The 108028-nt window shown below is 41.0% G+C and overlaps 2 protein-coding genes and 2 pseudogenes across 2 annotated transcripts in view; 1 reads left to right on the plus strand and 3 right to left on the minus strand.

Moving 5' to 3' along the window:
- LOC146890033 (sterile alpha motif domain-containing protein 7) overlaps nt 1-11430 on the minus strand; it is a 15583-nt gene extending 4153 nt beyond the window's left edge. The window contains 5 exon segments of the mRNA XM_087899403.1: nt 4034-4152; nt 6609-7219; nt 8801-8879; nt 9650-9774; nt 11330-11430. Of these exon segments, the coding sequence (XP_087755529.1) occupies nt 4034-4152; nt 6609-7219; nt 8801-8879; nt 9650-9774; nt 11330-11430 (1035 nt within the window).
- A 28674-nt stretch (nt 11431-40104) lies between these two features.
- Nucleotides 40105-63216, minus strand: LOC125394203 (pyroglutamylated RF-amide peptide receptor). The gene is made up of 6 exons (XM_087899404.1): nt 62877-63216; nt 48384-48542; nt 46808-46869; nt 44727-44962; nt 43260-43357; nt 40105-42588 (listed from the first exon to the last, which is right to left on the minus strand). Exons 1-6 carry the CDS (start codon nt 63214-63216, stop codon nt 42182-42184), a joined length of 1302 nt encoding a protein of 433 aa, XP_087755530.1. The 3' UTR covers nt 40105-42181.
- Nucleotides 59662-60464, minus strand: LOC148118827 (POU domain, class 5, transcription factor 1 pseudogene; annotated as a pseudogene).
- Nucleotides 63217-81585: 18369 nt separating the features above from the next.
- LOC148118828 (proteasome activator complex subunit 1 pseudogene) lies at nt 81586-97667 on the plus strand (annotated as a pseudogene).
- The last annotated feature ends 10361 nt before the right edge of the window (nt 97668-108028 follow it).

The following is a 108028-nucleotide window of genomic DNA, read 5'->3' on the forward strand; positions in this document are numbered from 1 at the left end:
TGTATGGTGGACAAAGGCAGGGAGAGCCTGGGGAAGAGCTGTCCATCAGGGCTTCCTAGCAGATCCTGCTCTGACTCTAGCCAATGCACCACACCATCCTCCTGGAAGCTAGGGGTCTGCTGAAGAAGGGTAGATATCCAGGCAGGTAAGGAAGTGGATGTGAAGAAGTGTGCCTGTCCGTAGTAGTTCAATTTCCTAATGTCCAACTTCACCCTCCCTCAGAAACCACCCATGCTCACTTCTGAGCCTCCTCTTTAAATCTTCACCCTCCTCAGACTTCAGAGCTTACAGGGTTCCCTTTCATTTTCAGACAACCTTCTAATTTAGAAAGAAGAGGAAAATAAAATGGTAGGTAGAATTTCCTGTAAACCTGATCATTAGACCTAAAATCTTCCCACCTCCCTGATTAATGTAAGACTTTGCTGCAGTTCTTTCTCTTGCCTCCACCCCACCCCACCCCGTGTTGTAAAGGTCCACAGCAGGATCTCATCTGTAGGGACTCAGAGAGGGAGCCCTTCTTTAGGGGCCCACAGCAGGAACCCATGTGTAGGGGCCCACAGAGGGATCCATTCTTAGGGGCTCACAGCGGGATCTCATCTGAAGGGGCCCACAGCGGGATCCCTTCTGTAGGGGCCCACAGTGGGATCCCAAGTGTAGGGGCCCACAGTGGGATCCCTACTATAGGGGATCACAGTGGGATCTCTTCTGTAGGGGCTCACAGCGGGATCTCTTCTGTAAGGGGCTAACAGCAGGATTTCACCTGTAGGGGCTCACAGCGGGATCTCATCTTTAGGGGCTCACAGCAGGATCTCATCTTTAGGGGCTCACAGCAGGATCTCTTCTGTAGGGGCTCACAGTGGGATCTCTTCTGTAGGGGCTCACAGTGGGATCTCTTCTGTAGGGGCTCACAGCGGGATCCCTTCTGCAGTCTCCCTCCTCTCCTCTTTGCTGTTGCATTAACGCATAAGTGGGCTGCCATCAGCACTACAGGCTGATGGGAATGACAATACACAGTCCACCTCCACACCTGCCCTCCTCTCCTTCCCATCAGCCCCACTGATCAGATGCTGCCTGACACTCTTGTGTTCATGTCACTTCCTGGCCGTTCTTCTTCTCAAGAGATTCTGCTCCTCATCTTTCCCTTAATCCTGTCTCCTTCGTTCTCTAGGTGCCTGTGCTGTACCAAACACATGGTCCTATTCCAGTTGCTTCTATTGGTTACATTTCTGGCCACATTTGGCAATGTTGACCAGTGCTTTGTGGTTGTGACAGACTTAGGGACTAAAAACTTCTTCTTCTTCTTCTTCTTCTTCTTCTTCTTCTTCTTCTTCTTCTTCTTCTTCTTCTTCTTCTTCTTCTTCTTCTTCTTCTTCTTCGTTGTTGTTGTACTGTTTTGAGACAAGGTCTCATAAAGCCTAGTCTGGCCACAAAACTGGCTATGCAGTCAAGGATGACCTTGGCATTTTGATCTTTCTTCTACTTTCCCAGTGCTGGGGTTACAGGTTTGCACCACCAGGCTAAAGTTTATGGGGTACTGGGGATTGAACACAGAGCTTGGGCATGCTAGACATGGGATATCCTTCTTATTAGTGCAGATTGGGCCAAATCTACAATATAAATGTGCACATTTTAAAAATCAATTTCAGATATATTTAAAGACAAATATTTTATGTGCCAGACTACATATTTACTTAGAATAAACTGATACAGAGTTTTATGGCCATCCCTAAACAGTTAAGTCACAAATCGTTGTATCTCTTTATTTAATTTATTATTTTTGGGTTTTGATAACATTTCTTTCATAGAGAATATAACAAACAACAACAAACTACAATAAAACCTCCAGATGAAAAGTCCGATAAACCTCTCTGCAGACTCAATAATCCAAAGCAGACCAAATCAGCCCAAATTAGAAAAAAAAGCATGTTTAATGGACACCATCCTTCCCAGGTGGCCTTCCAGCACCTCAGAGAGGAACAGGGAAGGAAGACCATGTGCTTGTTCTGGGGAGGGGGAGCAGTTTAAATAACCTGTGGGAGTGCTCTTGAGCATCACTGGGGAGGGGTCACCATTTGGCTGGCTTTCTCGGAGGTGGAGTCTGGACTGATACAACTCTCAGGGGGTGGAGCTTGTGATGGAACTTCCACCAGAACGTTCCAGACTCTTTGGATATCTGGATGCCAGGGACTGAGGTGATGCTTCCACCCCAGCAGTAAGCTGTAGCACAGCACTGACAAAGTCTGTGTGACATAAAGACTGAGCTCCTTATGTGGCTTTATTTCTCTCGAGGTTTGGTTGTTTGTTTCAGATGAGGTCCCACTGTGTAGCTGAGGCTGGCAGTGAACTCACAGTCCTTCTGCCTCAGCTTCCCAGTGAAGAGATTCTAGATGTATGTCACCACATCTGACCCCAGACATCTTCTAAAGACTCCATTTGTACAAGGCTGGCAAGGTGGATGAGCATCGAGAAAAGGGTGGCGGGCAGAGAGCTGACCGGTCCCAGGAGTTAAACAAAAGCTTTCAAAGGATGGGGCTGTCAATCAAAGCCAAGGAGGCATCTTTGGCAAAGGTTCCTGTGAGGACTGTGTGGGAAACAGTCCTTTGGGGCTGTGTACCCACAATGCGCTGCCATCTCCTCATTTGTCAGAGAGTAGCAATGGGTGCTTAGCAGGGCAGCTGGCCTTGTAGTTGATGTCACATGCAGTAGCTCAAAGGGAGAAAACTTCAAAATGTGGTCATCCTAATACATTTAGAAACTTCTAGAAACAAGTGGTAGACTTTCTTGGGATACTGATATCCAGTTGGATACAAAGAGGCAGCAAAATCTGAGGTGTTGATGTTTGTATGACTTCTGTCTGCCCACAAGGGCACAGCTTACATCAAGTATAGCCTACAGGTATTACTGTTGTAGGAGCAAGACTGTTTCTTTGTTGCTCATTTGTTGAGGCAAGTCCCCACTGTACAGCCCAGGATGGCCTCAGATTCTCAATCTTCTTGGCTCAGCCTTTCGAGGGTTGAGATTCCAGATGTATGCCATTATTCCTGGTTTCTTGTTTGTGTGTTTGTGCCCATGTGTGTGCACGCACACAAAGGTCTGAAGAGAACTCGAATGTAATTCCTCAGATATCATCCACGTTGTTATTTGACACAGGGTTTCCCATTTGCTGCTAACTCGCCAAGCAGACTAGTCTGGTTGGCCAGCAAGCCCAAAGGGTCCATTGTTTTCACCCTCAGCCCCAGTGCTGAGGTTACAAGCAGGCACCAGTATGCCTGACTTTGGCATGTGTGTGTATGTACATATTCACGTGTGTGAACGTGATGTGCAGACCATGCAATGCATGTGTAGAGGTCAGAGACAACCTCAGGCGTTGGTCCTCTCCTCCTACCATACTTGAGATAGTCTTCTTGTTTGATGATGCCTAGGCAAGGGTCTCTGACTCACGTGATTTTGGGGATTCTCATGTCTCTACCTCCTATCTCTTCTTAGGCACACTGGATTATAGATGTGCATGACTGCATCTGGTTATAAGTGTTCTGGAGCTAAGACCTCAGGTCCTTACACTGTTACAGTAAACTTTTTGTATGCTGAGCCCTCCCCCTTGTGTGTGTGTGTGTGTGTATCGTTGTATGTGCGTGTGTTCTGCGCACTGAAATTCACGTCCTTTTGCTTGCATGACAGTCTACTGACTGAGTTGTCTTCTCAGCCCCTTTGTCTTTTTTTTTTAGGACAAAGTACACATTTCTGTTATTTAGGCACTGTAGTAAGTATTTCTCATTCTTTCTGGATATTTAGTCTCTGAGTCACCTTCTCATGAGTCTAGACAGGGTAGAAAATAAGCTAAATAGTGTCTTCCCAGAGCCTCTCTAGTACCTGTGTCTACTAGTCATAGACATTCTTACAATGAGAAACAGTTTCAGAAAATGGGGGTTTTAGAAGGAATTTTCCCCTTCCAGGGGCAAAAGGAAGTTTGACAAAACTCATTGTACATTAACTAGTTTCAAGTTTTCATAGTTTTGCAAAAATACGAAGTTACCTGGGCATAATCTGAGCACCCTGGCAGGCTTCTGATGAAGTCATGGACGTCATCTACGGTCCATTTCTGAATATCAGCCGAGGAACAGGCTTCGCTGAGTGCACTCAGTGCATGTGCTCCTGTAACGTGAGAAAAAGTCGGATGTGGTGTGAGGCTTCCATCAGGAGGAGACACTTAGAACACAGGATGCGGTTCACTGTATGAACTCACTAATGTCTGTCACCACAGGTGTTCTGTTTATATGGGACGATTTTGAATTTTCTAAAGATGTTCAGACACATTGACAGGTGGTTTATTACCCTCTCTTTAGATCTCTTCAGTGACATCACTCTAGGTGAACAGACAAGGGGTTGATTTGCCCTGTGGTCTCTGAGGTGCTGAAAGAAAGGCCCCGTGAGCTTCATCTCCCATTTTAATGCTGCAGTACCATGTGTGTGGTCTCCTGTGCCCATCATGGTCTGAACCCAAATGAAGAACTTCACAGTGAAGTGGTTGGTGTGGTGGCTGCATCAGTGCCCTAGTTCACGTTAACTGTCAAGTTGACACAACCTACGATCAGCTAAGGGAGTCTAAATGGAAGCATTGCCTAGATCAGATTGTGTGTGTGTGTGTGTGTGTGTGTGTGTGTGTGTGTTTTCCCTGGGGGAATTGTCTTGATTAGGAGGATCCAGCCCACTGTGGGCGTTACCGCCCCAAGGCAGGCGGTCTTGATCAGGTAAGAAAAGCTTTCTCATACTGTGAACACAGCCTTCGTCTCGGTGCTGGCCACATTTCTTCTCTGGGAAGTGACTTCCTCCTTGGAGGCAACGCTGTGTGGAACAGCAAGCAGGCCACCTTCAAGTTCCTCTCTTGAGCTCTTACTTTGACTTGGCTGGGCGGTGGCCTGTGACCAAAAACTGTAACCTGGATAGATTCCTTCCTAAAGTCACCTTCGGTCACACTGTTTTATCACGGCAACAGACAGGGAGACAGAACCATCAGAGACATGCCAAGCCTCTGTGTTTTAATTTTCTTTCCAAACAAGTTCTAGAGAGCTATCCAATGTGAGATTTTCTCTGTACTGCAATAGTATTTTAAAACTAATAGTTCATATTTTTGTCAGTTTTTCTACACTTGGATACAAGAGAGATAGAATTTATACTTTAAAACAAAAGCCCTTGGGGCTGGAGGGATGGCTCAGTGGTTAGAAACACTGACTGCTCTTCCAGAGGACCAGGGTTCAATTCCCAGCACCCACATAGCAGCTCACTATCTGCTGCTGCAACTCCAGTTCCAGGGGATCTGACACCTTCAGAGACATACATGCAGGCAAAACATCAGTGAAAAATATGAAGAAAAATAAATAAATATTAAAAAATACATAAATATAAAAAACATAAAGAAAAATGAATAAATAAAAAGCAAAGCAAAACCACCAAATCCACAACAAAATAGACCTCTAGTTCATGTTAAAGAAATTCACAATTAAATTTTGTTTTGTTTTGTTTTTCGAGACATGGTTTCGTTGTAACTTTGGAGCCTGTTGTAGAACTAGCTCTTATAGACCAGGCTGGCCTTGAACTCACAGAGATCCACCTGCATCTGCCTCCCAAGTGCTGGGATTAAAGGCATTAGCCACCACCAGCTAGGTAAATTAAAATTTTAATTTAAAAATCTCCCTATTTTCTTATATTTATATTCTTAATCTGTGTTATGTAGTTATTATACAGCAATATCAAGACTAGTGTTTCTAATATGACTTATGAGAAGTGACCAAATAAAATGACTTCAAGACATCATTTAAAACAGTATTAAGAAAATAGAGGCAGAGGGCCTGGAGAGATGGCTCAGCAGTTAAGAGCACTGGCTGCTCTTCCAGCAGGCCTGGGTTTGGACCCCAGGCAGCTCACAACCTCCTGTAGCACTAGTACCAGAGGATCCAATGTTCTTTTCCCAGTCTCTGCCAGCACTGCACACGCCTGGCGCCCTATACACACGCAGGCAAAAGACCCATGCACATGAAATAAAAATAAATACCTCTTTTTTTAAAAAAAAATGAAGGTGAGAGAGATAGATAGAGGGTTTGAAAATGAAAACAAAGGCCAAAATATGACTCATGACTGATGGAGGAGGGTTATCTGCCTATTGTGTTATTTTCATTGGTCAATAAAGAGACTGCCTTGGCCCCTTGATAGGACAGAAAATTAGGTAGGTGGAGTAAACAGAACAAAATGCTGGGAAGAGGGCTATGAGGCAGAAGCCATGGAGCCAGCCACCAGGTCAGACATGCTGAATCTTTCCCGGTAAGCCACACCTCGTGGTGATATACAGATTATTAGAAATGGGTTAATATCAAGATATGAGAGTTAGTCAGTAACTAACTCTCTAGAGATAATGGGCCAGGCAGTGCTTAAATGAATACAATTTGTATGTTGTTATTTCCGGGGCTAAGCTAGCTATGCAGGAGCCGTGTGGGATGAAAAGCAGGCCTGCCCGCAGCCCCTCACTACACATGACTGTCATAGTTTCCTCCACAATGGGAAGCCCTGGTCACCCTGCCGCTACTGAAGACCTGCCCTTGATCCCAGACACCTACCTGGCAGAGGCAATATGGAAACCGGCAGGCCAAGCCCATTCTTTTCATCATGGCCTTCACAGACCTGCTCCGAGGGCTTTTCCTTCCCACCATCCCAAGTCTTGGCTTCTGGGGAAGAGGGTATTGTCTGACTTGGCTGCGGCTCTATGCAGGTGTTGGCGAGGCCCGAGGTTGGCTTCTCACCAGTTTCCCTTGGCTTCTGACTGTTGTCTACTTCAATATCTGGGTCTTTGCTATCCTCTTCCTCTTCGTAGGGAACCACAGGCATCTGGCCTGAGTCTTTTTCTTCTACTTGATTTTTGAAACTCTCAGTGTTGCTCCCTAGAGGTTTCTGATAAACTGAGCCTCTCCTGAGTCGGTATTTCTGGCCCCAGCATTCTGTAAAGTGTGGTCTATTCCCCAGTAGAATAGGGTTTCCATGAAGGTGTCTGGAGGTGCTTCTGTGTAAATGCAGATCACTGGCAGGCAGTGTGCCCCTGCCTCCGAAGCCTGCAGGGCCGCCCAGGCAACTTGATCCATAAAAGAGGGGTATCCCAAGGCCAGCCAGTCCCTTGGGATTAACTCTTTCCATCCTCCTTTGCTGGTGAAAAGAATACATTTCCATTTCTGCCCTAAAAACAAAATGATATAGTTTACATGTCTCCAGACAATCTTTAGAAATAGAATTTTTTAAAAAAATTATTTATTCATTTATTATTTATTTTAAGCGTGAAGAGGTGGGTACATGCATGGCATCATACATGTGTGGAGGTCAGAGGATAATGGTGATGGGGTTGGATCTCTCTTTCCGTTATGTGTATGCTGGGGATCAAACTCAGATCGGCAGGCTTGGCAGCCAGCACCTTGATTTGCTGAGCCATCCTGGGGCCCCAGAAATGTAATTTTAGGAGGCCCTTGCCTCCCCTAAGCTAGTCCCTATGCTTACAGTGTTTGTCTGAAGCCTGTCTGATGGAGGCAGGAGGAGCATGGGCTTTGGAAGGAGCCTGAAAGTGGAGGGTTCGGGCGACTGTCATAGTGCAAGCTTGAGGCTCTGCTGTGGACCTTACCTGTTGTGCACAGAGCCTTAGCAGGTGAGGGGATGATGGGACACCAGTAGTTTCTTGCCAGACACTAACTTCATAGAGGTGTCTAATTCCACAGCATACTGATAGTTAGTGGAACTCAAGCATCCAGTGCTTGTCTTGGGTCTAAATCACTGCACACGGATGGGCAAACAAGGAAGGGAGGCCTGTTTCAGCTCACTTCACTTTGCCCATTGACCTGTGACCACCGGGACCTTCCTCTCTCCCTGAGGCTGAACTCTGTGAATTATGAGTATACTTTATTTGCTGCTGGCCATGACAGATGAAGACCATTGTTAGGTTGACATGAGATGTCCTGGTTCTGATGACATCATCTGAAGAGGAGTTCACTCCTGTCTTCAGGCAGAACGGAAACCATTTAAGACAGAAATGCCCATGGGGATTCAGAGGAGTCACAGCCAGGATTTTGTATTGTGGGTCAATGGAAAGCTATTGAATATGCAGATCCATCCACTCTTAGCTCTGCTTTGTGGAGTATGCATGGGTAGGTATGTTCGTGTGTTGTGTATGGTGTGTGCCTGAGCACGTGTGCACATGTATGCAGAGACTGTAGGACCTTGGGTGTCCTCCTGTCCTGTGTCCTCCTACCTGACTATCCTGTTTGAGGTAGGTCTTTTACTCAGATGGCAGCTCAGCCGGCTTTGGCTAGGCTGACAGGACAGCAAACCCCAGAAATCTTCTGTCGCTGATCCCTGCCTCTAGCCTTGGGATTAAAATCACGTGTGGTCTCACCCAGCTTTGTTCGCGGATGCTGAGGATCTGACCTCAAGGCCTCCTGTTCATGCAGCAAGCATTCTCATTAAACTTTTTAATCCCCAGACCTCACTGTCTGCTTTTCAACCTTTTGTTTATTATTAGAAAGCTTGAATAATTTATTCTATAATGCACCTGAAGTATGTTCTGTAAATGATCAGCACATGTGTGTGTATAGAGGGCATGTGTTAGTCATCATGCCCTTATGTATTTCTATTGTATTTATATGTATTGATAATTTATTTATTTTAGTTATTTAATTTTATTTCATTTATTTTAATTTACTTAAGACTGCTCAGATGAACAAACAGTCATGGGACTGAATAGAAGACAAATCAAACAATATTATTCAATTACCTGGCAGTATGATGTCTCTCAAACATCTCATTCCTTGTGGCCACTGCCTTTGTGGGTTCAGGTGGTAAAATGCCCCAGCCTTGAGGGAGGTGGGGAGGTAGGGAAGGAAGAAGAGAACACCCCATCCCACAAACAAATTAGAAGAATGCACTTGAGAATAGTAAAATAATTCAAGACAGGATCTGCAGTTTCCCCTTAGCTGGAATAGAATCTGGAAAATAGTATTGAAATCTTATACATTGGAAGAATGGTTAGATCAAGATAATAACATATTCATCATCTCATATCTTTATTATTTTTATGGTGTAGCCTTTTGAAATCCATCAGCAATTTTTAACTATGTAACACATTATTCTAAATTCTATTATACTGTATTAAACATCTCCAGAATGAAATCAGAATAAAAGCTAAATTCTCATTATGACTTATAAGACCATATGCTATTCCATTAGTTTGGTTTGGTTTGGGGTACTGAGAACTGAGTCCAGTCCTCATGAGGGCTACTCAGATGCTCTGCCATGGAGCTATGCCATCCCAGCATCACAAATCATAAAATGCCCAAAGCGGTTAAATCCCAGATCCCTCAGTTCCTCACATTAAACAGAAGGAACACAGTAATGTCGCAAGTCTGCCCTCATTCGTGATTAAGTTGGTGCTTGGAAGGGTTAAGCAGCTCAGTCTTGCCCACACAGTGGCACCACCACAAGCTCCGTCTAGAAAGCAAGTGCGCAAACTACAAAGGCTTACTTGCTGCTCAGGTCTCCAGAGCGGAGCATCAACAGCCGCTTAAACAGCCCGCAGTTGTTCACAGGGCTCCGCAGGCTGGTGCCACACGCTCATCGCGCATACCTGGGTAGAAGTGACCCGACAGCCGGTTTAGCATGTTTGCATTGGGAGCAAAAGAGGATCCAGACTGGGAAGGAAGACAAAACTGGCTTGGTCCAGCTGGAGCCACACTGGAAGACAAGACATCTCTAGGAGGGAAAACAGAGGTAAGCAGACTATGGCTGGAATTATACAAAGTTTCTATTACTTAGTGGGATGATCTAAGTTCATTGTTAAGTTAATTGAATTCAGAATCATCTAGAAAATTGAGGCACACTTCTTAACGGACTCACTAGGGCATTTCAAGAGGGTTATTGAGGGCAGGATCTCGTGGGGATCTGATGAAATCAAAGGAGAAAGTGGGCAGAAGGCAAGTGTCCTCCCTTTTGTGACCCAGCATGATGTGAATGATTCTGCTGTGGCAGGCCTTCCCTGCTGTGATAGACAGAATCAGGCGTAGTGGTCACAGCCACACAGAAGTAACCAATTCACTTAGGTACTGGGGTTTGCAAAAGCTGCTTGGGTCTCTAAAGTGCGAATGCCCCGAACTCTTGTGGTCACAGAGAAGCATGGTGAGGAAGGGTGGGAGGAGGAAGCACAGCAAACAAGATAGCTCAGGGCTGTCTTGGGAAGAGACCCACTCCAGTCAATGCCATAGTTGGGATACTCACAACGGCACTATGCTCTGAGCACACAGTCTGTTCATATTTAATGGTCCCTTGGTGACATTGGCCATCTAGGATAAATGTTTGGCCACCTCAGGAGGCAGCTTATTTATTGTTCATGTTCCATGAACAAGGACAGATACTGGGTATTATTTTATCTTCAGAATGCCAAAATATTACAAAGAAGGGAATCGAGAATATTGCCAGAATGTATAACCAAAATGCTGACAATTTCCACGCTATTGAAAGAAGGATTAGGTGACAAGCAATTCAGGTGTTATAGACTTAGGGTGGAGCCACCTTAATCTGATAGGATTGGTTCTCTTAAGGAGAGGAGCGGGACTCTGGAGGGCACCCTGCATGTGCACACGGGAGGTGGCCATGTGAGGACGTGGTGAGGAGTCATCATTCTTAGCCAGGAATTAGGACTCACCAGAAACTGACTGGGCAGGGATGTGATTTTGAACTCATAATTTCCAGAACTGGAGACCTAAGCGTCTTTTATTTTTTTCTTTACTTAAAAAAATTATGTGTATAGATTTTTGTCTGATGCAAGTAGGTACCATGTGTATGTAGTGTCAGGAAGGCCAAAACAGGGCGTTGTATCCCCTGGGGCTGGAGTTGCAGGCCAGTGTGAGCTACAAGATGAGGAACCCTGTCCTCTGGAAAGAGCAGCCAGTGCTTGTGACTGCTGAGCCTCATCTCCAGCCCTGAACGTCTGTTCTTTACACCATGTTGTCCTTGTGTTTTATGGTGGTAGTCTCAGAAGACTGATCTAGCAGATTTTACTCTTGATATTGCCTGTCACAGTCCAAGGAAATGTTTATCGGTTAGTGGGTCCAACCCACTTCACAGGGAAAGTAGAGTCTTGTTTTGAAGGGAAGACCAGCAGAGAGCTGTGAGTCATGGCACAGTTCACTGAGCTAACCCCAATGTTGTTTTGTCTAATCTAGCATCTAATGCTAATGCTAGCATTGTCCCAAACTCTGAAGATAATTCATTTACTCTTCTGATTCTCTATATTATTGGAGAGCAATACCTGTCCACAATTGGGGGCCCAAACGGTGCAGGAATCAGCGGGATCCTCTGATGTCCTGATGCTGTCAATAAAGGGTTCACAGACATCATTGGGTTTGTCATCAGATCTCGTGACTCTGATGGAATTCTAAAAGAAACAGGTGCATTAACCAGTACCTACTGAAAATTATTTTCCTCTCTCTCTCTCTCTCTCTCTCTCTCTCTCTCTCTCTCTCTCTCTGTGTGCGCGCGCGCGCGTGTGTGTGTGTGCGCATGTGTGTGTGTGCGCCCCTCCAGGCAAAGATGTAGCGGCTGCTCCTCAAGAGTTGCCCATTTTGTGCTTTGGGAACCTGGGGTGACCTGTAATCCCGAGGGACCTTCCTGTCTCGGCTTTCCCAGAGCCGGGGTTACAATCACACACCTGCTTTTGTTTGTTTGTTTGTCTTGCCTTTATGTGGGTTCTTGTCATTGAACTCTGGTCCCCATGCTTGCATTTTGTGAATTCCTTGAGTTTTTCTTAAACTTAAGAACAACCTCTTCCCAGCGCCTAAGAAAATGAACTGCACCAAACTTCAGCTCTACAAAAATCCCCCAAGGGAAGTCACTGATAATTTCTGTAGAACTTGTTTTATAAACGTGCCCTGGAGTTTGTTACAGTCTACAGGACAATGCCACACCACATCACAAGCAATAATAACATGGAACCAGCCCTGTAAGATTCCAGGGATACAGCTTCTTCTTTTAAGCTATTTACATCCTTTCTATTTCCAGAGGTGGAAGTATACAAGCTCTTCCGTATGTTCGGTCTTTGGGAAAATATTCCTATGTAGTTGATAAGATTCAAACAGAAAATGTGGAGAGAGGTTCTCTTAATGACTGAAAAGACATCTAATTAGGGCGGGTATGGGCTGATTGCCTGAGATGGTTTAATCAGAACGAGGGAACAAATTATATTCGCGTGTATATAAACATATGTCTGCATACGCTACCTTCAGCAGCCTGTGGCAGAGATGGACTGTTGTGAAAGGGGGGCTGCTTGCCTTATACTCTCTTAACTGTTAGCATCCTTGGGATTATTTTAAATATTTAACAGTACTAGTTAAACAGGTCATTCATTTTAGTTTCTCTTTCTTTCTCAATCATCATCTTAAACATCTGAGACCAAAGGAGAAAACAGGTGGGATTTTTCCAGCATGCTTGAGGCTCAAGAAAAAAGAAAAGTTGGAAATGCTCTGATTTTTATGGAGAGATTCTTATTTCTTTTTCAGTTTTTCATTCTGTGTATCATTTGGTTGGAATTTTAAAATAGCCATAAACTCATTTGTATGGTGTGAAAACTGAAAATGTAACAACATTGAACTATGCTATTGTTTCTTTAATTTCTTTTTTTGATAGAAATCTGATCAGATGGGAAATTCAGGTACATGGGTCTCTCAGCACTGGCTTTGGCTGCTTGTGTTTTTCTGTGGTTGTTGAAAATATATTCCTCTCTCATACAAACATCTCAACCACATTTTCCCTCATTTCACTCCTCCCAGCTGCACCCAGCTCTCCTCTCCTCCCAGCCCCTTCCCCTTCATTTCCCTAATTTTTAAATTCTTTTTCATTAGTTATTTCTACTGTATTTCTGTAGTTGGCTCCCTAAAGTTTTCTGCTGGTGTCTACATGTGCACTGGAGTACACGTGTGCCCACACTCACACACATGTCAGATACACAATAATAATAACACACACAAGAAAACAAGCATTATCTTCTCTCAGGATGCTCCTCACGCTGTGCGAATTCCTCAGTTTGTTATATATATGCATATTTGGTTGTCTAGAGCAATCTTATGTGCACAAGAAGTGGAGTGGAGAACGCAGTGCCTTCGCTCATTCTCCTCTCTGCACACAAGCCCAGCTGCCCTTCCATCACCATTCTGTTCGAGTTGTGTATCTGCACCAATCGGTGAACCCACAAAGTCCATGTTTTACATCGTCTTCCGCTCTTGGTTTGTATTCTGTGGGTTTTGGCAAAAGTATAATGGCATGTAGCTATAGCTGTGTATCTCACAGAATACTTGCCCTACCCCAAATCAAATACTATTGTAAAGCAAACACAATGAGAACACTTTCAAGGGGAAGTTCTGAGGGTGACCAGAACTTCACTTTATCCCCCAGGTAGACGCTGGAAAGTCCAAATCCACATTGTCCCCAAACCACCACATTGGGGGTTGCTAAGCTTTATGGTCAATCCATAAACTTTTTAATGTTAAACTTTATATTTTGGGGGTATCCTCTTTTATTTTGCATACATCTTAACAGATTGTGAGCCAGGTAGCTCAGCTACAGTGGCTGAAGGGCTCTTATTAATGTTGCTGAGCAGAAGGTGTTCTTCAGAGGAGAGCGTGCCTGGCCTCTCCAAGCAGAGCGTGCCATGCTGAGGTCTGCAGTTGGGTGGATTTCCCTGACCCAGGGCCCTAATCCGGGATGGTCAGCACATTAGCAGGATGAAGATGCCTTAATCTCTTCCTTCAGACTCTTACCCTCCACAAACCCCTCCTTGGCACACAGACGACTCAGCTAGTGCTAATTCTGTCTCAATTCATCAGGCAGCAGTATAAGACTTGCACTTTGGGAAATGAACCCTTGCAAATCAGCGGACTTTTACTGAATGTTTGCCCAGTGCACAGTTTGATTGTATTTATGTTCTATTGGCTGAGCTGTAATTGTAATTGTTCATTAAACTCTGAGATTTGAGCTGCCATATCCTGGATCTGATTTTGTGTGTGTGTGTGTGTGTGTGTGTGTGTGCGCGCAGATGTTGGATGTTGTCTTTATAGATTGCTCTTCAGCTTATTTTTTGAGACAAGGTATTTCACTGAAGCCAACATGGCTATCAGTGAGCTTCAGGGATCCTTATGTCTTTGCTATTAGTGTGGGGTTACAGGCGTGTACTGCTAGTGCTGGAATTACAGGCACGTACCAGTTCACGGTGTCATACATGAATCCCAGGGGTCTAAACTGAGGTCCTCCAGCTTCAGCAGCATTACATCACTGATGGCCATCTCTCAAGCCCCTAGAAAGTTATTTCCAGCTCGTTTGAATTATATCACTAACAGTTTACTTTAAAAAGCAACTAGACTTAAGTGTGATTTATTTTTGTTTTAAAAACAATAAATCTTTTCTTTGATGTCCTAGCACAGAATAAGGAAAAACTAATGATAATAACGAGCAACCCCCCCAACAACGACAGTATGTCTGAAACGCTCAGCACGACTCTTAAGTGAATTTCCCCTGTGCTGAGCGTGTGCTTTAATGTTTTCCTGACTGCATCTCACCTCGCACACCCTGGGAAGTGTTGTTGAGGACAGACGTCTGCACGCATGCTGCCCTTCTCTTTGGCTTCCTTTTGTTCAAGAAAGCTCGTTGACATTGGGAATCCTTGCCTTCCTGAAATGTCAAGTTCCAGGCACACTCATGACTATTAAAATAAAAGATAAAACTTTATCCTCACTAAGCAAGTAGAAATTATATATTTTTTGCTTGGAGTCAACACAATTAGGTGTTGTGAAGCAAAGTCCAGCATATGTGAGCTCGTATGTATGCTAACGTGAAATTGGAGAAGTACTAATACAATTGACTTGAATATTAGGTATTTTAGTTAGAGAATGATTTAAGAAATAGTGGCATAGATTTTTTTCATGGTTATCATTGATTTTTCCAATTTGAAAATTACTAATCTGATAGTTTATGCTTTACATAACATAACTTTTAAAATGTAATTAATTATAGTAATGGAGGTCATTAAAGCAATATAAGGCTGGGTGTGGTGGTGCATACTTGAAATCCCTGACAGGGGGCAGAGGCAGGAAGGTCATGAGTTCAATACTATTCTAAAACACGTAGTACAACCTTGTCTCAATGACACAAAACATCTCCCCAAGTATCTCCAAGCAATCAGTGACAGTGGCAGAGGAAAAGGCATTTTCTTCAGCAGTACAGCCTCTGGTAAGTTGCCCACACTCACAGATAACCCCTCCTCCATGTACCTGTAAACACACTAATTAAGTCCTTAGTCTCTCACACACCCAAGACACAGAAGTAGAATGGGCATTGTTTGGGAAGGAGGGTTCAAAGGAGTGGGAAAAGAAGGAGCAAGGGTGACGGGGTGAATGCGCTCAGAGTACATTACATGTGTGGAAATGTCATGATACAAATCATTATTGGACTCGCTAGATGCTAATGAAACAGAAATGGATAGAAAATATATATCAGTAACAAAGAGATTATCTATTTGGAGATGACAAAATGCTTACGCTTCAAAGTCAGTTTTGAACTGATCTATGAAAACACGCCCTTCCACATCTGCCTTTGGTCAGTCAAACAAAGCCAGGCAGTGTTTATCTGGCAGAAATGGAATAGAGCCTTTACTTTTGGGCAATTCAGTTAAATCATTGATTATGAGCTGCCATACCGCTAGTACATTCCCAATGAAATTTATAAAGTTAACCAATTTCTGTAATAAAATGTCCTTTTTGTGGGCAATATTTTGCTAAGCGTAACCAGGTTGAATGACTCAGTAGCTAGACCCGCAAGATTTGTGTACTTACGTCCTCTCTACAGATTGGTTTTGACGCCGCCTGTGTGAGGACCACCAGGGCCTCTGCCCCTCTGCTGCAGCAGCTTCTCAGGTGGTCAGTGGCTGCCCTGACTGAGAGCCCCTTCTGAAATGTCTTACTGGAAGAAGACCTTGCCTTAAATATGAACTCAGCTAAGTTGCTTAATTCTGTTTCCCAACAGCAACTCTGCACTCCGACATCCTCTGCAGATAGGCTAAAAGAGGTTAAGCCCAAGGAAAGTGCAATGCAGGGAACATAAACCTGTCTCAGGCTTTAGCCTTTAGCATAATCCTTCCTTAGCCCTTAAGATGCTTTGTGGGCATTCATCCCATACCACTGTTCAGTTTTATAGAATGGAAAATATCTAAGGATGCATAACACAATGATCTCTCTTCTGTATTCCCAACAGGCTTTGAGTGGGAATGTTTCTCTTGCAAGTGGGAAAAGAAACTATTTTCTATAGAGCCATATGATTTTATTTTAAACATCTAAAGGATGAACGTCTTAGATCCAACAACTATTTCTGTTGTCATGTGCAGTCAGAAAAACCCTTCACGCTCTAGGTGAGAGAGTTGGCACTCTATAGGAAGAGGACATAACATTGTAAAGTATGTCCTGCTTTGTTTGCTTGAGACAAAGAACCTTTATAGCCTTGACAAAGAACCTCTGTGTTTCATGCACTGTCAAAGGAACTATTCAGCTAAAGTTAATATGGTTTGTTACAATAATATACCATATATTATAATACGGCTTATAACATATAACTGATAGTGTCCAGTTTGTAATATATTATAGCAAAGCACAAAACAAGAATTTAATATAAAAATTTAAAGATGTTGTACATTTAACATTTTAGTTTCCAGTTTGAAGATCAGGGCCTTTTCATCACCAGGATTTGCCACTAACTACTGAGATCCTTCGGACTTACAGTGTTGGTTGTTGCTCCTGAAGCCGTGCTCAGCAGTGGGGACACAAAGGACACAGTCAAGTGCAAGTTGTACCAATTGTTAGCTGCATGGGTAAGTTACTGAGATCCAGTGTCTTCATCTCTGAAGAGCCACACAGAGTGCTTTCTGAGAAATGAAGCCAGTGGTATAAACAAAACACTTAGACAATTCCTTCTAGTCTATGCTATGTTCTAGCTATTATCATAGGCAACTAATTGTTTTTATTTCATCTTTAAAACGTAGTGTGGGAGTGTGAGAGCTTGTGTGTGAGAGAGAGCTTGTGTGTGGAGGTCAAAGATCATGTTCATGTTGTTTCTTGGGATGCTGTTCCTTTATTTTTTGAGGCAGGGTCTCTCACTGGCTGGAACTCACTAGGCAGATTAGGTTGGTTGGCCATGAGCTGCAGGAGCCCTCCAGACTTCACTTCCTTGGTGCTGGGATTACAAGTGGGGGTTCACCAGACACAGCTTTATTATTATTATTACATAGTTATTTTATTAATTTTTTCATATACTATATTTTGATCATTTTTCTTTTTAATTGTTTTTATTAAGCAATATATTTTCTCTGCTCCACTCCCTTCCTCTCCCTTCCACTTTTACCCTCGCCTTCCCCATGCTCCCTAATTTACTCAGATCTTGTCTTTTTCTACTTTGTGTGCTCATTAGACCCATATATGTCTCTCTTAGGATACTCATTGTTGTCTAGGTTCTCCGTGATTGTGAATTGTAGGCTGATTTTTCTTTGCTTTATGTCTAAAAACCACTTATAAGTGAGTACATAAGATATTTGTCTTTCTGGGTCTGGGTTACCTCATTCAATATGCTGTTTTCTAGCTCCATCTATTTGCCTGCAAATTTCAAGATGTCATTATTTTCTTCTGCTGTATAGTACTCCATTGTGTAAATGTACCATATTTTTCTTATCCATTCTTTGGTTGAGGGGCATTTAGGTTGTTTCCAGGTTCTGAATGTGATAAATAATGTTGCTATAAACATATGTGAGCACAAGTCCTTGTGGTATGATTGAGCTTCCTTTTGGTATATACCCAAAAGTGGTATTGCTGCATCTTGAGCTGTGTTGTTTCCTAATTTTCTGAAAAATCAGCATACTGATATCTAAAGGGGCTGTACCAGTTTACACTTCCACCAGCAATGCAGGAGTGTTCCCTTCACCCCACCACCTCTCCAGCATAAGTTGTTACCAGTGTTTTTGACTTTGGCAATTCTTACAGGAGTATAATGCAATCTCGGAGTTGTTTTGATTTGCATTTCTCTGATGACTTAGGATGTTGAACATTTCCTTAAGTGTCTTTCAACCATTTTAGATTCATCTGTTGAGAGTTCTTTATTTAGGTCTGTACCCATTTTTTAACTGAATTATTTGTTCTTTTGATGACCAATTTCTTGAGTTTTTTTTGTATATTTTGGAGATCAGCCCTCTGTCCAATATGGGGTTGGCGAAGATCTTTTCTCATTCTGTAGGCTGTCATTTTGTCTTCTTGATCATGTCATTTGTTTTGCTGAAGCTTCTCAGTTTCAGGAGGTCCTTTTTATTAATTGACTCTCTAATTATACTCTTGGGGTTATATTTAGGAAGTGGTCTTCAGTGCCAATGCATCCAAGTTCCCACTTTCTCTTTTATGAGGGTCTCTGTGGTTGGTTTTATGAAGAGGTTTTTGATCCATTTGAACTTGAGTTTTGTGCATGGTGATAGATATGAATCTATCTTCGTTCTTCTACATGTTGATATCCAGTTATACTATAACCACTTGTTGAATATGCTTTCTTTTTCCCATTTTATATTTTTTACTTCTTTGTCAAACATCAGGTATTCATAGGTGTGTGGATTAATACCCGGGTCTTTGATTTGCTTCCATTGGTCCTCCTGTCTGTTTTTATGCCAATACCCGGCTGTTTTCAGTACTGTAGCTCTGCATTGATCATATCCTTTACCCTCCCTCAACTCTTCTCACTTCCTTATCCACTTGACCTCATGTTTTCTCTCTTTTAAAAGGAATCAAGAAAACAACAGAAAAACACAAAATGAAAATCAATAAGACAAAAAAATATCCAAACACATTGCATATAAAAGCCAGAGTCTGTCTAGTGTTGGGCAACTCGGCCCAGCTTTCTACAACAGGTTCTAGATGACCTCAAGACCTCACCCTTGCGAAACAAACCTCACTTGCTGAGCTATCTCTGCAGCCCATCTTATTATTGTAAACATTACCAACAGAAAAATAACACAAAGAATTCTGTGCCTTTCAACTGCAGTTTTCTGTTGGAAATCCACAAGGTAAACTTTTCTTGCTTGTATTACTAAGAGAAATTGTGATTATTCCTTAAAAATAAGGTCACAGTAGGATTGCAGGAACCATGGAAGTAGCATGTTGTTCTCTTTGCATTTGCTGGGAGGAAGCTCAGGACCAAACTGTAGACGACCTGTGGCCTCATCTTACCCCCAAGGTCCCACCTGTGAGTGTTGCATCTTTACTCCCCACACCATACTCCTGAATGCCTCTGAACCTGTTAAGACAGGAACTCTGGCAAGTGGAATGGAAGGAGTGAGAGAAACAGAAGCTTCCAGAAAAGTGGAGGGATCTGATTGGATATGTGACTGACTTCTGAAACTCAGTTAGTGTATCCCAATCTGTTTATGCTACAGTTGTCAAAGCATTAATTCTACTCTGGTTGCAACATAACTTCTCTCCAGGCCCAGTTGCTCCACCTCTCCTATAGATTCCTCCCTTAGCTTCTCCCTAGGCCCAGTTGCTCCACCTCTCCTATAGATTCCTCCCTTAGCTTCTCCCCAGGCTCAGCTGCTTCAGCCTCTCCTATAGGGTCCTCCCTCTAGAGTGCTGAGGAGACCTCTCAAAGTCATGATTGGCAAAGTGAGGTTGGAAAGTTTACAGGGCCTCAGCTGTTTGGGGAACTGTTGCAGGAAGCTCACAGGCAGGGAGAGAGGTGGGTAAGGATGGTGGTTATTTGTTAATCATCTGGGAGTCCTGTCAGTTTGCACCCAGTTTGTGGTGATGCACTGAAGACTGTGGAGGATTTAGGAGGTGAGCTCCATCTTTTGAAATAGGTCATAGTGGGTCAGGACTCGAAGGTCAAAGCCACCCCTTGCTTCAGTCTAGTATACTCTTGTTCCTGTCTGCTGGCTTTAACAAGCCCCTGCCTCACACTTCTGCTGACACAGGTCAAGCCTCCACCCCATCCTCCCACCAGCACCCTTTGCTCCTAGGAAGCCCTGAGACCCCTCTCCTCCTGTAGGGGCTTCTTGCTGTAGGGATGGTCATAGTGATACACAAGGAGTTAGTACGGTGCTGCAGTGTGGCTCAGTTGTCAGAGACTGTCTAGGACCCAACACTGGGTCAACACCAACCAGGCTTGGTGGCCCATACCTGCAATGAGATCAGGAGTTCAAAGTCATGCTTGGCTCTCTAGTGAGTGCGAGGCCAGCTTTGAATGTATGAGACTCTGTTTCAAAAGAAGGAAAGAAATTAGACAGTAGAGAAGTAGGTGTAGGGAGAAGGGCACTAGATAGTGTTGAGGGGTCATGTTTTGTCCCTTGATAACCCGGCACTGGTTTCATATATCACTAGTCCTGTTCATCAGAAGGCCCTTCTTACTGCCATGTTCCCTCCCCTGGTTTACAGGGTCCACAGCCTAGTTCTCAGCCACAGCATTAATTTTTCTAGAGCCTTAGTAGTCACCTCAGCAAGCTTCCCAGATGCTTTCTGCTCCTTTTATGTCATCCGAGGGTGTGGAGGTGCTTCTAGGTCTCCGGAGCCCCAAGTGACTATGGGAAACTAGCTCAGGCTGGCTGTTGGCCTGGCCATGGCAAGCCAAGGCTGTTTCAGGGCTCTGCTCCAGGCCAGTGCTTCCAGGAAACCACAGGAACCATGGGGCAAGAGCCAGTCAGGACTTAAGGAAACTCTCCCCTGCCTACCTAGTACTTCAGAACACCCTTGGCTGCCAGACACCTTCCTTTAGCCTCGCTCAGATGTAAGTGCAACTTTGGGATTCTGTAGTGGTGGCCCTGACTTGTTAACCAGGGGATATCTGGAGCTAAGTTACTCAGTGTCTCTCCAGCAAGTCTAAGCTTAAGGACAAATGTCTCAGCTAGGTACTTGAGAAAAAGAAACATAAGTTCAAAGTCAGTCTTTCCCCCACCCCTAGCCTCTTTCAACAACTGGAGTTCTTACCCTGTCTTTATGAAATAGTAACCTTCAGACCCCAGAAGGAAGGGCTGCTATTTCACATATACCATTGCCATATAACAACACAGTTGGCTTTCAATATTGACTACAATTAAAATTCTTGCATCAGTGTCCTCCTGTAGACGTGGTTAAGGACATGCTGAAAACTTCAGACTCTGAGGGTCTTACGGAGCCATTGATGCTGCTGCGTCTGATTCCCAGATGCATTTGAAGTTGATTTTCATTAAAACCATTGAGTTCTCCTTTTCCAAAAGGTAAGCTTGTAGATATTGAAACGCAATATGCTGATATTATTCACTCATTAATTTATTGCAAGGACATGTTTTTCTTTGTAAATTAAGTACTTTCAAGGACAGAAGAGAAAACTTTCTTTTTTGTCTCTGTTTTTCCTTCTTTGATGAAATGCAGATGGTGATTATTCCAAGATCTAAGCAAGCCAGGAAATACACTTAAACCCTGAATTGTTGGAACACAGTCTTGGACTCCATTCTTGGGGTGCAAGAATTCTGAGTGCCTGTGAGAAAGCAAGGCAAGAGTCTTGTGACCTCAGTTTCTTCAAACACAGCGTTGCTCTTGGGATGTGTTTTGTGCTCCTCCCAGGTGTAGTGGACAGGAGTGAGTTTACTTTAGATGTTGTTATTCCTGAGCCTCTATGGAAAAACATGTTTTTGTCACATGCGCTGGTCCTTGTAATTGAACACCTTAATCACGTGGTTCTTCTTAACTCTCAGAGAAGAAACTGTGTGGTGCTCTGAGTAAGGTTGGTAATTACAGGAGACTTTAGTCTCCCTCATTTTAGACCCCACTCTCCTGTGAACTGGAGTGGCAAATAAATAAAACCTTCAATGGTTAAAACCTTCAGCTCAATGAGATTATGATTTTTGTTGTTGTTGTTGTTGTTTTTGAGACAAGGTTTCTTTATAGTTTTGGAGCCTGTTCTGGAACTCGCTCTTATAGACCAGGTTCACCTTGAACTCTCAGAGATACACTTGCCTCTGCCTCCCGAGTGCTGGGATTAAAGGCGTGCACCATCACTGCCCAGCAAAATTATGATTTTTAAAAATATTGTAGCAATAAGTAGTCATAAAACTGTTACTGTTATTTTACCATGATTCTAGCTATAAGTATACGGCCACATTTGGCATAGCCTTGTGTGGACTGGAGCGCTTATAGAGCGCTTGCTCACGGAGATGACTGAGGCAGAAACAGTAAGCATGCCTTAGCTTCTGCACATGACTAATCATTATGGTTATAATGGCAGCTCCACTGATTTTGTTCCTGTGTGTACACGTGCGTGTGTGTAGTGTCCATGTATTTATGCTGAGCTTGCACATGTGTGCATGTATGTGCACACATGTGTATTCTAGGGACCAATTTCAAAGCATCACGTGTGCTAGACAAGCAGTCTACTACTGAGCTACATCTCCATTCCTTGTTTTATCCCTCGCTCCTACAGAATGAGCAACTTGGAAATGGTAAGGTAAGAAAGACAATAAACACAAGAGGTCTTCATTATCTCTTCTTTACCCCCTTAATTTTAAATTGTCTTACTTTTCTTAATAGTCCCACTAAAAACATCACTGAGAAAGTCATGGGCTTGGAGTATTCAAAATGACTGCTCAAAATGCCTAAAGAAGGTGAGACAGCTGGGATCCCCTCTAGAGACAAGTCTCTTGCCAACCCTAAAATGGCTCCCTTAATGTAGGTATCTTCTTTCCTGCTCCTTTATCCACCCTTCCTCTATCCCCACCCTCCCAGTCCCCCAAGCTCTCCCCAGTGTTTCTCTTCTCCCTTCCATATTCCTCTCTCCCCTTCCCCCACCCTTACCCCTACCCCTACCCCCATGCTCCCAACTTTTGCCTGGCAATCTTGTTTGTTTCCAGTTTCCAGGAGGATCTATATATGTTTTTCTTTGGGTTCACCTTGTTATTTGGCTTCTCTAGGCTTGTGAACTATAGGCTTAATGTCCTTTGTTTATGGCTAGAGTCCACTAATGAGTGAATACATACCATATTCATCTTTTTGGGTCTAGGTTATCTCACTCAGGATAGTGTTTTTTATTTCCATCCATTTGCATGCAAAATTCAAGATGTCATTTTTTTTTACGCTGAGTAGTACTCTAAGGTGTATATATTCCACACTTTCTTTATCCATTCTTCCGTTGAGGGCATCTAGGTCCTTGGGCAGCAGAGGAGAGGGTGGCCGAACTGGCCTATCACACTGATGATTATCTCGAATATCACCGTAGAATCTTCATCCGGCGACGGATGGAGATAGAGACAGAGACCCTCATCAGAGCAAGGACTGAGCCCCCAAGGTCCAGTTGAAGGGCAGAAGGAGGAAGAAGATGAGCAAGGAAGTCAGGACTGCGAAGCGTTGGTTCACCCACTGAGGCAATGTGCCTGTTCTAATGGGAGCCCATCAAATACTTCTGGACTGGGACTGAACGAGCATGTGATCAAACTGGACTCTCTGACTGTGGCTGACAATGGCGGCTGACTGAGAAGCCATTGATAAAGGCACTGGGACTTGCTTTTACTTCATGTACTGGCTTTTAGGGACCCTAGTCTATATGGATGCACAACTTGCTAGGCCTGGATGTAGGGCGGAGGGCCTTGGACTTCCCGCAGGGCAGGTTTCCCTGCCCTTTCTCAATTAAGAAGGGGAAGAAAGGAGGGAAGTGGAGGAGTGGGAGGGGAATGGGAGGAGGGGAGGAAGTGTAAATTTTTTAATGGAAAAATAAAAAAAGAAGGTAAGACAGTCCTTCAGAGTTCCTGCTTCATAAAAGAATCTTCCAGAAATTCTGCAGGACACAGAAGAAAGCAACTGATGGACTTTGCAATTAAAACTCAGAACAGATCTTCAAATTTCCTGTTTCATGGGAAAGTCTGCCAGATACTATGGGCCTGTAGGCTGAAGACAGATGCCCTAATGGTACAGAAGAAGTTTGGGTGACTGTTCAGGCAGTGAGCTGTCTCTGTCAATTCTAAGTTTTGGAGGTTGCTTACAATGCATTTGCTGCTTACTTAGGTAATATTATATCCTTCTGGAGTTTTTGATGGAGTTGAAGAATAGATAGTTATAGTTTTCCTTAGTTATCTGAAAGATAAAGTAGACATAAATATTGTAACTGTAATTCTTGTTTGATAACTGTTTTGTTATATGTAATTGCTATGTTAAAGTTAAAAACCTTCCTTTTATTTAAACAGAAAAGGGGAGGTGATTTGGGATTTCCCTCTGTATGCTGTGAATACAATTGGTTAATAAAGGAATTGTCTTGGGCCTGCGCAGGGCAGAATAGAGGTAGACAGGGAAAACCAAACTGAATGCTGGGAGAAAGAAGGCGGAGTAAAGAGACACCATGTAGCCACCACTGGGAACAGATGAGCCAGAACCTTGCTGGTAAGCCACAGCCATTTGGTGATACATAGATTAATAGAAATGAGTTAAATTAAGATGTAGGAGCTAACCAATGAATAGGTAGAGCCAATAGGTCAAGAAGTGATTTAATTAATACAGTTTCTTTGTGGTTATTTTGAGTCTGGGAAGCCAGGAACAAACAAGTGGCCTCCTACTACACCATGTAAAGTTGAGTATTGTTCTTTTGAGCTCTGTGAAGAATTGTGATGTGATTTTGATGGAATTGCAGTGAAATCTGCATAGACTGTTTCTGGTAGGATTGACATTTTTATTATGTTGATCCTACCTATCTAACAGCATGGGAGATCTTCTAATATCTCCTTCAGTTTCGTTCTTTAAAGACTTAAAGTTCTTGTTATATAGGTCTTTCACTTGTTTGGTTATTGTTATACCAAGATATTTTGTTATTTGTGACTGTTGTAAATGGTGATGTTTCTCTGATTTCATTCTCATCTCCTTTATCATTTATTTATAGGAGGACTACTGAGTTGATCTTGTATCCTGCCACATTACTGAGGTGTTTATCAGCTATAGGTGTTCCCTCATCAAATTTTTGGTGTCACTTATGTCTACTATCATTTTGCAAATAGCAAAAGTTTGACTTCTTCCTTTCCAATTTGTATCTTCTTAATCTCCTTTTGTTGACTTATTGCTCTAGCTAGAACTTCTAGTACTTTGTTAAATAGATATGGAAAGAGTGGACAGCTTTGTCTTGTTCCTGATTTTAGTGGAATTGTTTTGATTTCCTTTCCATTTAATTTGATTTTGACTGTCATTTTGCTGTATATTACTTTTATTATGTTTAGAAATGTTCCTTATCAACAAAAAAAAGTACTTCCAACACTAATCATTTGGGAAATGCAAATTTCCAGTCATCTGTGTCTTACCTGTCAGGATAGCTGCTGTCAAAGATAAAAAGAAAAAGGGTAGGTAAGGGTGTAGACAAGAGAGGCTCTCTCCCTATTTGCTGTAGGAATGTGAATAAACACTAGTAAAAACCAAAAAAAAAGAAAGAAAGAAATAAACAAGAGAAATAAACAAAGAGTACAAGTTTTTGAAGTATGACCTAATGATTCTCTGAATTTCTTCCATGTCTGTTGATTTGTCCCTCTCTTAATTTTTGATTGTGTTAATTTGGATGTTCTCTCTCTGCCTTTTGATTAGTTTGGATAAAGGTTTGTCTATCTTGCTGATTTTCTCAAAGAACCAGCTCTTTGTTTCATTGATTTTTTTGTTTTTTTCTTCTTTGTTTCTATTTTATTGATTTCAGTCTTCAATTTGATTATTTCCTGTCATCTACTCCTCCTGGGTAAGTTTGCTTCTTTTTGTTCTAGGGCTTTCAGGTGTTTGTTAAGTCACTAGTGTGAGATTTCTCCACTATCTTTATGTAGGCACTTAGAGCTATGAATTTTCCTCCTAGCACTGCTTTCATAGTGTCCCAGAAGTTTGCGTATGTTGCACATTCAGAATTCTAGGAAGTCATTAATTTCTTTCTTTATTTTTTCCTTGACCCAGGGGTCATTCAACTGAGTACCATTCAATTTCCAATAGTATATAGGCTTTCAGCAATTAGTGTTGTTGTTGAATTCTAACTTTAAGCCATGGTGATCCGATAAGATACAGGGGGTTATTCCTTTTTTTTCGTCTGTTGAGGTTTGCTTTGTTACTGAGTATATGATCAATTTTAGAGAAGGTTCCTTGAGGTACTGGGAAGAAGGTGTATTCTTTTGTGTTTGGGTGAAATGTTCTACAGATGTCTGTTAAGACCATTTGAGTCAAGACATCTGTTAGTTCTCTTATTTCTCTGTTAAGTTTCTGACTGACTGACCTGTCCATTGGTGAGACTGGGGTGTTGACGTCTCCTACTATTAGTGTGTGGGGTTTGATGTGTGATTTAAACTTTAGTAATGTTTCTTTTACATATGTAGGTGCTCTTGTAGTTGGGGCATAGATGTTCAGGATTGAGACTTCATCTTGATGAATATTTCCTGTGATGAGTTTGAAGTGTCCTTCTCCATCTCCTCTGATTTATTTTAGAATATTGAAGTCTATTTTGTTTGATATTAGAATAGTTACACCTGCTTGTGTATTTGATTGAAAAATCTTTTCCCAACCCTTTACTTTAAGGTAATTTCTGTCTTTGAGGTTGAGGTATCTTTCTTGTATGCAGCAGAAGGATGGATTCTGTTTTTGTATTTGTTCTGTTAACCTGTGTCTTTTTTAAAAATATTTATTTATTGGTTATATACAACACATTTTCCTGCACACCAGAAGAGGACATCAGATCTCATTACAGATGGTTGTGAGCCACAATGTTGTTGCTGGGAATTGAACTCAGGACCTCTGGAAAAGCAGTCAGTGCTCTTAACCTCTGAGCCATCTCTCCAGCCCCCTAGCCTGTGTCTTTTTATAGGTGGATTGAATCCATTATATTAAGAGGTATTAATGACCAGTGATTGCTAATTCCTGATTTTTTAGTTGGTAGTGTTTGTGTGTTTCCCTTCTTTGGGATTTTCTGGTGTGAGGTTATCTGTTGCCTGTGCTTTTGTGGGTGTAGCTAGCTTCCTTGGGTTGGTACTTTCCTTCTAGTACTTTTGTAAGGCTGCATTTGTGGATAGGCATTGTTTAAATCTGGGTTTTTCATGGAATATCTTATTTACTGACAAAGAGCTTACAGAAATTATTTTTTCATTAAATACAATGCAGGTAAATTGCTTGCTGCACAGTGTAAAAGCTGGCAAGTTGCATGAACATGTTACTTGGGATCTGTGAAAAAGGATTCTCTTTTTAACATTTTATAAAAATGCTCCAAAGATGCTTTCTTTCTTCCATTGTATAATTTTAGCTTCTTTGTCGAAAATCAGGTGTTCATAGGTTTGTGGATTAATATCCGGGTCTTTGATTAGATTCCATTGGTCAACATCCCTGTTTTTGTGCCAATACCAAGCTTGTATTACTGTAGCTCTGTAATAGAGTTTGAAGTCAGGGATGGTACTGCCTCTGGAAGTACTTTTATTGTATAGGATTGTTTTGGCTATCCTGGGTTTTTTGTTTTTCAATATGAAGTTGATTATTGTTCTCTCAAGGTCTGTGAAGAAGTTTGTTGGGATTTTGATGGGGATTGCATTGAATCTATAGATTGCTATTGGTAGAATTGCCATTTTTACTATATTGATCTTCCCAATCCAAGAGCAAGGGAGATCCTTCCATTTTCTGGTATCCTTGAGCAGAATATGAGGAAGGAAGTCAGGACCGTGAGTGGTGCATTCACCCACTGAGACAGTGGGTCAGATCTAATGGGAGATCACCAAGGCCAGTTGGAATGGGACTGATGGAGCATGTGATCAAACCGGACTCTCTGAATGTGGCTGATGGTGGAGGCTGACTGAGAAGCCAAGGACAATGGCGCTGGGCTTTGATTCTACTGCATGGACGGGCTTTGTGGGAGCCTTGTCTGTTTGGATGCTCACCTTCCTGGGCCTGGGGGGAATGGGGAAGACCTTGGACTTCCCATAGGGTAGGGAGCCCTGATTGTTCTTTGGCCTGAAGAAGGAGGGGGAGAAGGAGTGGGGGAGCGGAGGGGAGGAAAGTGGGAGGAAGGGAGGAGGTGAAAATTTTTAATAAATAAATAAATAAATAAATGTTCCATGAGTATTGCCTTTTACCTCTTAAAACCCTTCAGAGATGGGTTAATGCTTTTTTGAGATGGCTTATGTATAACAGACTATATAGACAGAAGCTGCTGATAGAGCTGCCCAGTTGTTATTACTCCCATATTTAAAAGACAAAGCACCTCCAGCTGTGGGACTGGAGGTCTGAAAACACTGGAAAAAGCGCTCTGACAACATTGTTAGGAACCATGAGAGTCTGAAGCTAAAGTTGCAAGTAAATGGCATTGGGATTTCAGGTCAATGAGAAGCTGAAGTTGATGGTCTTTACTATTGCCAAATTCCAGGATCCCATTTGACCTATTACAGTTATTGATTTACAGAATTGCTTCCTTACAAGAACAGACTAGAGAAAAATCTGCCTTTCCAGTGCCTATAATAATGCTTAACTTATAAAGAGATACCAATAAAAGTGCTCCTGAAAAAACACTGAACAGCCCAGCTTTATGTCAATATTTTGTAAATCAACCATTGGAAGCTGAATGTAAACAATCTCCCTAAACTATTATTTATCACTATAGGTGATATTTTGTTGACTGCTTAGGATACAGATATCTTAAAAAAATGTTTAATGTGGTACAGAAAAATTTATCCTGTTGGAGATTATAAATTTCTCCTAAAAGGTACAAAGAAGAGATTCTCTTAACTATTTAGAATTTAAATTGAGTAAGCAGAAAATTCAGTCACAAAAGGTACAGATTAGGAGAGATCAATTGCATACTCTTAATGATTTTCAAAAACTGTTGCGTGATATTAACTGGTTACAGCCCACAATTGTATTGTCTATTCAAGAATTAATTAATCTCTTTCAAATTTTTCAAGGTGACTCAAATTTAAACAGTTCAAGGCAGCTAACAGCAACTGGTAAAAAAGAATTAGTCCAGGTAAAACAAAAATAGCAGAATGTCTATGTGGACTGATTAGATCTCACAAAGAGGTGTGGTTTGACAATTTTACCTTTAAATCATTCCCCTACTGAACTCATTATGCAGAGAGAGGATAATATTTTGGAATAAATTTTCTTAGCTCACAAACACCAAAAAAATTAAAGACTTATATTAAAAAGTTTCTAAAGTAATTACAAAAGAAAAAAAATAAGGTTTTGTCAATTGTCAGGTATAGATCCAACTAAGGTTGTGGTACCCTATACCAATGTTGAATTTATACAGCTGTGGGAGATAAATGATGACTGGCAAGAGCTTGTAGTCATTTCTTAGAAAAAATTTAATACCATATATCCAAAAAAGTAAGTGGATTCAGTTTATTTAAAAAAAAATAACTGAATGGATTCTTCCCCATGTAGTGAAAAGGGCACCTATTTCTGGGGCTTTTACATTTTGTACTGACATAAATAAATTAGAAATGTCTGTTTATAAAATAGGGGACATCAGTAAGGTTGTTCAGAGTCCATTAGACTCAGTCCAAAAATCAGAACTATTTGCCATTCTGACGGTTTTATTTGACTTTAATGAAACTGTCAATACAATTGCTAATTCTTAATATACAAAGGGGCTTATATTGCATATAGAGATTGCTGAACTTATTCTTAAGAATTCAGAATTAACCTTATTATTTGTACAATCACAAGAGACATTCCAAAAAAATTACCCACTTTATATTACCCATATTAGATCCAAACTGGGTTTCCTAGGTCATTAGCAAAAGAAGATGTGAAAATTGATCAATTATTGTTTAAAAATATGTTTAAAGCCTCCAAATTTCATTTAAAAACACCGTGTTAATAGTAGGGACTTTAAAAAATTCTATTACTAGACAACAAACTAAATACTAAAAAAATTATAAAAAACTGTCTTGCCCGTTCTCTTTATAATCAAGTTCCTTTACCTACAAAAACTTATCCTAAACATAGATTTAAAAAAATTAAGAAATGGATGTATTTCATTTAGTAGATTTTGGAAAATTAAAAATAATGATCATACTATTGACACTTATTCTCGGTTTCAATGGGCGTCTGCTTGAGTTCTGAAAGGGCAGATTCTATAAGTCCACATTTATTAGAAACAATGGCTGCAATGGGCATACCAACACAAATCAAGACTGACAATGTCTCAGCTTATGTTTCCAGTAAAATGAAACATTTTTTGTGTGCATTACAACATAAAACACATTACAGGGATACCATATATTCCTATAGGACAAACAATTGTTAAAGGATATAATCACACTCCAAAGGAGATGTTTGTTAAACAGAAGGGGATATGAGGGCACCCAGAGACAGACTGCATAATGCTTTACTAACTTTTAATTTAAAAAAAAATTTAAACGTTAATAACACAGGGTAACAGCTGCTAAAGCCATTGGAGTGTGGGAAAAAGCTGCTGACCCAGGTCATCCTGTGTAAGACCAGGGAGAGCGTTAAGTTAGGCTCCAGCTTATGCTTATGTTTCCACAGGAGACAAAAGACTGTGGATCCCATCAAAGTTGATAAAACTCCAACTTGAGCAAAAAAAATCTCTCTGATGCTTCACCTCCTGAGGTGCCTTTGGGAAACAGAAGGCCTTTGGAGCCTACAGGGAAGCCTCCCAACTGGACAGCACTAGAGTTTGGGAGGACAGGGAGGCAAATGACTCAGAGACCTAAATGCCACAGATCTGTTCCTTGCAGTACTTATTTGTGGTAATTATACAGGTAACAGGACAAACTATACAAAGTGGGCCTTTATCCCCAATCCTCTTATTAGCACAGCAGTGATTTGGGGAGATATGGATATTCCTGCAGGGGTTAAGGAATCTTCACAGCTACCTGGTCCATATGACAATCCAGGTCCTGCTCAATCAATGGAGAAGGGGAGAGTGATTAACAATTACACTATGGGACTACAAGGAATTCCTATCTTCATGGGGAATGGAGCTCAATGCCTACATATAACCTCTTGGGTATGGATATCCACAGTCAATACTCTCCAAGATTATCATAATATGTTCTATATGCTTCATGCCCTGGCTGTCCCAGAGTTCATGCTACAAGCCAGGCTGGTCTTGAACTCACAGAAGTCCACCTACCTCTGCTGTCTGAGTGCTGGGATTAAAGGCGTGTGCCCCTGGTGTTTGGCTTGGCTATCCCACTTCTCCCCACCTTCCCATTTTTCTCTGCACTTTAACTTCCCCTCCTGTTATTCACCTTCTCCAAATGACCTGGATTACACTGTCCTCCCTCCCTTAAGATCTTTCTTCCCCTTCCCACCAATGGCCCTGTGTCAGTGAGGGTTTCCAGTTCTGTGATAAAACACATGACCAAAAACAGCTTGGTGATGAAAAAGTTTATTTTTATCTTGTAGCTTGCAGTTCATCGTCGAGGGAAGCCAGGGCAGGAATTCAATCAGGTCAGGAACCTGAGGTCAGGATTTGAAGCAGAAGCCATGGAGGAATGTCCCTCATGGTTTGCTCAGCCTGCTTTCTTGGGTGCTCAGGACCTCCAGGACAGAGATAGCACCACAGTGAGCTGGGCTTGCCCATCAGTCATCAATGAAGAAAATGCTCCGTGGGCTTGCCAGAAGCCAATCTTGTAGGAGCAATTTTTCAGTCATGGTTCCCAGATGACTCTATCTTGTGCCAAGTTGACATAAAACCAGCCAGCACAGGTCATTTTCAGGAGTTTACATGTACTCTAAGTTAAACACACACATTTAGGTAGGATGCTAAGATCTACAAGAGTAAGAACCTATGAAATTTGTCTTCGTGTGTTTGGGTTACCTCAGAGCGTGACTGATTTACCACAGATGAAGCCAGCACTGTGTAGATTCACGCACATGCTCACTACACCAATATCATTCGTCTCCCTGGCTTCCTCTATAATGGTGTCAGCTGGGCTGTTTAGGGACTACTTAAAGAGGTAATGATTAGTGCAGCAGGACTGAGCAACCAGGAAAAGGGCTAGACAGGGAGATATTTTAAACCACCTTGAGCCACCTGGCACTATTTTTAACCATTTTACTTCCTCTGCAGTGATTTTTGAGATTAGGCTATAAGACAGTCCTTGGTTCTCAGGATTTGCATAAACATTGATGTTTTCCAGTTACTGGCAAAAGGGTCATACTATCCCGTTTCAGGAGCTGTTGGTGAGCATCTCATCACATCTGGAGATTCTCCTCCTACTTAGATGTTGTGGGATATTATTTCAACTGAACAAAGATGTCCTCTGTTTATGCTGCAGAATATTCCTTTGACTGTGTATGTTGCATCTGTTTAATTATGAAAGGATGTGTTGCATCTCTTTCACCTTGCCTGCCTAAGGCACCTGATTGGTCTAATACAGAGCTGAACAGCCAATAGCTAGGCAGAGAAAGAATAGGTAGGGCTGGCAGGGAGAGAGAATAATTAAGAGGAAAAATCTAGGCTCAGGAGAAAAGAAGCAGCAGGAAGAATGAGAGAAGAAGGAGGACAGAATGAGGGACACACCTGGGGCAGGAGGCCAGGCAGCCACCAGTCAGCAGGTACCAGAAGCAGTGAAAGTCAGATAAACAGAGAGAAGGTAAAAGATGTAAAAAGCCCCAAGGAAAAAGGTAGAGACAGGGAAACAGGTTCATTAAGTTAAACGTGCTGGCCGGGAAAGAGCCTAAGCTAAGACTGAGCATCCGTAACTAAAGTCTCTGTCTCATGACTGGGGAGCTGGATGGTGGCACAAAAGAAGAAGCCTGGTGCATGTACGTCTTTTTTATTATATTCTCTCTCATTACCCCTCTTGTCCAGCTCCCATTCCCTCAGATCCTCTTTTCCTTTTCTGCATAGTCCTTCTACATCCTTGCCTTTCTTCATGATCCGATGAGTTTGACTAGTACTACTTATGAGAGCATGGGATGAGTGAGCCTGGGTACCTTACCTGTGGTTGTTCTATAAAGAGCGTGTCTTGCCCATCAACCTGTAACTGCCTAAAATCCTTGTAGAAAAGTAAGGCCTCATGATGTCTTGTATGACAGGATGTTGATGGGCCCAATTATATGCAGATAGTCACAGCTGCTGTGAGATTGTAGCAGCCCTAGAGACAGCATTCCACAACAGTCTACCTCTCATTCCTGGGAACTTTTAGCACAAATGGGTGTGTCCTGTGTGTTGTACTTTGCTAACAAGGAGAGTGGAGAAGATGACCAAGAAGCAGCTCCAATCAAAATTAAACACCTCATCCTAAAATGGGGTCTCCTGTTTTACCTTTATAAACTGCAGTTTTACTATATCCCCTGCCTGACCCTCTCTATCCAGATGCAGTCCTTTGTCTGTTCTCACCCCCTCCCGGGACAAAAACCTTTTCCTCTCTCCCTTGTTCCCTTCCCCTTCTCCCTTGTCCTTTATCTCCTCCTGTCTTTGTCTCTTATTCCTGCCCTTCATCCCTCTGAGGCAAATAAATTTCCTTTGTGCTGAGAACTTGGTCTTGGGCTGTCTTGAACTCACTTTGAGGTCCCTACAATATCTGCTTGGCTTTGGGACCAGCTTAGCATCTCCTGTCCCTCTCTTTCCCCTATTGTTTTGTCCTAATAGTTTATACTTTTTTGTTTGATAGAAAAGACAAGAGTCTAAGTCTTAAGGTTCTAAACTATCTGGAATTTTGAGGAACAAACAACCTGGATTTATCTGTGTGACTGATCAAGGACTGTAATGATTTTGTTGCCTCAATTTTTCATCTCTAAAATGAAGATGGTTAATGCTCACATGATCACTATGGAAACAAGTCACATGATATTGGGTTTTTTTGCAATTTTTCCTTCTTAAAATGTATGATAAAATAGCAACGTCATCATTTGCAATCTTAACCATTTTTGCACTGAATGCTTTCACAGTTCTGTGTAGATCTTTGTTCTATAAAATCAGAAAAGCTTTTGAACATTCAAGACCCTGCTCCTTAAACACCATCTTTTCACTCTGATCCTCTGAGCCCCTGGCAACCACTACTCTACCAGTGTCTCTACAATTTTGACTCCTGCAGGTAGCTCATGAAAAGTGAAAGCCTGTGTTTTTCTGTATGTGACAGGCACAACACCCTCAGGTTTCATCCATGTTGCCTAATGCGCCCAGAGTTCTAAAGGTGAATATTCTTTTATAGCATGTGAATATATGGCCACTGCTTGTTTGTCCATCCATCCATAGGTGAATATTTCAGGTGCTATCACTTTTAGTTACCGGGAACAATGCAGCTACACGCTACACACACAAATGTTTCTTTGGGGTATAAGTAAAATTGCTGGATCAAATGGTAGTTTTATTTTATTTTTATTTTAATACTTTTTTCCAGAATGATGGCACCAATTTATATCCTAAACTTTGTGCAAAAAGCATTTCCCTTTCTTCACATGTTTGCTAACTCACTGGCTTTTTTTTAATAATAGTCTTTCCAACACAGAAAGATGACAGCTTATTATTTTTATAATCTCACAAAGACTTTACCCTTTGTTTCCTTCTAAGAACTTTATGCTTTTAGGATGGTTTGAAATTTTTTTCAATCCACTTTGAGTTAATTTCTCCTATGATGACTCATGTGATTTCAACTTATTATACATCTGCACATCCAGCTTTCCCAGGATCATGTGCTGAAATTATGGCCCTTCCTCTGTTAAATGGTCTTGACATCCCTTACAAAAATCACTTTGTGATATATTTTTGTATATATGTACATATATATATATATGTATATCACACACACACATATATGACTTTGTTTCTAGGGTTTTAGTTCCATTCCATTTGCCTCTGTCACTATTTGTGAATAAGCATACTGTTTTGATTATTGTTTTGTAATAAGTTTTAAAAATAGGAAAAGGTCAGATATCCAACTTTGTTCTTCTTCATAGAATTATTTTTGGCCTCAAAGGCCTTTGGAATTCCATGCTAATTTTTATTTGTGCATGCGTGTATACAGGTTCATGTTGGCACAAGTGTTCATTCGTGTGTGTATGTGTGTGTATGCATGTGGAGGCCGGAAGTCAATGTCAGATGTCATTTATCAATAGCTTCTCTACCCTTCTTGGTTTGAGACAGAATCTTTTACTGAAGTGGGAACACATCAAATTGGTTGGATTGGCTGACCAGGAAGTCCCATGTGTCTTTCTGTTTCTACCCCCGACACTGGATCATAGTTGAGCGTTGTCAAGCCTGGCTCTTACCTGGGTGCTGTGCACCCAAACTCAGGTCATCATATTGTACAATAATCACATCACTGAGTGATCCACCACCTCCTCAGCCTGAACTTCCACATTGATTTTAAGATAAATTTTCTAGTTCTGTATAAAGGCTGCGATGGTTTGACAAGGATTGCCTTATGTCTGTAGGTCACTTGGATATTATTGACATCTTCACAATATTCAATTGTCTACCCCATAAATACAGGATGTCATCTCACTTATTTTTGTCTTCCTTTAATTAAGTAAAATTGTGTAGTTTCCTATACATTTTTCCCTTCATGGTAAAGTACACTAATATGTTTAATTATTTGTTTTGATGCTATTGCAAATGATATTATTTTCCAAATGTGATTTTTCGCATTAATTTTGAATCCTGTATCTTTGCTGAATTCATTTATTAATTCTGACATACAGCTTTTAGGTATAATAATTTTAAGCATAAATTAATTCCAAACATTTCACATGGATATTAATATATAAAGTAATTTAAACAATTATTTAATATTTCTCTTCCTGTGGAAGTACTTTTTACAAAAGGATTTCAGTCCATCCTGAAGTCAGTGTTCTTACATGGTTCTGTATCTGCTCATGTGTATGTGTGACTTTTCTAGAACCGAGTGAACATTCGGGATCTATACCTTATTAGCAACAGAGCCTGCTTTTCGTGCCCCATGACCTCATGATGTTCTAAAATACACTTCCAGAAATTTAAATATTTCAGTTCCAGCCTTTTTGTCAGCACCTGCTTTAGAGACACTGGACAAGAGACGATGTGCTTTCTCTAAATGGCGTTGCCTTGGTTTCCTGAGCATCCTCTCTGATGTTATATGGAGTGACCAGAGGTCCCTTCTAGAGATGGCAGCAGTATTTTCTCTATTTTCTTTCAGTCACATTTCCCACCACTTCTCTCCTTGTTATCCACAATTCAGAACAGAGAACTAATTCTCCTGCCCATTTTTACCTTTCTTATACATAGTCCCGATCAAATGCTGCTTCAATAAAGCAGTATTTCAGCAAGCAGTTCTTCTGTTTTGTCTCCAGGGGCATTCCAGATGTCCCAAGGAGATTCCAAAGTAACCTCTGCTTCTCCCCAACCCCCACTCCCTTCTCCTGTTTTGAATAGGACTGGGTATGCCTGGGTTGGCAAATTCAATTCAACACAGCTTCTATCCACAATGTCTACAAAGCGGGAATGAATGGTACTCATTCCAGGTTGAGTTGGCTTTTAAGAAAGACCTAAATTTTCTGATTTCTTCTGTCAGTTGAAAACACAACTCTTCCCTCAAATGGAATAAAAAACACTTTGTTTTGAGTCAAATATGAATGATGACAGCCTCAGCACACAGACTCGGGTTATCACAAAAACTTTTTACCTCGGTAACAGTTACATGAGATTTAATTATTTGCAAGACTAACGTTGTAAATCAAGGTCTTTATCAAATACAGTGGGAGGGGGAGTGTGCTGGAGAGGTGACTCCATGGTTCAGAGCAAAAGCTGCTGTTTCAGAGGACCTGAGTGTGAATCTAAGCACCCATGCCAGCCAGCTCACACCTGCCTGTAACTCAGCTCCACGGGAATCCTATACCGCCTGAATCAACTGAGAAAAGCTCATGTGGACTCACAGAGACTGAAGCAGCAAGCACAGGGTGTACATGGCTCTGCACCAGCTCCTCTGCATATATATTATAGCTTTCAGTTTAGTGTTTTTATGGGATTCCTGAGTGTGTGAGCAAGTGGGTTTCTGATCCTTGTGCCTGCTCTTGGGATTCTTTACCTTCTGTTGGGTTGCTTTGTCCAGCCTCAAAATTATGGTTTTTATCTTATTCTATTTTATTTTGACATGTTTTGTTGTTATCTCTTAGAAGTCTGTTTTTTTCTAATGAAAGACAGAAAGGGACTGGATCTGAATGGAGGGGGAGGAGGGAAGAAACTGGGAGAAGTGGAGGGTAGGGAAATGAAATAAGGATATGTTGTATGACAAAGAATCCATTTTCAATGAAAGAAAAAGAGCCTTTAATCGCACACACAGGGAGTGGTGACGGGGAGAGAAAGAACTGAAGGTCATCTTCCATTGCATAATGAATTTGAGGCTAGTCTGGACTACATCAGGAGTTACGCTCTCTCTATAAAGGTTTTCTTATAATCAAAAGACTATTAGATACATGAGTGGGTAGACAAAGAATGCCTATTAAGTGGATTAAAGATTCCTGAAGGTAATTTGACTGTGATCAGCGACATCCTACTTTCCACTATTAAAAATTCAATCAGTCATTCAGCCTTGTATAATCTTCAACTGCAGTGTGTGCAAGCGCATGTGTGCATATGAGTGTGTTCTGTGAAGTCTACCTGGCAGTTCTCCCTGGTGTCCATGGTCATATTTCGTGAATGCAGGTGCCAAATGTTTTTCTGGGTTCCACAGAACTAGGGCTGCTCATTTGTGGGATCTGATAAAATTGGGCCGCTCTAGGCAGAAATAGTTGCTCAGGTCACTGAGGAAGAAGTTCCCAAATCATATCACTATTACTAACCGCCATGATGCAGGTTTGATGTTTTTATCCTTTGCAGCTGGTGACACATTTCATATGTAACATGTAACATCCTGTGTTATCCCTGACTTATCAAGAACACAGTCTGTCCTAAAGCAAAGGTCACAGGTGAAAGAGGAGGGCCTGATCCAAGCATGTGTTCTGCAAGTGCTACCATCTGCACCAGATGGACACATGGTTTTGGCCTGTGTCTGTAGTCACTTGCATTCTATTAAATATTGTGTTTGATGCATAGAGAGTTTAAAATAATTTATTGTTATTTTAACATCAAGGGACTTTTGACAGTTTGCTTGCAGTCATGATGTCATGAGGAGTAGCTTGCTCTGGTTTTAGAAAAGATTCATCTTTAATAGCTAAATTTTAAGAATTCTTATTCATAGCTAATACTTTAATTTGATTTGTTATCTGGGTATTTCATCTTATTCTAGCACAGGGAAAACAATGAGACATTCATGGTACAGAAGAAATCAGATGACAATGTGGTATCCTTTTGAATTTCTTAATAAAATTGCCTTTTTCCTATTTGCCAAATAATATTAGTGGCAGCTATAGGAACAAAGAGCCGGGTGTATAGTAAATTGGGATTTTCTATGTTTCTAGGGCCTAACTAAATCTTTTTCACAATAGGAAAGGGAAACGTGACTCCAGTAGAGCCGCTTGAAATCCTACCCCTCTACTTGCCAATGTCAAAATTCAAACATGACTATTACACTCCAGTTTTGTGTCGCACTTTCTCCTGGATTGAAATACTTTCTCCTGGAGGGAGGACAGAGGCACATGAGACCCAGAAAATAAACAAACTGAGAAGTCGGGGTGGGGTGGCTAAAACTTAAAGGATTCACAGACCCATCTCTCCCCAAAGTGATATAAGCAGTGAGAACCACTGAGAGATTCTCCACCCTGACCTGTCCTGGGGACCTCAAGGGATGCAGGGTGGGGCATGGCTTTTCAGGGATGCGTCTGCCAGAAGGGAAACTGTTTGTGCTTGTTGAAGAAACCCACACTCAGACACCAAATAAACTAACTGGCTCATTAAACTGGACTTTGGAGGAATCATTCCTTTTGTCTGTCAGTGATGTCTGATGTGGGGTGGAGAAAGGCTTCTTTTCCTCAATCATTAACAGTCCCACAAAGCCCAGGTAGTTGTACTATAGAACATCTTGAGGCATGTTTAATTTGGAAATGAGTTGGTAAGGCATAGTCTCTTAGGCCTCAAGTTTCCATTTTTGAAATAATTATCTGAATATATTTTTATTTGTATTTTCAATATGAATCCTTTTAAGAGATTAGAACAGTGCAGGACTCTCTCTTCTCCCTCTCTCCTTATGTCTCTCCCTGCACCAACAAAGCGGTGAATGAGACACAGAGAGAAGGCCCACATCGGAGAGTGGAAAAGGATATATAGGAGGGTCTGGTGGGAGGAAAGGGAAGACAGAAATACTGTAACCATGTTATAATCTAAAAAATAAAATTAAAAATGATAATATCTGAGTAAATGATAGTGCCCCATTGTCCTTTCTAAACATACCCCATAAAGCCCCAGATACACTACATCTGAAAAGCAGGAACTCTTTCCCCATCTTTACTCACAGCAGTGACTTCTCACCATTTTGTTTAAAGGATCTGCTGCTCTTACAGGCAATGGAGTTAAAGGGCTGTGTGCTCAACTTTGGGCAATAAAACAAAATTGTTAGATGATTCATTTTGTGAATTTAGAATAAAAAACTCCTAATGGAATGTCAAATAAAGGAATTTTATAGGCTTGGCTGTAGAAAAAGATCTAATAAAATATTAGAAAGAATGACTCCATGGTCAAGAGAATGGGCTGCTCTTCCAGAGGACCCAGATATTGTTCCCAGGACTCATGTAGCAACTCTATCCCAGCATCCACCAGGCTGGGGATCCATAACTCTGTATTCCAGTTTCAGGGGATCTGATGCCCTTTTCATCCATGAACACCAGGCCTGCACATGGTACACAGACTTATGAACAATTCCCCCCAACACACACACACACACACACACACACACTAGAAGTCCTTGAATGTGTATTTTCCCATTACTAAAATTACTTTACCCTATCACACATAACCATCAATGCTCCTTGAAAATAAAGAGCCCATTGATGTAGCATTGTCTATTTGGTCATTCTTCTTTTGGGAGCCATCAAGGCTGACTTTCTACTTTAAATTTATTATTTATTTATAGATAAATATATAATAATACATACAACTTTCATTGTCATCCCTGAAATCATATGAATGTTTGGTGGTCAAGTCAAGACAAGAAAGTCAGCACAGTAGGTCTATTTTTGAGGATTTGTTAGTGTAGGGATCACTCTGTATTACAGTGTAACCAGACAGAAAGCTGACAGCTTACAAGAGCCCATAGAAAACAATAAGCTTCCCTTCCTTCACTTTGCTAGCTTTCCTGTGTCATGCAATGTCTTTCTTGTTCTACATCTTACTTTTCCTCTCTCCTTTCCAATAGTGCGTCACTGATCCATCATCACCAGTACTCATGAGTCAGTGCTGAAGCATGCCTGGGCAGCCCGTTTATGGTGGTTCTCCAGTTGTTCCTATCCTGGAAAGTCCTAGATGCTTGTGTTATTGTCACACCCAAGGTTCTACAGTCTTCATTTACGCTGTCTATCCAGTGTCTTGGGGCCTTCCTCCTCACCGTATCCCGTGCACTCCTCCAAGCAGTGCCGTCTTCGGGTATCTGTCGTCATTCATTCTCATAACATGGCTGAAGTATCTCAAGTGTTGTTACTGTATCCTGTGGTTTACATCCTTCTGTAGATGGAGACGTTTCTTAATGTCATCATGGCGTAGCCTGTCTCTTTGTGTGATGCCTAGACATGCCATCTCAAACACATTCAGCCACTGCTTTGTCATTGATGCACATGAAATGCAATGCCTGTAGCTAAGAGAATTCAAGACATTTGTGCTCATTGGTTTCCAAATCTTAAAGCCTAGATCATAAAATATTCTGAGTTTTTCAGATGGAAAATGTGTGCTTGAAAAGCCCAGGCAGAAGAATGATTTAGGCAACGAGGTTGTGGTCAGGTTTTGAGTATCTTATCTGTTGGAAGTCAATGTAATGCTGACAATGGCAGTCAGATTTTTCATACATGGAACATAGGAGTGAGATATGAACTAGTGGGGAGCTCTATTCTTCCTGACCAACCACATGGGGGTCAGCCTTGGACATAACAATATTTCACAGGTGTAGAGTTGCCTCAGTCCTTCATTAGTCTCCTGCTGAGACAGTCTCTCTTAATACATAACAAAGTCCTTCCTCTCACTAGTGAGAGAATAAAGTGGCCAAAGAGATAGAGATAGAGATCTGATTATCTATCTATCTATCTATCTATCTATCTATCTATCTATCTATCTATCCATCCTTCCATCCACCCAGCTAGGCAGCCACCCACCTACCAAGCCAGCAACTCACTCATCCATCCATCCATCCATCCATCCATCCATCCATCCATCCATCCATCCATCCATCCATCTATCTATCTATCTATCTATCTATCTATCTATCTATCTATCTATCTAATCAATAAAGGAGGATAGCCAGCCTTTCCGTTGAGGATAAAACCAGTTACAAAACAGTCATGAGAGAAGAGCGAGGCAGGGCTGGGATAAATCTCAGAAAGGAAAGCAGAGAAGAGTGGAGCTAAAGACAGGAGAAGCGGGGCCAGGACTCGGAGTTCATCTCTGTAGATGAAAAGTGGCTTCCTTTCTGGTCAGAGTTTGCTTCACAACTGCTCCATGAAGTAAGCTAGGGGCAACCTTCCTTTCATACAGGAACAAACAGAGACTTCAGAAGATGAGGTGACTTGTCATTGCCGAGATGGCAGCTTGGAGGAGTGTGGCATTTGTCTTTTAAGCTTTATTAGTTGTCATTTGCCTGGCTCCTCGCCTTCTTTGACTGTTATTATGGCACAAATGTCAATTGCAAAGGTTGTTACCCCCGCTTCAACAGTGTACTATAAATACAGTATGGTGTTTAGCTGTTTAATATGCTAAGATGATAATGCAATTTTAGTAATTTCTACCCAGTTTAACAACGCACAGGAAGTCACATTCCGTTGACTCCGTGACTAAACACTTGTGCCAAAACCATTGCTTTATGTATGACGTGTTTAGTAAATCTATCTACCTTTATAACCTACGATGCTCTTAGTAATTTTTCAAAGTTATAGTTCCATGAATTCTGTCGGTTTAAATGGAAAACATGCCTTGTTTTCTTTCTTGTCATCATTTAAAAATAGTTTTTGACCTTTGCTTGAAATAACTTTCCATACAAATGATATTGATTATGAAGTCATTACAGTTCCTGTCCACTGCCTAACGTTGAATTTTCAGAAAGTTCAGGAGTAAAGAAAGCAAGCTGTCGCTTGAGCTGCCTTTTCTCCCCTGGCTGTTCACACAGTTTGACTTCGCTGTTAGCATCACTGAAGGCATCTCCCGTGGCTCCCTCTGCTGGACACTGTCGTCGTGAGAACTTTGCTCTCTTCTGCGTCAGTGAAATTCCTGAATTTCGGTGCTTCTGCGCTGGAGAGAAGCGTTCTTTTATCATGCAGTAACAAACTGCAGACAAAAAATTCTTCTTGAAGTTTTCATTCATAAATGCATACACAATGGGATTACAGATGGAGTTGAAAAATCCAATTATTTGTACGACAGCGAAAACCATCTTGATCGTGACATCATCATATTCCTTTTCAAAATTGCCTGAAATAGAATTTCACGTTAGAATGTGGATTGAATTTCTTAAGAAAATTAAAAATTATTTTTCACCTGACTTTGTCAGAGACAAAAGGCATGCAGATTTCTGAAGCCCACTGTGGGAGAGGAACCCAATTACCTGGGAGCAAATGGCTTTTATGACGATCATTCTTATAAACACAGGCTGGTGTTCAGCATATGCTACTGGGCTCACAGATCTTACACTAAATCATTCAAATCTTGTGAACACTAGAAGCAGGAGTTACCCTTCAAATATTCCCTTGCAATGCAAAAACAGTCACACTGTAAAGTCTTGGCTTATCAGGGAGAATATCCAGAGGTGCTGGCTGAAATCCCCATGTGTTAGTAAATTGAAACTGTGCAAGTCAAGTTTTATAAGATGATTTATAAGATGGCACATTGCCCCCTTTAGGAATAATGGAAGAATCTGGAAGTTTTACTTTATTGTATACAACGACTAAAGAACACTTCCTAAAGTGTCCTTGTCACAGAGAGTCACTCACCACACAGGGAGCTAGGGCCTTGGAACAGGAAAGAAGCAGGCTTGAGGCTTGGTGTTTAATTAAACCAGTGAATAGCAACAGATTCATAGCCATTTCTGTCTATCCTAGCAGGAAATGGACCAGAGCCATCTAAGGAGAATGCTATATACTTACTGTATTCAACCATCATGTGGACAACGTGGAAAGGGGCCCAGCACACAGCAAAGAGTGCCACCACTGTCACCATCATGACGACAGCCCGCTTCTTCTTCCTAGACCCACGAGAAAGCATTGCTTTGGTTCAGTTTTCTGTGGAAAATGTGTTAAAACAGGAAGACTGAAATAAAGGTTGAGCCTAGGCCACTCAAACGTAACAGCAGGTAGGTTACGGCCTTTTTCTGTTTGTTTCACCCTTGTCTTCATGGTCTTTATGTACTAAACATGCTTATGATGTGTGTTCTCTGTGGGTCTGGCATGCTCTTAGATCACTTACATGGATCATCAATACTCAGAGATCAATGGACCAGCGCAGAAGGTGTGGCACTCTGAAGGTTCCTGATGGCTGGTCACTGACGGACTTTGGGTTTGAATTTAGGAGCCTAAGTTTAGTAAGTGATCTTTAACTCACTGGGCACTGAAAACCTCTCATTTCTTTGATAACAAAACATCAATATTTATCAAATACAGTTAGCTTCAAGAATTGAATTAAAACTGGTTTACCAGGAATTCAAACGCATTTCTTTATTTTTCCTATAAGGTGGAGTTATGTCTTCACTAGAACTATATATTTGCTGTGTATTTTACAAGTTCATACGTGGCACCTCTCCTTTCAACTCCAGAATTCTTTCTTCTAGGAAAGAGTATCATTAACTTAATGAAAGACAATGAAGTCTTGGGAATCCCTTCTACTGAGAAAGGACGTCTTTATACAAACAGGGCACTAGAGGACACTGTCCAGCAAGATTTAACCGCAACCCATACAACCCTGGATGTGCGCACAGGAGGTGTCTCTCATCTCCATGTGAACAGTCGCTCCGTGCAGATATAAAGTGAGTCTCACGTGCTATGTACACAGCATCATAGTCTTTTAAAACAGATACTAATGAATAAGATAAAAAGATAGCTTTTATGCTCAAATTTCAACACTAACCATTTAATATAAGCAATATGCTGAGGCTAAAACATTTTTATATATGTCAGCACTGTCTCTGAATGGTAGGAAGTAAGGATGGATGTTACTATACAACCGGGTATAATTAAGGAAACGGGGAAGGGGGGCTAAAATGCAGATCTATGTCACAATGGCCAGCAAGGTGACAGTGAGCAGAGCCACCCCCATGCACACAGAGCCCTGACAGCAGTTCATACCTCTTTCTGCAAATCATATTTATATACAGATGAAAATGTATCCATGCTCTGTCTTCTCTTCTTACTCCCAGCTTCACTTTTGATTTGAGAACAAATGATTTTGATCCATCTTTCTGACACACATTAAATTGCACAAAGTTTCAAGGGTTTAAAGATTCCAATTTAGATTACTTTGACTAGATTATCCAAGAGTTCTGGCATCCTTGACAACTGTCCCTTCTGGTGCAGCTTGTCAAAAATTTTAAACAGAGGTGAGCAGTGAATGAGACAAACCTGGCTATTTTGGACATTTCTTTCCCATGAGAGGATTGAAGCACCAAACTGTCTCCAACTCGTTTCTTGATCCAGAGTTCGTAGCCGATCTTACCGTAGAGGACAAGCATCAGCACCAGAGGCAGGAGGAAGAGGATGACAAGAATGAAGGTGGTGTAGATTCTCTGGTGCACAGGGCTGGCCCATTCCTCCAAGCAGCAGACATGTTCTTTTTCATATAAGAAGTCATACTTAATCTTGATCGTAAGAAACAGTGAGTTGAAAGAATCAGCGGTCAACATCAGAAGCAGTCAAGTGTCATCACAGAACATCATTTTAAAGACTTTTCAGATTCGCCATTGGTATTATTGCAAAGTGAATCACTGTTTTATTGTTATTCTGTAGTAAAAAAAATTCTCAATTAATCTGCTTAGGTTTTGAGAATTTCATGCTTTTAGATTTGAAATGGGATTGAGGTCCATGCAAGTTTCTTTCATTTCTTGACTTTCTCAACTTTTATTTCCCTTTCTCACCATTTTGGGTGAGCTAAAAGGACACACTCACCTCACCATCTATTGAGAATGCCACCTGCTGCCTGTTGTCTCTCTTAATATTAATTAAACTAATTTATTTTGCTTTCTCACTTGAAGAAACAGACTTGGAGAATCCTGATTTCACTTGGTATTCTTAAGAAGGATGTGACATGACTAGTAAAATTCCATATTTGCCTTTCTGTTTTAAAAAGTAGACAAGAGTATATCATTTTATATGTTTTATCAGCGGCTCTGTGAGCAATGCCCTGTTGTCTTTGAAAATTGGTACCTGTGTTGGATGAGAAAAGATGTTCGAGTTCACACCAACAGACAGGTTGGACCAAATGAACCCCTGGCTTTCTTTACTATGAGTCCTCACACATGGCTGAACCCACCAGACAAAGGCAGGAGAAGGAGAGAGATTGGGTGAGATGCTCTCTGAGTGTGTTTTTTACTCAAATTTTAATTTACCTGAGAAGATGAGGCAGGCAAGAAAAGCATTATGAAGGAGAATCAGCTAATCTCTTACATCTTTTTGCATGAGTTAACAATAAAAGGAAAAATAGTGAAGGGAGGGGAAATACAGCAGCAGTTCTCAGTCTGTGGGTCATGACCCCAACAGGGGCTGCATATCAGATATTTATATTATTATTCAGAGCAGTAGCAAAAATACAGTTATGAAATAGCAATGAAATAATTTTATTTAAACAGAAAAGGGGAGGTGATGTGGGAATCCCCTCTCTGTGCTGTGAATACCATTGGTTAATAAAGAATCTGGTTTGGCCTGATAGGGTAGAATAGAGCTAGGCAGGGAAGACTAAACTGAATGCTGGGAGAACTAAGGGTGGAGTTGAGGAGAAGCCATGGAGCTACTGCCAGAGACAGACATTCTGAAACATTGCCAGTATGCCACAAGCCTCATGGTAAAATATAAAAGAGTGGATATCTGTTAATTCCAGATGTAAGAGGTAGCTAACAATATGCTTAAGTAATTGGCCAAGTAGTGATTTAAATAATATAGTTTCTGTGTTTTGGGTCCGAACTGCTGGGCCACTGGGAAACAAACAAGTGACCTCTTGCAACTGTTCTTTTCTGTTTTATTATATTTTGTTATTATTCCTTTGATGCCTATTTGTTCTCTAATGACAGACAGAAAGGGGGAGATCCAGATGCAAGGGAGAGGAAGAATTAACCAGGGGAGTAGAGGGAGGGAAAACCATATGTTAAAAAATATATTTTCAATAAAAGAACATATAAAGCACTCATTAGAGTCTCAATTATGTTAGGATAATGGAGCATACTAGGAAAATCATGTTCAATTTGTAGGAAAATGGAGAAAGCAACCTTAAAACATATTTTTAAATGTTAGGCATTAATGTCTTGGCAATATAATAACTAGAAGAATTAAATAAAACAGAGAAAACTATTTTAATTCATTGAAAACATCTCCAGTGAGGGAACTGAGGAGTACAGACTTGCCGGGATGCTCCTGAGATGGGTAATGCTCATAGAAGAGAGAGGCAGGGAAGGATCTCAGTAGTACAAATAGTGATCCAAGCTCAGATCTACCTCAAGGCGTTGCACGTGCCACATGGGTGATCCTACGATGATGGCCACCAACCAGACCACACCTGTAAAAATGTGATCATTATCATAATGTGGTAAAATGGAGCCACGGTTATCTGTATTTTTTTCCCGGGCTTTATCTTCAGTGTTCTTTATGAGACAGGCCAGCTAAATTTTTAAGGCTTGCTTATTTATTTGACATTATATAGTAATCAAATTTGATACCTTTGATGATTCTATAGCTTTATACTATGCATCTGATTATTATAAGTTTAGACCATTGTAAAACATCTTAAGATTTTATGCGTTCAATGATAAATGCTAAAAAGGAAAATTCATCTATTAACACATTAGACTTTAGGCCATGTTTCAAGTTCCGTAGTTTTTTCTGGGCTATGTTGTATTCATCATGTCTTACTGGGTCAGGGACAGCTACAGCAAGCTAAGGACCTAGAGTTGCCCGAAGCGAAATGAAGGTGCCTTGTTGGGTGGGCACCTGCAGGGCTCTGCTCCGTTCTCAGGCACATGAACCTCTATGTGAACTGACTGGGAGCCGTCTCTGCACAACACCCTGTTCCCAGCTTCCCTCCAGCACACAGTTCCCTCTGTATTGAAATCTTCTGCTCTTGTACACCCAGAGCCTTCTCATCTCAGGTCAGAGGAAGGTTGACGTGGAAATGCCACTCATGGCTCCATTCATTAGCTAACTTGTCAGCATTCCAAATTGAAGGCTTAAACTGAAGAACTATATCCACAATAATATATTCCAATATTAGAGAAGATCTAAAGGAGAGACCATGTGGGGAAATTGCAGAGAGGACTAAACCCCTTAAATTATACAAGAATGCATACACATGAAGGAAAAAACCTTTTGCTGTACAAATATGATATTATTCTATAATGAAGAAGGCCATTAACACTGTAGGTGGCACACTGGTACCTTCACTCAAGGATGCAATTTAAGCATTAAATGTCCTCCAAAGTCCTGAAGGATTTGACTGCTAGCTCATGGATTTTGGAGACATTATTGGATCATGAAGTTACTAACTTTATGAATGGATTAATCCACTAAAGAATCATAGATAAATGGACTACTAGGAAGTAGGGCCTGATTGGAAGAAATAGGCCACTGGTATCCAGCCTGTCCTGGATGGTTTCTGTCTATGTTCTTGTGGTCTGTTGTCAGGTGAGCTACTGCTCCACCCCATGTTCATGCCATGTTCTGCTTTACCGCTCCACCACATGTTCATGCCATGTTCTGCTTTACCACAAAGGCCCAGCAATAACAGAGCCACATTGCCAAGGACTGGAATCTCTGAAGCAATATGCAAAAACAAATCCTTCCATTTCTAAAATGTTAATATCAGATGTATGTATGTATGTATGTATTGGCTTTTCAGGACAGGGTTTTTCTGTGTATCTCCAGCTGTCCCAAAACTCACTCTGTAGACCAGGGTGGCCTCAAACTCACAGAGATCTGCATACCTCTGCCTCCCTTAGTGCTGGGATTAAAGGTGTACACCGTCACAGTCAGACAATAGCAGATATTTTAATAAGTGACAAAAAGTGGCTCACATACCCAAGATTGTGAAAACCCTTTGGTTGGTGTACTGCCACTTCATTTTAAAAGGATGAACAAGTCCTTGGTGCCTCTCAACAGCAATGCAGGTCATAGTGAGGATTTCTGTCACAACGGCAGTGGACTGGACAAAAGGCACCATCTTGCAGATGAAGGCACCTGCAGCAAGGAAACAGACACGTCATACAAAAGCTATCTATAAGAGTCTTATCTGTCTCTTTGTAAATGTTACAAACCACTAACTCTGAGTCTATGTGAGTGGCAGAGTAAAGTGGTACATACTAATCCCAACACATAGGAGATGGAGGCAGGAGAATCCGAGAGAATTCAAGTCCCGTGTGGACTACACTGAAAAACTCTGACTCAAAAACAATGAACAGAAAATTCCACCAGACTATTATTTTCAGAAGAGAAAAGTTGGAATGAAATGATTGTCCGGGAAATAATAGTTATTTTTTCTCATTGTCTCTCTCTCTGAAATCATAACAAAGGAGTAATTCTCATCAAAGTTCACGGTATTGGTGTGTGTGTGTGTGTGTGTGTGTTCATGTTTGTGTGTATTTATGTGTGTGAATGCAGATGTGCGAGGAGAACCTCGGGTGCTGGTCCTTGACCTCCACAGTGTTCATTGCTGTTTATGCTATCCTAGCTTGTAAAAGGAACGGCAGGCCGCGGGAAGCGGCCTGCCCGGTTAGCTTTACCCAAAATAATTACACGGAAACTGTATTCTTTTAAACACTGCTTGGCCCATTAGTTTCAGCCTCTTATTGGCTAACTCTCACATCTTGATTAACCCATTTCTAATAATCTGTGTAGAACCACAAGGTGGTGGCTTACCGGGAGGACTCTAACCTGCGGCTGTCTCGGAGAGGAGAGTCATGTCGACTGCCTGCCTCTGCTTTCTTTCTCCCACAATTCTGTTCTGTCTATTCCACCCACCTAAGGGCTGGTCTACCAAAAAAGGCAAAGGCAGTCTCTTTATTAACCAATGAAAGTAACAATAGACAGATAACCCTCCTCCATCACTAGCTGGCACACAGACTCCTGGGATTCTTTTTTTCCCACCTCCCATCTTCTCACAGGAGCAGCAGGATTACAGATGACGTCATTGAATCCTTGTTTATGGGGATTCAAACAAGGATCTCACACTCTGCTGCAAGTAGGCTACCCGTGGAGCTTTAGCCCTAGCCAAGACTCAGGTATCTTCTCAGCATGTCTATCCAACTTGATGTGTAGATTAAACCTTTAACCATTATGATTTTTTAAATTCTCTACAGGCTGACTTTTTAAAATTGAAAATTGATTTTTTTTTCATTAGTATATTCTGATTACAGTTTCTGCTCCCCTGAGTCCTTCCAGTTCCTCCTGTTCCATCTGGCTCCACCACGTTTTTTGTATCTCATTAGAAAACAAGCATCCAAGGAATAATAACAGAATAAGATAAGGTAAATAAAAAACAAACAAATCAGAGTAGATAAAATAAATAAACAGAAGGAAAAAAAACTAAAGAAAAAGGACAAAAAAACAAATTTAGATGCAGAAACACATGTTTGCACACACAGGAATCTGTTAAAAACATAAAATCAGAAACTGTAATATATACACAGAGGACCTTTAAGATTAAAAACAAAAAAAACCCTGACTCAACATTATGAGACAAGAACTTCAAAAGATGCCATAGAGTTCCGTTTGCATTGGTCATCCACTGCTGGGCATGCGTCACAATTTTAGCTTTCTTTACTTTTCTAATGTAAAGATCTCAAAGTGATAGCAACAAAAAGGTCTCATGTTATTTATGCACGAAAAACATACTGAGAGCTGCCTATCAGCCTCTCCAGCCACTGCTCGGTTCTGGGAGGATGTAGAGGCTGGACTGGAACCCACCTACCCATCAAGACACCCCACTCCCCACCTGCTACAGACCACTTCCAGTCCAGCTGGGACCCCAGAGAGCCACTGTGTGCCTGTCTATCAGCCTTTCTACTCACCATGCCAACACGGGCCTGTATGAATTTTGAACCAGGATTCCAGGTAAGAAACTCCAGACCCAGTCCTCCCGCCCCACAACAGTCAGCCACCACACCGATTAGTCAGCTCTTGGACCGAGTGAATCCTAACCCAGAATCCCAGCTTGGACCTCCCAGAGACAGTCCTCTTGCATGTCCAGCTGCCTATCAGCCACCTCACTCACCGACTGGCTCTGGGACCAAATGATGTCTGATCTTGAGCTCCAGAGCGGCTCCAAGACAGAAAACCAGTCATTATTCAGCTAGGCCACTCGCTAACAGTCATTTCGATCCTTGTGTGTTTGGCTCCTCGTGTGTTTGTCATCCCTAGGCGTTTCTTGTCCAATTGCCACATCCGTTCATTTGATAGGCTTTTCCGACCTTCAGTTCCCTCGACACTGACGTTGTAGGCTGGCCAAGGAAGACACTAGGACTCTATTGCCCCCCTAAATCTGACCACCCCCTTCTGCAACTGCACATAAATTAACACCAACCTTTATCCATTTCACTGCTTGAATGTTTCATATGCAGTAAATCGGTTACCTCACATCTTATATGCATGTGACATTTTAATAAATCAATATTTGAGTAAAATATTAGTAGTATTCATTAGAGTTCATTGAAAATTTAATCAGAACAGTTTCTATCCCTTCAGTGAGTTTTTTAATACAATGTTATACAGTCCAAGGTCAAAGGGATACGAGAAGAAATTTTTAGTGAAAGGGACCTAAGTGCATCAACAATGTATTTTTAGAATTCTTTCCTTCACTGCTATCATCTTATTATTATCTCTGTCTTGTGTGCACACATGACATAGTGCACATATGCTCAAAAGAGAGCTTTTGGGTGTCATTTCTTTCCTTCCACACTGCTGAGGAAGTGTTGGTGTTTCTGCCTGCATGTTCCTTACTTCACAGCAGCTGAGCTTCCTAACTGTCCTCCGGTCTCTGTCTCCTTCTCACAGTAGGAGTGCTGGGTCACAGATGTGTGTTCTTACATTTGGCCTGCTTTCTTTCCTCTTCCCTACTTATCTCTCTCCTTTTTTTTTCTTTTTTCTTTTTTTTTTTTTTTTTTGAGACAGAGACAGAGTAACTGTGACTGTTCTGAAACTCATACTGTAGACCAGCTGGCCTCGAACTCAGAGATCTCCTCGCCTCTGACTCCAGAGTGCTCAGGTTAAAGGCGTGTACCACCACCATCTGGCAGCATACATGTGCTTCAGAGACCAAATTCAGGTAATCAGACTTACGCAGCGAGTGTTTTACCAGCTGCGTCATCGTGCAAGCCCATCAATATGGTTTAACCACCCAAAAGTTAGCCATTTTTGTTTCAGCATTTCAGTGTTGTCTCAAAATAAATACATTCTTTCTGTTCGTCATGATCAGATGGTGCATGTATCACCTGAATTCTTGACTTCAGGATGCACCCTGATCCGTATTTACCCAATCAACCAGAGAGTCTGAGCCACAATCACACTGTTCATAAAAATAGGTTGTTAACACTGTCCATCGTAGGTCCAGTGTTTTACGATTTGCTTCTTTTTTTATTTATGACACTGTTTCCTTTTTATTGATTTTTATTGAGCTCTACATTTTTCTCTGCTCCCCTCCCTGCCTCTCCCCCTTTCTTCAACCCTTCCCCAAGGTCCCCATGCTCCCAATTTACTCAGGAGATCTTGTCTTTTTCTACTTCCCATGCAGATTAGATCCATGTATGTCTCTCTTAGGGTCCTCATTGTTGTCTTAGTTCTCTGGGATTGTGATTTGTAGGCTGGCTTTCTTTGTTTTATGTTTAAAATCCACTTATGAGTGAGTACATGTGATAATTGTCTTTCTGTGTCTGGGTTTTGCTTCTTAATGAATGACCTTTGTAAGTACGAAGAGTACCCTTTTTTCTTATCTACTCAGTTATCATGGCTTTTTAAATGGGAAGCTTATTTTTCAAAGTCTGTAAGACTGAAGCAAAATAGACATTGATTTCGATGAGCTGGAGTTGTAGTTTGGTGGTAGATTGCTTCCGTTGCATGAGCAAGTCTCGGGGTTTGCCTTTGGTACCTCCCAAAAAAGGAAAGAAGACTTTTATTTTTCTTTTGCCTTTATTAAGCCTTTGTTCCAACTCCCCCCACATCAGTTACTTCCTTGATCTGAAAACCCCTGAGGTTGAGGCTCTACTGCCACCCTGCTCTACCCTCCCCAGTGCATATATTTCTAGGTGTCTCATAACACTTACTATTGTAAATAGCTATTTTTATAAAACAGGAAATTATTTATTTAATATGCTTTTCTATTACATTATTTTTATTTCATACTTTTCCTTTTCTCCAAGTTCTTCCAGATCCTTTTCCCTTCCTAACCCTCCCAACTTTTAAGTTCTTTCTCAAAGAAAAAATCCCAATACAACAATATAACTCTCCCAAACCAAGAAAACAAAACAAAATCATGCTCCCAACAACAAAAAGTTGCACCAGACTATACCAAATAAAAGTTCACATGCAAAAACTGGAGTTTATTTTATGTTGGTCACTACTCCTCAACATGCAGGAGTGGTTGATATATCCAGTATCACTCTATGGGAGAAAACTGATTTTTCGTCTTTCAGCATGTATTAAGTGATGGTTCAATTGTTAACCTTTACTCTAGTGACTATTTTCATTCATTCATTCATTCATTCATTCATTCATTCATTTAAAAATATATGACAAAATATAATAAAATAAGATAAAACAAAAATTATCACTTAGGAGTTGGACAAGACAAACCAACAGGACAAGAACGTCAGAGAAGGTACAAGAATCAGAGTTACAACTGTTCCCTCAGGAATCCCATAAAAACACTAAGCTGGAAGCCTTAATATACACAGAACCTGGTGTAGCCTCATGCAGGCCCTGTGCATGACTCTTCAATCTGTGGGATGGTCTGAGCTTTGCTCAGTTGACTTAGATGGCCATGTTTCCTTGGTGTCCTACTCCTATGGCTCTTATAATCTTTATGCCTCTCTTCTATGGGGTTCCTTGACTCCGGGGGTGGGGGAAGTGGGATTTTATGGAGACACCCCAACTCTCCCTCTCTGTGTAACGTCTGGCTGTGGGTCTCTGCACTTACTCTCATCTGATACAGGAGGAAGCTTCCCTGATGATGTCTGAGCAAGGCACTGACCTGGGTACAGCAGAATGCATTAGGAGTCATTTTTATCAAACCCTGCTGAGTGAGGAACCCAGAGACAGAAAGATAAACATGGTAGGTACTCACTTTAAGTGGATACTAAACATAAAAGATAACCAGCCTATAACCCACACTTCCACAGAAGCCTGGCTATAAGGGGGACCCTAAGAGGGACAGACAAGTGTCCTCCTGTGTTGTGAGAGGCTGCTTGTTCGTCCCAGCCACCCAGAACTGAGATAACCACATAGTATCTGTATTAATTAAATCACTGCTTGCTGCATTAGCTCTAGCTTCTTATTGGCTAACTCTTACATTTTAATTTAAACCATTTTTAGTAATCTGTGTATTGCCACATGACTGTGGCTTATCATGTAACATTCTGGCATCTGTCTCTGGTGGGGCTACATAGCTTTCTTTGACTCTGCCTTCTTTCTCTCAGCATTTAGTTTTCCCCGCCTATCTAGTTCTGCCTTGCTACAGGTTCAAAGCAGTTTCTTTGTAATCAATGATAATCCCAGCATACAGAGAGGAATTCTAAATCACCTCCCCTTTCTATTTAAATAAAAAGAAGGTTTTTATTTTAACATAGTAAAATTATATATAACAAGACAGTTACCAAGCAAGAATTATAGTTACAATATTTATATCTACTTTATCTCTTATTATAACTAAGTAAAACTATAACTATAACTATTTCTTTTTCAACTCCATCAAAGACTCCAGAAGGATATAATATCACCTAAGTAAACAGGAAGTACATTGTAAGCAACTACCAAAACTCTAGAATTGACAGAGATATCTTGCTACCTAGATAGTCACCCAAAGTTCTTCTGTATCATTGGGGGATCCATCTTCAGCCTATTGGCCCATAATATCCAGCAGACTTTTCTATGAAGCAGGAAATTTCAAAGATAGTTTTACCTATTTTGGTAGTTTGTCAGTCACTTTCTTCTGTGTCCTGCAGAATGTCTTGCAGACTCTTTCATGAAGCAGGAACCTTGAACGAATGTCTCACCTTTAGGCAAGTTCAGCAGTCATTTCTCTGTGGTCCTGCATGTCCAGTTCATACAGCATCCCATCAAGCAGTCCAGGCAAGAGCAGGTTCTTGCACAAATGGCTAACCAACTCCATAAGGAGTCTCTTCAAAGCCCATCTTTCTCTTGAAATAAATCAGTGCTACCAGGAGCAGATGAGTCTCATTATCATGAAAAGTACTAAGTTCTTAAACATTTTAAATGCCATGTTCTGAAGGTCTTTGAAAGACTTGAAGAATCCCTATCTAATTGAAATATATCTCTATGTATCTAGAAAACCTAACTAATATGACTACAAGCTTGACTATTATAGAGATGACTATCTATTAATCAGTATTTCTTAATTATACATTGCAATTTTAAATGAACTGCCCAAACACAATGCCTTAATCAAGAGCAGAAATATACATATACACATTTAACATTTACTTTAAATTTGTATCAATAAAGCAAGATTCATACCAATGCAAATCTCTATAGCATATCCCCTTTTAAATATAAGCAAATGTTTATAGATATATTTGGGAATATGGGCATTGTTCTCTCCAAACTTTTTTTTTGTTTTTTTATTGGGCAAAGTATTTTTGGGGATGTTTATAGCAACCTTTTAAGGGGTCAGTCTATCAAACCACATTAGTGTGGAATTAATCCACAGGTCTTTATCTTTTGTGGAAACAAAAGAAGAACTTCCTTTTTAAAGCAACACATCCTTAGACTGAAATTTTGGAATTAAGACACCTTTATGTTGGTTTAATTTAGCAGTCCATGCAATGAAATGTCTTTCATTACATAGCTCTTTAACAGTCGAAAAACTTAAAGAAAGCCCAATAATATACATAATGTAGACTCTTTGTGTATATTTTATCTTTACGTAGCTTACTTTTTACTTTATTACATTTCTACAAGTTTAATATTTATTTTATTATTTTTACTCCTTTAATCTATGACTGTTTGTACTCTTTTATATTACATTTACTGTCTCTTTACTCTCTCTCTCTCTCTCTCTCTCTCTCTCTCTCTCTCTCTGAAGGTAAAATAGATAAGATCTCCTGAGTAATGTGAGTGTGGGGGGGGAGGGAGGAGGGTGGAATTGGAATGGGGAGGTTCTTTTATATCTAACTCTTATTAATTTTTCTCCTTTGATAGATGCATATGTAATGGTTACTCAGCCCACTCCCCCATCTCCCTTTTAACTCTGTCAACTCCCCCATCACCTCTTTACTCTTTACAAGTCCCTTTCTTGGATTTACCTATTTGTGTTTTGTTTGTGACCCACTGAGTTTAGGAAGGGCTGTTTGTGAATATTCGATTTGAAGTAGTCCTGGGAGCCTTTTAAACTAGTCACAGGTCCTCCTGTGAATATCAAAGGGGAGACAAAGCCTGCTTTCTCCTCAGAATCTACTAGTGGCCAGTATGTCAACGGGATGGAATACCGTCTCACCAATTTTGTCCAGGCTTGGCTGATGACAGGCCCTACCTTGTGCAGGCCCAGTCAACAGAGGCAGGCGTAACCGCTGAGAGATTGACTGCATAGCTGTGTCATGCCTAGAACACGGCATTTCCCAGCCCCTTTCTCTGTCTTCTAGCTCTTACATTCGTCTGCCTTCTCTTTGAGCGCGTTTCCTGAACCTTAGACAGGACAGTACAGTATAGGTACTGTCCGTAGGAACGAGCATTCAATTTTCATGTTTTCTCAGCACCTTGGGCAGCCATGAGTCTCTGCATTCACTACTATTTATTGCAAGGGGAAGCTTCTTTGGGTACGACCAGGACTAGCATCTGTCTATTGCGTATAATCAAAAATTATTTACAAGATGTAAAGCTCGTATTGTTGCAATAGTTCTGTAGCTGTCATATGCCACCAGATGGCAGCATCAGACATTCTTTTCAAGTTGCTCTGCCTGGTCTAACATTGCCAGGCAATGTAATACACAACCTAGTTAACAACAAAGCAACTAATACATGATGCAACACTTCACAACCCATTCTTACTGCATAGCTGTCTAGTTGCTCCCAGGAAATGAGGGCAGGCTGTCTTTTAAGGTTTCTGTGATCTCTACTGTCTCACTCTCAACCCAGACATAGGACGAATACATTTAGTTTCAGTTTCACAAAGACAGAGAAAAGCAGAAAGCCTTTCCCTAGCTGTTACAGGATTAATCATTAGGAACCAATCATTTTCAGACAGAATTGGAAAAAATACAGCTTCTGCTAATTCTTCCTCAGTGCCACAGGCTGGGTGGAGTTGGCAAGGAAAGTTCCCCAGCTTTCTCTGAGCTGTCTGTGGTTCCTCAGCAGAGGCAGGAAGGGGTTGGAAAACTGGAAACACAGAAACTGGTCGGCCACAAAATTTGTGAACTTGAAAGGAGAGGCAGAAAATGGTTGTTTTCATGAACTATAGAAACAGTTGACACACCCCCTGTGGAGGATACAGTGGTGGTAACGATGTTGTTGGCGCTATCATGGGTTTTGTAGTTTCTTGGAAATCTCATATGTCTTTTCAGGTCACCCCACCCAGACCAAGAGGGGTGGACACGGAATAGCTTCGTTATATTGTTGAAGCTCAACCTGAAAGCCTCATGCAGGGATTAGGCCATATAAGAGGATGCTAATGAACTCAGAGGCAGAAGACATATATCATAGAACTTACTGGCTATTAGGTGGACTTGGTCCCACAGACATACATGGCCAACCTTATGACACATGCCCTCCTTTGTAGTTCCTTGTTCAGGGGACACACACATTCTGGGGGATCTTGGTGGTTAACAAGATCACAACTATATTGCTGAGGCCATGAGCTTGGCTGGTTTTAGTTTCATACATGGAACCAGCAAGGACTCAGTGAGCCCATACTTGTGAGCCCTTGGGCATCCACACAAATTCAGGAAGCTTATCACGTAGACCACACAGACCAGATAAAGTGTCAGCTCCTTAGGCCTCCAGTCCACAGGAAGAAAATGACTAACAGCACACACCATGGCTCATTCTGCTAGGGTAGAGATAAGTTACGAAGGAACTCTAAGATGCGACAGTCTACAGTGAGGTGGGACAATCTGAGCTCACTGGAACCAAACATGGGAGATGGATGAGAAAGAATTTCTCACATGACAAGAATAAGAAACTATCTTGCGGTGGTGTGTTGCTCTATGAAGTATCTACAGGCATCCTGCCAAGAATCAGTTCAGATGGAGGTGAAGTCTTGCCTGTAGGGCCTCGTTGGAAATACGCAAGGCTGCCAGAATACCACGTGAGGCTGATCACAAATTTCCCGAGCAAATCTACTCTACCCTAGTCATTCAAGCAGGCCATTGCAGCCCACCCCAACGCAGGGTATAACTAAGTCCTGGTCAGAGGACTCCATAGCTTCTGATTCTAGAGAAAGAGTGACACCCAGCTGGATGGAACCCTTCTAGAAGTTTCCAGAGATAGCAAGAAGTATCCTTTTTTTATCTTCTGAGGTAGAGATTGTTTTTAAAATATAGATATCCTTTTCTGTCACTTTTCTGATTTTTTTCTACATAGAGAAGATTCTCTACATAGAATCCCGTGGGTACTACTCCCCTCTTCTACTGCCCATGAAAATCCAGTGATTTTCTTGAATGGTGAACGACATGAGCTTTTCTCTCCAAGCAGGCACAGAACTAACTGGAGAAACCACACTCAGATTAGCCCACGACGTGACATTTCTGAGTTTACTTCCAAGCTTAATGTTGCTATCTAGCTCTTGATTATTTTTCTTTTGAACAAGTCCTTCTCCTCCCTCCCCCAAGAGACTATTTAATAGTTGTCCTCATGACAATTACAGAGCTTTAAATCATCACGTAGTACTCTTGATTTCACATCAGTTTGGTCATGTGCAAATTTCTGAAGTGTAAAAGAAGGAAAATTATTATACCAAATGTAATTGACACCATCTCTTCACTAATTGATTAATAAACTAATGTTCCATTATAAGCCACGGATCTGAACTGTTCTCACAAACTAATATCTTCTCAGTAAAATAAAGTTCAACAACTTCCTTTAACTTCTTCCTCAGCTCAGGAGTTTGTCATCTCTAAGAAAGCAGCAGCTGTTCCAAGCAGCACCTCAGGCATGTACTTTGTTTCCCTTTCTCCTGCACCTGGGACTGATCTAATGGGAGCTCACCAAGACCAGCTGGACTGGGACTGAAGGAGCATGGGATCAAACCGGACTCTCTGAACGTGGTGGACAATGAGGGCTGACTGGGAGGCCAAGGACAATGGCACTGGGTTTTGATCCTACTCCTTGTACTGGCTTTGTGGGAGCCTGGTCTGTTTGGTTGCACACCTTCCTGGAGCTGGATGGAGGGGGGAGGACCTTGGACTTCCCATGGGGCAGAGAACCCTGACTGCTCTTTGGACTGGAGAGGGAGGGGGAGGAGAGTAGGGGAGGGGGGAAATTGGAGTTAGGGAGGAGGCAGAAATTTTTTAATAATAATAATAATAATAATAATAATAATAATAAAAAGCACTATATCTTTTCTGAGGTTGCATATGTGGAAGGCACTGTGCTTTCTAAACCTCTGCCTCAATCTTTTTTTCACTTTTATCCTTCCTAACAAGCTAAGCCCGGACACTGTCCGTGTTTGTGCTGCATGGTGGTTTTCAGCTTTGCCTGCAGATTGTAATCCTTTCTGATGTGTGGAAGTTTTGAAAATGTAAAACAAGCTGCTAACCTCAGACTCATAAAATCAGAATCTCTTAGTATGGGATCAAGTGTTTCTTAAATCTCCCCAAGGAATGATTCCATGTGTTCAAAGGCTAAGACTCATTGCTCAGAAGTAAATTCCTTCCTTCCCCCTTTCTTCCTCCCTCTCTCCCTCCTTCCTTCCTTCTTTCTCTTCTTCTTTCCATTCTGTGTCCAAGGCTGCAAAATGATGAGAATGGGCTCATAATAAATGACATCACTGCACTTCTCCCCTCCATCACTTCTCCCCTCCTGGCCCCCATCCTTTGTGTTTGCAATCCTTCCACAGTAACTGGAGAACTCAATCCCACAGTCATGGTGCAACAACAGGCTTTGGGTTCTTCCCCCATCCTCGGTCAGGTGAGACACCTCAGTATGAAGGCATTGGGGAGCCCAGAGCAATGACAGGAACAGCAGGAAAGAGGGAAAAGCTGTCCCCTAGAAATGGGCCTGAACAGTACAGTGCAGTGAAGTAGGGGCTTTTGTATCCTGGGGCACCAAAACGGGGCCCTGAAGCAGAGGAAATGATGCAGGCCACCCTGGAAAAGGGGACGCTGCGACCTCATATTCCTCTTATTGGGAATAGTGGATTCTTAATCGTTTGCCCTTGCGGCACCGGTTGTAAAACCGTACTCAGAGCACATAGTTTCCAGCCCAAGCAGCTCCACAGGGCTGCTGACCTGCTGCAGGGTGGGGTCCGGGCACTGCAGAAACACGTTCTCCAGGCTCCCTCTCAAGTGGTTGTCAATCCTCCTCCACTGCTTCCTCTAGCCGCCCTCACCAGGTCTCGGCTTCCCATGTCTTCTAAAGGTTGCTGTCAGCCTCCTCCGTCCTCTTCGTCGGCAGCTTACACACGTTCTTGCAACGGAGACGCAGGTCCTCAAAGAGGCAAATGGTCAGCAGGCTGAACCTTTCCGACAAGAAGCCCAGGGTAATGTCAGACTGTGTCTACTAGGGGTCCTCTTCTGCTCCGGCAGCTTAGCAAACTGCTCTAGTTCTTTTGGCAGGGCCTTCAGGTCCTGGGACTCCTCAGGACTTGGTCCTCATTTCACGGCAGTAGGTCCAGGGGAGGTCCACCCTGAGTTGCTTTCCTACCTGGCCCACATGAATGCTTTGCTTTTTCTACCACTCCCTATGACAGGGCTTCATATTTTTGACTTTTTCACGACGCATTTCCTTCCCCAGTTGCAGTGACCTGGTTTTCTGTGTCTCTCCATCATTCCCATTTCATGATTTTTCTTCAAATGTCTTTTACAGCCTTTTTAAAATACAGCATTTTTTTTTCTCACACCAAACTACAGAGTGACAAATGCTCCCGGACACCCTTCTCTCTTCAGACACCACTTCCTTGGGCAACAGAGTGGCTCTTCATCTATTACACTTTAATTTTACTTACTTTGGGGCCTCTTGTGTTCTCTGAGACCCCAAAAGAATGGCAGACTTTATAGACTCTTGTATTCTCAAGGTGATACTTTGTCATAGAGGAGATTTTTCACTAGATTTGTCAAATAACTTATGCATTAATTTTCATCTTTTACATTATTGAGTACTCTCCTTAGATGACACATCATGACAGCTTTGAAATTATTATCCCATCTGTAGCTACAAGTTACTTCTCTCCAAGCCTGTCTGCGGGGCTTCTTCAGGCTTTTTCTTCTCATCCGAACTCTAATTTTGCTGTTGTATACTCAACTTATAGACCATTGTTTATCTAGTCCTGTATAATTATAAGCCATCTCCAACTAAACAGTTCTTAATAGAATTAATCATATACTTTCACAGCATGATCTCTCTCTCTCTCTCTCTCTCTCTCTCTCTTTCTCTCTCTCTCTTTCTCTCTCTCTGCTTTGTTTTAGTGATCCAGCTTCTCCTCATGTAAACTCACTGTGCAGCCCAGGCTGCCAAGACCTTTCAATCCTCCTGCTACTCCCCCCTTAGTACTAGATTACAGCTGTGTAACCACGCCTAACAATCAGTTTGTTCAAAGCACTCTTATACTTTCTCATACTAACCCTCTAAACAAGTGTGCAGAATGTCACCACATCTACAGCGTTTAGGATCTGAAGTGAAATGACTCCCATAAAGCCGGAAGCAAAAGAACCGGAAGGATGCGGTTAGCCATAATTGTTGCTCGGCAGGGAAGAGGTGCCTGGCCCACCGTGGGGACCACACCTCTCTCTGAACAGGGGCCTAATGATCTGCTCTACCCCACTTGCAAAGTTTTTTCCTCAATACTCTGTTGCAAACCTGAAGCCCCTATAGATCCAAATAGCGTGGATTAGAGCTCAGGGCAGTCTAGCCTCTAGACTACTATTAAAGGATCCCACATTGTGTATGCTCCTTTTCAGGAGGGCTGCAACTGCTTTCTAAATCTGTGTTCTAACACTTAGAAGTAGTAGCTCAAGACCCTTCCTTCAGAAGCCCCATGCAAGGACCCCGAATCCCCTCAGGAATTTGTTGGAGCCAGTTTTAGTGGTCAATCGTAAATGCCCAAACACAATACTCTCACTAGGCAGTGTGAGAAAGTGTCTGATCTGTGGACTAATTTACGACCCCTCTACATCATCACTGTCAAGTCAGTGCTGCGTGCTCCACAGGTAATGATCTTTAGAAACGCATGGCAGATGAGATGGGGCCAACAACTCAGCATCCCACTTGCTGAAATAAACAGTACAAACCAGTGGAAGGCAGCAGTGCAAAGAAATGAGTAGGAGGTCTCTGGTGGGCAACGGTGGGGGTGAAAAACACTCTTCATGTGCTAGAGAGACAACACAGAAGGGAGGAAATGGTAGTGTGGAGACATCATGAGCCATCTCTCTTACTTAAAATCACTTTCTAGGGATTTTTATGTGGTCACAAGAACACAGCTGCTTATGAGAATGGGTGAATACACTCTCCTGAGGGGCAACCCAGCAGTGGTCAGAACACAGCCGACAGGAATCCCCAGAGTTTTCTTATTTTTTTTCAGTGTCCACATACTGTTGCAACATCAGTGACCCCACTCAACAGATTCTTTGTGTTTCTGCCCCTCTTCTAATAAGGTGCTATCTCATCTCCCTGTTAGAAGTCAAGAGGGGATGTGCTTTCAACATCTCCCCCTACAAGACTCTATTAGTACAATTTCTACAAAGGACTTGTAGAAATTGCTGCAAATATTTTTTTTTGCTGTAAAAAATTTAGAGATCAGATATTAGCTAGCACATACAGGAAACATTTCTGGAAGACACACAGTAGCTGGTAAGCAAATTTGGAAGTCGATGAACAAGAAGAGATCTTTAGCATTGGTGACTCTTTTGCTATTTCATTAATAAATAGAGTAACCCTCACCTTGTAATTATGGAAAATGCTGGAAATAAGTACAGGCACAGGTTCCCTGAGCAACCTCTCTCACTTCAACCAAATCTGGACTGAACCATATAGACAACCCCTCACCTCCACCTTTTGCCTGCAAGGTGATTTTCCAAGAAGGACACAGAGATTCAGCTAGACAGAGAAATATAAAGAGATCAGAAGTGTGAATGCAGTGTGTGTGCCTGTGTGTGTGTTTGTCCGTTTCCGTGAGTGCGCATGCAATTCCTGTCTTACCACCCAGCCACTTGTCGGAGATGTTCTGGAGCATTGTGACCGGGATGCAGAAGAAGGCAATGAGCAGATCACTGAGTGCCAGAGAGCAGATGAAGATGTTGGTGACTGTGCGCATGGCTTTGCTGCGGGTCACCACATAGACCACCAGAGAGTTGCCAAAGAGCGCCAGGGCAAAAATCAGTGCTCCCACCAGCGCAAAAGCCAGTTTAGCCCGCGCTGGCAGCTCGGGAGTGTAAACCAGCGGCCGCAGCCCATAGAGATGAATGAACTGCTCCCGAGTCAGATTGTGCGCACTCAGCAGCCTGGAGAATTGCTCCGCGGTGATGTTGAGCGCCTGCATGCTGAGCCTGTGCTGCCTGTCTTCTGCTTTGGCAGATCCAAGTCTCTGCTGACAGAGAGCTCAGGAGGAGAGAGGATGCGCCCAGACATTAACAGGCAAGGGGGAGCAGGAGGCGGGGCCAGGCGATCTCAGTCAGGAGGGTTTGAAGTTCACAAAAGTTCTGTAATCCCTAGGAATGTCTGAGCCCAGTGTCTCTGACTCTGTGATCTCTGTGCATGCCTTAGCAGGTAGTCAGCTTTGCATCCTCAGGTCGGGAGAGCCCCCTGGGACTGATGAGGATGGGCGGGGCCCGACATTCATCTGATGTTGTCAGCTTCCGTTAGCCCTTGATCATGTGAGGTTGAAACTGGAGACTTGAGTTTTCCACTTCTCATGGAGTCTCCCGGTGAGAAATAAGGTAAGCATACATACCCATCGCAATTAAAAACAAACTACACAAGAGGAAGCTGCAGTGATAGCAGAGTGGTCCCTTGTATCCCTCACTGCACTTAACTCCTTTGTGTCTCACTTAATATACAGCAACACAGACCCAGGAACTAGACAGTGTGTGTGTGTGTGTGTGTGTGTGTGTGTGTGTGTGTGTGTGTGTTCTAGCCCTAGCTACCAATGACCTTCCCATTCAAAGTCACACCCTCCTGCCCCTTACCTGCTTATTTAACATTGGCCAATTGCTGGGTACTTTGGTAATGTCAGGCTTTGTTAGAAGCTGCTACATGTGACTTGCATATTTAATCTATAAGGAGACCCCTGAGGTATTTTCCAAGGTTTCAGTTCCTGCGTGAGCCTGAATTTTCCTCACACCCTTATTAGTCTTTGGTTTTGCTGGTATTTATTATTTATTTAAGCGTGTGTGTGTGTGTGTGTGTGTGTGTGTGTGTGTGTGTGTTTACTGCACGTGACTGTTCATGTATGAGGAAACCAAAGCAAAAGTAGCCCATTTCTCTATCCCTCCTTGAGTTAATGACTTGAGATAAGGACTCTCATTGACCCCTGAGGTTGCTGTGTTGGGCAGGCTGGTTGGACATCGAGCTCTTAGGATCCTAAGGAGGGTTATAGGCCTGCAACCACAGCATGGGGGCTGGGGTTGTGCAGATGCCATGGTTTTAGCCTCTGGTCCTCATGATTGCACAGATGGCTGTTGTCCACGCAGCCATCTCCTCAGCCCCATCAATATGCATAGTTAAAACAAATCCAGCTGTGCCAATGGACATGTAGAGGTGTAGGGGGATCTTTGTGCTTTCCAGGGGTCCAGCGACACCGAAATTCTCTTGTACTTACTTGTACCTCGGGCCTAGTATCTCCTCCAGTAAAATTATGTCCACATGATTTGCCCATTTTCTAATTGAGCTATTTACTTTTTATGTGTTTAGAGACTCATTTAGATACTAGACTCAAGTTCTTTCTCAAAGAGGTGATTTGCAAAGATTTTTTTTATAGTTTGTGACTTAATTATTTTCTTACTAATATATTTTCCAGAATGAATCTTATGATTTTGATTGCATTGATTTTGCTTTGACTTTTGTAGTCTATTCCTAGGGATTTTTGTTCATTGTTTTCTTACTGATTAACTTTTAAATTTAGTAGACTAAGTAATGGATTTCATTATGGCATTTTTATAAACATATTTTTTCAATTCACTCCCCTCCACCATTGCCTTCCCACATCCCTCACTCCCTCTTACATTACATATCTCTTTCTGTCCACAAGAGATCTTCTACTTCCCTGTCATGTGTATTCCATTAGCTTTTCCCCTCCCCCACTCTGAGGATCTCTGTTTCCCCTTCTGCTTCCTACTTTTATGACCCCCTCTCCTATGTGTGGAGGGAAACATTCAGTTATTTCTGAGTCTGTTTCATTTTGCTTAACAAGACCTCCTGTTCTGCTCATTTTGCTGAACATTTCATCTTATTTTTCCTTTCCCTTTATGGCTAGAAAGCTCCACTTGTGTATGTGTATTTGTTTCAACCTAGGATGCATCGAATGAATGTATGAATGATTATCCATTCGTCCACTGATGGTCATTTAGGTTGATTCCATTTCCTGGAGGTTTTTGTTTTGTTTTTTTCTCCACTTAATTTTTTTCTCCATGAGTTAATTGTTATTGAATGGAAAGGCTGTTGATTTCTGTAGGTCAATTTTGTACCCTGTTACTTTGCTGAAAGTGTGTATCAGACTAAGAGTTTTCTCCTGGAGTTGTTGGGTTCTTTTAAGCATCATGCCATCAGCAAAAACTGATACTTGGATGTCTAACTTATAATCTACATCCTCTTTATTTTTTCTTGTCTTTTTGTTCTAGATAAGACTTTGAGCACACTCAACACTTTTACCAAAAATGACAATCTTCCTCAGTGCTCCCAAAGTCTTTCAAGAGGGTGCTCACCAAGTGTGTTGGGGATGTGGGAGCAACCTCAGCACTCAGATCTGTAAGCTAGAGGACCTGTCTTTGTATTTTTATTGTTTTATAAATAATACCATTCAAAACTTCCACTTCCTCCCCTCCTTTCATTTCTCCCCTCCCCCTCCCCTTCCTTCTCACCCTCCAATCCTAAGAGAGGGCAGGGTACCCTGCCATCTAGGAAGTCCAAGGCCCTCCCCTCTCCGTCCAGACTTAGGAAGATGTGCATCCAAATAGACTAGGATCCCAAACAGCCAGTACATGCAGTAGAGACAAATCCCAGTGCCATTATCATTGGCTTCTCAGTCTGCTCCAATTGTCAGCCACATTCAGAGGGTCCGCTTTGATCCTATGCTCATTTAGTTCCAGTCCAGCTGGCTTTGGTGAGCTCCCATTAGATCAGGCACACTGTCTCAGTGGGCGGATCAACCCCTTGTGGTACTGACTTTCTTGTTTGTATTCTCCCTCCTTTTACTCTTCAACTGGACTTTGGGAGCTCAGTCCAGTGCTCCGATGTGGGTCTCTGTCTCTATCTCTGTCACCGGATGAAAGTTCTATGGTGATATTCAAGATAGTCATCAGTCTGACTAAGGGACAAGGCCAGTTCTCCTCTTTTCCACTGTTCAGTGTCCTAGCTGGGGACATCCCGGTGGACACCTGGGAACCCCTCTAAAGCCAAGCCTCTTGCCAACCCCAAAATGGCTCCTTTAATTAGGATATCTTCTTCCCTGCTCCCATATCTGTCCTTCCTCCATCTCAACCATCCCACTCCCCTAAGCTCTCCCCAACACTCCTCTTCTCCCTTCTCTCTCCCCCTCTCCCCTTACTCTCACCCCACACCCATACCCATGCTCCCAACTTTTGCCTGGAGAACTTGTCTGCTTCCAATTTCCAGGAGGATCTTTATATATTTTCCTTTGGGTTCCCCTTATTACTTAGCTTTTCTAGGATCATGAACTATAGACTTTATGTCCTTTGCTTGTGGCTAGAATCCACTAATGAGTGAATACATACCATATTCATCTTTTTTGGTCTGGGTTATCTCACTCAGGATAGTGTTTTCATTTTCCATCCATTTGCATGCAAAATTCAAGATGTCATTGTTTTTTACTGCTAAATAGAACTCTAATGTGCATATGTGCCACACCTTCTTTATCCATTCTTCCATTGAGAGAATTCTAGGTTATTTCCAGGTTCTGGCTATTACAAATAATGCTCTTATGAACATAGTTGAACAAATGCTTTTGTAGTATGATTGGGCATCTCTTGGGTATATTCCCAAGAGTGGTATTGCTGGATCCTGAAGTAGGTTGACTTTCAATTTTCTGAGACACTGAACGACTAATTTCCAAAGTGGTTGCACAAGTTCACATTCCCACCAGAAATGGATGCGTATTCCCCTTACTCCACATCATCTCCAGCATAGATTATCATTGGTGTTTTTGATTTTAGCCATTCTGACGGATGTAAGATGGTATCTCAAGGTTGTTTTGATTTGTATTTTCCTGATAGCTAAGGAAGTTGAACATGTCCTTAAGTGTCTTTTGGCCATTTGAACTTCTTCTGTTGAGAATTCTCTGTTCAGTTCAGTACCCTATTTTTTAAATGGGTTATTTAGAATTTTAATGTCAAGTTGCTTGAGTTCTTTATATATTTTGGAGATCAGACCTTTGTCTGAGGTGTAGTTGGTGAAGATCTTCTCCCATTCAGTAGGTTGCCTTTTTGTCTTAATGATAGTGTCCTTTGCTTTACAGAAGCTTCTCAGTTTCGGGAGATCCCATTTATTCATTGTTGCTCTTATTGTCTGTGCTACTGGGGTTATACGTAGGAAGTGGTCTCCTGTGCCCATGTATTGCAGGCTACTTCCCACTTTCTCTTCTATCAGGTTCAGTGTGCTTGAATTTATATTGAGGTCTTTAATCCATTTGGACTTGAGTTTTGTGCATGGTGATAGATATGGATCTATTTTCATTCTTCTACAGGTTGATATCCAGTTATGCCAGCACCAATTATTAAAGATGCTTTTTTACTTCCATTGTATAATTTTAGCTTCTTTTTCAAAAGTCAGATGTTCATAGGTTTGTGAATTAATATCCGGGTCTTTAATTCAATTCTATTGGTCAACGTCTCTGTTCTTATGCCAATACCAAGCTGTTTTCATACTGTAGTTCTGTAATAGAGTTTAAAGTCAGGGATGGTAATAGCTCTGGAAGTTCCTTTATTGTATAGGATTGTTTTGGCTATCCTAGGATTTTTGTTTTGCCATAAAAACTTGATTATTGTTCTCTCAAGGTCTGTGAAGAAATTTGTTGGGATTTTGATGGGGATTGCATTGAATCTATAGATCGTTTTTGGTAGAATTGCCAGTTTTACTATGTTGATCCTCCCAATACAAGAGCATGGGAGATCCTTCCATTTTCTGGTATTCTCTTCAATTTCTTTCTTCAAAGCCTTAAAGTTCTTGTCAAATAGATCTTTCACTTCATTTGTTAGTGTTACACCAAGATACTTTTTGCTATTTGTGGCTATCGTGAAAGGTGATGTTTCTCTGATTTCCCTCTCCACTTCTTTATCCTTTGTGTATAGAAGGGCTATTGATTTTTTGAGTTGATCTTGTAACTTGCCATATCACTGAAGGTATTTATTAGCTGTAGTAGTTGTTTGGTTGAGTTTTGGGGGGTCACTAATATACACTATTATATTATCTGCAAATAATGAAAGTTTGACTTCTTCCTTTCCAATTCAAATACTCTTGATCGTCTTATGTTGTCTTATTGCTATTACTAGAGCTTCAAGCACTATATTGAAGAGATATGGAGAGAGTAGACAGCCTTGTCTTGATCCTGATTTTAGTGGAATCTCTTTGAGTTTCTCTCCATTTAATTTGATGTTAGCTGTCAGCTTGTTGCATATAGCTTTTATTTTATTTAGATATGATCCTTGTATCCCTAATCTCTCCAAGACTTTTGTCATAAAGGGGTGTTGAATTTTGTCCAATGCTTTTTCAGCATCTAATAAAATGATCATATGTTTTTCTTTCAGTTTATTTATATGATGGATTACATTGATATATTTTCATATGTTGAACCAACCCTGCATCTCTGGGATGAAGCCTACTTGATCATAATGGATGATTTTTTTGATGTGTTCTTGGATTTGGTTTGCTAGTATTTTATTGAGAACTTTTGCATCAATGTTAATGAGTGAGATTGGTCTGTAATTCTCTTACTTGGTTGAGTCTTTGTGTGGTTTTGGTATCAAGATAACTGTAGCTTCATAAAAAGAGTTTGGCAATGATTCTTCTGTTTCTATTATGTGAAACACATTAAGGAGTATAGGTATTAGCTCTTCTTGAAGGTTCTGGTAGAATTCTGTATTAAAACCTGGGCTTTTTTTGATTGAGAGGTTTTTTTTTCTATTTCCTTGTGACTTATAGGTCTACTTAAATTCTTATCCTGGTCTTGATTTAATTTTGGTATATGGTATTTTTCTAAAAACATGTCCATTTCTTTTACATTTTCCAATTTTGTGGCATACAGGCTTTTGCAGTAAGACCTAATGATTCTCTGAATTTTCTCAGTGTCTGTTGTTATGTTCCCCTTTTCATTTCTGATCTTGTTAATTTGAGTGTTCTCTCTCTGCCTTTTGATTAGTTTGGATAGGAGCTTGTCAATCTTGCTGACTTTCTCAAAGAACCAGCTTTTTGTTTCATTGATTCTTTGGATTATTTTCTGTGTTTCTATTTTGTTGATTTCAGCCCTCAGTTTGATTATTTCCAGTCTTCTACTCCTGCTGGGTGAGTCTGCCTCTTTTTTTTTCTAGAGTTTTCAGATGTGTTGTTATGTATCTAATGTGAGCTTTCTCTGTTTTCTTTATGTGGGCACTTATTGCTATAAACTTTCCTCTTAGCACTGTTTTCATAGTGTCTCATAGGTTTGGGTATATTGTGTCTTTGTTTTCGTTGAATTCAAGGAAGACTTTAATTTCTTCCTTTATTTCTTTCTTGACCCAGGGATGGTTCAGTAGTTGACTGTTCAGTTTCCATGAGATTGTAGTTAAATTCTAACTTTACTCCATGGTGATCTGATAAGACACAGGTGATTACTAAAATTTTTTTGTGTCTGTGGAAGTTTGCTTTGTTACTGACTATGTGATCAATTTTCAAGAAGGTTCCATGAGGTGCTGAGAAGGTATATTCTTTCCTGTTTGGGTGGAATGTTCTATAGATGTCTGTTAAGTCCATTTGACTCATTACATCTGTTAGTTCTCTTATTTCTCTGATAAGTTTCTATCTGGTTGACCTGTCCATTGGTGAGAGAGGAGTGTTGAAATCTTCTATTAGTGTGTGAGTGTTTGATGTGTGATTTGAGTTCTAGTGATGTTTCTTTTACATATGTGGGTGCTTTTATATTAGGGGCATAGATATTCAGGATTGAGACTTCATCGTCATGAATTGTTCCTGTTACGAAAATAAAGTGTCCTTTTCCATCTCTTCTGATTGATTTTAGTTTGAAATCAATTTTGTTAGATATTAGGATAGCCACACACACTTGTTTCTTAGGTCCATTTGATTGGAAAACCTTTTCCAACCTGTAACATGAAGGGGCCTGCTTGTTGGGTTTTATGTCCCACCCGGTACCCCACAACCAGTAAGCCCAAAGAAAATCACACAGAGATCTCCGTAAGTTATTAAACTGATTGGCCCATTAGTTTAGGCTACTTATTAGCTCCTGTAGCCTATATTAACCCATTATTCTTATCTATGTTAGCCACATGGCTCAGTACCTTTCTCAGTGGGGCAGCTCACATCTTGGCTCTTCAGAGTCTAGGCAGGAGTGGCAGAGGGAGCTTCCTGCTTCCCAGAATGCTCCTGTTCTCTTTGTTGCACCTTTACTTTCTGTCTGGTTTTCCCACCTATACTTTCTGCCTGACCAATCAGCATTTATTTAAAACATGATTGACAGAATACAGACAATTCTCCCACACCACTTCCCCCTCTTTTTTTTTAAACAAAGGGAAATATCCATAGTCCATTTTTTTGGGAATGTGGGCGGAGTATTCCAGGTTACTTCTGGCTGGTTAGGGGTGCTGTTAATCTTATGGGGACCTAAAGAAAATTTAGAATTATGATCAAGTCCCTGACTCGAGTAGCCTGTGAGTCTCAATCATCTCAGGCAGCATCTTGAATCTGTTCTGGATGTAGAACTCTGACATCTGGGTCATCTGCTCCTACCGGAGATTTCTCAGGTAGTCTTCCTTGATCAAACTGGAGTTTTCTTATCTCAGAATGAATCCACAGCCTCTCATTTTCTGTGGAAACAAAAGCAAAATCTCTTCTCCAAAGTAACATACATTTTGACTTCAATTTTGAATTCAAGGTATTTTCAAAATACCTATCTTGGATTAATTCAGCAGCATTTATAAGCAAATATCTTTTAGCAGCTGTTACTCCTTCCTCAACACTCAAACAATTCAAATAGAGCAAAATGGCATACAGTATCAAGATTCTCTGTGTATTTTCCATCTTTATGTGGCTTTACTTTAACTTCTATTTCTTTTATTTTTACTTTTACTTTTTGAGAGAGGTTCTCTGTATGTCTTTGTCCTGGAATAACTCTGTAGATTTATTCTACAATTCAAGGCTGTCCTTGAACTCACAGAGATCAGTCTGTCTCTGCCTCCCCAGTGCTGGGATTAAAGGTGTGTGCTACCACACCTTGAAGTCATAGAGGTCAATCTACCTCTGCCTCTCAAGTGTTGGGATTAAAGGTGTGTACCGCCATACCCAACTACTCTCTTTCTTTCTTTTTTAAGAACTTTATCCTTTTTTCTGCATATATTTTTAACACACTGTAAATCATTTAGATTTTCTTCATCTTTGAATCTCTCTTTACTGTATATCTCGCTTTTTCTGAACACATGAATCTTTATGGAGAGGATTAAAGTCATGGCTTTGATGGCTGGATTCAGCCAATTCCTTAGCTTTCCAGCCTCATGGTGGCAGTACCGGTTGTAGCCATTTTTATTGCCACTACTCTATGGCATTTCAAGGTCCCTGCCAGCAAGCAAGCTGCAACAGTATGCCCGCAGACAAGACTCAAATCCTCTCTCTGTAGTCAGCCCTCTTGCCTCAAAGAGTTTGCACTGGCAGGACAGCCCAGAAAGCTGGCATTTTAAAGCAGCACTCTTTTTCCCTACTACAGCTAAAAATCAAAAAGCATGCATTCAGCTTTTCATCAACACCGTTTAAGTGTTTTGAAGCAGGACCTCTTAAAAGAGCTGCAAATCTTTGAAGCTAAAGCTGAGTCAGGAAGCCTCTCTTAGATGAGAGTGCTTGCTTGTCTCTAGCAAGCAGAGCAGACCCAAGAAATTGCTGCTACCAAGAAAACATGTTTTACTCTATTCTTTCCCAGGCTTTCTCAGGCTTTCTGTGGATGCAGTTATCCACATGGGTACCATTCTGTAACCCTGAGTGAGGCTGCTTGTTGGGGTTTATGTCCCACCTGGTACCCCACAACCGGTAACCCCCAATGAAAATCACACAGAGATCTCCATAAGTTATAAAACTGATTGACCCATTAGTTCAGGCTACTTATTAGCTCCTGTAGCTTATATTAACCCATTATTCTTTTCTATGTTAGCCACATGGCTCAGTACCTTTCTCAGTGGGACAGCTCACATCTTGACTCTTCAGAGTCTGGGCAGGATTGGCAGAGGGAGCTTCCTGCTTCCCAGAATACGCCTGTTCTTTTTGCTCCACTTCTACTTTTTGTCTGGTTTTCCCACCTATACTTTCTGCCTGGCCAATCAGCATTTATTTAAAACATGATTGACAGAATGCAGACAATTCTCCCACACCACCAACCCTTTACTCTGAGGTAGTGTCTGTCTTTGAGGTTGAGGTGTGTTCCTTGTAAACAGCAGAATGTTGGATCCTGTTTTCATATCCATTCTCTTAACCTATACCTTTTTATAGGTGAATTGAGTCCATTGATATTAAGCAATATTAATGACCAGTGGTTGTTAACTTCAGTTATTTTTTTGGTGGTAGTGTTTGTGTGTTTCCCTTCTTTGAGTTGTGTTGGTGGAAGGTTGTCAGATGTCTGTGCCACTGTGGGTGTTGTTGGCTTCCTTGGGTTGAGATTTTCCTTCTAGTATGTAATGTAAGGATGAGTTTGTGGCTACGTATTATTTAAATCTGTTTTTTTTGTCACGGAATATATTGTTTTCTCCATTGATGGTGAATGCAAGCTTTGCTGGGTATAGTAGTCTGGGCTTGCATCCATAGTCTCTTAATTTCTGCAGCACATCTATTCAAGACCTTCTGGCTTTCATGGTTTCCATTGAGAAGTCAGGTATAATCTGATAGGTTTACCTTTATATGTTACTTGACATTTTTCCTTTGCAGCTCTTAATATTCTTTATTCTGTATGTTTTTTGTCTTGATTGTTATATAGTAAGGGGATTTTTTTTTGATCCAGTCTATCTGGTGTTCTGTAAGCTGCTTATACCTTCATAGGAATATCCTTCTTTAGGTTGGGAAAGTTTTCTTCTATAATTTTGTTGAATATATTTTCTGTGCCTCTGAGCTGAAATTCTTCTCCTTCTTCTACCCCTATTATTCTTAGGTTTTGTCTTTTCATGATGTCCCAGGTTTCCTGGATGTTTTGTGTTGGGGATTTGTTGGATTTGCTGTTTTCTTTGATCAGTGCGTCTATTTCCTCTATAGTATCTTCAGCGCCTGAGATTCATTCTTCTGTCTCTTATATTCTGTTGGTTATACTTGTCTCTGTAGTTCCTGATCATTTACTCAGATTTTCCATATCCAGCCATCCCTCAGTTTGTGTATTCTTTATTTAGGTCTTCAAGTCTTGAACTGTTTCCTTTACTTGTTTTATTGCTTTTTCTTGGTTTTCTTGGGTATCTTTGAGGGATTTATTAATTTCTTCTAACTTTTTGTTTGTCTTCTCTTCCTAGTTTTTCACTTCCTATTTAAGGGTCTCCATCATTTTCTTAAGGTTACGTTTAAAGTTGATTTCTTCTACTTCTTCTAGGTTAGGAAGTTCAAGTTGCGTTTTCACTGGATTCTGGTGTTATCATGTTGCTTTTCAGGATGTTGGAGGAATTCTTGCATTGGCGCCTGCCCATTTCTTCCTCTCCAGATCCCCTCAGCATGGGAGCAGGGTCTCTTACAGGGCTGTAAGGACCTTGCTGACAAAAAGGCGAGTTTGGGGGCAAGGTGGAATGGGGTGAAGAAAGCCAGCAGCAGGGAAAATATCCAGTTTAGGGAATTGGAGGGGGCCTGGATTCAGTCCCCTGGGAATGTTCAGCCCTGTGGCCATTTTCTCACCTCTCCAGATCCCCTCAGCATGGGAGCTGGGTATCTTGCAGGGTTCTAAGGACCTTGCAGACTTAAAGGCAGGCTGGGGTGGGGAGTCATAATGGGATGGTAGAAAGAAGCCTCAGTAGCAGGAACACTCCCTGCTGGCTCTCTGGATCCCTCAGCCCTGAAGCAGGCTATGCTGGGGGATCCATGGACCTCACAGATGAAAAGGCGGGCTTAGGGGCAGGGTGGAATGGGGTAAAGAAAGCCAGCAACAGGGAACACACCCCACTGGATGGCCAGAAAAGCTTAGGGAATTGAAGGGAGCCTGGATTCAGTCCCCCAGGGCTGTCTGGCTGTGTGGTCACTTACTCACCTCACTGGATTTGCTCAGTCTGTATTACCATTTACCTTCCTGGATAGTGGTGCTATTCCTCTGACCTCTCTTCTTCTGGCTGGGAAGGCATCCTTCCCTTTCGATATGAATAGGAGCAGGACTGAAAGTACTTCCACTGTAGTTTTGCCAAAGTAAGGGAAAGTGGTAGGCCTTCCGCAGTTCCAGTAGGCTCTGTCATTTTAATCCACTTGCCTCTCATTTATTCAGTACCTTTCCAGAGTTTCAGGGATAAGTATTTGCCTGAAAGATCTGTAGTTAGGACAATGGAACAAGTGCCTTTTTTCTATTCAAGGTAGTGGCTCCTGATTACCCTGCCTGCACACAGTGATGTTGTTGACATTATTTCTTGAACAGTAGAGTTTTGAGTCACTACAATATTTTCAAAATGTATTCAGTAAATAAAAAGACATTTTTACATTGAAGTACACATTCATACGGCATGTAAACACTTCAGCCTAAGATATTAAAAGAGGTTATTGGGACAGAGAGACACGGTGATATAAATAAAAAATCCCAAACATTTATTAGAAATCACCCTCTCAGGTTGAGAATGTATCTCAGTAGATGGAATTCTTGTCTCAACACGCATGAAGTGCTGCACTCCACCCCTGGTCCCAAACACATGACATGGGTACAGCAGTACACATCAGCAGCCCTGGACTCGGAAACTGGATGACAAAGGGTCAGAAGCTCAAGTCCAAGCTGCTAAGATGTCTCAGTGTGTCAAGATGGTTGACAGAAGTTCAGTTCCCTGAACCCACATGATGAAGGAAAGAATCGACTCCTGCAAATTGTTCTCTTCTCTGCGCCCTGGCATGTGCGCATGCACACATGCACACATGCACACACACACACACACACACACACACACACACACACACACACACACTCATTTTTTTAAAAAAGAAATTCAAGTTTATCCTTGACTATATACCTAGTTCCAGTACAGCCTGAATTAGAGATTCTGTTTTTAAACCTAAATAATAAAATGTAAAACATAAAAAGACATCAATCTTTCTTTAAACACACTTACATACATCTCATACTGATTAGATTTCTCTTTATGTTACCAATTGTAAGCATAGACATGTCTGTGGAAATTTCTAGAAGATAGTGATAAATAGGAATTTACCCATATATGATGCTGTGGATTTACAGACTATTGAATTGTATGGTTTAACAGGATATCTTTCATTTAAAGGGAAACATAGTTCTCTCTATTTGGTCAAAAATGGCTTTTGCTGTCAAATAAGCATCACGATTTTTAAAATAACATTTTAGTAGAGGACTATGACATGAAACTGGACGATTCGATAACTGTCTACATACTGAGTCCCAATATAAGTTCAGATTCCAAGAGGATGGTTGGTTGAAGATGCTGTAGGCATGGTGAGGGGTTGGGATCACACACAGCTTCTGGCCATGACTTCACAAACCAAAGGACCAGTCAATGAAGGGCACCTCAGTTCCCATGTGTTCATTGTGAGGGACTTAGAATGCTTTTGCTATGCTCTTTTTTAGTCTTAGACCCAGAAAAAAATGAAAAATGCTGACTTTAGAAACAGTGGTTTTTAAGGTATTAGCTCTTAAATTTGATTATTAGCAAAGAGGATTGCAAGAGTAAGAATGAAAATAGCTTTCCCATTATTCACAATCCCCAGAACTCTTAACAAATAAAACATAGATGAACGATGTTTCCTTTAAATTACCATCCTCAAGTGACAAGGTCAAGCTTAAGTATATATATTCAAGTACATGCTGTGCCTCTACAAATCTACCTCCTGATGCTATTGGCAAATTTCTATGCTGTAACACAGTTAAATAATAAAAGTAACTCTCTCATTGTCATTTTATATGCTGTGAAATCATTGTATAAGTCTTCAAAATAGAAAAAATATCAAAACGCTTAAAAATATTCCTAAGGACTCACAGGCCCATGCCATACCACATCCAACCTCTACACCCAGCCAGACCCTGCCCATGCTTCTCCAGGATATAACCAGGGCATCTACCTGGCCTTCCCCAGCCTACAGAACCACTCCCACACTCTGGGTTTGGACTAAGATGCACATACTGTACATCAGCCCAGCCCCTTATACATCTGACTTCATTCTATCATTTCTAAGCTCATTCCCAACATGGTCCACACTTCTCTTTGCACCAAATTGCTCTATTCATATCAGACACAAAACTAATAAAAGGAGTTCACGTGCTCAGATATCACCCCAAAACACAACAATTTGTTGAGGAGAATTACGTAGATGAACTCCTGGATACATAATTAAAAACTGCAGTCATAACCTTTGCCAAAGTATTCAAGGAGCTTAAATAAAAAAGATACAAAGAAACACCTCAGTGGAATTAAAAAGAATTTTATCAAAATAAATTCCTGAGTGATACCCAGAAAAACATACCAATAAGGCTGATAGATGTGGCAAAAACAATCCAGGATTTCTAAAGGGAACTCAATAAAGAGATATACAAATTGAAGAGGGTTCAAGCTAAAATGAAGATAGAGTTGAAAACGCATTAAACCAACTAGAAAACCTTGGAAAGCCCGACAAGTAGAAAGAATCAGAGAAGACATAGAATATCAGGACTTAATGATAAAGTAGAAGAACTACATATAATAGCCATGGAGTATGTAATTCTTTTTAAACATAGGAAAGGAAAACACAGGAAATGTGGGACAATATAAGAAGACCAAATCTTCAAATTATAGGCATAGAAGAAGGAGAAGAATCTCAAGTCTATGGCTTAGATCAGATTTTCAACAAAATCATTGAAGAAAACTTTCCCAAACTCAGGAAAAAATATACCCATACAGACACAAAAAGCACAGAGAACACTAAATAAACAAGGCCAAAAGAGAAACTGGACACATCATAGTTCAAACACTAAGTAGACAGAACAAAAAGTGTTTATTGAAAACTGAAAGAGAAAAAAATACAAGTCACATAAAAAGGAAACATAATAACAGATGGTTTCTCAGTGGAAACTATGAAAGTCAGAAGAACCCGGAGGGAAGTGTTCCAAGTCCTAAAAGACTGTGGCAGCCAACCTAGATTAATAAGCCCAGTAGAACTATCAGCCATAATTGCAGGAGAAAGAAAATCTTTCTATAATATAAACACATGTATATATGTATGTATATATACATATACATATATCCAACAAACCAAACCTAAAGAAAATATGAAAGGTAACATTCTAGGCTGAAAAGAGGAATGAACACAGCCAAGAGACTGGAAATAAATATAAAGCCATAATTACTGAAACAAAGTACCACTGGGAACGCATCACCACCAAAAGTCAACAATACAATGACCAAAATTAACTCACAGATTTCAATAATAACTTTAAACATTAATGGTTCACTGATCTATGGAACAGTGAGTGAGCTGAATTCCCTCATGTCTCTTACATGAATACAGAAGCTGTCCAGTAGGAACTGGAAAAGTCCCTAGAAGACAGAAAGCAGCAAGGGGGATGCACACACACGGACAATCCAGCTTCCATGCCCTCTGTCTGGACATGGCAAGCTTTCTCTTGTGTCGCCCTTTGTCTGGGACGAGTCATCTGTTCTTTCTTCTTCAGTGTACCGAGTATTTCTAAAGTATCTGTCCCTCAGTCAACTGAGAACAGTCCCTTCTCAGAGCCCCATACTCCAAAAGTCAGGGCCCAATTGGACTTCTTGGTGTGTGCGTGGCGGGGGTGTGCTTTGGAGAAAGGTGTTTAGCAAGGGATGATTTCCACATTACTTGCTGGGTAAGAAAGACCACAGCAAGCTGCACAGACACCACCAGGCTACCAATAAAGTCTGCCCTGAATTCCAGAGCAGGTTCTGCAGCTCTTCCGTCTCCTGCATCCCCTCAGTCTTAAAGAGAAAAGCGTGATAAGTGTACCGAGCTTTCGTTCCCTACTATCAGTGCCATTACTAAATGATTGTTTCTAATGGACACAGAAGTAGGAAGGCAAGCCCTCCCAGCTTCTGAATACCTGCAGCTGTTCCACAGCACATGGTCACTATTCATTTATGTACTTGCTTATTACAGTTCAAAGGAGATCAATGTGTTCTTACCAGAGTGGCTTTCTCTCCCCAAAATAAATAAATAAAACAAGTAAGTTTATCCAAATAATCAGTTTTAATCCTTAATACGTCATAATTTTAAATGTATAGAAGAAAATTTTTTTTTCCCTCAACACCCTCAACTCCCACCCCATGTGCCTTAAATTGGTTGTGAAAACAGTAAGACAGAGGGTAAGGACCATGTCCTAATTCCACTTTTAATCCATACTTTGATTCTTTGGCTAACAGCATAAAATTTTCAAGTCATTAAAAAAAGACAGGTTATAGGCCAGAGATAGTGTTGAGCTTTATATTTTCATCACAGTAAACATTTAATTTTTAAAAAAAAGATTTGTGACTATTGTTTCATTTTTTAATGAAAACAATGTGAATGAGTGTTTAGCTTGCATATGTGTCTGCACACTTGTGGAGGTCAGAAATGGTCCTTGGATCCAGGAGGACTGAATTCACAGTCAGTTGTGAACCACCATGTAGGTGCTGGGGATCAAACCCCAGTCCTCTGGAAGAGGGAAGAGCAGCTACTGCCCTTAGCCATTAAGCCATCCCTCCAGCCCATGAAATTCATTTTTTAAGAACGAAGATACCTTTTGATAACTCATAGTTACAAAATAGAAAACTTGGAGCCAGGCGCTGGTGGCTCATGCCTTTTATCTCAGCACTTGGGAGGTGGATCTCAGTGAGTCTCAGGCCAGCCTGGTCTACAAAGCAAGTTCCAGGACAGCCAGGACTGTTACACAGAGAAACCTTGCCTCAAAAAACACCATAAATAAATAGAGAGGTAGATAGATAGATAGATAGATAGATAGATAGATAGATAGATAGATAGATAGATTAATTGATAAATCTTGGAAGTTTTGATTCCTTTCCTATTATAAGTACTTTAAATATTCAATATTAATGCAGCAAAACCCTTTGATCGGTGGAATGTGGAAAGTATTTTCCTAAAATCTAACATTTTGACATCTTAGAATAGGCTCATCCTTTAAAATGTTTATATCTGGCTAAGTATTATTCTTTACAATATCTCTTACTTTCAGGATCACATGTAGCAAAGAACCAGATGAATAAGAACAGGATGAAAAAGCAGAAAAGAAAGGATGAAAACCTGAGGAATATGTTCCGGGGCAAGAAGAGACTTTGTAGATACAGTAATAACCATTTGCCTGTGGATGAATAACTGGCCTTGAATTCTGTATTTCTCCAGGGAAAGCAAGTGTGAGGATCTTTCTGACTTTATTTTCGTACATATCATATGCACTTTGTAATTAACACAATAGCTGTTATCAGTATCCTGGCATGTTAGAATCAGCGCTACCAGGTGTCAAGATCAAAGTTCATTAAAAAGCATTCTGATTACAGCATCTGATTAAAACACTTAGGGGAAGGGTCAAGCCATGCCTTCTGAAAATTCACAGAACATCAAGGCTGCTTAGACCCTCGAGGGCTTGTATAGAGGTTCTTGATAGCTGATGAAAAGCCCAGGTGTATGTCTTAATCTCAGCCATACACTCAGTATATTAATTAGGTATTCCACAGGTGTTCCGCAGTGAACTGGGAACTGGTGATTCATAGCAGAACAATGAAAAATTAGAACAAGTCTCTTTAAACTCTCACACAGAAAGTGAAAAACTACAACTAAGAGCAAACATACTGGCAAAGTGGAGGCTGTGGCCAGCTCCATGAATATGGTTACTACTGGCTAGCTGGAAACCAGATCAGGTGACATTTGAAAACAGAGAGTGAGCACAGTGATCCACCCCCTACAGTGCTCAATGGGTGGGAAACTCGGTGGGGGGGGCAAACAAATGGAAACAAACTGTTACCAAAATGGATGTCCTGCATGAATAGGCAGCTTCATAGGGAAGGAGATTCAAAATACATAGCAAAATTTGCATGTCCCCTCTGTAGTAATGAGTATGGAAATGAAGAAAGGGAACCTCCACATCATTTCTGGCAGATGAGGACCCAGGAGGGATGTCTGAAAACCTCTATCACAAAAGACCTTTGGAAGAAAGGAAGCCTTCACCTTCTGCCTCAGGCAAGAGACAAACAGAAGCAAATGAAGCCCAGGACTTCTGCAAAGTAGAGGCACAATTTCCGGTTCCTCCTGCTACACCCGGACACTGTAGCTAAAGCTGTCGAACTAGATGGCCTCAGAAAGCATCTTCTTTTTCCATGTTTATATTAAAATTTCTATATACATTGTATTTCATGTTTTCCTCCTTCCCCAACTGCTCCAGGATTAGCCACGTCTCCATACTCATCCAACATCATATTCTTTCTCTCTATCTCTTTCTCAAATGTTCTTAAGAATACTGATATCATAATACAAATACAAACGCAGCAGCAGATTATACACTAGTTGAGGTAAAGTCAACAAGATTTAAAAGGAAATGAGAGAGAAAGAGAGAGAGAGAGAGAGAGAGAGAGAGAGAGAGAGAGAGTTTGATTGACTGTGGGGATGCAGAGACTGGGTGGCATCTGCCCGTTGGTGGAAGTATGAAGTTCCTCGTGGAATTGAGGCAATCTTAAGGAACGCTAAAGAAAGGCTTTGCTCCAGAATCTCTGCAAGCCCAAGAGGCCTGCGCAGCAGAGCGCCCCTGAAGAATGAGAAGGGATTTCTAGCGAAAGTGCTGAAGAAAGAAGTTATGTTGGCAGTAAGACTTGAGCTTTTACCCTTTGTAGTTCCCTGTTTTCAGTTTTGTGTGAGACTAACAGGAACTATTTCATCTTGACATGAGCAACTTCTTTTTTATTTATTTATTTATTTATTTATTTATTATTTTTTTATTAATTTATAAAAATTCCCTCTTCCGCCCCTCCTCCCAATACCCTCCCACTCCCCCCACTCCCTCTCCTCCTCCCTCTCCAGTCCTAAGAGCAGTAAGGGTTTCCTGCCCTGTGGGAAGTTGAAGTTCCTCCCCACTTACTCCAGGCCTAGGAAGGTGAGCATCCAAACAGACTAGGATCCCAAACAGCCAGTACATGCAGACGAAACAAGACCCAGTGCCATTGTCAATGGCTTCTCAGTCTGCCCCCATGTCAGCCACATTCAGAGAATCCGGTTTGATCACATGCACGTTCAGTCCCAGTCCAGCTGGCCTTGGTGAGCTCTCATTAGATCCGTCCCCTTGTGTCAGTGGGTGATCGCACCCCTCGCGGTCATGAGCAACTTCTACAAAACAAACACAAAGTGACCACGTGAGGAAGGAGGAAAGGATGGATCGATCAAGGGACCTGGAAAACAAAGAAGCACTTGGTGGTGAGTTCTTGGGCTGAGTTTCTGCTTTCTCTAATCCAGATGTCGTGCAGAACTGAGGAATGTGGAAATGCAAACAGGAAAGGGTGCAGAAAGCCCTGAAGTCACTCTCCAGATGACAGGACCAGAACAGGGGCAGGGCGGTTTCACCATTCCCGAACATCTGAACATAGGTGAGGCCCAAGTGGGCAGTCAAGTCTTCCTTCTCCAGTGGGCCACAGTGAAGATCCCATGATTCCACCAGGCAGTGTAAACAAGACCATAGCATGGCTTGGTATGTTTTCTTTACCTGCTAGGAACAAGGCCTCTCACACTCTGGTGTTGGTGAGCACTGTGTGGTGAGAGACCTCGGGTCTTCACCTCACTCATAGCAGCAGAACAATCCTCAACTTTGGAGGCATTAAGGACAAAGGAGGCCTGTAGAGCTAGCATGTCCTGTTCTTCTGCCTGGATGCCATGTGGGGAGGGGGTGCAGGTTCACTCTTAGCCAGCCCACACCTGATAAGGTGAGGGGGCAGTGAAGCAATGCCCCTCCCTCCTCCCACAGACTGAGGTCAGAAAAGGCCAGCTAAGGAAGATTTAAAAAAAAGATATAGCACCTCTGAGCCTATGGCATTAGATCTTAGCTTCAGTACTATTGTGCTCAGCTGACCCATACAGCATGAAGCAGAGCCAGATGAGAAAACGACAGGTGCACACACACCTACATCAAGACTGTAGAGTTGGAAGACTTCCTGCCAAAGACAAGAAGCCCTAGGAAGACATCAGAGGGCAGACCTGCCCTGCTCTGGGTTCATCTGGTGTGACTTATTTGTGTTGTCTTGCCATTTCAGGAGAGGTTTTAGACGTCTAATGATCAACAGCTAGCTCTTCTTCACCCTCCACGCTCTGTTTCCAGGCCTGCTGTCTCTCACAGAGCGAGGTTGGATGAGTGTGGTGGTGACATGAAGTTTTGTCTATTTTACTTCACAACTGTTGTGAAATCCAGGCATCCTCTCCCTCCAGGTCACACTGGTGCTGTCACTTTTGCTTGCCTCCATTTTTCTTTGTTGTCTATGTTTTTGGTAGAAGTGTTGGGAGATAGGCAAGAATCTGCTGTTGGCTCTGTAGGGTGGAAAAGAGAGGCATCCTTGGGGAGTTGGGTTGAAGAAGCAATAGGAGGCTTCTAGAGATCCTACCAGACAAGAGAATCCAAAAGTCCGAGAGCATACTCTCCTGCCCCATCCACCAGAAATACTCACTGAAAGCCAGACATACCTGGTTCCACAGGGAGAAAGGAATTCTTTTGCACTAGGAATGGGAAATACACCAAGACCATAATAAACCAAGAATCTCAGAATTTAATAGGTTGTTCCAAACATTAGAGAAATAAAAAAGTAGAAAACCTCATTAAAGAAATAAAACAAAAAGATACAAACAGAAACCCTAGAGCTAAGACACATGATTAGCTTAAGAGCTTGGTGGACAGACACAGGAAGACATCAGTCAGTAGACAAATGGAGGGGTGGGCTGCATGAGACACAGAAGAAAAGGTTTGAAAAGATATCTAACTTGAAAACAAAAATCAGATAGAATTCTTTTAAGTGAATAAAGGCATAACCCAGGCTACAGAAACTTCCCACAGGTCAAAGCGCAGAGAGCAAGTGTCTGTGGGGTTCTCAGCCACAGATAGTGAGTCCATATCAGTTCTTCTCACCACAAAGCTTAGGGACCATCTTTGAAGATGGACCAGAGAGGCTATGAGAATCAGAGGATGATGGGACCATAGTCGTTTGGACAAGTTAAGAGCTCTGTTCTCATAAACTCACAGCTGCTGTGCTTGTCAGCACAAGACCTGCAAAAGAACACGTCAACCTTCCAGTATAGGGTGGGAGAGCATCACAGGTCCCACTGCTAATGGAGGATCCTGACAAGAACTGGATCCGAGGGGATGAGAGTCAGTTTAAGGACAGTGCCCCTCGTAGACCAGCTACACTCCAGGGGATGCCCAACATAAATTGGAGCATTTAAAAAAGGGGGAACTAAGAGGTGTTGTAAAGAGTAGAGGAAGGGGAATATGATTAAAATACATTTCATGAATTTCTCAAAAAAATAATATTTTACAATAAATTAAATGAAGTGAACAAAATCCGGTGTTCCAGCAGACTTAGCGCCAGCAGACAAGCACTAATGTAAGTATCAAAAGGAAGCTCCAAATCCTTGGAAACAGAAACCTGAGGGGAGGAGAGTAGAAGGATTGCTGTGACCCCCATAGGAAAGAGACACAGACAGTGATAAAGCAAAAGCACAATTCTCACCTCAAAGGGAATAAGAGGCAGCTTATTCTGGGGACAAACACGTGTATCCATGGCTCAGGAACAGATTTAGGTCCCCAAATACCAGGCGTCGATGTAGTAACAATTTCATAAGGTGTACTGATTTTTGTCAAACTGATACAAGGTCAAGTCTCCTTAGAAGACAAAACCTCAATGGAAAAACTTCCTCTATCAGGTTGACCTTTGGGCAACTCTGTGGGCCATTTTCTTGATTGATGTAAAAGACCCAGTACACTGTAGGCCCAGAAACAGAATTCTGTTTCCGTTTCTGCCTCCAGGTTTCTGCCTTGATTTCCTACACTGACTTCCCTCAGTAACAGACATAATATGGATGTGTAAGCCAAATAAACCCTTTCCTCCCCAAGTTGGTTAGGTCAGTGTTTTATCAGGACATGGAGTTTTCATGGTAGCAGAACAAAAGGAGGTTAAAAAAAGAGACACTTTTGAAACACATTGAACGCAATGATGGGAGCCTGGTGGTGGGAATGCAAGCCTTTAATCCTAGCACTTGGGAGACAGAAGCAGAGATCTCTGAATTCAAGGCCAACCTGGTCTACAGACAGAGCTTCAAAGAGAAATCCTATTTCAAAAAACTGAAAAGAACAAAAGCAAAACAAAATAAAAACAAACAAACAAATGAACTCACTTACAGTGGCAGGCGGATTTGATAAGAAGATTACAGCCAAGTGGGAAATCTCCACTGTGGGCTTCAGATTCTGATGCCCTTCTTAGCCTTTGCAGTGATCTGCACCTCAGTTCCAGAAAGATCTACCCTATAGTCAGAGGAATGTTAGGTCACATACAAAGTGGGTGGGGAATAATTTTTACAAACCAAAAAATAATTCACAAAATATTAATATTTTCATAATATATAGAATCACCTTCTTTAAAAACCAATGCTGAAGCGTCAATTGTGACTTCTTCACTCATGTGAAGAAAGTGATCTCTACCAATTGAGTCCATCCCTAAGCCTCAAGAATTTTATTTCTAAATGTTTTTCAAATGCCAGGTTTACGGAAACAGAGAGGAGGTCAACAATCACCAGGGATTGAGGTCAGTAAGGTCAGAAACAAAGAGGTTTGCCCTATGGAGGGACAAGGTGAGGTATCTTTGTGATGGGACTGATAACTCTCTTGATCATCAATGTAAACACACAAGTTGTGATTCACTGAAACAGTCATCACAAGCTGTCATCAGGGGTTAATTCATCAGGGGAAAGATAAATAGAATCTGTTACTTTGTACCTTGCAGTGAGTCTACAATAATCTTAACATAGAACACATTTCAATTTATAATCACTTATATAGTGCTGAGGACAGGGAGGGAGAGAATGGAGGAGAATAATGTTATAGAATATTATTTCGAGATGTGTTACATGTGTTTATGCTGTGGAACATTTGTTTAATTATGCAAAGATTGCTGCATTCTTTTATGTAGCATTTGTTTAACTCTGTGAATCTGTGATCCCTTACCTGCCTAAAACACCTGATTGGTCTAATGAAGAGCTGAATGCCCAGGAACAAGACAGGAGAGAGGATAGGCAGGGCTGGTGGGCAGAGAGAGGAAATGGGAGGAGAAATCTGGGGGAGAAGGACATAACAGGACAACCACACAGTCAGCCACAGAAAAGAGTGAAAGTAGATTACAGAAGTAAAAGAAAGGTAAAAACCCAGAGGCAAAAAGTAGAGGGATTAATTTAAGTTAAGAAAAGCTGACTAGAAACAAACCAAGCCAAGGCTGGGCATTTATAAGTAAGAAAAGCTTCACTGTGTGATTTATTTGGGAACTGGGTGGGCCCCCCAAAAAGTAAAAGCAAAGAGTAAAAACAACCAACTACATTTTGGCTACCAATGTGGGCCTATATTTTCATGTAGGGCTTAAGAAAGCTGGGGGAGGGGGAGGGGTGATTAGAAGGAAAGATAAAGAAGAAGGGCGTGGCTCCTTTAAGAGGCTCTGCTGTTCAGCCCGCAGGGCAGTGCTAAGCAGAAAGAGCAAGCAAAGTGAAAGCATTTGTAGCAACCCAGGTTCCGGTTCTCATAGCTAGGAAGGTTTAACACATGGCTCGGTCATGAATCTTCAACAGGGCTGTGAGCCTTAGGTTGGCTTTCCTGACCTGAGAAGCTGGCTTAGCCAACCACCAAAGCAGAGCGGAGGTTCTAGCCTCACTGCTTAGCAGTTTTTGCTCATGAAGACAAAAAGCCTAAAAGATATGCAGTAAAAGAGACCCAGATAGAAAAAGCCTTGAAGAGGTGTCAGTCTGTTTTACAGTGTGCACAGGCTTAAGAACGAAAGAAAAAGGGTATGGACAGTTGTAGAAAGAAATAGTTTAAAAATAATAATGTCCTTAAAGAGAGAGGTAAAGTGATACAAAATAACAAGCCACATAGAGATGTGAAATACACAGGGAGTCTGGATCCTATATAGTATTTTGTTGATTTTTTTTATTGCTATTGGACAAGGGACAGCTGCTGGGAGACATGTGATTGTGAATAGGACTGCAAAGTTGAAGCAACCTAGATTCTTTAGGAGTATCTTTAAGAAAGAAGTCAAAAGTATATTTGTCAAATGGAAATCAAAATGTTTTGGAGTTTTCTTCCCTCAGGAGACAAAAGACTGTGGATTCCTTATGAAATAATATGGATTGGGTTTGTTTAAGGGAGTCCTCCTGAATCTTGGCAGGTGATATCTATCAAAAAAGGTTATAACTGGTCTTCCAGGACTTGGTCACCATCTCAAATTTTCCCAGGGCCCCCTAGAAATGCTTTTGCTCACAGACAACAGGAAGCACTCTAGAGAACACGATGCCCACATTCCCAATAGTTGAGGAGGTCTTTGGCTATTTGCTAGGTTGTGAATGTTTGATATAACTTAGGGGAATGCAGGATTATAAAACAAAAAGACAACTATTAATCCCAGAAATTTTGTATTGGCATAGATTTTGGTATATCGATACAAATTTAAAGTTATTTTTCTTATACTGTATATACATTTCAACTCTTGTTTGGATATTGTGCTTATGCAGCTCATTTAAAAATGCAATGTATAAATAAGAAATGAGGTTAGTAGTTAATCTATAATAATCAAACTTGTAATCACATTATGCTTTTAAGGTTAAATAGGTACATTTTAGACAGATAAATGATTTTTCAAACACTTCAAAGATCCACAGTTTATGGCATTTAAAAAGTTTAATAACCTAAGGTTTTTCAGGAGACACATTTCCTTTGGAGGTAATGATGAAGGAGACTCCTTATGGAGTTTACTTTCATTGTGGCAAGTTAGTCATTTGGGCAAGAAAATGCTTTGCCTTGACTGTTTGACCATACGCTGTATATAAACTGGACATGCAGGATTCACAGGAAAGTGACTACTGAACTTTGCCAAAATAAAGTTGGATGCTCCTTCAGGGTTCCTGTTTCATTGAAGAGTCTGTCAGACATTCTGCAGGATGCAGAGGGAAGTGACTGATGAACTTTGACAATACAAGGAAGGATAGTTCTTTAATTTCCTGCTTCACTGAGAAGTCTACTAGATACTTTAGGCCTGTAGGATGATGATAAATGCCTCAGCATTGCAGAGGAACTTTGGGTGACTGTACAGGCAGCAGGATGTCTCTGTTGTTAGGTAATGTTACATCATTCTGGGTCTCTGAGAGAGTTAAAAGATAAATACTGAGAGTTATAATTTTCTTTATTATGATGAAAAGTAAGTTAGATATAAAACTTTGGACTCACTTGTAACACGAAGGGGCCTGCTTGTGGAGTTTTCTGTCCTGCCCGGTTTCCACAGCTGTTTAGCCCCAAATAAAATCACACAGACATCTCTATAAGTTATAAAACTGATTGGCCCATTAGCTCAGGTTTCTTATTTGCTCTTGTATCTTATATTAACCCATTATTCTAATCTATGTTAGCCATGTGGCTCAGTTCCTTTTTCAGTGGGGCAGATTACATCCTGCTGCTTCGGTGGTCTGGGCAGAAGTGGAAGGAATCAACTTCCCTCTTCCCAGAATTCTCCTGTTCTCATCACATCACCTCTACTTCCTGCCTGGTTTTCCCACCTATACTTCCTGCCTGGCCAATCAGCGTTTATTTAAAACATGATTGACAGAATACAGATAATTTTCCCGAACCACTCACTAAAATAAGATAGATAATGTAGTATTTTCTATGAATCTGCTAAATACAAGTGGATTGAATATTTTAAATAATTCTTACTTAATAACTGTTTTTACTGTATAATTTTATTATATTAAAGTTAAAACTTTTTAATTTTATTTAGACAAAATGGGAAAATGATTAGAATATTATTTTAAGATCCATTATAATAGAATAATGTTGAGAACATTGAAGCCTGGGAAAAGAGAAGACAAGCAAGGTTGTTAGAGAAGGTTTAATGGCTACACTGCAGAAGAAATCGAGACGGGGCAACAGGACTTCTATGATTGTGGGATTGTTATAATCAGTTTCTGAGAGAAGTATTTACTTGTTCCCTTTATAGGCTCCAGTGTAACCACAGTGAAATATAGCTAAAAGAACAGTAAAGCCAGACTCTCTACGAGAAATGGTGTTTGGGATAGACCAAGATGAAGAATAAAGACAAAAATAAGGACACATAAAGAACTGGAATCTTCTGGTACCTATATCATCAGACTGGGCATTCATAAGACCAAGGTAAAATATCTTCTGGGATATATTAGAAAAGTTATCAACATATATTAACAGATAAGCAATAAGAACAGAGAGCTGGGGACTCTAAGTAAGAATAAAAACATTACAATAAAGCTCAAAAATGATTTTAAAATGCTTTTGATATAGACTCATCCAGCAACCACACAGAAAAGAAAATAATCATTCTTCAAATTCAATAGAAAAAGTACTAACTTTAAATCCACAGAGAAAAAAGTGAGACCAACAGAGTAAAATATTAGATACTATAGAGGTTTTCTGAAGGCATTCTGTATTGTAAGAATGCCAGAAGTAATCAAAGAGAGAATGATAAGTAAATATTTGAAGTATTAATGCCTGAGACGTTTCTAAAATCAATGATAAATATCAGTGCATAGACCTATCAACTCAGAGAACACCACCAACAGGAACTATGTCCTCTCTTCACTATGTCTCTCCTTTCTCTAACCCAACTGAATTTAATAATTAATTACAAACAACTGCAGAAAAACAAATGTGAAAAAAAGTCACACCAAAGACAAATTTAGGCACCTGCCCTACCCAGGAACACAGATGATCACATCAGTAGACTTTGCACCAGAAGCTGCATTAAAAAAAAAAAAAGAAAGAAAAAGAAAAAGAAAAGGTGATGTGAAACTATCAATATTTTGAAATTAAAAGAAATGCCAGTCAAGAATTTCATATTCAGAGAAATTATCCTTAAGATAAAAGCAAGAAATAAACATAAAACTAAGTTTGAGAAAATTCATAGGCAGCAGAAGTGCTGTATAGAAGATGTAGAATGAGTTCTTCAGGAAGAATAAGCATGGGAAGTCAGATAACAAAAGGAAAGGAAAACCATTGAATAAGTAATAAAGAAAAGTAAGACCAAATAGTTAATGTAATTGTCTGTTTGTTTCTTAGAACAGTAACACTATCAGTTTGCCAAGTGAAGCCAGATGCACATTAAGAAAGTCACCAACTGCACCACCGCAGAGACAGAAAGGCACGTGTCTATATGGTCTTGTACTACACATGGAAATATATAAGCACTAGTTTCAACAGAGCTTTGTCTACCTCAAAAGATTAATTATCATTCCTAAGGTAAATAATAGTTTTGATAAAGATTTGAGTATTCTGTGTATGACAACGTGCATGTTTGTAGTTCCAGGACTGGGAACCCTGAGACAGGGACACCAAGAGTGTGTGGCCATCCTGGGCTTCACAGTGACACCCTATCTCAAAAGTAAATCAAAATTACCAAAGTTCAGTAGATGTCTATCTTAGTTATTTTTCCTGTTGCCGTGATAAAATACCTTTATAAAAGCAACTAACAAGATAAGGGAGAAAGAGTTTCTCCCCATGCATGGTTCAAGGGTCCATCATGGTAGGGAAATCAGTATGGCAGGAGCGTGAAAATACTAGTCAGGAAGTAAAGACTGCTCAGCTCTGCTTCTCTTCTTATTCAGTCCAAGATCCCAGTCATGGATGGTGCCAACCCCAGCGGGTGGGATTTCTCTCCGACGCTAACATTAACCATCGGAGGACTTTTATCTATAAAAGATACTAGAAGTAGAGCCACTACTGTGATACACCTGACTATGTGGGCCTCGGGCCATTGAACCCATTTGTGACTGGAATTTGGAAGTGTTTAGAACTTAGAAAAGTGATAGCACCCGTCCATTGTCTCCTGCTTCCGACTGTGGACATAATGTGAACAGCAGCTCCACGTGCCCACCCCCTTAACTTCCCCACCAAGATAGACTGTGTCCTGGAACTGGGAGTCACAATAAACCTGTTCTCAAGGTTTTGTCAGAGTTGTCACAGAAAAAAAAAGAAAAAAAGACAATTCACTAAAAATAAAAATGCAACTCTTTTCTAATTGATTTTTATTGAGCTCTACAATTTTCTCTGCTCCCCTCCCTGCTTCTCTCCTCCCATTCAAACCTCCCCGAAGGTCCCCATGCTCCAAATTCACTCAGGAGATCTTGTATTTTTCTACTTCCCATGTAGATTAGATCTATATATGTCTCTCTTAGTGTCTTCATTATTGTCTAAGTTCTTTCAGATTGTGATTTATAAGCTGGTTTTCTTTGTTTTATGTTTAAAAACCACTTATGAGTGAGTATATGTGATAATTTTCTTTCTGTGTCTGGGTTACCTCACTCAAAATGTTTCCTAGCTCCATCCATTTTCCTGCAAAATTCAAGATGTTATTATTTTTTTTCTGCTGTGTAGTACTCCATTGTGTAAATGTACCACATTTTCCTTATCGATTCTTTGGCCGAGTGGCATTTAGGTTGTTTCCAGGTCCTGGCTATAATGAACAATGCTGTTGTGAACATAGTTGAGCACATGTCCTTGTGGTACGATTGAGCATCTTTTGTATATATACCTAAAAGTGGTATTACTGAGTCTTGAGGAACGTTGTTTCCTAATTTTCTGAGAAAACACCACACTGACATCCAAAGGGGTTATACCAGCTTGCATTTCCACCAGTAGTGCTGAAGTGTTCCCTTTCCCCACAACCTCTCCAGCATAAGTTGTCATTAGTGCTTTTGATCTTGTCCATTCTTACAGGTGTAAAATGGAATCTCAGAGTTGTTTTGATTTGCATTTTTCTGATGACTAAAAATGTTGAACATTTCCTTAAGTGTCTTTCAGCCATTTTAGATTTCTCTGTTGAGAGTTCTCTGTTTAGGTCTGTATTCCATTTTTTTTTATTGGATTATTTGTTCTTTTGATGACCAATTTCTTGAGTTCTTTGTATATTTTGGAGAGCAGACCTCTGTCTGATGTGGGGTTAGTGAAGATCTTTTCCCATTCTGTAGGCTGTCATTTTGTCTTGTTGACCGTGTCCTTTGCTTTACAGAAGCTTTTCAGTTTCAGGAGGTCCCATTTATTAACTGTTTTTCTCAGTGTCTGTGCTGCTGGGGTTATATTTAGGAAGTGGTCTTCTGTATCAATGCGTTCAAGTGTACTTCCCAATTTCTCTTCTATAAGGTTCAGTGTGGCTGGCTTTATTCTGAGGTCTTTGATCCATTTGGTCTTGAGTTTTGTGCATGGTTCCTTGTATCCCTGCTCTCTCCAAGACCTTTATCATGAAGGGATGTTGTATTTTGTTGAAAGCTTTTTTGGCATCTAATGAGAGAATCATGTGTTTTTGTTTTTCAGTTTGTTTTTATGGTGTATTACATTGACAGATTTTCATATGTTGAACCATCCCTGCATCTCTGGGATGAAGCTGACATGTTCATGGTGGATGATGGTTTTGATGTGGTTTTGGATTCGATTTTATTTAGTATTTTTGTATCAATATTCATGAGTGAGATTGGTCTGTAATTCTCTTTCTTAGCAATGTCTTTCTTTGGTTTGGGTGTCAGGGTAATGTTGCAAGTACAAGGCTGCTTGTTCATCCCAGCTGCCCAGCTAGCTTAGCCCTGAAATAACCACACAGAAACTGTATTAATTAAACCACTGCTTGGCCCATTAGTTCTAGTTTCTTATTGACTAATTCTTACATCTTAATTTAACCAAATTCTACTAATCTGTGAATTGTCACATGGCAGTGGCTTACTGGGTAAAATTCCCAGTGTCTGTCTCTGGCAGATCCATGGCATATCTCTGACTCTGCTTTCTTCATCCCAGAATTCAATTCTGTCTTCCCTGCCTACCTAAATTCTGCCTTATCAACAGGCCCCTAAGTAGTTTCTTTATTCATTAACCAATATAAGAAACACAGAAATAAGGGCCTCCTACACCAGCATAATTGTAGCCTCATAAAGAGAGTTTGGCAATGCTCCTTCTGTTTCTATTGTGTAGAATAATTTGAGGAGTATTGGTATTAGCTCTTCTTTGAAAATCTTGTTGACTTCTCAGTTGAACAATCTGATCCTAGACTTTTTTTTTTTTTTTTTGGTTGGGAGATTTTGAAGACTATTTCTATTTCTTCAGCATTTATAGGGCTGTTTAATTTGCTTAACTAGTCTTGATTTAATTTTGGCAAGTGATATCGATCCAGAAAGTTGTCCATTTCCTGTAAGTTTTCCAATTTTGTGGGGTACAGGTTTTCAAAATATGACCTGATGATTATTCTCAGTATTTCCTCCATGATGATTGTTATGTCTCCCTTTTCATTTCTGATTTTGTTAACTTGGATATTCTCTCCCTGCCCTCTGGTTAGTTTAGATAAATGTTTGTCTATTTTGTTGAGTTTCTTGAAGAACCAACTCTTTGTCTCATTGATGCTTTAGATTGTTTTCTTTGTTTCTATTTTGTTGATTTTATCTCTCAATTTGATTATTTCCTTCCATCTAGTTCTCTTGGGTGAATTTGCTTCTTTTTGTTCTAAAGTTTTCAAATGTTCTGTTAATTCACTAGTGTGGGATTTTTCCAGCTTCTTTATGTAGGCATTTAGTGCTATGAACATGCCTCTTAACACTGCTTTTATTGTGTCCAATAAATTTGGGTATGTTTTTGGTCATTTTCATTGAATTTTAGGAAGTTTTTGATTTCTCCCTTTATTTCTTCCTTGACCTATTGATGATTCAGGTGAGCATTGTTTAATTTCCATGTGTTTGTGGGCTTTCTGGAATTAGTATTGCTGTTGAATTCTTGTTTTAAACCATGGTGATCTGATAAGATACATGGGATTATTCCAATTTTTTATGTTTGTTGAGATTTGCTTTGTTACTGAGTATGTGGTCAATTTTTGAGAAGGTTCCATGAGGTGATGAGAAGAAGGTATATTCTTTTATGTTTGGATGGAATATTCTATAGATGTCAGTTAAGTACATTTGAGTCATAACATCTGTTAGTTCCCTTTATTCTCTGTTCATTTTTTGTCTGACTGACCTGTCCAGTGGTGAGAGTGGAGTGTTGAAGTTTCCCACTATTAGTGTGTGGGGTTTAATGTATGATTTAAGCTTTAGAAATGTTTCTTTTACATATGAGGGTACCCTTGTATTTGGGGTATAGATTTCAGTATTGGGATTTCATCTTGATGGATTTTTCATATGACTAGTACAAAATGTCCTTCTTTTTCTCTTTGGATTGATTTTAGTTTGAAGTCTATTTTGTTAGATATTATGATAGCTACCTCAGCTTATTTCTTAGATGTAAGGAGCCATCAGAACATCGCCATTGTTTAATGGTGCTGGCGTCCTGCAGCTTGGAGGTAAACAGATCCTTTGAAGTTGCCGAGTGGGCCTTGGTCTGTTTTTGCATAACTGAGCCTTGTTCCCTAGCCTGAAGCCCTGGGCACCAGCAGAATGGTATTCACCAATCAGGACAGTTTCCGAGCCTCTCCACCCTAGAAAAGCAGCTGCTGCTTGGGCTTCTTTCTCTTTCACTTTCTCTCTCTCTCTTGCCTGCTCTCCCTCTCTCTGTCTTTTCTCTCTCTCTTCTCTTTCTCTCTTTTGCTCCTGCTCTCCCTTCAACCGAGTGGCTCCAATAAAGTGCGATCAGAGAAGAATCCTTGATTTCGTGGTCGTTCCTGCTTGCTGGTCAAGAGGTGCGTCACACACTTAAGTTCATTTGATCGGAATATTTTTTCCCAATCCTTTACTCAGAGACAATGTCTGTCTCTCAGGTTGAGGCATGTTTCTTGTATGTAGAGAAAGGATGGATTCTCTTTTTATATTAAATCTGTTAGTCTGTGATTTTTTATATGTGAGTTGGGTTCATTTACATTAAGGGATATTAATGACCAGGGATTGTTATCTCCTGTTAATTTAGTTTTCATTGCTGGTGATGTTAATTTGTGCATTTCCCCCTTCTTTGGGATTTGCTGCCATGAGACCATCAATTGTCTGTGTTTTTGTTAGTGTATCCAACTTCTTTGGGTTGGAGTTTTCCTTCTAGTATTTTGTGTAGAGCTGCATTTTTGGCTAGGTATTGGTTAAATCTGGTTTTGTCATGAAATATCTTGTTTTGTTCTTCTATGGTGATTGAAAGTTTTGCTGAGTATAGTAGTCTGGTCTGGTATCCATGGTCTCTTAATGTCTGCATAACACTTGACCACAAACTTCTAGCTTTCATTGTCTCCAGTGAAAAGTCAGGAATAATTTTAATAGGTCTGCCTTTATATGTTACTTGACCTTTTTTCTTTGCAGCTCTTAATACTCTTTCTTTACTCTGTATGTTTAGTGCTTTGATTATTATGCAACAATGGGACTTCTTTTTGGATCCAGTCTATTTGGTGTTCTGTAAGCTTCTTGTACCTTCATAGACATATCTTTCTTTAGGTTGGGGAAGTTTTCTTCTATGATTTTGTTAAATATATTTTCTGTGTTTTTGAGTTGAACTTCCTCTTCTATACCTATTATTATTATTAGGTTTGATCTTTTCATGGTGTTCCATATTTTCTGGATATTTTGGGTTACCTTTTGTTAGATTTAATGTTTTCTTTGACCGTTGAGTCTATTTCTTCTATTGTATCTTCAGCACTTGGAATTCTCTCTTCCATTTCTTGTATTCTACTGTTTATACTTGTGTTTGTGGTTCCTGATTGTTTTCTCATGATTTCTGTTTCTATAATTCCCTTGGCTTGTATTTTCTTTATTGTCTCTATTTCAGTTTTCAAGTCTTGAATAGTTCCTTTCATATGTTTGATTGCTTTTTCTCTTGAAATTATTTTAGGTCATTTTCTTCTGTTTCATCTATATTTGGTTGTTCAAATCTTGCTGTTGTAGGGTCTTTAGGTTTTACTGGTGTTGTGTTGCGTTTTGTGGTATTGTATGTGTTTTTACCTTTTCTACTCATTTTTTCCTCTAATAGGTGTGGTTGGGGCTGTCTGTGAGTCTGTTGATTAATATTCTAGGTGTCGGTGAATCCAAGGCTCAGATGGTTGTTCCTCATGGTGCAGTCAGTGCCACGGTTCTAGTTACCCTGTTGGTCACTTCATGTTCCTGGAGGTCACTTAGTGTTCCCCAGCTTTGCTCCACTCCCTTGGAGTTTGCTGTCTCATACCTGCTCTAGCCTAGGTTGTTGGTTCAGACCTGTTTCTATAAATGTCCCTGGTCTGCATTCATTCCTGCAGAGATCCCTGGCTTGTATTTGGTCCTGTAAAGGACTCTGGCTTCAATCTACTCCTTAGGAGGTCCTGGGTGTGGGAGTGCCCAGACCCATAGAGGAACTGGCTCAGGCTTACTCCCTCAGAGATCCCAGACTCATGCTTGGATCTACAGACGTTTCTGGTTCCTGCATGTTCCTTTTGATGTCCCAGACCAATGCCCAAGCCCACAGAGGTCCTGGCTCAGGTCTACTCCCTCTGAGGTCCCAGACACTCACCTGAACCCTCAGAGATCTCTGTTTCCTGCCAAGACCCTCAGAGGTCCCAGATTCACACCCATACCCACAGAGGCCCTGGCTCAGGCCTAGTTCCTCAGAGGTCCTAAACTCAAGCAAAGAAGATCTCAGAGCTGGGTGCATTCTTAAATGAGCCAGCTCTCAGTGAAGCCAACCTGAGCTATCTGAATGCTACATTGGACATCCCAGTACCTGATCCAATCAAGGACAAAGAGGAGGAATGGAAGAAATAACAGGAGAAAAAAGAAAAGGATGAGAAGAAAGGGGAAGAGGAAGACAAAGGTCCTCCCTGTGGCCCAGTGAACCACAATGAAAAGATTGTGGTCCTCCTGCAGCACCTAAAGCCTGAGATCAAGGATGTCATTGAGCAACTCAATGTGATCACTACCTGCTTGCAACTACAAATACTTCAGCTAGAGGGTGGGAATAATTGTGGAGTGGCTGTCCAGGAGAAGGTATTTGAGCTGATGACCAGTCTTCATACCAAGCTGGAGGGATTCCACACTCAAACCTCTAAGTATTTTTCAGAGAAGGGTGATGCAGTGACCAAAAGTAGCCAAGTAGCCTCACGTGGGTGAGCATTGCCAGCTGGTGCATGAGCTGGATGAGGCAGGTACCAGGACATCCCGCTGATGGTCAAGGAGATCCGTAATGCTTATGCTGTGTTATATGACATCATCCTGAAAAACTTCGGGAAGCTCAGGAAGCCCTGTGAAGAAACAAAGGGAATGATTTCTTGAGCTTCCTCTCTCGTTCTATGATGTAGTACAATGCAGACCTTCCTGATCTTCACCAGGAGCTATAAACGGTACCCAAACTTCTTTCTGATGGGGGTTTTCCCCCTTACTCTGCCTACCAAACACAAGAAATATATGGTTGCCTTATCAAAAAAAAAAATGATACCCTGATACCAAAACCACACAAAGAAACATCAAAGAAAAAGAATTACAGACCAATCTCCCTCATGAACATTGATGCAGAAATACTCAAAAAAATGCTGGCAAACCAAATCCAAGAACACAAAAAACAATCATCCATCATGATCAAGTAGGTTTCATTCCAGAGATGCAGGGATGGTTCAACATATGAAAATCTATCAAGTAATTCAGCATATAAATAAACTGAAAAAAAACACATGATCATATCATTAGATGCTGAAATGGCTTTGACAAAATCCAACACCCTTTCATGATAAAGGTTTTGGAAAGATTCGGAAAACAAGGAACATACCTAACCATAATAAAGGCAATTTACAGCAAGCCAACATCAAACTAAATGGAGAGAAACTCAAAGTGATTCCACTAAAATCAGGAACAAGACAAGGCTGTCCACTCTCTCCATATCTATTTAATATAGTAGTTGGAGTTCTAGCTAAAGTAATAAGACAACAAAGGAGATCAAGGGGATACAAATTGGAAAGGAAGAAGTCAAACTTTTGCTACTTGCAGCTGATATGATAGCATATATAAGTGAACCCAAAAATTCTACCAAGGAGAAGATGAGCAAGGAAGTCAGGACTGCGAGGGGTTGGTCCTCCCACTGAGACAGTGTGCCTGATCTAATGGGAGCTCACCAAGGCCAGCTGGACTGGGACTGAACGAGCTTGCAATCAAACCAGACCCTCTGAATGTGGCTGACAATTGGGGCTGACTGAGAAGACAATGATAATGGCACTGGGATTTGATTCTACTGCATGTACTGACTTTTTGGGATCCTAGTCTGTTTGAATGAACACCTTCCTAGGCCTGGATGGAGCGGGGATGGCCTTGGACTTCCCACAGGACAGGGTACCTGGCCCTCTCTTAGGACTGTAGGAAGAGGAGGGAGGGTGTGTGGCGGAGTGGGAGGGAAATAGGAGTAGGGGAGGAGGTGGAAATTTTGAATGGTATTATTTATAAAGCAATAAAAAATCCAAAAAAAGAAAAGGAGAATCAAGGACAAAGCCAAGGTTATAGGCTAAGAAACTCTGAGAATAAAATTTCTACCAGCTGAAACAGAAAAAAAGTCTTTGTGATAACCCAAATCTGTGTGCTGAGGCTGTCATCATTCATATTTGGCTCAAAACAAAGTGTTTCTTATTCCATTTGAGGGAAGAGTTGTGTTTTCAACTGACAGAAGAAATCTAGAAAATTTAGGTCTTTCTTAAGAGCCAACTCAACCCGGAATGGGTACCATCCACTCCCACTTTGTAGATTCTGTGGACAGAAGCAGTGTTGAATTGAATTTGCCAACCCAGGCATACCCAGTCCTATTCAAAACATGAGAAGGAAATTGGGGAGGATGGGAAGCAGAGGTTACTTTGGAATCTCCTTAGGACATCTGGAATGCCCCCTGGAGACAAAACAGAAGAACTGCTTGCTGAAATATTGCTTTATTGAAGCAGCATTTGATCGGGACTATGTATAAGAAAGGTAAAAATGGGCAGGAGAATTAGTTCTCTCTTCTGAATTGTGGATAACAAAGAGAGAAGTGGTGGGAAATGTGACTGAAAGAAACCTGAGAAAATACTGCTGCCATCTCTAGGAGCGACCTCTGGTCACTCCATACAACATCAGAGAGGATGCTCAGGAAACCAAGGCAACGCCATTTAGAGAAAGCACATCGTCTCTTGTCCAGTGTCTCTAAAGCAGGTGCTGACAAAAAGGCTGGAACTGAAATATTTAAATTTTTGGCAGTGTCATCCTAGAACATCATGAGGTCATGGGGCACGAAGAGCAGGCTCTGTTGCTATGTAAGGCATAGATCCTGAATGTTCACTCGGTTCTAGAAAAGTCACACATTTACATGAACAGATACAGAACCATGTAAGAACACTGACTGCAGAATTGACTGGAATCCTTTTGTGAAAAGTGCTTCCATGGGGAGAGAAAGATTAAATAATTGTTTAAATTATTTTATATATTAATATCCATATGAGATGTTTGGAATTAGTTTATGCTTAAAATTATTATGCCTAAAAGCTGTATGTTAGAATTAATAAATGAATTCAGCAAAGTTGCAGGATTCAAAATTGATGCAAAAAATCACATTTGGAAAAGAATTCCATTAGCAATAACATCAAAATAAATAATTAAACATAGTATTGTACTTTACCAAGAAGGGAAAAATGTACAGGCAACTACACAATTTTGCTTAATTAAGAGAAGAGAAAAATAAGTGAGACAACATCATGTATTTATGGGTTAGGCAATTTAATATTATGAACATGTCAATAATATCAAAGTGACCTATAGATATAAGGCAATCCTTGTCAAAACCATCGCAGCCTTTATACAGAATTAGAAAATTCTATCTTAAAATCAATGTGAAAGTTTAGGCTGAGGAGGTGGTGGATCACTCAGTGATGTGATTATTGTACAATATGACCACCTGAGTTTGGGTGCACAGCACCCAGGTAAGAGCCAGCTGTAACAGCACTCAGTTGTGATCCAGTGTCAGGGGTAGAAACAGAAAGACTCATGGGACTTCCTGGTCAGCCAATCCAGCCGATTTGATGTGTTCCCATTTCAGTGAAATACTGTGTCTCAAACCAAGAAGGGTAGAGAAGCTATTTATAAATGACATCTGACATTGACTTCCGGCTTCCACATGCATACACACACAGACACACACACATACACACAGAGACACACATTCACGTGCATGAACATTTGTGCCAACATAAACATGTATACACATATGCACAAATAAAAATTAGCATGGAATTCCAAAGGCCTTTGAAGCCAAAAATAATGCTATGAAGAGGAACAAAGTTGGATATCTAACATATGCTTATTTTTAAAACTTATTACAAAACAATAATCAAAACTGTGCTTATTCACAAATACAGATAGAGGCAAATGGAATGGAACTAAACCCCTAGAAATAAAGTCATATTGTGTATGACATATATAGATACATATGTCACAAAGTGATTTTTGTCAGGGATGTCAAGACCATTTAACAGAGGAAGGGCCATATTTTCAGTACATGATCTTGGGAAAGCTGGATACACATGTGTAAAATAAGTTGAAATCACAGAAATCGTCGTAGGAGAAATTAACTCAAAGTAGATTGAAAAAACTTTCAAACCACCCTAAAAGCATAAAGTTCTTAGAAGAAAAAAACAGGGTAAAATCTTTATGAGATTATAAAAATAATAATCTGTCATCTTCCTGAGGTTGAATAGACTATTATTAAAAAAAAGCCAGTGAGTGTTAGCAAACATGTGAAGAAAGGGAAATGCTTTTTACACAATGATTAGATTATAAGTTGGTGCCATCATTCTGGAAAACACTATTAAAATAAAAATAAAATAAAACTACCATTTGATCCAGCAATTTTACTTATACCCCAAAGAAACATATGTGTGTGCAGCGTGTAGCTGCATTGTTCCCGGTAACTAAAAGTGATAGCACCTGAAATATTCACCTATGGATGGATGGACAAACAAGCGGTGGCCATATACTCACATGCTATAAAAGAATATTCACCCTTAGAACTCTGGGCGCATTATGCAACATGGATGAAACCTGAGGGCGTTGTGCCTGTCACGTACAGAAAAACACAGGCTTTCACTTTTCATGAGCTATCTGCAGGAGTCAAAATTGTAGAGACACTGGTAGAGTAGTGGTTGCCAGGGGCTCAGAGGATCAGAGTAAAAAGATGGTGTTTAAGGAGCAGGGTCTTGAGTGTTCAAAAGCTTTTCTGATTTTACAGAACAAAGATCTACACAGAACTGTGAAAGCATTCAGTTCAAAAATGGTTAAGATCGCAAATGATGAAGTTGCTATTTTACCATAGATTTTAAGAAGAAAAAAATGGAAAAATAATATCATGTGACTTGTTTCCATAGTGATCATGTGAGCATTAACCATCTTCATTTTAGAGATGAAAATTGAGGCAACAAAATTATTACAGTCCTTGATCAGTCACACAGATAAATCGGGGTCATTTGTTCCTCAAAATTCTGAATAGTTTAGAACCTTAAGACTTAAACTCTTGTCTTTTCTATCAACCAAAAAAGTATAAACTATTAGGACAAAACAACAGGGGAAAGAGAGGGACAGGAGATGCTAAGCAGGTCCCAAAGCCAAGCAGATATTGTAGGGACCTCAAAGTAGGCTCAAGACAGCCCAAGACCAAGTTCTCAGCACAAAGAAAATTTATTTGCCCCAGAGGGATGAAGGACAGGAATAAGGGACAAAGACAGGAGGAGATAAAGGACAAGGGAGAAGGGTAGGGAACAAGGGAGAGGGGGAAGGGGTATTTGTCCCTGGGGGGGGGGGACAGACAAAGGACTGCATCTGGATAGAGAAGGTCAGGCAGGGGACATAGTAAAACGGCAGTTTAAAAAGGTAAAACAGGAGACCCCATTTTAGGATGAGGTGTTTAATTCTGACTGGACAGGTTACTCAGTTCCACCAAAAGGGGACTTTGGATTGCTGGACTTTGATAGCTGGACCTTGGTAGCCTCAGGAGGAGGAAGTGGTCAAATAAGGGAGTAGACCTTGGTAGCAAGCTTTAAGAATGTAATCTAATGGTTTTTAGCAAGGCAAAGGGGAAAGAGAAGGGAAGGCCTGTCAGAGCCGTGTTTGCCATGCGTGGGCTGGCCGGAGTCCCTTCAGACATTTATCTATATATTTATTTATCTAGATTACAGAAAGCTACAGAAATTGAACAGAGCTGTCAGCTTCTGTCCCTGAGGGAAGCAGGGCCAGGGAGAGCTGTAAAGAAACATTGCCTTCCTCATTACCTAAAGGAAAGAGGAGAGTACCAGCCCATCAGGAGCAACCATGCTAGCCTTTATATAGGAAACAATGAGAAGATGGTGCACATTCTGCAGTCAGCGGCTTCTATCAGAAAACCCCACATACGCTGCTTTCCTAATTAACCCACAGTCCTGAAAAGTGGTTCTGTTGAGCGCCATGGTAACATAATGTAGACGCATGCTTTTGGTGATTTGCCTTACAGGAAAGAGTTTTGCAAACATGTAGCCATCCACAGTTCATAAAACCAAGTCTTAAGGGAAACAGTCCTTGTCAGGTTTGGGACAGGAGTTAAAGAGCGAATGGCTCTACACTGGGTAAGTGAGGAAAACCGGAGGGAATCTATGGCCTCTGCACACGTGGACACACTGTGTCCAGCAGTTGAGCGGACTTGTTATGAAGATGGAGAGACTCAGCGAGGTCCCTGTGTTGTTCAAGCAACATTCCTCTTCTTCGTGGAGGTGATGACAGATGAGGCAGCTGTGGATTGTGAGGAAATATTAACCAGCATAGCCGAAGTGAGCCCCTGAAAATCTAGAAATCAGAACTCCAAGATAAATGAAGAAGGCAGGATGTTCATAAATTCCCAATCACCCTAAAAAGAAAATGAGGATTAAAAAAAAATAAATCGGTGTGTGTGTGTGTGTGTGTGTGTGTGTGTGTGTGTGTGTGTGTGTAGGCGCCATGGAGGTAAGAAGCAGCGGCTCCCTCTGGGGCTGAAGTTATAGTTGGTTGTGAGCTGTCCCACATGGGTGGGTCCTGGGAGCTGAACCCCAGTTCCCTGCAAGAGCAACATGTGCTCTTCACTACGAAGCCAACTCTCCAGCCCCCAAATTAAAGATTTTAAATCCATGCATTTGAAGTTAGTTCCAGGATAGTTCCAAAGCAAGGAGTAGAGATTATCAGTCTGCCTTCTCGGTAAGAACAAAGTGCCTACTCTTTTTGTCTTTGTCTGCCTTGTATTTATAGCTTCCTCTTAGCATTTCCATGGGTTTTTCCATTGTTAATTGGAAATTGTATTTGAAAGGCATGAAACTATATTGCTCATTTTGTTTTAAACAATGAAAAGTATGTGAATAAATGTGTTTGTATTAGAAAATGTAGAAAAATATATCTATTTTTTCTTTTAGGTGACATTCATATAAAATAACATTTATCCCAATAAAGGTGAACAATTCACTGGCACCTAAGACATAAATTTTAAGTAACCACCATCGCCATCTAATCTACATATTTTTATCACCCTAAAGGATACTTTGGACCTTAAGGAGTAATTTCTGATTGTTCTCTATGTCCAGTCCCACGAGACCAATGGTCCACATTCTGTCACCATGGATTTAGTTACCCCGCATAGTGTAGGTAAATTGAACTACACATATGTGAACTGTGTTTACCTTCAGTTCCTTGACATAGCGTTTCTTGTTTATTCACATAGTCCATATATGTGTTTTTCACTGATAGCTAATGAACAGTTGGATTGTCTTCACCTTCAGGTTATTGCAAGTACTGCAGCTATAGCCATTAGTACACAATTATTTGCTCAAATACCTGCGTTAAAACAATTTGGAAGACACCTAAACATGGATCACATGATTAGGCATAATTTTTTGAGGGTCTACACAACAGTGTGCACTAGGGGTTTCACAATTCTACATTTCTAATGCATTTAGCAAGCATGCCCATTTCTTTACGACCATGTAAAGATTTGCTACCTTCATTTAATCTCTACTAGTGGGCGTGAGACTCTATCTAGCTGGACTCGGGTTTTCATTTCCCTGATGACTGACACCTTTTCTTTTCGCATGATTAGTCACCATTTGCTTATCCTCTTTAAGAAATGAATTTATTGGAATGTAAAATGAATGAAAAAATTTAATGAATAATGTATTTATCTTTTACTATTTCAAAACAGATTTGTTTGTTTTTGTTCTTTAGTGTGTAGTTATAGAAGATGACAGGGTTCATCATGACATTTTCTAACACGCATGCGTCTTGTAAAGTACATTAACTGTTTTTGTCCTCTATCCCATCCCTACCCCGTTCCTGTCTTCTCAAAGAGTCTCTCTTTTCCTTTAAAAAAAAGTACATTCCATGTAGAAAAAGAACTGTGTGGTATTTGTCTTTTTCATTCTGTTTCTTTCTGACCATGATGATCTCTAGTTTCATTCATTTGCCTGCAAATAGCATAATTTCATTTATCTTATGGTTGAATATGATTCCACCGTGTATATATATGACTTTACTTACTCATCTACTGATGGGCATCTAAGCTGGTTCCTAAATGGCCCATGTAAATAGTGCCATGGATAAATTAAAAAAAAAACAGGGATGTGCAGGTGTCTTTGTTGTACATTGTGGTGGTTTAAATAATAATGACCCCCATAGGCTCATGTGTTTGAAGATTTGGTCCCCAGTTGGTGGCACTGTTTGGGTAACAAACTAACCAAACAAACAAACAAAAACTTTATATACTATATAATTACTTAGACCATGTGTCTTAGTTAGGGTTTCTATTGCTGTGAAGAGACACCATGACCATGACAATTCTTGTAAAGGAACACATTTAATTGAGGTGGCAGCTTAGAGTTCACAGGTTCAGTCCATTATCTTTATGGCAGGGAGCATGGCGGCATGCAGGTAGACGTGGTACCGGCTATATCTTGATCAGAAGACAACAGGAAATGGACTCAGATGCTGGGCAGATGTTGAGCATTGGAAACTTCAAAGCCCACCTCCACAGTGACACACTCCCTCCAACAACCCCACACCCACTCCAAGGCCACACCTCCTAATAGTGCCACTCCCTGGTGACTCAGCATTCCCATGTGAGTCTATGGGAGCCATTCTCATTTAAACCACCGCAATTAGGAAGCAGTTGCACCCTTTCCCCTTCCTTCTCTCTCCTGTTCTCTCTCTCTCTCTCTCTCTCTCTCTCTCTCTCTCTCTCTCTCTCTCTCTCTCTCGTTTTAGACAGAAACAAAATGATGATGTAAAAGGCTCAGCAAACATGTAACAGGGTTGTTGACAGTAGCTACTGCTATTTCTTCTGTCAAATGCAAAAACCAGTTACAGACTTAAAAGAATTCTGTGAATTTGATACTGAAAAGTGAAAGAAAACGTTTTAATTTTATTAAAGTTCACCCCCACAAGGTGCTAGAACGATGGACGACACAGTGGTCAAGAGTACTGGGTGCTTGTCCACAGTCCTCAGGTTTGAGTATCAGCACCCACATGGCAGTTCACAGCTGTGTGGAACTCTGATACCCACTTCTGGCCTCTGCAGGCACCAGGCACACATGTGGTACACAGACATACATGCAGTCAAATATTCATAGACATAAAATAATTCTTTAACCTAATCCCCACATTCATTTACTGGAAAGCAAATTTGCCCACATCAATTATTTCAATTATAAACACAATTTTAAAGATCCAATCATTCAGAAGTACAAAAGGGATATAATAATGAATGTTAGAGAGGTCTGGGTATCCTTTTAGGGGACTTTTACATAAGATATATGTGTATATATACATATATATATATCTTATATAATGTTTGATCTGAGAAAATAAGATGATGTAACTGAAGAGATAAAGAATTATTATTTCTGAACAGTATAAATTTCATGTTTTTTTGTTTTGGTTGTATTTTATATCTTTTTTTATAACAAATATATACACAAAAAGAACACATTTTGAATCTTTAAAATATGGAGGTTAACAATGTTGATATGTAGTAAGGCTTGGTAGCCCCAACACTCTGGAGGATCATGAGTTCCAGGCCAACCTGTGTGATTTACTGATGAGAGAATGACAGGAGAAGAGAGGAGAGGGAAAGAAAGGGGAGGGGATGGGAGGGAAGAGAAGGGAGAGGAGAGGAAAGAGAGAGGAGGGGAGAGGGAGGAGAAGAGAGGGGAGGAGAAAAGAGAGAGAAAGTTGGAGAGAGAAGACAGGAAAGAGATTGTGTGCTTGTGTGCAATGTGGTCCTGCATGTTTTACTACACAGGGCCCAGATGCTCTACTAACAGTGCAGTCTATGCCAGTTTCCTCACAGGTGGAAAGAGCTGGAAGCATATGACATAGTTCAGTCCAAAGCCACATGTCATATGAATAATAACAGCCACAGCTCTAGTGGAGAGGATTTTGTCAAGCTTCAGACACAAGCCTGACCTATTTTGAATGGGTCAGGATAGAAGAATAGAAACCTAGGAATACCTAGACCCTAGGGTAGAGTTGGCCACCAGGATAAGTCTTAGTGGGAGTAGCAAAGTAAAAATCACTCAGGAAGGTTGGCAAATGAACTGAGGACAACCCGGAAGTAGACTTAGGTCCAAGAGGCAATGGGATCAGGGGGATCTGAGGGCAGGTGGCCAGCCCAGGCTGGAAGGTGGAAATGGGATCCTTCACAACACAATCCAATGGGGCTTAGGAAGGGACCACTGATTCAGAACAATGCCGTGCCAGGTTTGAATACAAAGTAAGGGCAGAGAATACAGAAACAGACAGCGTGTCATCAATGAAATAGGTCAGCACACTGGCTGGACCAACGCTGAAGTGAAGACCAGGACTGCACACTACAAACCCCACCTTTCCACTGAGTGGATGCTGTGTTCCTCATGAAGGATGGCGCCAGGGATCCCAGGCAGGGTCAGCAGGCGGGGGCTCAGCTGTAACTAGGAGACTTCACCTTGAATGTTCTCGCTTCAGAAAATGAACCCTTTCTACAAGGTCGAGCTGGAGCTAGCAGATGGTTCTCACAATGGTGAGAAAGCAGCGTGCAGGCAGGGGAATCTGCATTTTGAATTCCAAATCTTGGTCTTTTTCTACCTCGTGATGATGCAGTGTGACCCTCTCTCGGTGGTGGCCAGTGTGGTACGTCAAAGCTCCCCCTCCCCCCACCCCGGGATCATGACAATAAACGACCACACTGGACAACATTCAGCGTTGTGACCTACAGTGTCTGGTAGGTGTGTCAAATGCATTTCCAATTCACAGTGTTCTGGATTTACAACAAGTTACAAGTTCATCTCTGCCTGAACTGAAGAGATCTGCAGGTACCAAGCAGAAGCGAGCAGTCGGAGGCACCACGCCTCTCTCTTCCTCCTGCACGTCAGTAGAGAGCGAATCTCCTTTCCCATGTCCTGAGAGTCCAGGAATAGTTTACTGTTGTTTATTCCTGTAAAAATAAGTGTTAAAGAATCCGAAGGAAGGTCAGTTAGGGGTATTGAGAAGAAAATTTGCAAGGGAGGAAGAATGCTTTGCTACTAAATAGCAATTTAAAAGTTCCATGACCTGAGATTGTAAAGAGAAAGCACTTATTCAATAGCAGAATAATACAAAAAAAACAATAGATCAAGCAATTAATAATAAGAGCAGATATTTCTCAGAAAGCTTGTTATGACCTCTGAAAACAAGAATCCTGAAAAGGAGCTAATTATCTTCACTTGAGCTAGCATTAGTTTCCTGAAGACTCCTGTTTTGCTCACCTCTGTGTTAGAACTAACCCCAGAATGATCCTACTCTCTTTAAGGTGAGAGCTGTGTTTTGTGAGGACACCCCACACGTCTCTGTATGCAGAACACTCCAAAGTGTTCCTCTTTATCTACAAAGGCAATGCTGGCAAGGCCAAAGCTACTCTGTGGATAAACAGGAACTTACTCGGAGGTAGAAAAAGGGAGGCTAAGAGCCAAACGGAGAGAGGAAAGTATGAGCAACCTATAACAAGTTACTTCTTTCTGTTCTTTTTTATTAACTAGTTGTAGCATGGAGAGCACACAGAATGGTAGGGAAGATAAAATGCGTTTATTTTTATAGAATACTTATTGTAGCGCAATGCCTGCTATATGCGCAATGGTAGGGTTTGTGAGTCGGGTAAGGGCCTGGAGATTAAAACACACATACACACACACACACACACACACACACACACACACACACAGAGAGAGAGAGAGAGAGAGAGAGATCAATAATGCCAAGAATGCCCCCTTTATTGTGTTCCAGGGCAGCTTATATAGGGACTCCTTTACTAATGGCGACACCCTAATTCTCAGCTGCAAGCCCACGAGAAACCACTTCCCTGTCATCATGGACTCCTGAGGATCTCATGCTCAGAGCAGCTTCAAGCATAGGAAAACAGTCAGGGGTGACAGGAAATTCATGGTTGGGGGGTCCACAGTCCCCAACACTTATAAAATGCAAGCCTGTAGTGGTGAAGCATGCCTTTAATCTCAGCACTCAGGAGGCAGAGGCAGGTGGATCTTTGAATTTGAGACCAGTCAGGTCTACAGAGTGAGCTTCATGACAGCTAGGGC

This window comes from Myodes glareolus, chromosome 20 (assembly GCF_982192425.1).
Source record: "Myodes glareolus chromosome 20, mMyoGla1.1, whole genome shotgun sequence".
Classification (NCBI taxonomy): Eukaryota; Metazoa; Chordata; class Mammalia; order Rodentia; family Cricetidae; genus Myodes; species Myodes glareolus.

What these genes read in the sequence shown, in the direction of transcription:
- LOC125394203 (XM_087899404.1), bottom strand. Translation starts at nt 63,216, where the DNA reads ATGCAGGCGCTCAACATCACCGCGGAGCAATTCTCCAGGCTGCTGAGT. An exon ending in CTCCGACAAGTGGCTGGGTG is followed by an intron (nt 48,543 to 62,876) that starts GTAAGACAGGAA and finishes TCCTTGCTGCAG; the next exon opens with GTGCCTTCATCTGCAAGATG. An exon ending in GGCACGTGCAACGCCTTGAG is followed by an intron (nt 44,963 to 46,807) that starts GTAGATCTGAGC and finishes CTTACGATCAAG; the next exon opens with ATTAAGTATGACTTCTTATA.